The 122,755-nt window shown below is 55.7% G+C and overlaps 1 protein-coding gene across 9 annotated transcripts; it reads right to left on the reverse strand.

Annotated features, from left to right (window-relative positions):
- Positions 1 to 14,005: 14,005 nt before the first annotated feature.
- On the reverse strand, positions 14,006 to 119,478 carry DYSF (dysferlin). Of its 9 annotated transcripts, XM_075092280.1 has the most exons (57): positions 117,033 to 117,187; positions 114,802 to 114,857; positions 113,987 to 114,078; positions 110,828 to 110,933; positions 110,124 to 110,238; positions 109,784 to 109,977; positions 109,495 to 109,623; positions 108,693 to 108,755; positions 108,465 to 108,515; positions 108,343 to 108,373; positions 107,348 to 107,463; positions 107,010 to 107,136; positions 106,592 to 106,695; positions 105,611 to 105,679; positions 105,485 to 105,528; positions 105,258 to 105,340; positions 103,855 to 103,896; positions 103,034 to 103,149; positions 102,607 to 102,720; positions 102,127 to 102,304; positions 101,359 to 101,483; positions 100,741 to 100,847; positions 95,871 to 96,063; positions 95,171 to 95,326; positions 94,005 to 94,136; positions 93,407 to 93,573; positions 92,714 to 92,828; positions 92,475 to 92,580; positions 91,685 to 91,827; positions 90,461 to 90,634; positions 82,992 to 83,085; positions 82,559 to 82,636; positions 77,450 to 77,631; positions 76,021 to 76,161; positions 74,780 to 74,809; positions 74,180 to 74,206; positions 73,296 to 73,337; positions 70,533 to 70,634; positions 69,716 to 69,877; positions 68,708 to 68,873; positions 68,297 to 68,370; positions 60,143 to 60,205; positions 51,031 to 51,129; positions 50,188 to 50,316; positions 48,852 to 49,007; positions 46,992 to 47,083; positions 44,846 to 45,016; positions 44,121 to 44,263; positions 41,532 to 41,671; positions 39,570 to 39,658; positions 38,929 to 39,024; positions 34,980 to 35,121; positions 24,002 to 24,101; positions 22,136 to 22,314; positions 21,330 to 21,439; positions 20,842 to 20,989; positions 14,006 to 14,288 (listed from the first exon to the last, which is right to left on the reverse strand). In XM_075092280.1, exons 1-57 carry the CDS (start codon positions 117,124 to 117,126, stop codon positions 14,250 to 14,252), a joined length of 6,336 nt encoding a protein of 2,111 aa, XP_074948381.1. In that variant the 5' UTR covers positions 117,127 to 117,187; the 3' UTR covers positions 14,006 to 14,249. The 9 variants fall into 9 exon arrangements, with proteins under 9 accessions (XP_074948381.1, XP_074948379.1, XP_074948377.1 ...); XM_075092278.1 differs by lacking the exons at positions 73,296 to 73,337; positions 117,033 to 117,187 and adding an exon at positions 119,352 to 119,478; XM_075092276.1 differs by lacking the exon at positions 73,296 to 73,337.
- Between the last annotated feature and the right edge of the window lie 3,277 nt (positions 119,479 to 122,755).

A 122,755-nucleotide genomic window follows, 5' to 3' on the forward strand; every position in this document is an offset into this window, starting at 1 on the left:
CCAGGGCTGCAGCCACAGTCTGCCACAGCAGGGTCTGTCTTGGGTGGCAGCTGCCTCTTTTTATCTTCCTCCAGCAAATATTTTGCTCCTCTTACCAGTAGATGTTTTCTACCAAGGAACAAAACCCTTTCCTCCGCCAGCCCGCAGCGGTTTCCCTCCCCACTGGTCCCCTTGCAGGAGCCATTGAGATGTGTGTGCATGGCTTTCACAGTGATCAAAGCGATGAGGATACATTTTCCTTTCTTCATCAGGGACTTTTATTGTTACTCTAAAACACGCCAGGAGTTGGGCCACCCCCCCCGCCAGCCCTCCTTTCAGAGGTCCGAGTGCTGGCAGGTTGGCAGGCCATCAGCAGGATCACGGACCTTATAAAGGCACAGAGCACAGATCTTCATTCATGCATTAATTTGGCATAACATTTATGTAAATCCAGACCCAACTCCCATTACCCCGAATCCTCAGCCAGAGCAACTGGACTCCTATCGTGGCAATTAGTCTTTTGTCCAAGTTGGCAACTCTCTTCCCATCAAGGTCTGGATGATTTACTGTGCTGGAATGGTCTGGTGAGGAAGTGGAGGGAAGTTCTCAACTGTTTAACTCTGTCATATGGAGTTACAGACTCATGCATGTCTTATAGAGCATACAATAAACCCCCCCTTTCCTTGTCCATCCTCATCCCCTCCTTCGCCTTGTTCTTACTCTCTTCCTACCAGTACAGAGCAGGCTTTTCCCTCGGCATGGAGTTCACTGGGTGGTTTTGGGAGGAAGGTGGGAAGCCAGCACGACTTGCAAGAAGTCCATAATGAGCCCATGCCCTCCTGCTCCACCAGGCTCGTGGGACAGGGTCAGAAGGACGCCCTGTCCTGGCTCTGAAGAGCAGATGGTGGGTTGAAACCAGCCACTGAAACAACCTCGTGTGTCCCACCACTGCCATTTCTCACCCTGGTTCTGGCTTTCGGATGCTTTCCTGTTCACTCAAGCAGCCCAGGGGTGACCTATCCCTCACCACAATCTCAGCCTACAGCCACAATATCCATTTTTTTCCCATCTTGCTGAGCCTCTCCGCTCTGCGTTTGCAGAGGACGGGACAAGCAGCCAGCATGGTGCTGCCAGAAAGACATGAACTGGTCAAATGGCAGTAAAACAAAACAATTTATCCAGCTTTCAGGAAGCTCCAAATCCAGCCTAAACCTTCCGTGCTTTTAATTAACATTTTGCAGAGGGACACCTTCGCAGGACCTCAGCCCCCACACCAGCCTCTGCCTTACCCCCAACGCACTTCCCAGGCCAACTCTCCCTTGCCGTAGGGCTGTCACAACTCGGAATTAAACCCCACCCCAGGCTAAAACAGGCAATAAAAGGGTCTGGATAATTTTCAAGACTGTTTCACCCTCCTGCTCCAGCATCTGGACACTCCCCAGCCCACCCTCCCTGCGGAGGAAGGGGGCTGAGATGGCCACCGTCTACCTTCTACCTCTTTACAACCCATCCTCAGGGTCTTTCCAGGCTTTTCCCACCCCCTCTCCAGGCAGCTCCATCCCCCAGACCGCTCTACTTGCCACGTCCAGAGGCTGAGTTCTTCCTTCACACTTACACACCCACACGGGAAAATCACTATATATCCCACCTGCGTGGGCTCCCCCTTGCCACCGAAGTGTTGTAGCATCGTTCCATCCTTGCAGAGTCCTCAGGCATTACCCCAGAAAATGCAGTCAGTCACAGCTTTGGCAAATGGAAGGGGAACAGAGAAAGTAAAAATATTTTACCAAAAATCGAAACCCTCAAACATTTCCTTTTGTTTCAGAATTTGCCTGCAAGCAATTTTTAAAGGTTTGGTTTTCTTTTCCAAAGTTTTGCTTTTAACTTTAGCATTTTCAGTCTATCCCTTTAAAGTTTATAATTGTTTAAATAAGTTAAGTTTAATCAAGTTTAAAATTTAGCTATGTTTATATTAAGTGGGGTTTCTTTAATATTTCTTTTATTCTTCCTGTCAATCTGAAATGCAGGGCAGAGGGATTTGAAAGGATTTTTTCATTCCTTTTTTCACTTCACTGACAAAAACGTTGAGTTTTCAGTTTGGCCAATCTGATGCGAGGTGTGAAGTTCATATTCTTTGTTTCACCAAGGAAAAAAACAAAACCTCTCAGCTGCAGTTGGAAAGGCCTAGCAAGTGCCATAGAAAAAGCAACAACCACCTGGGCAAAGAGACAATTGGTCTGACTGCTTTATCCTCATCTTTCAGATGGAAAAATATATGAAAGAAGATTATTAGTTGCAGTAATGATAATAAATAATAATAAATAATAATAATATTGAATGCCAGTGTCATGTTTGGTGGGGAGAGTCCTCAATGCTTTGGCTAAAACAAGAACAGCTGCAGACAGGTCTTATTTGGTTGCATGTTTTCATTTTGAGTTTCGCTGTTTCTGCCACAGAAGACAAAGAGAGAAACTAAGGGTGACGTAAAACTACCAAATGTGACCTTTTTTATTCTGTTTTAAACCAGAACGGGGTTTTTTTGCTATCAGGAGCCTCACAAATCCCTAGGAGAACTTCTGACTGAAATGAGCATTTTTAAATGCTGCTCTTTTTTTCACACGTTTTCAGGGAATGCTTGTGGTTTTTTCACCTGTTCCAGCAGTTGCTTCTACTCGCTCCGTCCTCCTGAACGTGCTCCCCGTTTTGCGACAGCGTGTTCCTCCCAGCAGAGCTGGCTTCTGGGCTTAAAGATGCTGCTTGGTTTAAAGAAGATCCATCTGCCGGTGCTGGAGAAGCAGAAGGAAAGGAGCTGCTGCAACCTGGAGTCCCGGCATCCAGGCTACCCCCGGCCCCCCACCATATATTCCCCTGTAGGAATTGATAGGCTTCAAACCGTTTTGGTCTGTTTCATCCCTTTTAGCCCTGTTTTGAGGCCTCATAGGTGGCAGGCTTGGGTGAAGGATCCGTATGCCTACTGTCAGCCATGCTCCAGGCAATCTTTTCCAGGTAAGCTGAAAAACATATTTCACCCTGCACAAATTACTGACATTTCAACCACGGAGCCTGGATACTCCATTATCTCGAGGTGATGAAGAAGCTGATAGATCTGTTAAGGGGCTTTCCATGATTGGGATGGAGGAGAAGGGAAGGTGTGTTTCATAGCCTGATGTTTTTCCATCCTGCACCACACTAGCAGTTCTTCCTCTGCTTTTATTTCTTCTGGAGCGTCCATTGCACAGCTTACTGTATATAAGAATAAACAGCCGGTTTGAAAAGCCTGTTACTGAAAAGTAGCATTTAATGGTCTCCAGTGCTTCAGCTGCTCTCCTGTGCTTTAATAGCAAGCAGACCCCACCGAATGAGGCAGCTCGGCATGTCTCGCACACCCGCCAGCATACCAGAAATGGCTTTCCTGCTACAGACCCTCTCTAGCCTCTGCTTCTCCTCGGCAGGGTGAGACTGGACAGGGCTTGGACCTGAGGGCTTGACATTTCTGCACGGCCCAGTGTGATGCCTGTGGCTTCGCTCGGGTCCACAGAGCAGGAGCTCAGCAGAGCCCAGAGCTCGTCAAAGGGCAATTCTCCCAATGCCATGATGAAGGCAAGGAGGGAGTGGACGGTTGCCCTCACTGGTGGAGCTCTGAGCCGTCTGAATTCAGGGTTTCGTTCTTTGTGAACTTTACTCTTGATGGATTAAACAAGCACCTCACACACAGTCGTCCACAGCCTTTCAGTTGGGGTGAAATAAAGGCAGTGGGGCTGGTCCCAGTGCAATCAGTCACAGACACCTGAGCCATCTGTACGGTGCTTTTCAGACTGGAAGTGTCCGACAGGTTCTGCTTTGCTAGAAGGAGGTGAGCACACAGTTAAATTTGCTTTTGTCCAATCTTGTTGCATGCTTGGGACCAGATTTATGGTGAACGTGTCCATATCTATCAGACTATCTTTCCTTTGGAGTCAGTAATGAGCATCCCAGGGACATTGAAAACTGACAGCTGGAGATGCTGAGCAGCTAAAAAGCAGATGCTGTTACAGTGGGTGAACCCAGCAGGAGCTGAGGGCTTCCCAGATCACAGCTGAGCCTCAGGCAGCAACCCCTTCATGGTGGAAAGCCTGAAGCATGGGGAGATGAAGCATCACGGAGGAGGGTCCAGCCCTGAGGGAAGGTCAAGACCCAATACTACCCCAACTGACACTCCAGCTGCAATAAAAGCTTGAATTTATCCACAACCATTTTCTATTTTATCTCTTTTGCCAACACTTTCTTTTAGCTCTTCTTCTTGGTTGGGATTTACTCTAGTGTGTTTTGTTGCTGTCAGACAGAGTCCTGTTTGAGTCTGCTTCTTGCTGGGCTAAACAAGCCCACATCTTCTAATCTCTTCCTGCAAGGAGTCTCCGTTCTCCCAGATCCCTCGTATCTCTTCCCTACGTTTGCTCCAGGTCCTTGGCTGAGTCCCTTCCCTTCCAGTTTTGCAGGAAGGCTGAAGTTGCCCAAAATGGACTACATTTGGAGCAGGTCCCCAGGTTGTGCTAATTCCCCCTGTCGCCTGCTTGAGATGGGTGGGGGAGGTAGGGATGAGGGGATTATCCTTTCAAGGTTTCAGTCTTTATGAACCATTTGAGGATTAGTAAAGGTCTCCAGCATTACTGTGTGGTTTCCCATGTTCAAGCCATGAGGAAGATGATACCAGCTGTCTCCATTGCCCATAAGATTTGTGTTTTCTGGTATTTCTTAAAAGAGGCAGTGCTGGAGTTGAACGAAATGTCAGAATGGTAGTTCTCATATGAAAATATGTGTATTTTTAGGGTTTTTCACTTGCAGAGAAAATCTTGGAATTTCAAATCCCTGATTACGCAGAGAGCTAGGAAAGGGGGAAAAAAACCCAGGCTTTATATTATTCTTTCTATTTTCTCTTTTCATATTGCATAAGTTCTAAAAAAAAAAGAATGATTTTGAGGGGCCAGACTCCAGATTGCTCACAGTCCCCAGGGTAACAAAGAAGGGCTGGGCAGCAGCGTGCTACAGTGAGGGGAGCTGGGCTGGGTGGCGTCTTGCCGGACTCCCAGCCCTGAAGAGGTAGACTGCAAAGCCACACCGATGACCTTTCTCTCCCTCTAGAGCCACTGGGCAGCTCCAAGTCCCCGGACAGATCCAGCCCACCACTTTGCGATGCTGTATTCAGCTGCAGTGACTCATCCTGACAGGTGCCAATTGCTCTCTCTTGACCGTAGAGGAAGACAATCAATTCAGGCTTTGTTTTCCAGCCTACAACCATCTTACATTGCAAGCAGATGACTCTTCCCACTGTGTTTTCATTGGCAAACAGCGGCCATAAATCTCTTGCTTGTTCAGTTTTTTCCCCCTTTTCCATATCCACCAAATCCTATTTGTCTTTATTTGCTTCAGACAGAAGTACAACTTTGAATCTGCTCCAAAGGACAAAAAAAAGGGGATAAAGAGGCTGCTGCCTCCTCCACCGGCTGCCGGGCCGGCCCCAGGCACTCGATCCAGTTTAAGTGCCCTGGCTTCATGCTTTTCATAAACATGGGATTATGCTGTTTCCAGAGAAAACTACCAAAAGGTCCCATCGTCAGGAGGTAGAACAGATTAATTTCTTTCACACATGTTCTGAGAAGAAGGACAAAGAGGGAGAGGGAGGCCGGCTTTGTGAGAGCTGAGGCTTTCCTAATTTGTGAGGCTGTAGTTCTCCACTTCTCCTGGGATGGCAGTCTTTGATGCGGTCCGGACACAAATTGATGGCAAACCACAAGTGAAAAAGGAGGAGAGGGTGAAGAAGAGCGGGGGGAAAGACCAAAGAGAGGGGGAAAGTAAAGGGAAGGTAAAGCCTGGCCACCCATGGTTTAGAGGAGCGTCTGTTGCCATCAACCAGCTGGACCTGAGATTTGACGGTGTCTCTACCGCCGCAGTCCAGTACACACCCCACCTCATCCCTCAGACCAGACTCACGCTCCGTCCGCACTCTCAGTCTTCAGGCCATCGCTAAAATATTGCCCGTGCCTGAAAATCACAGCACTGGGGCCACGGGGAGCTGAAACACGCAGAGCTTCAGTCTCTTCCCCACGGACTGGGTGGACGTGGCTGAGGTGGGGACAAGCCTGGGTCATCCCACCCCAGGCGCAACGTGGACCCTGTGTACTACAGCTGCAGCCCAAAGCGTGGACAGAAAGCGCGCGGTCCTTGAGACTCAGAGGGCAGACGTTGCTGAAGACGAGGAGATGCCATGACCACCACAGTGAGACAGAGGTGGCCGAGACCTTTCTGTGCCTTAAAACCTTGTGGGCATGATGGAAAGAGAGCACAAGGCACCTCTCCTCGTTGCAGTATTGATTCAGTTCAGAGCGTGGGACCTTCCTCCGTTGACTTCCATGTTTTCTTTGCACAATTCCTTCACAACCTGGCATGTCGGCAGCACCCTCCAGGCCTGAGGAACCATTTGCTTTCATCTCCTGCCTCTGACCCAGGAGGGTAGAGAAGTGACAAAGGGTGTGTTAAACCTCTTGTAAAGCACTGATCCTCTTGTGTAACTTGTTTTGCAATCATTCAGCATTATATTTGCGACCTCATGGGGCAAGTCCTTGCTCAGCACAGAAACGCTCAGCCCCACTCAAGGCCCTGTTCTGCGATTCTGTTTTGGCCTGTGGCTACAAGTTCACATGAGGGTGCAAAAATGCCAGCCTGGATCACAGTCATGCTTGCTTTCCTTCCTTGTTGTTGTGCCTCGGTCATAGCATCCTAGAGTCACAGTCTGAGGGGAAAAAGACATTTTCAGTCCATGTTCTTCAGACTTGTTGATGGGATTCACTAGACCACAAATAAACATCTCAGCTGGATCCCATCAGCTCCTAAGGACTGAACACAAAATGACTCCTCCAGGACTGTGAAGCAGGACAAGGCACTTTGATGTCTTGGCCCTACACCAGCTGAACACTGAAAATGCTGCCAGGGGTGAATATGGTCCCCACTGCCGGGGCTGACCCCCCGTCCCTGGAGGCCACGGGAGCAGACAGCCTGTCTGTACCCACTGCCTGGGGCGAAAGACAAAGTTTGGGCAGTGCGACCTTTAATCCTGACTCAGCAAAGCAGCAGCAGCCAAAGCCACGCTTTACTGGGATTATTTTATCACCCCACAGCCTGGATGATGGTGCAGATGGCACGAAACTAAAGCCAGACTTGTAGCACGCAGGTAGGAGTGCGTGAGACGCCAGGCTGCGCCGATGCCCACGGGAGGAAGGGCGAGCACCTGCATACTCACAGTAAAACAGGCGGGTTGCTAAAAGCAGACCGCATGGGGAACGGGTCCCTGCAGACCTGGGAGCCAAGGGGGCAATGAAGGACAGGGCACGGAGGAGAGCCCAGAGCCCTGCTGGATTTTCCTAGTGCTGATCACAGTTACTGACCTCAGTATTGCCTTGAATTCACCCTTAAATCTTGAGCAAGTAATTCAGCACTGGGAAGGCTTACAGCCGGGTCTGCTCGCCTTGCAAAGCTGCTGCATCTTTCTCCGCAGCGCCTGTCAGTTTGGGCTCCTCTGCAGCCGAGCTCTGGAGCTGGGCAGTATCAGAGCGGTGAGGCGCTGCCTGGGGCGGCAGGTTGCTGTGGCCAGGATGGATGAACTGCAACGTTAAGTGCCAGATCTCGAGGGCAGAGGCACGGCTGGTCCCTGGAGGTCCTCCAGAAGACGGTGCCAAGGTGGTTATATCTGTCTGTAAGGCGCTGCTGGGAGCAGAGACAAGGTGTGTGACCCATAAAACCTGATAACTACATGGAGAAAAATAGCCATGGTTGTGCCACTGTCTTACTCCAATCCCCATTCAGAGTATTGCCCGAGAGGGATAGGCTATTTTAATTTTATTTCAAGAGTGACCATTTCTCTACAGCTCCTAGCACCACAGATGCCCGACTCCTGAATGAGCCCCTGGTTACACCGGTGTCTTCAGCAGTACAGTTTTGATTGTTATCGTAACATCAACACCTGTAAAAATTGCTTTTAAGTACCCAACTAGTTCTGATCTGGACCTTTCCAGCAGAAAACCTGCCTAAGGTGCACTTCTGCCTTCTCACACTATCAGGGACTTGTGCAGGGCCCAAAGGCCTTGGTAGAAACAGTCTCACACACCCTAAACTTTAGCCCAGGGCAGAGATAAGCCATCCACAGCAGAAGAGAAGCGTGCTCTCACCCCCGTGCCAATCTCAGCTTTGCAGCGCTGAGCAAACCGCGGACATCACCAGCAGCGCTGGAGAGCAGCTGGGTGCGTTGCCGCCCCCGGAGCTGCAGGAGGAGCTGGGACACCCACCACGCAGCGCCGGGGGACCCTGTTCGACACGTCTGGTAGTCGGTACAGCTGTATGGCGTTTCTCCTGACGGACGAGGAGCCCTGAGGCTGCGCCAAGGCAGGGACGGAGCAGCCAAGCGCCAGGGAGCCGAGCAGCCAGGGCGTCCCTCTGGAGTCAGCCCAAAGGCCCAGACCGAGCTGCACCCAAAGGTAAAAGAGAGTTTCACGGCACTCAGCCTGCTCTGCTGCAAAGCGTTTAACCCGCTGGTTATTTGAGGAGGCTGGGAGGCGAATGGGGAAAGCAGATGGGGCAAAAAAAAAAAGCTCATTTTCCTTCTGGAAGCCGATGCACGGCAGAGACGAAGACACGGTAGTTTCACGCCCCATTGCTTGGGTGTCTCCATCCTCACCCGGTGCAAAGCAGAGCCCAGAAGGCCCAAGCACAGATCGCCACAGATCAGCCTCCGAGTGCCTGATGTCCGGCTTGTCTGGGATGAAGACAGACGGCAGCAACACAGACGGGGCTGGCGGCTGTCCCGGCAGCGATGGCACAGTGCTAGCCGTGGCGGAGACTGACAGAAAGCTCCGGCCGTCAGTCCAGGAGCTCCAGAGCCAACGGAGCAGCCTTTTTATCCATCATAACCCTCTCTGTGCTCGCCTTTACCAGGGAGGACATTCCAGGACCAGCAAACACCCTTCTGTGTCTGAGGGTGTTTTAAGGGGTTAGACCTCAAGACTGAGATGAGTTGAGGCCAGGGCTATCTCCACCTTCCCATCTGAAGATTAATGGACTTTGGGGCCAGGAGGCCAATGGTCTTCTCTACAGATCACCCTGGCTTCCACGCGCCAGGCGTGTTCCCATCCTGCCAGCAGGCAACGAGCAAAACCGATGGCAGGCCCCGTCCGCAGGGGTTAAACCAACAAACACGACTGCAAGCGGCTTCACAAAGCATTTTTATGGCAGTGCCTTGAACCGGTTCCCACCCTCATCCCCCTTGCCCCTGCACTACCTCCCTCCCCTCAAACCGCTTCGCTGCAAGCCACGCTTCTGGGTGGAAACCCCTCTCTTCTGAGCGAGTGAGACCAGGCAAGGAATACAAACCTGTTATTATTGAAACGAAAAATCAGTTCAGCTCTTTCGCTAGGTTTTTCTGACTGCGCCAGTGAGCCTGCTGGGGGTTAAGGGAGTTCAGCCCCTCGTTCGGGGTGGCAGCTTTCCAGCTCCTCGACTCACTGCCCTCCAGCTCGTGGGGCCAAGCCTAGGAGGTGTGAAACACAACGGGGTGTTGCCAGGGCATCCCCGAAGGGGCTCCCACGCTTCATAACTCCAGCCTTAAATTATACGCAACATCAAGTTGGAGGTGGGGGAAATAATAGGAAAGCAAGTCTCACACAAGCGTTCGGCAGCGGAACATTTTGCAATTAACTTCTGCACGCACCCGTGCACGGGCAGGCAAAGGCGCGCGGGCAAGACCTGTCCTCGCGCCGCCTGCTGCCTGCTCCCCCCCACCACGGATCACCTCTCTCGTGCCTTCGGCGTGGTGGCACGGTCGGGCCCCCTCTGCGGCTTCCCACCACCGCGTGGGGTGCGAGAGGCTGCGGTGGGGCCGGGCAGGCTGGGCATGGACAATACCAGCTCAGAGTGCCTGCTCGAACCCCTGCACCTTCCTCAGGTGGAGTCTAGGGCGTTTGGGTCTCCCCCATCCCCTGCCTCCCCAGATCCCAGGCGCCATCCAGAACATGCCGAGTGGGAGGAGAGCCCATCCGCATCCTTGCAGGGCAATGGGGAGGCGTCTGGGGACTCAGGCACGAACGGCCCCAGTCTCACCAGCAAATCTCTCTGCATACATGGAGCATCACCTTGAAACTGCCTGTTGCTGCTGAACAGCTCCAAAAAGGTGTCAGAGGATTAATCCTTGGGTCACTCTGGATGATGGCTGTGCTGGCCTGATGATCCTTCCCTCTAGGGAAGAAAGAGACCCAGGCCCAAAGGGACTTGCTGCTTTGTGAGCCAAGTCCAGAAATGGGAAGAGCAGCAGAGACAAGCAGGGGAAGGGCCTTCACTGGGTCCGAGAGCTGCTGGCGCTGAGTCCCGAGAACCTCTGGCTATTCACATGCCAGCAGCCCAGGCCCATCCTCACGTGCCTCTGCAGAGAGAGGTGCACGGAGCAGCTGGATGGAGTGAACCTCCTCTGCCATCCCCGCTGCAGCAGGAGGCTGAAACCTGTGGGATTCTTTTGCTCCCTCCCATTCCCCAGCGACCCATCTCCTCCCCGGCCACCACCGGCTTTCAGCGGGCGTACCTTGGGTGCTCAGGTTTATAAACCAAGTGGGCACCAACCTCTTTGCGAGTGACTCACCAAGAAAATGCCAGGGGTTGGCTCCCCAAGGCCAAGGCAGCATGAGCTTCCCGTGGATCCTCCACCCACATGTGGGTGCCTCCTCCTGGCTTACGGGATGCTCCGGATCACAGATTAGCCTTGTGAGCTGGTGCACGCAGTCTCCCCGCTCACAGGACGAGGCGTGTGACCCCCCCATAAATCCTGCACGGTGTCCCGGCTCGTGGGACCGCTCACAAGAGCACCGGGGAGCACGCACATATCACAGCCGGCTCATTTCACTATGCTGCAAGGCAGTGCCTCAGGTGCAAAATGCAACTGGCAGAGGTACAAGCGGCTGCATGACCTATGAGCATTGCAACCCCGGTTCCACGGCTCTCCTCCCTTCTCCACCCTTCCCATCCTCTCCTCCTGCTTCTGCTCCGTTGCACCAGCAGCAGAGAGGTGAGAAAAGAGGAGCACAGCAACCGCCGTCTCCCTGTCCTGTTGCTGCCAGCTGTAATTTTGCGTCCCCACACCGGAGAGGGAAGGTGCTGTAATTCCGCCAACACAATAAAACACACCAGGAAGGTTTCAGAGCATTTCATTTGTAACCACAGTGCATTTTGCATTACTGTATATAAGGCATAGACAGGTGATACATACATCTTCCAGCCATTTCAGACCCCTGAATAACAGAGAGCCAAAGGGAATACTTTATATATGTCCTACCTCCCGGCTGGCTTTGGTGGAGAGAAATAACCAAGCTACAGAGGGGCCACGGTCAGGCAAATGCATGTGACTGTTCAAGCCGCAATGCAAATGGGATTGAGTTGGTGTTCTCAGACCTGCTTTTACCCCCCACGGTCCCACAAAGCCTTCTTGGCATGAGAATTGGCCCTGCAGCCTTGACTGGGAGCACGGAGGATTGCACAGGGATGCAACTCTTTCCTTATCCTTATGCAGGTGGATGCCCTGGACCCTGCTCTGCCGCCACTGAGGGCCCATTCTGGTTTGTCAGGCAAGAGCTGCTGGTAAGTGCTGGGGAATAAAACACGGTTCCTCACTGGGGGAGGCTCTGGAGAGGTAACACACGGATGTGTTTTGGTAGGGTGGCTTGTCTCTGCTGGAACAGACAGTGGTTGTTGTGATAGGATGGGCCATGAGCATCCAGATATAAACTGGTTTGCATTCAAGCATGGGTCGCTCATCTCTGTGGGGCTCTTGGCACCGAGATTTTGTTTCTGAAATAGGTAGGGGTTACAGAGCAATAATGCCAAGATGGGAAATTTCACAGTCTCCGCAAACCGAAGCAAGGAAGTGAAATAATGGGCCTGATTTCCCACGACGGACGGGGGAGCAAGGCACGCCAGCGCTCAGCAAGGTATGCAGGCATCCCCCCTCACCGCAGAGCTGGGTCACGGTGGGAGAGGCGCAAGGACGAACCACACCAGCACGTTCATAAAATATAAAACCTAAAACTCATTCAGGTGAGAAAACAAGAAACTTTTGTCCTCAGCTCATCAGATCCTCAGAGAGAAAGCATTACGGAAAATTTGACCAAGACCTGGTAGTTTGATAGCGGCTAATAAACGGGGGGGGGGGGGGTGGATGCAAATGAGGTTGGGAGGCTTCTAGGGAAAAAGTGAACGAATGTAAAAATGAAGCATTTAACTGTGCCGGTAAAATGAAACACCCACCCTGGGGTGTACAAGGCCAGAGCCAACTTCATCGCTCAAGCTTTTGGGAAAGGGATGCCGGATCAGCCAAACCTCAGCAGCAAAGACAGGTTTTTATAGCTGCACGTTCTCCATGTCAGAGCCGCTGTCTTCACACACGGCAGTGAGCTGCCCTGTGCAGACTGGGTGCCGTTACAGTACTGAATAACAAGGAATTCAATGCTCAGCGCATTACATCCCAATCCAGCAAAGCAATTAGGCGTGTGCTTTTTTTTCCCTGCCTTCTGCTAAGCTCAGGCTTAAGTGCCTTGCTGGAGCAGGGCAGGAGCTTGCATTAGCACGGTTTGTCCTGAGAAACTCCGATCCCCCAGGATCACTTTTCACTGCTACTGGCTCTCACACGTCACGCTGAGTAGCAACAGCTCCAGGGGACAAATGAAACCGAGGAAGACATGTCTCGTCCTGCTGCAGGGCAGCGGGGAAAGATACATTTATCGTCAAAGGGAGGGACCACAGCAAAAGCCACGCGGTGCCGGAGCAGCAGGACAGCCGTCTCTCAAAGGGCCATTTGCTTTCATGCTGGATGCCCCTGCCCTGGAAGATGGTTCCTTGCAGGATGAGTGGATGCAGGATGAAAATTTGAGGCTAATGCCGTTTTGATTAGCAGCCTCTCATGACATGAGCCAGCACTACAAAGCACTAGAGACCTCCTTAGACCTGACTGCAGCAGCAGAGAGGCAGACAGACAGGAGGAGGGGACAGAGAAGCGCAGAAATGTCCCGCCGCTGCCATCCCAGTCCTGTCACCGCTGCCACCTGCTCTGCGGGAGGCTAAGCAAGGCCTGCAGGACGCGTCTCACCACAGTTTGCTTGCAAAGCAGAAAGCTAACCAGCCCGCCTCCGAAGGCGCAGGTCACCTGCCTCAGCAGTGCCCAGCGGCGTGAGCTTCGCGGCTTACGCTGCCGTCTGGTTCGTACTGCTTTGCTTAAGCACGGTCAGGGGCACAGGAGAAAAAAGACTAATACATTCACCGAACTGCGGCCGCAGGGGTTGATCACAGGAGAGGAGAAAAGCAGAGTCTGCGCGCGCTGCTTTGCTCCGGGGATTGCTCTCGGGGGGCTCGGCCCGACCCCGCTCTGCCGCTACAGCACCGGCTTTGAAGGGAGGCGTGTGGGGCTGTAGATGTGAAAGAGCAGCTCAGAAGGAAAACAAGCTCCAAACCACAAGAGCCAGACCATGCAGTCCTTCACGAGCGCAAAATTCAATGGGAGTTTTGAGTCAGGAATCACCAACTCCTGCCCAGGTTTTGCATCTCAGCCTTTTCCCTGGGTCCTGTGTCTTGTGGTTTTTTTGCTCGCTTTGGAAAGGCAACGTATCAGCCCAGGGTTTCGGGCTGTGCAGCACATTTCACCTCCAGTAGACTTTGTGCATATCTATAAAACTGGTAATAGGTGTTGCACGGCGAAGGAAAACTGAGGCGTGCTCAGAGCGCGAAGAAAAGCGTGCTCAGAACAGGAGAGATTTGGCTTCCACGTGCTGCTCACGCCAGCGGCCCACGACTGCTCCGCCAAGGTCTGCACCGTGTCTGCACGCTCACGGGCTACACCTGAGAAGGTCCTTCCCCCCACCCACACCCCCTTCAGTTTTGCACTGGTATTCAAGCTTTACAAATCAGAGCAGCTTAACAAAAACAGAAAACCCCAAACACCCCCAAAAGAAGGAGACAGGCAAGGAAGTAAAATGAGAAATATTTCAGAGCAGGTATTGTTTACGTGCTGCTCCCGAGGCGAGCGCTGCAGGTGGGCTCCCGCATACTGCATCAGGGCAAGCTGTATCTTCATTTTGGCAGCAGCCTAGGGCCTGAGAGAGGCTGTTCCTTCTCTGTCTCCATCTGCTGATGTGATCCAGTGCAGAGCTGCAGCTGCTTTCCAAAACCCCTCTGGCAGGCACCAGACCTTTCAGGTGTTTTCCAGCACAGCTTCAGTTGAAAGGCTTCACCAGTTTCATAGCAGCATAGTTCTAGAGGGATGGAAAAACAAGGGAAGGAGAAGCTGGTGTGAGGCAGGTACAGCCGGGCGGCATGTGGAGGTCAAAGCGCTTTCTGACCTCCACCCTTCCCATCCTCTCCTCCTGCTCCTGCTCCGTTGCACCAGCAGCAGAGAGGTGAGAGAAGAGGAGCACAGCAACCGCCGTCTCCCTGTCCTGTTGCTGCCAGCTGTATTTTTGCATCCCCACACCGGAGAGGGAAGGTGCTGAAGAGGCCATGGCACAGAACCGCAGACGGGGCTGCAGACACGGGAAAAAAGCACATCCCCGCTAGCGAGGGTGGTAGAAAGCCCAAGACACATGAGAAAATGGGTCTTGTCTTCTTCCAGGAGAGGCTACTGGTCGCAAGCGCCAAGAAGTGAGCACCGGGAGTCACTTCTACTCTTTGATTGCTCCTTCCATGGATTTTTAAGATAAATTTCCCCCTCCTCATACCCACGTGAGACTTCTGGCACCTCCCCACCAGCACCATGCCAGCGCCCACATGCCTTCTTGCAGGTGAGGAGACACGTCCAGCTCTGCTGAGCTGCTCCAGCCTCCCCCTCCCCCCGGGATGCCGGCGCCCCTTCCCCTCCACCCTCTCTTTGTGCCGCTCCCCCACAAACCCTGAGGCTGTATTCACTACCCAAGCCCTGACCTTGCATCCTTATGGCTCCTTCTCCCCACGATCCCCCCAAAACTGGTGCCCTCATCTGCTCTGCCTGTTGCGTTGGACCCCTTGGGAACGGGCCCTGGCCCCCCAAGCATCCACCAAGATGTGCCATGACGTTTTTTGGAGAGCTTTGCTCCCCACGGGCCAAAACGTGCGCCCAGGATCATGCCAGCAGTTGGTCGGAACAGCAAGAGGGTGGTTCTCGAGCCCTGCCCCACCCCGGTTTAGTTTCTTAGTACCAACCTGGCCCGCAGGTCCAAGGACTGTCTGCAGAGACTCTGCCAAAGGCAATCAAGAAAGGCAAACCTATTGCTGAATCTTTTTTCCCTGCCTTGTCTGCATCCCTTAACGCCGCCGCCATCTGCTTCAGCACCAGCATTTGGGGAGGGTTTCGCTCCTAAGGGCAGACACCCCAGGCAAGACCTTCCTCTGCCTGTTCTCTGGGACCTCTGCTGTCCCTGTTATTGCGCGGCGAAGTACGGGGCTGCCACGGAAAATGAGGTGTCGCGGTATTTTGGCCTATGATACGCGCAATTCCTTCCCTGGCAGAAGGTGACAGCGCCGGGAAAAAGAATAAGCTGCGTAAAGGCTGCTTATCAAGGCCGCAGTGAAAATACAGGCGAAGGCGGGTGCTTAGGTTGTTTGGAAAGAGCTATATTTAAAGTAGCTCTGATTCAAACCCCCTCGACCACATACTCCCCCATTTGGAAGTGCCTCCCAAGCATATTGAATTTAATTGGTACAGGATGTTCTATCACTCTGTCACTTTCAAAAAACAACTCTGGAAACAAAGCCTAATGCCAGTTACCAGCAAGGTCTTTGGAAGAACGGGGGAAAAGAAGAAAAACAGAAAGAATACACAACAGGAGTAAAGTCTGACCGAAGGCATCTTGATAAATTACAACGCGTAGCAAATTATAAGGCAGTTTGCCAGCTGAGGATTTCTAATAATGCCATAAATCAAACAAGCAAAGTTAGAGCAGTTTACCAGAAGTCATTAGAAAAGCCTCCAGTGACATATAACCTTCGAATTAATTACCCATCCATTTGTCTTTCACAGTCTATCCTCCAAAACGCTCCTATTTTTTATGATTTGACTGGTTGCGATCTGGAGGGTAGCACGTTTTCTGTCCAGCTATGAATTTGTATTAACCAAGTGTTGAAAGGCAAGCAGGATTATCAGTCAGCACAGAAAGCGAGCCGTAATTAGAATTAATGGCAATGGAAGCAACGCTGGGCTTGCAGAACACAAACAGAGCTTTAAAAGGTAGTAAACATTTTCATGGTGCTGCGAAGCGCAGCTGACTCCAGCTGGAAGGAGCATTACATCTTTCTATGGTGGTGGCCACTAAAATCTTTACAATAATCACTGATTCAGGGACATAACTTCACCGCAGTGTTCCCTACACGTTACAGATCCAGAAGCCCGGGCTGGACTTTTATAACCTTTTCTTCTGCCCTTGTTTCTAGCCCAAGACTTTCACTCAGCCGTTCCCACAGCAGAAGGCAGAGCTCCTCTCAGCTGTGGCAACGTCAGATGAAAAGTCCATCAGAGTCGCTGGGCCTTTCCAAAAAGCCCCACGGCGTGCCCCAAATGAGCACTGCTGGACAGGAGTATGGGGTGCAACTAGAGCATGTCTTGTAGAAAGACGTTCGGTCTCGATGCGTGGATGACTCGAGCAACGATGAATTTACCGCGGCCTTTGCCTAACGGTTCCGATGGCTCATTACTCTTCGTCTCAAAAACTGGCATCCTATTTCCACTGGAAGAGTCCCTCTAAATTCCAGCATCCAGCTACTGGATCTCATTATACTTTCGCCTGTTGTTTAAGGAGTCTTCTGATGTCAATTTAAATCTAAGGATCGTCTGAGGAAATCGTATAGGAAATATCCAGGGAACGCTGTTCCCGGAGTCGTAGCTTGTACAGACCGTAATGACAACCACTCTGCGCAGAAAGCTAAGGCAAACCAGTGAGTAATACGACACTAAGACTGGGTGGAAAAGCCCAAGTTAAAAAAAAAAATGAACCTCAGAATATCAGATTTTCAACATTTTTTTCCCCATTTTTGTAAAACTAGACAACTTCTTTTATGGAAATTTGCAATACCATGCAGTTTTCCACCCAAAACCAAAAGGCTTTTCAGCTGGAAATGGCCTCTCACCCACTAAAATGAGTTGCTCTGTAAACAGCTGCGCTAATGATGACTGATTTCTTATGGACTTGTGCCTGACTTTCCCATACTGCAGTGCTCCCAGCTCCCCATGGGTCCCAACAAACCTCCTCTTCGTCCTGAAGCACTTCCAGACCCTTCCCCACTCCTGCAAGTCTCCTCCTGCTCCTTCCAGGGACCCCAGATCCCACCGGGGCAGCCAGGGCACGTTCCCTGGCTGGGAAACCACGGCTGGTTGCACAAAGCTCTCCTGGGAAGGGGACTTTGAGGAGGCCTGAGAGGAGGAATGGGAAGGTCTCTGTTTCAGCCCATGATCGATCTCACATACTCTGTGTCCTGAGGATGGGGGAAGCACAAAGGCACCGCGTCTTCAAAGGGTTCTGATCCCCTGAAGTAGCTCTAAAGGTATAGATGTTTCGCAGAACATTTGCATATAATATTTTAGAATATTTTGTTTCTCACACCATTGGGAAAATACTTCCCTGGGGTGTAAAGCACCTCTGGACGGGTATTCTGAACAAGACCAAGGCATCAGCTTCACTTTCACTGAAAAGCCTGAACCACCGTTTTGGGGCACTATTGTTGGGAACCGCAGGCAACCCGTCACCATTTTGGGTGGAAGCACATGGCTTTCGAATGGGACATTTACTCTCACTCTCCAGCTACTCTGACCACAAAGCCGGGGCTGTGGTTGGAAGCTTTCAGCACTATATGGGCAATAGGAATAAATTGGGAAAAAATCCCATTTCTCTACCGAGAGCCAATTGAAATGCCCTGGGTTCATTTTCAGGTGAGATTCCTGCCTGTCTGGGCTGGAGGGTGACCTATGCAGGGCTAGCTTAGCTCACGGGACCATTAGTTTCCCAGGGCATATTGTGGATATATATTTCTCAGGTAAAAGATATCCTCCTTTGGTGTCTCGGGCAGAGTCCGAACAAGACAAGATTTGGAGCCAGTGCTTAGACTTCTCTGGCAGCATCTGGTGTACGGTACACCACACTCCCAGGTGGAGAGGCTGTATGCAGGCAGGGCTCTCAGGCTGCAGGCAGGGCACTCATGCTGCAGGCAGGGCACTCAGGCTGCAGGCAGGGCTCTCAGGCTGCAGGCAGGGCTCTCAGGCTGCAGGCAGGGCTCTCATGCTGCAGGCAGGGCACTCAGGCTGCAGGCAGGGCTCTCAGGCTGCAGGCAGGGCACTCATGCTGCAGGCAGGGCTCTCAGGCTGCAGGCAGGGCACTCAGGCTGCAGGCAGGGCTCTCATGCTGCAGGCAGGGCACTCAGGCTGCAGGCAGGGCTCTCATGCTGCAGGCAGGGCTCTCAGGCTGCAGGCAGGGCACTCAGGCTGCAGGCAGGGCTCTCATGCTGCAGGCAGGGCACTCATGCTGCAGGCAGGGCTCTCATGCTGCAGGCAGGGCACTCAGGCTGCAGGCAGGGCACTCAGGCTGCAGGCAGGGCTCTCATGCTGCAGGCAGGGCTCTCATGCTGCAGGCAGGGCACTCAGGCTGCAGGCAGGGCTCTCAGGCTGCAGGCAGGGCTCTCATGCTGCAGGCAGGGCACTCAGGCTGCAGGCAGGGCTCTCATGCTGCAGGCAGGGCACTCAGGCTGCAGGCAGTGCCCAAGGCTGCTGCTGAGCCCCAGACCAGCTGCTGAGAAGCAAAGACTGGGAGACCCCTGGGGGTCCCCGTGGAGGTCCCAGCAAGCAGAAAGCTGTGGAAGAGCTCTTCGTGCAAGGCCATAGCAAAAAGGGCAACGGATGCAGGATAAGGGTAATTTCACCTCTCTATACACCCATTAGCATCCCTGTATCCCTGTTCCTTACGCTCTGCCTGCTCAGACCGACGGCCCCCATGCCCTAACAGCATTCCCTTGAGGATTCCCCACCACCCCCCACCCCTTTGCCCAGGGTGAGGGGGGCAGGACACACACAAATCCCTCCACCTGCAGCGCGGGACCCCGAAACTGCATGCGCAGTGGCACGGTTACATATACAGCGCTAAATGCAGCAAGGCCCTTACTTTAAAGGGGACCTGGTGGTGCTCCTGGCGCACAGATCAGAACAGAAGTGAGGAGAGATTGTTTTTCCTTGCATTTAATCAGGGGCGTAATGGTGAGCCCTGCCAAAGGTCGGGATGCCAGGGGCATCCTTCATAGCAAACCATCGCCAGCGCGATTGCCAAATTTAGTGCCTGATGAAATGGGAAAGGAACTAAATCTCCAAGCAGATACAGAACCAGGGACCTCAAAAATCTAGGGGAAGCTGGCCAAGAACATAAAAACAGAAAAATTCCATGAAACATGGCCTTACTTTTTCAAAATACGACTAAAAATTGACCCGACCAAAATGAAATTAAATACAACAACATTTAGCTAGGAAACAGGGAAAAATCCCAAGTAATAATGAGGGTAAATCAATATTTATAGTTTGAGGATTTTTTCTTCTCTCAGCATTGTTTTTGTATGATACCACTGGCACAAATGCAAAGCCACTTGCATCTTCAGGGAAACACTGAGTTCTTGGTCGAAAAGGCTTGGTTTCTGCTACTTGACATAAAGGGGAGTCTCCAGGAGTGGCTCTGAGTACAGGGCAGGGAGGGGGCGATGCAGCACAAATCTGCGCTTGCACCATTATTTCCTCCTTCGTACTACTTAGCACCTCTGGAATCGTTTCTCCAGCAGGACAAGTATCCCAGCCCTTCCCATGGATACGAGGATATAGAGATGGGGAGAGCCATGATCTAATCCCATCCGCTTTTTTCTCGACGGGAACGACCGAGCATGCACGACTTCAAATCATCTGAAAGTGATTACGATGGCAAGAAGAAATTCCACACCTCGCTTTTCGGTTGCATATTGCAAGCACACAAAGCCATCTGCAAAAGGCAGCCGCATTCTCTCACATGAAGTTATAAATTACCCCAGTGAGTTCTTTTCTTTTAAAAAAAAAAAAAAAAAATCATATACAAGAAGCAGAATTTGTTAAGTGCTGGAAAGAGAGAGGCGGGTCATTTTTCTTATCAGTCTGGGAGGAGGGGAAATGGCATCCAAGAGCCAGCGTGAATTATTCCAGCGTAGAAACAGAGGAGGATACAAAAACCCACCCCAAGCCAAATTGGAAGGCCAGGGCTCCATTATTTATTTATTTTGTTTTGCCAGTGGAACTGACAGTAAGGCAAGAAAAAGCCACTTTCTTGATTAATGAGGTGAAAACTCTCCCCCTCGTTTCAGACGTTACATTGGTATGAAGTGCTCCAAGCCCTGATAACGAGGGACGGGGCTGCCCGAACACCTACAAACTCCCCCTGCATCTTTAAACAGTTACAGACCGACGCGGTTGTTGCCGCTGCTCAGCCCTGTAAGATGGCTGCATCGCTAACGAGGCCGCGTGTTCGCCGGGGGTTTTCCCACCAGCCCCGCAACCTCCGACATCACCTGCTCGAACCTCATTAAAAACAATCAATTAACCCCAGCGTCGCCGGACGTGAGCTGAAACGCGGGCGCAAGGACGCGAGCGCCTCGCTGTGAGCCTGCAGCAGAGACCAGAAACAGCTCTGGTTTTTGACCCATCCTCGTCCAAGAGGTTGTTCCTCGGGGACCAGCACGGGACCTTGCAGCCACGTGCACCGGGACCACCTCTGTCAGCCACAGACCTCGGGGAACGCCTAAGACCTTGGTCAGCCCCCCCATCCCCTCCCGCACCCGTCGTACCGGGAAGGCGTAGATGAAGATCCCCAGGAAGAGCAGCAAAACGAAGAGCACGATGGCCAGGATAACCACCCACTTGTACCGCCTCCACAGGATGTACTTCAGGGTCTTGTACGGGGAGGTGAACCACAGGAAGGAGGTCTCTGGGCGCCTGGAGCCAAACAAAGTTGAGGTCACTCCTGAGTTTCACCCTCCTGGATCCCCAACCCCATGGGCACACCCCGCTGTAACAAGCTGGCTGCTCACCCTGCAAACCCACGTCCCTCTGGGTGGACCATGTCAAATGCCCTCCGTGGTGGTCCGCACCAGCCTCCCAGCCACCCTGCACAGTCTCAGCTTGTGCTGTCTGAGCTTCAGCTGGTCAGAAACGGGGCCTACACAGGAGCAAACCCGTTGCAGGCGGCAGACCTCAAATTGGGAACCCGGATTTTCAACTTACTCCTTGAGAACTCGGTGCCCCGGTGGTTATTTTCCATCCAAGGTGCACTTACTTGGGGTCTTCCAGCTTGGGGTTCATATTTGGCTCATCCCGACCCATGCCAGCTGGCCGCTCTTCATGCTCTTGTTCTGCCACAATTTCCAGAGTCATTTCCAATTTGCCCTGTGTGGGTTAAACAAAAAGAAGCTCATAAACAAAAGAAAAAGAAAAGAGAGGTGAGAAACGAATGTATGATGCAAAATAGTGACCGGGGAAGGAAAAACTGCTTTGAGGGTAACCCAACTACTACCAACAAAGACCATGAGGACCTCGGGGTGGATGTCATACAGATCCCGCACCTGCCCACGACAGCGTTCTCGTGGGATACTCCCGGACATCTCAAACGGCACTGACACCCAAGTTTAGGCAACCGACTCAGGGGGTCTTTTGTTGAATGACTTAATTCACTGCCTGGACTCCTGTACCTGTATTGAACAGTGGCCAAAGGCTTGAAGAGGAGCCCAGACACCTGCATTGAAATATATCGGTCTGGCAGCTGAAACCTTTCCCTGGTACTTGTCACAACACAATGTCATTAAGAATAGATACGGTACAGAGTCAAGTTAGGTGGCACGTTCCAAACACCACAGCAAAAATCTCCCAGAACAAATTATTCCTTCTGAGCCATTTGCATGGCACTGGACAAATCCTGGGAAGCATCCAGCTGACAAAAGCTGGTCCAGGTTGTAAAATTCGCAGCCCGGGACCACATTTCTTGCCCCAACCATGGCATCCTGCACATGCTTGCCCCAGCCACGTCCCTCCTCAATGCTCTGAGCGAGTTGCCCCCCAAGAAAACATGTGAAGAGCCCGCCTTACCGCCAGGATCTTCTTCTGATCTTGCTCAGCAGCACAAGGCCACCATCCCTTGACAGTTTTCTGCTCAAAGAGTGACACAAAGCGACTTGAGGACAAGGTCTCATCTACCAGCTCTAAGGAGCACTTCTCGGCAGTCTTGGCAGGTTTGGGCATCCTGTTGAGATCCATCTGAATGGAGCCTGCAGGGAGGAACGTTACTGGGAAGGCACCTCGGTGTAACGGGTCCTTAAAACGTGGGTGGTTTCCCTGGTGAGATATTCACTGCGGCACCCTGCTGACCTCAGAGAGCCCGGGCAGACAGCCACACACCAAGGGAGAGAGCAGGCTCAGGTGTAGCCCTATTTCCAAGCACAGCACTAGCTTTAGCCAGCAGCTCTTCCCAGGGCTCGAGCTCTCGGCAGCACCATTGCGCTTAGGAAGACCTGAGCCACGAAGCCCTTCTAGAAGAGGCTGCAAAAATATCCGCTGACTTACACAGCGGTAACGCTGGATGATTTGCACTGAAGTCAACCAGGCAGGCCGAGATTTTTATTGAAGACTAAGAGGTTGAGGTGAAACTCAAATTGCACGTGCCCACAGCCCAGTCAGCGTAAGAGCGTTGGGCAGGAGGCTTGCAGATCTCCAGACAGGTTATTTTATTGCCCCACCCAGGTCAGTAACTGCAGCAGACTAAATACAAAGGCTACCCCACAAACTTGATAGCTTCCTTCGCAGAGTGATCCAGCAATCAGCACATTTATCTAGCCTTTAGGGGAGCCGAGCTCAGTTCTCCAAGCGTTAATTGAAAGTGCCTGTATTTAATTTACACTGCTACCCTAATTTACCTTATGGTTAGGAACGGCCAAGAACATACTCAGGGTCTGCTCCTGTGGCTCAGCTGAGGGACAGCGGCGTTTTGTGAGCTCTGGACAATTCACCTACAGTTTCATGCCTGTATTTTAGCTTTTCTGTGAAGTGCTTTTGAGGACCATTGATGAAAAGTGCTTTACAAGAGCCAAAGACCACTTTTATTTGTTGGAATTTGCAAAAAAAAGTAACGTTGGCAGTTAAGAGCTCATGACGTGCAGAGCCAGAACTGGAAAACACACCTTGGAGAGGTTATTGTGGCACTCAGCCTACATAATTAATCAAAGACAGGATTTAGAAGGATCCTGATCACATACTTCCTCAGTGAAGCTTTTGATGTTTGAAATTTCTTTAGTGGCAAGAAGAAAGGTAGACCAAGATCCAACCAAAAAACTTGTAATCATGGAGCCTCCAGCTTCCACACAGATAATCTGCTGCACGGCTCTGCTCTCTTTCTTAGTAGAGGTTTTTGTTTTCACAGAATCCCAGAATGCCAGGCTGGGAGGGACCTCAGGGATCATCTAGTCCAACCTTTCTAGGAAGAGCCCAGTCTAAACAAGATGGCCCAGCACCTAGATTTCTGAGGATGATTAACGAGGCCAGCACTGAAAAAGGCGGGTGTTGGATCGAGCCGTGCTCATGTCTGAACATCCCAGGTCATGCCCGTGGTGCTGCCTGGTGGTCTCAGCTCAAATACACAGTTGGGCCTGAAGAGCACATTTCAGCACGGCTCAGCTGAGTCACGGAGAACTGGGGCCTCCCTGGAAGGTGGTGGCCGGCTGGACTTGATGGTGCTCTCAGCATTACATCAGCCCAAGAACAGGCTGCCGCAGGCTGAGACTGGAAATCTGCCTAATACAAACCACTTATCATCAGTCCTGAGCTTACGCTGACACTGAATCCTGTTCAGTGGCTTAAACTGGTCTTGTTGCACTTTCTTCATATCCTGAAAGGATTCAATAGCTTTTTCCTTTCTGTCTGCATCAGCAGGAACGGAGCCAAAAAGCTCTTCTGACTTACCCAAATAGTCATCAAAAGAGAACTTGTCATTGTCCCAGATCTGGAAGATAAGCTGCGGTGGAATCTTATTTTCTGTCTTGTCCAAGCTCCAGAAGTGCTCCTGAAATCACACCAGAAAAGAAGCCAAGGGAAAATAAAACGCTTGTTAGCAGAAGTGGGCAGAGAGCCTGGCTACTCCGGCCTCGCAGCAGCAGAAATCCGTAGCGTAACTGCCCTCGCTGTGTCCTCCTGCGGTTCGGAGGGGCCAGAGCCGGAGGACAGCACTGGCTCTGACCTGTTCTTGGACAAGGATGCTCAGGGGAACACCCAAGATGCTTGTCCAAGCTGAGCTGGTATCAACTTGTGCCTTAATTTAGTGACAATATTATAGTACAAAGGCACCATGAGCTTGCAAATAGGACCTTTTGGAGTGGCAGCATCATGGGTACGTGATTTAGGTGAGGGTGGCTCTCCAAGGTGGCGAGAGCAACGAGTGTTGAGTGCCAGTGCTGCCAAACTTCGCCTTCATCTTAATCAAAGGAAAAAAATATAGGAATAACACTTAAATTAGCACTTACGGCAGGCAATTCAAATACATCCCCTTCCCTCCTGCTCATCTCCCACCCCAGCTCTGCCAGCAGCCAGAGCCCGGCACAAGCCCGGGCCCACCACTGCTGATCTGCTGTCTGCCCTGGTGTAAGCAGTTGTGTGCAGCTGGCCAAGGTGCGACCTGCAGACACCCCGCCGCCTGTAGGCAGCCTGGGGCTCTCAAGTTTACTTACTAAATATGAATATGTAAAGAAAGAGGCTGGTGCTGTCACAGCAGCTCACGGTGTGGTGGGCTCCTCGGTTCTCAAATGACTTTGTTCGTCGTTTCGGCACATCTCCCAGGTTTTCATTCTCAGGACAGGTGAACGCTAGAGTTGGCCGTGGTATGCCGGTACATCTGCTGCTGCTATCGCACCGGGCTGCTGCCAAGCTACACGATGTGCTTGCCGTGCCTACTACTACGGCCAAGTTCAAGAAAGGACGGATTCAGAGCTCCAGCAAGCCACGATGGCCAGAGCCTGGCTCCCTGTACCACCAGTTGAGCGGCGCCGCTGTGACACTCGGTTTCAGTCCTTACAACGTGACATCTGTCACTGTCCACAAGCCCTTCTCATTTCTATTAGATGGGAGATACTTTTGCCTGCTCCCTGCCACTAGAGCTGCTGTGACACCCTGTGGAAAGGTTTAGCAGCAGTCGCAGAAGGCTGTTTGCAAAGCACCTAGAGTGAAAATTACACCATGAGCATCCCCCGTGATTATCATCTTTTACCAAGCCCCTGCGCAGCGCAGGAGCCGTCATTCCTCAGTTCTGCAAGCTGACCACGGTAATACGGAATAGCCGCTGCCTGGGGGGCAGCACCCGTACGGGAGCTCTGCAATAGGATGAGGCAGCGATCTCTGCTTTCTGGAGAGGAGATGATTTACAGAACGCTCTCCCACGGGACGTTCGCGGCTGCAGCGGCCCGGTTACTGCAGTGGGTAGGTCAGCAGCAAGGCCGATGGTCTGCCTTCTGCATAGTCAGGCCAACACTCCCCCAAAAGCCAGTGGAGGGGAGCACTTAAATCAGATTCGCTAACAAGGAGGGTTTGAATCCCGTTACTGGGACAATGACCTTGCGGCCACATCATTGTAGTATATGGTGGATACGTGCCCACGCCACAAGACCTGTTATTTATGTGGTTGCAACCGGCAATATTTCCCAACAGGGATCTAATACCGCTTTTGGGATGCCACAAGATGCCTGAGAGTTAGGACTAAGCAGTGTATTAGGACAGAAGGAGAGAGACAGAGACGCACACAAAGCAGAGGTCCTGTTATTTCTGGCTCCAGCCAACGCTTGCACAGAGGAGGCAGAGTCAGGACCGGTGCCTACTGACAGCCAGGCTCAGAGGTGTGTCCTGTGGGCAATGCCTCCTGCTGCGCTCCCGCAACATGTCAGTATCATAAACGGAACAGATTTAATTAAAACCAGGAAACTTCAGCATTATTCATGACACATACGTAGCACCATAAATCCACGGCGGTGGCTACAAGACTCTGATTCATTATATCGTGCAATATTAAAAAAAAAGGGGGGGAAAAAAGAATGTGTCACACTCCATAAGAACATAAATATTCAAGCAGGGAAACTGTGGGCACTTAAATCCCATTGAAACTGGTTTCACTTTAAGAGATCACCCTGGACGGTCGTATTTCAATTTAGCTCCATTCTCCGCCTTGCTTTGGAAAAACACGCCAGCATTTTTGCAATGGAGCATTTTATTTATGCATTTTAAATATTTTATAATCTAGAAAAATAAAATAAAGTCAATGGAAACTTCCATCTCTCCCCCTCTGCTCACTGCAATGTATTAAAATGTATGTTTATCCAAGGGGGGATGGACGGACTTGTTTTCCCAGTGAAAGTAATTTTAAATTAAAACTGCTAAAAGGGGAAAGAGCTTATTCCCCTTCCATGTATTGGTTGGGTCCTGCACTGCAGAAGGGTTGTTAGGCATCCAGAGGAGAAAGCCCCCAGGAACCACGTACCCACGCTTAAAGACGGCGGCCAGATGACCTCCCCATGGGCTGGAAAGGCTCATGTGGGGCCGGCGAGGTGGAGGAAGAGCCACCTCCCATGGTGCGCACCTCAGTGAGACACCACGGGCTCCTTCCCACGGCCCCTCGCTGGGGCAATTCAGGCACCCCCGTCCATGCCCACCTCGGGAGAGGATGACACGTGTCCCGCAGGTGCCTCTCCCTCTCCAGCGATACCTAACGTCCCGGGCTCGGGGGCTGATTTCTCCACAGCGGCATTTGTCAGGCACGTCCATGCTCCAAGAGCATCACTGCGCTGCTGCCTGGGTTGCGGCCCCTCTCCAGGCACATGTCGGACCTTCTCTTTGCACCGTCCCATCCACCTGGAGTGGAACGTGAGCAAAACCTAGCACCTGAGCAGCCCCTCTGAGGGGGAGCTGCGGTCACGGCAGCTCTGCTCTCTGGCAAAGGTGCTGCGGGCTGGAAAACCCAGTCCTGTGAGCGCCCAGGTGGGGAAACAGCTGGAACCAGGAAAAAAAGACCCAAATTACTGCCCCAGTCTCTGAGCGGCCGCAGCAATCCCCCTCCTCTTTGTGGGCTCCTTCCCCATCTGTGACGCTGGCCGAGCTCTCCCAGGACGGGAGGAGAGCACCTCGAACCCAGCTCCGAGCCAGCAGGTGCTGCAGTGCCTTACGCTCGTCTCCCACGCAGCACAACACAACCGGATAAGTGTGTCCCGGGACTGACCACGCAGTTGCTGGCGAACGTACAGGGCTCTGGCTTTCCGCCGTCCCTCCTCCCCATTGCAACGCCCACGCGCTTGCCCATACTCAAAGCGAACAAAAGCCATGCCCTGGCCAGGGGGATGCTCGCCGCACCCCCTTGCCTCCCCAGCACCACTTTGACCCCGGAGAGCAAAGCCCTGGCTTGCTGGGGGCTCCCTGCCGGACGGAGGGTGACTGAGGCAGGATTTGACCCTTTCCGGGTGGCAATGTGGAGCTCGTACAGCGCTAGCACGAGCTGTACAGCTTTGGCCTTTCCTGCGGAAAAACGCTGTAAATGTGGTTTGGCTGGTGGCGAAGCTTTGCTCCTCAGAGCCCCGTGAAGCTGGGGACACGGCACAGCAGAGCTGTAAGGGCAGGCTGGGGAAGGAGGAATTTGATGCTGAGCTAAGTTTATGGGTCCATTTCAAGGCAGTGTGAAATTTGCCTCCATGATTAAATCTAGCTACGAAAGTTTGCTATAAAAACAAGCCAAGGCAAGAAATTTATTTCCTAGCCTTTTGCAAGACATGGGAAGGAAGGGGGCTTGAATTATTGTTTGGGGGTTTGTTTTGCAGTGGGGGGGGAGAGGGGAGGCTGGTGAATATTTTACGGTTGTGAATAATGCAGCAGGGGAGGCAGGAAAGAAAAATCAGCTTGTATCACTGGGGAAGTGTTGACAGGGCTGCATTTCTTCTGGGTTGCTTATGTGCTACGGAATACAAAGTAAGAAGCAACCATGGTTTTGCGGGGAGGCAGAGAGGTCCCAGCATGTTCGCACCCGAGCAAGCCTGTCCTGCTTCAGCACGTGCATGTGGGAAAGCATCAGGTCCCTCATCCTGCAGCAGCTGGGGACCCCCAGCCACACTGGGGACCCCTCAGAGGTCAGCCAAGAAGAGCCTCTTCTCCTGCAGGAGCCAGGACAGGTTGTCTGATGAGGCCACATCTGGGGTGCTGCGTCCAGTTCTGGGCCCCCCAGTTCAAGAAGGGCAGGGAACTGCTGGAGACAGTCCAGGGGAGAGCTACGGAGATGGTCAGGGGCTGGAGCATCTCCCTTGGGAGGAAAGGCTGAGAGACCTGGGCTTGTTCAGCCTGGAGAAGAGGAGGCTGAGGGGGGATCTCATCAGTGCCTATAAATACCTGAAGGGCGGGTGTCAGGAGGATGGGGCCGGGCTCTTTTCAGTGGTGCCCAACGCCAGGCCAAGGGGCCACGGGCACAAGCTGGAACACGGGAAGTTCCCCCTGAACAGGAGGACAAACCCCTTCCCTGTGGGGGTGCCAGAGCAGGGGCACAGGCTGCCCAGAGAGGCTGTGGGGTCCCTTCCCTGGAGACATTCACCCCCCGCCTGGACGCGGCCCTGTGCCCCTGCTCTGGGGGTGCCTGCTCAAGCAGGGGGTGGGACGGGGTGAGCTCCCGAGGGCCCTTCCGACCCCCGCCACTCTGGGATGCTGGGATTCTGTCCTGCAGGACCATCCTTCAAGGTGCTGACAAACTGCCCTGAACCTCATCCCATTGGGACATTTCATCTAGCTGTAACAAGCAGACAGCCGAGGGCGCTCATTTTTACATTTGGACCAGGCTGCCTCACCCCCCTGACCCCCCCGCTGTTGCCAGCTCTGACAATTGCACCACAGCTCTCGCGGCCCTTGGATTTCTGCACCTTCCCCTGATCAGGATGGCAGCTGAGCAAACTCCCAAGCGTGCAGCATCTGCTGCGCACTCAGGCACAGCCTTGCCAACACCTGGAGGAAGACTCCAGGCACCACCACACCATAAATGTGAAATAGTCATAGTGTTTGCCTTGGGGCACACGCTCTCATTCCAGTCCCTGGAATCGATCGCTGCAACGTTATTTTCTCAGCCTCCCACGCTTTTCTTCTGGCCGAGTTTATCAGGCTTTTCCAGGGACACGGGGCCATCCCGCTGCCCTTTAGGGAGCCCCCAGCCTTGGGGCCCCAGCCCTGGCCGGTTTGTGAACGGCACTGTTGGTCCTTCAGTTCTCGACACAGCCGTGCTTCGCTAATCCCTCTCCCTACATCCACTGGAAAGCAAAATTCACCACAGTAACTCCTGCCTGAGCATCTCAGAGGCTGCCGGTGCGCCCCAGGTCACGGCCGCTGCCCCGTCCTTTCACAGAAGACTGTCGTGTCGTATCGGTTTGTTGCAGTCCCGTTACAGCACAAAACATGCAACCGCCTTGTCTAAATCTGCCTTCCTCTGAAAAAAAAAAATGTACTTGGAGCCCATTCAGAATGTTGCATTTTGGTTAAATGTGGAAGGAAAAGGAACATTTTGTGTTTTGCTTTGCTTTCTGATGTCACCAAGAAAAGCAGGGAAGGACACGATAAAGGACAGGAAACAGGAGAGGGAAAAGTCCAAATTTAAAAGGCAACAGCCTTTTTTTCAGCTTTCCGACACCCAAGAGGAATGAAAATTTCAATCTAATAAAATACTAACTGTTTTTAAAAAAAATCAGTGCTTGATACTCAAAATTTCAAACTAAGCCAGCCAGAGCACAGAGGTTTCTTCGTACCCCCCGCAGATCCAGCGACAACGTAACAGAAGAAGGGGACGACGCAGGGACCCAGCTGCAGACACCTCACACGGCTCGCTGGTTTTTATATTAAAAATTAAACAACGGAGAGGCCACGCGCATAACCCCAGGGTGAACGCCTGCCCTCTCTGACAAATACGCCGAGCCCAGGCCGCCCGTGAGCTCTCAGCTGATTCAGAGCATCGTGTCCTGAGCGGCGTGAGCCTCCCCCACGCAAGATGCACTGCCCTGGGGACGTCCCCGCGCGCCCCACCGCTGGCACCCGCTCCTCCTTCCCGGCTAGCGCGGGTCTGCCGGGCACAGAGGAATGCACCGGCTGAGCTTCCCCGGGTGAGGGTCTGGCCCCTTGCAGGTCGGAACCGTCAGCACCAGGAAGATGTCAGGGCCCTACAATGAATTTGCAGACGGAGTAACCAGAATTGATGAAACCAGATGGAGCTGAGAGAGCCTCCATGCCAGGGGGAAGGAATTTATTCTCGGCTCCACTCAGCAATAGAACAAAACAAGCTGTGAATTACAGCCCCTTCTCCCCTGCTTTTCCCTCAAATGCCTTTGCACTTTTCTCTCTGGGTGGGTTTAAGACCCCCAAAGCTCCCTCTTTCTCATATCGCTCCTGAAGACCTATCCCTTGCATGATTTCTGGGATGCCACCAGCTGAGCAGTTACAGAAAGAAAACCTTCCAAATGTCAGGTTTGTTGTTACATTCAATGCCAGAGCCAGCGAACTTGGAGGCTTCGGCTGCACCCTGCAGAAACAGGGTCTCAACTATTCAGAGATACGTGCAAGCATCACTGCTCTCTCGCAGCCACGGGGATATTCCTGGGATCATCCTGTAACACCACCTACTTGTAGCCGTGCACCTCCCACCGCCAGGTGCCAGATGTCACAGACTCACAGAATCCCAGAATCCCAGGCTGGGAGGGACCTCAGGGATCATCTAGTCCAACCTCTCTAGGAAGAGCCCAGCCTAGACAAGACGGCCCAGCTCTCTGTCCAGGCGACTCTTGAAGGTGTCCAACGTGGCCGAGCCAACCCCTTCCCTGGGGAGATTATTCCAGTGGTGACCGTCCTCACTGTGAAACACTTCCCTCTCGTGTCCAATTGGAATCTCCCCAAGAGCAACTTGTGTCCATCCCCCTTGTCCTCTCCATGGGACTCCGTGTAAAAAGGGAGTCTCCATCTTCTCTGTAGCTGCCCCTTAAGTGCTGGTACACGGGGATGAGATCCCCTCTGAGCCTCCTTTTCTCAAGGCTGAACAAACCCAGCTCTCCCAGCCCATCCTCGTATGGCAGCTTCCCAGTCCTCTGATCATCCTGGTGGCCCTTCTCTGGGCCCCTTCCAGCCTGGCCACATCCTTTTATATAGAGAGGACCAGAACTGTACACATGTCCAAAGACCTCCAACTCAAAGTCAGCGTGGTTTTGTGCCCAGGTAGGTTGCAATTAATCAGCTTAAAACTTGGATGGGCCCCTTTAGTTGAGAGCCCAAAGTGGAAGAAAGGAAATGAATGCAAGAGCCTCACCCCAACTGCCCCAACCTTCCCAAGCAGGCAGTTGCTTGCAGTTTCTTCTAGGGTAGTGGGATGAGTCCTCTTCCAATGGCTCTCTTGGTCTTTGCAAAGCAGAATATTTTGTGTTCTGGCGTCAATATTTCATTTCCTTGTTGACACCTAACGCCGAAGCCTAGTAGCAGGACAAGTATGAAGACAACAGATACGCTCCTTGGTCTGGGTTCTGCCAGTGACACGGCATGACATAGATTTGAAATTGGCAACAACGCTCCCATACTTGTTACGTTCATCTCCTGGAATTTCTTTTACGCAACACTTTTCAGAGGGTATACGAACAACCCAGCCAGGTCTTGGAAGCTCCAGCCTAGTGGTTTTTTTCCAGGTCCAGACAAGCACCAATAGTTTTTAACTTGTATATTGAGATGCTCTTGGAATTCTACCCTGAACGTTCATTTATGCAGATGACATTTGCTCAGGCATTCAGTGTCAAGCCTTTTCTGCCCTAGAGGACATCTAGAATTCAGACTTGGCAGCTATATTCAGCTACCGCCGTAACTGGCACTTGAAGCCAAATGTTTCAAAATCACTTTCATGTATTTTCCACCTCCACAGCGCCTGCGAGACGTGGGAGCCGAGCGCCTCTCTGACTGGGCGCCCAGTGAAACCTGATCCACATCCAGCCAACCTCGGCACGGCTCTTGATCGGCTCTGGTTGTACCGTGACCATCTGATGACATTGTCTGTGGGAGCCAAGACCTCACGCTTAGACCTGGGGATCTAAATTTTAAACCCTGCAGACGTCTGCTCTTCTCTCTGCTGGTAGGCAGCAAAGCCTTGTACTCATCCGGGACCTGGACCTGTTCCTCCCCTGCTTCAGGCAATATTCGATTTCATGCAAACATATGAGGGGCACTGAATCCACCTTTCTACCCCAGCTCCCCTGTGAAATAACAGCGCCTCAACACGCAATGCGGATTGACCCTTCCACCAACACCACTGCATGATTTGCATCCTAAGAAACCGTCTTCTTGCAGGACTCGGCACGCTGCAAGCGCGCTGTGGCCGTGCAGACAACAAGGCTTGACTCGTCCATGGCTGCAAGGAAAAGACGGCACAAAAAGGAGCGAGAACAGAAGGAAACTCTGAATAAATGCTGGGAGAGGATGTTAAAGAAAGATGCGTTTACATGTTTTCAGAAGAGCTGTCCCAAAGATGGGCTTCCTCTTTTGTGCCCATTTTTTTGAAATTCAGAATGGGGTCAAATCCTTCCTCAGCAGAAGGAAAATCTTTCTAACATTACTGCGGCAAGAGAAGATATGGATAGAAAAATATTCTGAAATAATTAAAATGTTCAGAAAAGCAGGAAAAAGAGCCTACACTTCCAATCTATAAGTTGAATTGATGCTCACAGGACTTACAGGCTCCTGCTTTCCCTTGAGGTACCCCGTGGGAAGGCTGAAGTCTCAAAACCCCAAGCAATCACAGTGTTTTGAAGCTTTGGCGATGAAGTTCCCAAAACTTCCAGTGCCACGGCAATGATTAAACAGCCCTGGCTACTGCTGGCCATCCCGAGGCTTCAGGGTCCAGTTCCGCCACGTGGCACCTGGGTTTTCCCCGGGTTCGCCGGCTCCCACCTCCCCCTGGACGTGCCCACCAGCACCGAACATCACGGGCACGCTGCTGCCCAGGGCGTCCTTGCTCTTTGGGGAGAATATTGACAGTCTGGGCTGGGGTGACCCGCTCCTGCAGTCCGTCCTGCAACGCCGAAGGGAGCTCCAGCCTGCGAGGAGGTGAGGGGAGCAAACAAAGGAGCGCAAATTGAAAGCTGCTTCCCTCCCAGCAGTGCTCTCTCCAAGGGCCAACACCAGCGAGGCTGGGCGCAGGTGGCTTTTAGAATTTGCCATCTGACCGTTTTGATTTAAATTCCACTTTCCATCGCCTGCGTTTAAAGTTCGGTGCATGGGCTTTTACAGCAGCAGTAATGAACCCGGAGTTCAAACAGCACATGGCGAGATCAAAAATTGCCAGAGCGGAATGTGTCCCACAAATACAAAGCATGGCTTTTCATTCATTATTTTTTCCTTTACAGAGAGGTTTTACAAGCTGTTTATTTTCTGATACAGTGTTGGCAGACATGTGGTCGGAGGAGAATCAATATCAGCACAGTGGGATGTATTTTCTTAAACGGTTTATAGGGGGGTCTTTGCTTTTTCAAAGGGGGATAATTGAATGTAGTACACACTGTACTTTTGATTTGTTTAACATGAAGCGTGAAATGGGTACAGCTATGATTCTGTCAATCAGTTTAACTATCCAGCGATTCATTTTGAAGCTAGGCCTCCTCACGGGGATCGTCTGGCTCAAGGGATGGGGAATTCGCTCAGCATCTTCCCCGCCGAAGCGCCAGCTCCAACCCAGGCTGTGCTGGGACCTTGCTGGCCCCACAAAATAAGCTGGGATGGGGGTCCCGGGTGAGTTTTGTGGATGCCCATGGTCCCACTGCAACGAGGTGTCTTTGGATTCAAACGAACGCCGAGGCTGGGTTCACAACAGCAAGGCAGGGAGCAGGGGCACAGGCTCGGGGCTGGGTGGCTGACGGGGTTTGAGCTTTCAGGGGGGTGTCACTAAACAGGATCAGATCTCAAAAGCAGTGGTTGTCCCTGCTGCCCACACAGACCCAGCAACACTCGTCTTAATCTCCAGGTGATGAGCAGGAAGTTTAAGTGAAAAGACCTCCCTCCCCTAAAGCGTTCCCTGAGAGCCAGTCTGACTTTCACCATCGTTTATCCATGTACGCACCCCAACTCCGTCCCTGTTTCCTTCCCTCTGTGCAACGCCAAGTCCGCATCGATCATCACAGTGCACTAACTTGTCTAAGGAAACCACAAGCAAGAGCCAACCAGAGGTGGAGGGATGAGGGGGCCAAAATCACATCCGCTTTTAACTCCCCAACCGAGTACACAGCTCTCTCGTTAGACCAAAGGCATCTTCACCCTGAATCCCAAACCAAAGCTTTTCTTCCCACCTCTGCATCAACAGCACATCTCAACCCGCGTTCCCCTGCGCGTCCCTCCTACTCACCCCATCGGGCACTTGGAGGCAGCTCCTTCCTTTCACCCCTCTTTAGCCCTGCTGTGAAGTTATTGTGCAGCGCGATGCCCTTGATGCTGTGCTGGAGACCAGAGGCGCGGACCTACCTTCCCCATGGAAATGCCACCTCCATCTCTGGAGTAGCCTGCTGTTGAGCAGGCGTCTCGGAAGTCCCATGCAACCTGGAGAGTACTTTGATACCTCTGCACCAGCCTTCAGCTGCCTCCAGGCCAGAGGAGTCTTTCCTTGGGGGGGGGGGGGGGTCGGTCTCTCCAGACTCTCTATACAAAGCCACCTCTAATTCTGACCCCACAGATGTTGTATTCAAAATGTGGATTTTTTTTTTAAACCCATTTCCCCGCCTGTCCCCAACTTTGCATTTCAAATAACACAACGGTAAGGCTGAGCCTTGCGTAGCTCCACGTGCGCTGCAGTCGCACAGGTCTTAGGTCATAGAGCACGTTTCACCCCGGAGTTGCTATGAGAAAGCAGAAACGTCTGTCCAGGGACACTCACCTTTTTTGCGATGTAACACATTTGCTCAGCAGGGAGGTAGTCAAAGGGGAAGACGAATCTCCAGTTGAAGTTGCCCTCTCCTCCCATAGACCTGTAGTGCACGTCTGTTTTTTGCTTGTTCTCCTCGTGGCCAACCAGCCAGCTGCGGAATGCAAACGCCTTGCATGAGAAACCAGAAACACACCGAGGATTTTGGCGTTCGCTCAACATGACGGGGGCCGTGAGCAGGTAATAAAATGTTTCTCACCCCTGTGGATGCCTTGGGCTGCTATCTGTTGGGGTAACCTGGAGCCCATAGGAGACTTGGGAGGGAATGCAACGGTCCCTGCAGTGCTGGGAGACGAACCAGTGCTGGCGGTAGCAGCCTGAGAAGCTCTGCAGTCTCTTCTCCTTCCTCCCCTAAGCTTTATGGATGTTTTAAAGACTCGACATCGCCTTGAGCTCCGGCTCGAAGTTGTCACTTACCCACCCATAAGCACACATCAGCTTCTAACCTGCCTTGGTGAGAGCACCTTTCCCCTTCGCAGCCACCCAGCAAACTCACCTTGCAGTCAGCCCCTAAAGCCAGTCCTGTCGATAAGGCAACCATGCTAAAGGACAACAGGGCCATTTTCCCCCCTCTATTCTCTGTCGATTTCTTAAAGGTTATTATTTAGAAGTCCGAAATGGCCAAGAAGTCCTTCTCCAGGAAAATCCCAGAGTGGCCAGACCTTGATGTGGCCAGACCGGTCCCCAGACGCTCCCCTTAGAGACAGGTCCTCACAGCACGGTTCCCCTCCTGGTCTAAAAGAGCTTGCTGTGGTCACTCTGCAACCAGCCCAGAGGCAAACTGAAAACTACCTGTAACAGCTATTTTCTTTTTGAGCTGTGAGTTTTGCAACTGTCAGGTTTTCATTCTGCCCGCTTTCCCTGTCCAAGATTTTTCAGTCCTCGGCAATCAATGATACAAAACAAAAGAAAACAATAAAACACATCCATTTCTGTATTTAGAGCCCTTCTGGAGGAAAGCCAGAAGATTTGGATTGTTTTCCACTTAAATTGAAAATAAGGGGGTTTTGCCCAGCTATACAAATGATTCCCTCTTCTCCAGTGCTTGAGAGGAGCGCATGACCTGCCCCACACGTGCTGTGGGAGGCAGGGAAGGGACGTCTACCCGAGTTCATCCTACGGTGCCCATCTCATGCGCGTGCACTACACGCACAGCCAGGGCTTGGTGGCAGAGGGAATTGCGTGATGAGGTTACACCGACACGTAAGTTGTGGCTGCATGATTGGATTTGAAGCGCTAGAACGCAAACGGCAAGGCTGTGTGTTTAGCCACGTCCTTCAGAGCTTGGCAGGGAGCCCCGGAGGGTGCAGCGAAAGCGCCCTCTCCTTGCAGCCAAACAACAGGACAAACAAACGGTTTGATGTGGGCGCCCCTTCGGCACGCTGCTTTTTTCCTTGCAGAACCTGCTTCACCCTCCCCACTGCAGGACGAAGATGCCAGAAATCAAAAGCATTCAAGTCACGGTGCCCCAGAATTAAAAAATATAGCGTAGGAACGGTCACGGTGACCAGCCAAAGGCCCATCTTGCCCAGTGTTCTGCCTCCGACCGGCAGGCGTCGGGGTAAGGGTAGGGGATTGGGGCAAACACGTCCCGATACCTTCCCAACACACCTCCCCAGGCTCCAGTAATGTGCAGGTCAGAGACTGCCTGAGCTACAGACAATGCTTTTGTACGTAACAGGACTGGGTTGATTTTTAGCCCATTAATCCATCCAGTATTTTTTAAATCTATGCAACCTCAGGTATTTGCAATATCCAAGGGCAAAATTAGGTTCTAACATCTACGAGGCAACTTTGTTCTCAAAACTTGCACATCACCCTCTTTTCTCAGTGGGAGTGTAAGACTTTGGAGGGCCCAGGACATCTTTTTGCTTAGGAACCCGAAAGGGGATGCAGATGAGTTTTAAAGATGCCACACAACAGCACGTAAATCTTAGTAGTGGTGGTTGGTGGGAAGGGGACTCTGGAAGCTTCTAGTCCAGTTGGCTCAAAGCAGCACTGGTTTTACCTTGAAATACCTTGAAAAACTTGTGAGGTGATGAGTGAAACCTCCCATGGGACCCGGTTCAGTGTTGGTCCATCCACTTGGTGAAGTAAAACTTTTTATGGGAAACTTCACTATGAAAACAATACAAAAATATCCTCCGTCTATGACAGTGACAGAGAGGGCTGTTAACTCAAAAAAGCTTCTTCAGTTCCTGATGAATACGGTTTCGCTACACTAGCACTCTTCTGTCTGTCTGTCTGGCTTCACAAGTCTTTAGGAAGGGGAGGTCTCTGTGCACTCAGCCTTGCGCAACCTAAACTTGGTTGCGACCTCTTCATGCTGTTGCAAGGCTATTGATAAATAACTGATTAAATTAAATAAAATAAACACCAACTCTCTCCGGCATAACAGAAAAGCTCCTATTTAATTTACCTGCATAACTGACTCAACAATAATTTACATATTATGTAGAAGATAATGTCCAAGAGACTGAGATTCCAGCCCTGGCCTTGCCTAATGGGTAAACTGGAGAACAAACTGGCAATAACCTCCTCAGAGAGGCACTGTGAGAACTGCTGAAGGAAAGCCGCAGGTAAAAGCTCCTTATCCACTGAGTTCACCCTAAAGTAGGCTCCAGCCCCTGCTCAGGAGGCAGTGGGGGATGGAATCATAGAAACATAGAGTCATTAAGGTTGGAAAAGACCTCTGGGATCACCAAGGCCAACCCCCAGCCCAACACCCCCAGGCCTCCTAAACCATGTCGCCAAGTGCCACGTCTGCACGGTGTTTGAACCCCCCCAGGGACGGTGACTCCCCCACCTCTCTGGGCAGCCTGTGCCAGGGCCTGACCGCTCCTGCAGTGAAAGGAACGGTCCCCACCAGAACGGCCATGGCAGTGAAGGTCACTCTGCCCACAGGATGCCCCCTCTGTAGGGCAGATGCTTAAGCACAACAAGGACCATTGCTTCCCCTCCCAATAGGTTTATTCAAGCCTTATCCAGAAATGCTAGTGATGCAGCCATTTAGGGGGGAAGATGAGGAAGCTGAGCAAGGTTTTAACTCATTTACATCACTGGGAGATTTGCTTGGTCATTGGGGATGCCAAAAAAGGGGCAAGGGATATCAGCAAGCACTGGATGCTCTCGCTTTCCCAGTAACACCCTGCAAGCACTACTGTTTCAGAGCCCCAAAGCACACAGAGCAGCTTAGCTGGAGCTGATAACAATGCACTTGATGTGAATACCAGGTAAGCAGCGCGCATTCTGGATTTACAGGAGGAAAATTGGGATTGTAAAAAAGGGATTTACAGTCTGTTTCAAAATCCTATCTCTTCCTGTCCATAAATCCAAAGAACGCACAAAGTAAGTCAGTCCCTTGGCTGGGATTGTACCATTTTACACAAGATAAAACATAAATGGAGTCAGGCAGAGAAGGGAATGTGCCAGAGGAGTTACTGCTGGTTGCCACATTTTTGTGTGTTTCAAGGAAAAAAAGGGAATTCCAAAAAAAGCAGCTATGCAAACAAGCCAACCTATGTATATGGAACAAGCCCACGGCTGTCCCGGGAGAGGAGCTGGACAGGAGGCGGCGGTGGAAATGCAGACGGCGTGCCCCCATCTCCAACGGCCAGGCTGCTTCCCCACCTCTTATCTCTCTCAGAGTAAATATTGCCATGTAAGCATCCAAGAGATGCAAAGAAAAACCTGACATCGGGAAGCGGTGATGAGCTCAGCAGAGACACGCCTGCCAAGAAGCTGGATCCATCGCTGGAGAGGTGCGAATGGCCCCGTCACCCCAGTGGGGGTTCACATCTACCACAGCAGTGTTGATGCAAGAGCCCTGTTAACCCCTTCACTGCCGCTCTTGTCCCTTTGGGTTACGGTACCCAGAGGACGCAGAAGTGGGGTGGCTTACCCTTTGACGTAGATGTCACTCATCTTCTCCCCGGTGATGCTGAGGTCATCAAGGATGACGTCCTTGGTGTTCCAGATGATGCAGCGCAAGAAGAACCTGGATAGCCGCAGGAACAAAATCAACATGAGGATGGAAATCTCGGTCCAGAGCCCACCTAGACAGCCTGGTTGTGCTACTCAGCTATTTAGCTGAAGGAGCTAAGGCATAGAATCATAGAATCATTAAGGTTGGAAAGACCTCTAGGATCATTAAGTCCAACCACCAACCCAACACCCCCAGGCCTCCTAAACCATGCCCTGAAGGGCCGTGTCTACAGGTTGTTTGAACCCTCCCCAGGGACAGTGACTCCCCCACCTCTCTGGGCAGCCTGTGCCAGGGCCTGACCCCTCTGGCAGGGAAGGCATTTTTCCTAATAAACATGACATGAGTCATCTTGGGCAAGATGATCTCCAGAGGTCCCTTCCAACCCCTACCATTCTGTGATTCTGTGATCTTTCTCTGAAGGTGAGCCCACGTAGACGTTTCTCAGCTAGGCAGGTGAATCCCTCCCCCCCGACATCTCCAAGCCCTCTCCTCTCCCGTCACAAACAGAAGGTGCCAGAACCAGCACCGCACCGAGTCAGAAATGAAAAACAAGTTACCTCTTGGCTTTGCGTGGCGTGATGTTGAAAGGGGGGCCAGGCTGACCCAGGGATTTCGGAAACAGGTCCACCCACATCTGTAGCTTTCCCTGTTTGGAAAGACAGACACGTGAAGCCTGGAGAGCCTCCTAACTGGGTTACCTTCACCTCCTCAATAAGACCTAGTAGTGGAGAGAGGAAACGCCAAGTGCTCCTGTGTTCCTTAGTTGAAAACTGAAGTTTCCTTAATGGAAAAGTGTCACTAAGTATTATATTAAAATTATTTTAGTAATAGCTGGGTATATGTTAATGGCATGCGATATCTAAGTAGTTGGTCTGGATAAGCTGAAGGTGCACTCTGGCTTTACTCTCCATGGCTGACTGCTTTACACAGGGACAGACTAAAGACTAGGCCCACGGGAGGTGCTGCAGAAGCAAGCAGCTCTCTTGTTTTCCACGGTGTCACCAGTTGTCACCAGCTGGACAGCTGGTTTATGGGTTTCTCACCATGGGAGTGGAGGATAGGATGAGGAGAGGGGACTCTAATTCCATTTTCACAAAATCCTTCCAGGGAGAGAGCAGCAGAAATGCAGCTGAAATCTCAGGGGGGTTGTTTTTAGGTGGTCTCTTTTACTGTAAAACACCAATGGGTGCCAATAAAATATTTTATTGTGCAGTCTCAAGGGTTGAAAGAAAGAAAAAAAAAAAAAAAACATCCTTTGACAATCAGCCCATCACAGAGAGGTTTGTGGTTTGCTTGCTTTTTGGCAAGAAAATCTTCCATTTCAGCAGAAAACTTTAAAAGCCCAACCTGGCTGTTAGCTCACTACAAACAGCCCGACAGAGCCAGCCTGTTCCGTGGCTTTGCAGCGGGTCAGGGCCGTGCTTTTGTGAACCGCCCTGGCTGCGACACGTACGGGGTCACACCGGTTAATGCCCTGGAGCCAGCATCACCCCGATGGATGCTCTTGGTTAGAAGCACCGGCGCGGGGCAGACCCTGACTGCTCTGCCCATATGCAACCCCGCGTCGCGGAGGAAGCACCCTTGCTAGTCTCCACGGCTGGTCCAACACGCCCACGCCGCCTGTACCTACAGGAACAGCACAGACCCACTGACAGCAGCCATCCCCTGCCTCTGACCATCATTTTCCTTGGGAGAATTAACATCAAAAGGTGTTAGAGCAGTTGCCAGTGCATTAATTCCTGCCAGCAGCTCCCCGCTCCTCCACTGGAGAGGTGGGCTGGTTAAAAATGAACCACAGAAGGGAGAGGGCTGAAACGGTGCAGCTCAGCGGCTGCGCACGTTTGCACCAGCTGCAGAGCCGGCCTCTTGAAACTGCCTTTGCAACGCAGCTGGAACATGTATGACAGACGATACTTAATCATTTTGTTCTTCAGGAAGCAGCACTTTTTGATCCGAATGCATAAAGTGCACATACGTGTTAATCAAAGAAAAGGGGTTAGGCTAAGTACAGATACCTGGGTCTTGATTGTTCTTGGGTGGATGCCCGTTTAGTTTTCATTTGGCTTAAAAACATCCAGTCTGCAGCAGTACTAACACTTTACACCTCCAAGGGCAGGTTCATGCTGCAGAAATCACACTGCCGCATTACCAAAGGAGCCTGTGGTGTCTTTTACCATTATAGAAGAAATCTGCATTAAGGCTTTCAGATCAGAAATGGCTTTCCCACCAAATTTAAAAAAAAAAAATTAAAATAAAAAGAATTGTGAGCAAATGCTGATGAAAATAAAGGAGGCTGGAATCGATCCCCCGGAGCACCACGAGCAAGCCAGCCGCAGAGCTGAGCGTTTGGTAGCCAGTGCTCCGCTCTGTCCCACAGGCTGACTCCCCGCCCGGGGCAAAGCCCGTCCCCGGGGGCAGGCACCCCTAGCACGGCTCCGCAGCGAGGCAGCCCCCAGTTAGCACTGGGTCAAAAGGAGATGATGCCCTTGGTCTTGTCCTGGACACATCACACCACCCACCTGCTCGATTTCTGGTTGGAGAGGGCTGTAAAGAGGTCTCGTCTCCACGTGCTCCGGCACCAGCCCTTGCTTCCGCAGCACGTACAGGGCGAGACGCTCCTCCACCGGCCCCAGGTGGGGGTTGAGGGGTTTGCCGTCCTCTGCCGCAGAGCAAAGAGCAGCGTTATACTACGGCATGGCCGCCGCTGCGCAGGGCCGGGCACTGGCCGCCCCACGGGAGCAAGCACGTGCCCACCAGCCCTGCAGCAGCCAGGGGCGAGCAGCAGGAGCCCAGCCTCCGTTTGCAAAGCCACCGTCATCACAAACCCTCCTGGGCCCCGTGGGCCATGGGCAAACCACCGCGCAACGGGACGGGGACCTGCAGGGACTCTCATGCAAGTCGTCCCCCCCCACATCACAGCAAGTAAAACATTGCAAGGACCAAGTTGAAGCACATGGAAAGTCCAGTCTTTGATCCTGCTGAAGGGTTCAGGCCCCCTAAAATCACAGCAGTTGGGGTTGCAGGGTCCCCAGCAGCCTGCAAGCCCTTACTGCTGCTCTGCTGCCATTCCCACCCCCAGCAGAGGTTTATCTAACGTGTGATCAAAGCTCTTCAGGGAGAGGAGATGAAAGGGTCTGCTCCGGTGCAGTTTGCAAACACTCGTGTGATGGATATTGTTTAAATCCCCTCATTTAAAACCATCCAGGATGTTCAGCTGGGCAGGGAATGAGCTCCCTGCGGGGTCCTGCTTCTTCTCTGCTGGGTTCGGGGTGAAACACAGAAACGAGAGGAAAAGGATGGCCACGCAGACACCACCAGCACAGCTCGATGGCTGGTCCTAGTCCCTGCTCCGGTCCTCACTGCTCCCACGGGGGTATTCGTGGTCTTTCATCGAAACGGGCCAGCGCACAAGAGCCACAGCAAACACCGAGCCATCCGTGAGCAGACCTGACACCTCCTCCACCTCCTCACCCGCTCCCACCAGACCTAACCCCTCCCCAGGGAGGTCAGACGAGCAACGGAGAGTTTTGCCTTCTCTGCCCCGGCATCCCTGTACCGCCCATCCCGGTAGGGAGGATGGCCAGCTTGGCCTTGGCTGAGCCTGCTCCTGCCTCCCCGTCCCACACGCCGTGCTGGGGCTGGGGCAGGACATCACCCCCGAGACGGCTGCCTTTCAGCCACAGCGTTTCAAGGACGTGCACCTTCGAGGACCTTTGAAATGAAATGCGCTCCATAAATATTATTACAGCTCTGCAACTTTCAGGTGATATATCCCAGCTCCTTTCTTGGCAATATCTTGAAGTGGTTAACTTCAGACATATGGGCTATTTCCCAAGCAGTGGAAACCTGGCGTGTGTGTGCGTGTGTGTGTGTATGCACAGGAAAAAGAAAAAGCCCCTCTCAGAAAACAACAAATGTGGGGGTTATGGAATAATGGTCCGGGTGCAGTGCTTGTAAAACCCATGCTCTCGTGTTTAATAGCTTCACTTTATACCACCAGGTTCAGATCTGACATTGCTCTGCGAACACAGCTGGTTTCCAGATCTCCTTGAGGTCAAGCATCAGACTTTGTTCTGTTTTTTGAACTGATTGCCATTAAAGCAGAGGAAGGTGAAAGGCAGGGGCTGGGAGAGGGGGGAAGACCCCGCTCGGTTTAACACCTTTCCAGCCCTTGCTGAAAACCTTTCGCATAACGAGATGCTGCAAAGGAGCCATTGCTTCCCCACTCCTCCTCCTAAGAGGAGAACCATGAATTTGTGCCTCGATTCCCAAAGCGGGGAGGGGGATCAGCCCTGGGCTGTGCCGTCTTGTGCCTCTGCAGTCCAAGTCCTCCTTGACGGCTCTGCAACACTGCAGTGGCCTTAACAAAGTCACACTGCAGTGGGGTTTCACCTCCTCCCTGCGCCAAAACAGCCCTTCCATGCTTGAAAGCAGACTTTTCTCTCAAAGGCGAACGTCTGCCCCCGGGGGTGCCAGTCAGACGGGCGTGAGATGATGCTCAGGATACTGCAGGTGTCAGCGTTGGTGGTTTTTTGTGCAAACGAGAAAATGCCTCCCCAGCACGCGGTGATATTTTCTCCTTGCTGGCAGAGGCTGATGTTGCACTTCCAGCTAGAGGCGTGAGCCGTGGTGCGATACGCGGGGCACTGTCTGCATGATATTGTCTCCCTCTAGTGACTCCAGCCCCGAAACGCAGAGCTGCAAACGCACAACTGCTCCTCCAGCCCAAGCAGCAGCTGGAAGATCAGGCTGGAGCCTCCCTGGCTGCAACGACCTTCGCCGCTCCCAGCCCGTGTGTACGTGGTTTGCTGCAAGCAGCAAAGGGCAGTCACTAAAGGCCAGGGGTAACGTGGCTGGATTGCAGGTCTGCGTTCAGCTCCGGGGTTCGGTGCGGATCCGATGGCAACCTGCAGCCTTTGGGGCAGAGCCAAGCTTGGGAAAGGCGCAGAGCCAACCTGGAGCAAGGTGAGGAGGATGGGAACGCCCATCACCCCATCCTGGCCTCCATGATAACCCCCCACCATGATACGTTCATGACCTCCAACTCCATCCCTTGCTCTGGATAAAGGAAAGCTATTTGCAGCCCTGAAGCTGCCCCGTTACCTTACCCAGTTCAGAGAGGATGTACTCTTGCTCCCTGAAGATGACCCGGTCGGACTTGTAGGTGGGAGCCTTGTAGTTGTGCTGCAAGGTGAAGAGGTGAAGCAGCTGCGAAGGACGGAGCTGGTCTCGCCACTGGTTGGGTCCAGAGCTGAAATCAGACAGGAGGGAAAAGAGCAGCTCAACACGGGATGAAACCTCTTCCAGCCTCAAAGGGGCAGCAGCAGCGTTACACCGAAGAGGGCTGGTCTGATGAAGGTGCAGCCAGCGCCAAGTCTGTGCTCACCTTGGCCCACTGGTGAACATGTCCCACGCCCCACTCAGCCCCTGACTGCAGGGCTGGGGCGCCCTGACAGCCCCCCCCAAGACCCACCAGGTCACCCTTCAGCTGGCCCCGTGCACGGAGGGTGTCCTCAGCACGGCGTGCCCGAGAGGCAACAGGGACGTAACAGAAATATCCTTGGGGAGATCCCGTTATTTGAAGCATTGTGCACTTCTGGAGGAGAGCCAGGGCTCAGGGAAGTTCCTCAAATGTGGGGCTTCTCTGGTGTGAATCTAGACTCTCTGGACAAATCTCTGTGGTGAAGCACAGCAACGGTCAGGGCCCCCTGGGACAGCCCTGGGGCAGCAGACCCACGGGCTGAGGCATCACCCTGGTCCCTGTGGCCAACTCGGCACCGCGCAGCCCTGGCAGCTACAGAGACCCACCGCCTGAGCCCGCAGAGGTACCTACATGCAGTAGGTTTGGGGAAGGCCACAACGCGCCCCGTATTTCGACAGGAACCGGTTCTCCAGGTCTATGACAGTCTCCCCAATCTTCTCATCCTTCGAGAGGAGGTCATAGTCGTAGAGCGCGATCTTCAAGTCCTTCTCGAGGGGCAGCATGCAGCTCAGCTGGAACATCCTGTGCAACAGGAGCCAAGAAACACCCATGAGATTGAGGTTCATGCCGCTGAGTGCCCCATGGGAAACGGACCCACACCCCACCCCCCAGCGCCAGGAAGGCCAGTACACCCACCACGCATCTTTGCCACGTTGGTCCTGCGTGGCACTGGCTTAGCTGGTGGCTATGGACCAAGCAAGCACGCTTTGGGGTTTTTTTTTTTTTTTGCCTGATTGAATTACTCTCAAGAAAACTTTGCCCCTGCTTAGTTTCTCCGGCTGCTAATTGGGCATGATGGTGATCACTGTGGTACCCAGGGAAAAAAAAACAGCAGGCAAGAGTCAGGAATCATCATTGCCATGGAATTTGAAAGGGGCAGAAATGACAGCTTTGAAAAACCACCTTCCTCTCCCTCTTCAAATAAAGGATGGCAAGAGACAAGCACCCCAATCCAGACTGAGCAGGACGGTCCAGGTCTGAGCCAGCACTACCAGAAACCCCTCCACCTGCTGCTGAAAGGCAGGCGAGGCTGGGGAGAAACACGACGCCCATTCCCACCGCCAGCACCCACCCCACAGCAGCTTTTAAGGAGGGGAAGTGAGTGATTATGCCACCAATTAAGAGTGCAGGAGGAACTGGGGTCAGCAGAAAGTAATTAGCTAAAGCTGGATGGCGGCCAGCCGCCCAGGGAAAAAGCTCGTGAAACAAGAGGTTTAATAGCTGCCAGCAGCCAGGACCTCGTTTTTACATCTTGCTTTAAAGACCAGGTGGGAGGTGCAGCACGCTGTCTAGACGGCCTCTGGCCGGGAGCCAGGCTTGGCGAAGCGGGCCTTGCTCTGCCAAGCAGAGCTCGCCAGGGTCTGGCTGTGGGCTCTGCAGCCAGGGCAGTGGGTCCTGCCCCACCGGAGGCCAGGGCTCCCTGGGGAGCAACCGCGTTGCATTCACCGTAGGAAAGGCAGAGCTGCCATCGCCGTTTGGCGGAGCGGGAGGGAACGGGCTGCCTAACGCGCGCCGTCCTCCGTGGCCGCACCAGCACCGCCCTCGCCGTTCCTCCCCCTTTTCCTCCATCCTTGCAGACGGTGTATCTCCCTCTCCACCTTGCTTTGTTGGGAAGGTGGCACGGCGTTGGCATCCTGGGCTGGCTGGAGCTGCCTCAGGAAACCGGCTGGACATCACGTGGAGCAGGGCTTCACCCCTCTTTGTGCTGAAGCATAACCTGCTGTGTCTAACCCCAGCTTTTCTGCGAGACCAAAGTGCGGAGGCTGAGCACCAGGTTTTCCTCCGCTCCCTCCACTTCGCCTGGTCCCTGTGGTGTTTTCTGGCTCTTTTTTTTCTGAAAACAATGTTATCTTTTTACCTTTTAGCGGAAGTTTGTGGCCCTATCGTGGGGCAAACAACTCAACCAGCCCTTAGCACGTTTATAGATGATTTTCAGGGTGTTTGATTCTGAGGCGTCCCATGCCACAGCCTGATCAAGCAGGCCTCCTCTCATCATGACTTCTCTTCAGACTTCTAGCCAAAGTGTCTAAATGAGGAGCAGAGTTTCCCCAGCCTTTCCCTGCTAACACTGGGATGAGGCAGATGCCTCCTCAAGGGAATCTCAGGTCTAAACAACCCTCCTGACATCTCCGTTGATCACAGAGCGGACCCGGTCCATGCTCCACGGCTCAAAAGCCCCAGGGAGAAGAGGAACACGAGCCGTGGTGGGTGCAACGGTGGTCGAGCCAAGGCTAGACTCACTTCAGCGAGGTTGGTCATGAGGCAAGAGCACGCCATGGAACCACAGAATGGTTTGGGTTGGGAGGGACCTTTCGAGCCCATCCAGTCCAACCCCCCGCACTGAGCAGGGACATCTTCACCCAGACCCGGTCGCTCAGAGCCCCGTCCAGCCTGGCCTTGAGCGTAGGTTGGAATGGGAAGCTCTGGCTGGCCCGGCCCTATTCCATCAGTGTGGCATAAAAAAATCGCACGGACTCCAAACTGGATCGAAACTTACTTTCCAAAGACAGGCTCCAGCGTACAGGGGAGGTAATTTTCTTGGTCATTTATGGATTTCTTTCCCACTGAAATCTTCACATAGGGATCGCACTAAACATGGGCATGAAAATAAGTGCAAGAAAGAGTCACTGCACAGCAATATTGACGGCAAAGGAACAGCCCTGCCTCCCCTTGCCCCAGCAAGCGGGACCTCCCACCACCCTTGACAAGTGCCTATTTTCAAGGTTAGGACCGTCTGACCTTTAGCTCCGTAATACAAACCTGTGACCGTCAGCAAGAGCTGCCTGCCCTGCATTTCCTTTCTGAGGATGACTGAAAGACCACTTAGCAGTGTGGGACAAGAGTCCAAGCCCTTCTGAGGCCCATGGGATGGAAAAGCAATAAAAAAGCATGAAAAAAAAAAACAATTTATGGCTTGTTCGATGGACTGGGCTTGCTCTGAAGTCCTCAGGACGTTCCTGTTTTCATCTGAGTCACCTACTTGGGGGTTCCATCGAGGTCATCATTTTTTAAGTCTGACTCAACTCAAAAATAGATTTACAAATGTAGGGGACTAAAATGTCAAAGGAAAAAAATATTGTTTCAAAAACTGTGGTTCAAAACGGTTCATTTCCAATATGCTGCAACAAATTTAAAAAATAAATAAATAAAATGGAAGGATACTTTAACATAAAGTCTCATTGTGCATCTAAAAATTGCGTCAGATATTTTTACATTTTTAGCAAGTTTTTAAGCTTCTCTCTCACAACTAAAACTATTCTGAGAAACCAGCGTAAGTTTGAAAAGTGGTTAAATTAACTTGAGTCAGCATTTTTGCCCGGGGAAGGGGAAAAAAAAAGAAAAATAAAGAAACAAATTTGCCTAAAAGATGTCACCCAGCTTGAGCCCAGTGCCTAGAGAGCCCCACCATCTTGCTGAGCTCACAATGAAATAAAAAAATTTAAAAATTAAAAAAAAAAAAAACACAAAAACACCAATGGCAAAGATGTTGGCTAGTTAAGCTCCCTGGAAAAAACACCCAGGCCAGGTTCCTCACCACTTTTCCTTGACTTTTGATTTTTTTTAAGAAACGAAGGATGGAAAAAACAGTGCTGGGGGAAGGTCTGCAGTGTGAGGCTGGGCTGGGCACCCAGGGCTCTCCTCCTGTCTCCCCGTGACCGTGACGAGGTTTAGGAGACGTCACAGCACAGGGGGAAAGAGTGTGGGTCAGACTTGGGCTGGTTTCGGTTTTCAGTGTAAAAAAAGGCATTTTTTCTACACCTTTTTTTATCTGCAGCAGTCTCTGTCGGGAGATTTCTAAGAAATTGAAAACTTTCATTCCAAGTCCATTTTCAAGAACAGCAGATTAAAAAACAGGGGGTTTTGTTCATGTCAAAATATCTCCCATACTTTGTTTTAACTTTTTTCCCTCCTTTCCAGTGGCACAAAGAGAGTTAAGGATTTTTCCCTGAGTTTTTTTGCAAAGTCAAACAAAATGCACATTTTCTTTTTGAACCAACACAATTTTCATTTTGCACTGAATTTTTCTTCCAGACTGGCAAAGCTTTGCAAAAAGCAGTCATGTGAAAAACATGACTTTGTTTCCTTTGGCACCAAGGTTAAAAAAAACCCCTAATTTAGCTATTTTAACTAGCCCTTCTGAAAAATCCCTCAGGACGGAGGAAGAGTTGGCTCCTGGGATTCGCAGATGTTGCAATGGAGGCACAAAGAAGGGGTAGATTTTCTCCTTTTTGCTGTCACAGTGGTTTCTAAATTTTAAGCCATATATGCAAATTTTGATCAACTAGGGCTGACCCGTTGAAAGAGCCCAGCCCAGGAGCCAACACTGAGGTCCACCAGAGCATTCCCCAGCAGGTACCTTTCCATTGGTGTCCTTGGGTTGGAGGTCGAAGGCCCGGATGATGTAGACCCTGACAAGACACTCCTGGGGTCCTCTGGCCGGCAGCTGGTGGAACTGCCGGGGTGGCAGTGGGACTCGCGGGTCATCCGGGAGAGGGTAAATTTTGATCGACCCCTGTGAAGGACAGATGTGTTTAGCTGTGCTCACACAGCCACACGTGCAGCTGGGACCCCTGAGCTGGCTGGCAGCAACGGTCTGGATGGTTGCATAGAATCAGAGAAGGGTTTGGGTTGGGAGGGAGCTTTAGAGCCCATCCAGTCCAACCCTAAGCCATGAGCAGGGACATCTTCACCTAGATGAGGTCGCTCAGAGCCCCGTCCAGCCTGGCCTTGGGTGTTTCCAGGGATGGGGCATCTACAGCTACCACAATGCTGGGGACAGAGCCCAGATCCTGACCCTCTACTGGGTCTACTAGACCAGGCCGTGTCCTGTCGGGCTCTTCACGGTCGAGGGGGCCAGGAGTGGGGCGGCGAGCTGCCTGTGTCATTCATCCCTCGCCTGAACATCAGCGCAAACTGTTATAAGCTTGCACAGAGCCACTCCAGCCAGTCTGTCCTGTACCTCTTCTACTCCACTGTCCTTGGGGCCTTCACACTATTAAAGAGGTGTGAAGGAGCCTTGCTATGAATCAGCCCCCCGAAGGTTTAGGCTGGGACTGTCTCTGCAGCGACAGTTTTAAGGGTTCCTGAATAAGGCAGCTGGTGTCTGAGAGGGACAGGAGGAGAAGAGAGAAAATGCAAAAAAAAATTTACAAGTGTTTTGTTCACCAGAGCTGATTTCTTCCCAGCGAAGTGGCAGGAATCAGTCTCTAGGTACTGTCTGGGGGAGGAGAGTGCTCAGTAAGAGCAGGAATTAAAAAAACCCCACACCTAGAAAAACTCTGTCCTCTTGCAAAGAGGCTAAAGGTTAAGAAGAGCAAAAGATGCATCGCTCCTCTGCACTGGACAGACACCTCCAAAGGGAGAGCCCTGAGCACCAGCTTGGCAAGACCATCAGTGCCCACAGACACCCCCACCATCGCCCTGGAGGAAGAAGCTTTTCCAACGCTTACATCCAGCGCTGGCTCCAGGTGGGTTTTTGCTGGAGGATGACGACACAGCCTAGACTGGGTTTGACGCAGGCAAGGCACTCACTGCTGGGAATACGGCAGCCAGACCTGCACAGGCAGGTTGTTCAGACCGGGCCCAGTGGTCTACTTTTACGGCCCATTTCTCACTGAATTCCAGAAATAGTCAGTTGGCATCATCCCACCCAGCAGCAAGACCTGCCGCCCAGCAAAGAGAGACCATCACACCTTGAATTCCCCCACGACCGAGGGGTCGTCATTCGAGTCCTGCGACCGGCCGCGATACAGCTTGAAGGTGTGGCAGAAGTCAGAGAGATGCTCAAAGTCCTCCACGTTCTCCAGCTCCGTCTCGAAGACCTGGGGTGAGGAAGATGAGGGCAAGGGCAGGCACCGCTCCTGGGCAGAGGGGCACCACCAGCGTGTCCCCACCGATCTAGGACGAGGCTTGACCCTAGCTCCTGAGTCTGGGGAAACACCACCCACTGGGGCAGAGTCCTGGGACCTGTCACCCGTGTTGTCCCCCCAGGATAGTGATGAAGACCAGACCTTCAGCAACCCTACAATAAATAAAGACACATCACAAAAGACCCAGATTAACCCAAGGTGTCGCAGAGGGGTTTTCATCAGCCAAAGAGACCTTCCTGCTGGGAACATTCTCCTTAAGACCAGGCAAGGTCTTCCCCATTTCAGTCCTATTTGGGCTCCTGTGTTAATTTTAGCAATTCTTGTAACAGGGCACCTAAATCTCCCTCTTCCCCAAGCGATCTCTGGCATTCCCTGTCGTTCCCAAACACTTTTCAGGGTGGCGGTTCCCCACCTTCTCTGCCACTTGGAAAAGTGACAATTCCTTGAAGGCTGCAAAGTGGAAAGTTACCAGAAAGGGTTTTTGCAAAGAAAACTGAGTTCTCAAGACAGTTATTTTTTAAAACAAAAGTACCTGCTCTCAGGGAAAAAATGATCTAGTTTATATTTTTTGACTTGCAAGAAAAAAAGCCTAAACACTAGAAACAAATCAAAGCTTGTGGAAAAGCATCATGGAGAGTGAAGGTCCAATAAGCCAAGGCCACTTACCTTCAGGGTGTCAAAGCCCTTCTCCAAATAGCAGCCGCATTTTTCCCTCTCTCCTGTGGAAGCATAGAATTTGCTCCACCAGTCAATGAATTCTTCCTCCTGGTGGCAAAGGATACCAAAGTTACCCATCTCCACGAGCAAACCCCAGCGATCAGCCACAGCAGCATCTCCCTTAATTGCTAGAGGTGAACTTCTGCCCTGTGCACCAGCCCCGTGGCCAGCCTGGGCTTGGGGGGTCTCTGCTCTGCCGAGGAGATGAACCCAACCGGCAGCTCCTCGCTCCCTGATTTCAAGGTGTTTTTGGGGATGCTTCCAGCCCAAATCCAGCTGTTGCAGCCACAGCGACACCACGCCCCTAGACCTGTCAGCAGAGAGGATGCTTCTCCATGGGAGGGTGAGGGCTCACAAGAAGAAATCTGCAGCATTTTTAGGCCAGGGGCAGATTTTGGCCAGTTTGGGTCGTGGTCTTCCCAGGATCTCAGCGCAGCACCGCGCAGGGGATGAGACAACTTAACCCTTGTGCTAACAGCCTGAAATCCAGGGAGGACGTGAGGACTGCTCTTAAACTCAGCCCCTGGTTTAGGCTTTGCCTGGAAGGTTTTGGGGGTTCTGGGACAGAGACTGCCTTCCTGGTTTGTGTCCCGGCACCACCAACCTCCCCACCCAAACAAAGCACGTGGGCAAACAAATAAATGCATAGAATGCATACAGTTCCGCTAAATAACGCGGTCCTCAGGTGCCGCACCTCTCTCGGGAATAACAACACCCTCTCCTCATCGATCTGACGCAAAGAAACAGGCACACCTCACCCGGCCTCAGGCCCACCGCCTCGCAGCACGCAGCCGCGACACCGCCGAGGAGCATTTCCCTCGCCTGCTCTGCGAACTGGAATCCAGCTCCAAGGACGGCGTTCCAAGAAGAAAGCCGGCTGCCGGCTTCAGCAAATGTATATATTTTAAAAGAGCACCATTTTTTTGAAATTTATACAAGCAAAGATGAAGGGGCTTTGACTGTGATTCATGAAACATTCCTGAAAAATAATGATGTCTTATTTTAGAAGTCCACAAAATTCCATCACACTGACCTAATGGAGGAATCATAATAGAGGTTTATTGGATTTATATTTTAAGCCAACGGTACAGGCTTTAAATTGCTGTCTTGAATAGACATTGTTTTTAATAGAAATATTACATAAATTAACTCTGAGGCCTCTGCTGCCTCCCTTTCTTTGAAAAAAAAAAAAAAGAATAAAAAAAATTTGCCTTTCATCGCTTCCCCTGTTTTATTGTTTAAAGAGCTACACTCTGACCATCATGGCTTTATTACGACATTCCACAGGTACTGAGTTACAAAGAAAGCACTTAAACTAATCTGACGACTTACCCATGGTATCTTCTGCAGCCCCAAGACAAAGAATTTGGTTAGATATTTTTGCTGATTTCTACTGATGTTACAGAAAAAAAAGGGGGAAAAAGGAGGAAAAAAGAGGAGGTAAAGGGAGCAGCTGGAATGTTAATAGCGAAGGACATTAATCCGTTTGCCTGCAAATGGGAAAGCCAGGGAAAGCAACGGCTCCACCACACCAGCGACTGAATTCAGGGATCTCGTTCAGCAGCCAGGCGACAGCCAAAATCGCCTCCCGTGCTTCCCCCTGGACGTGGCACGGGACGGCCCGCAGAGCCGGGGTCTGCGCCCTGAGCCCCGGCGCGGGCGGCCGAGGGGCCGCGAGCACCCTGCGCGCCCTCAGACAAATTTCCCGTGGACCCCATGGGGCTGCAATGGGGCAGGCGCCCGCGGGTGGGCTTCGCTTGTGGGTGAATCTCACATTAAGTAACTAACGGCTAAAGTTTTGCCCTGGGGAGGAGCTCGTTCAGACGCGGTGAGACGCCGTCACGGTTATGGGAAGGTTTGCTGTCTCCCCATCCCCGCTGGCTCCCGCTTCCCCCGCAGCCACAGCTCCCATAGGGCAGGGACTGCCACCACGTGGGCCGGCGCCTGCATCCCAAACGCCCGGGACTGGAGTCAGGACTGCAAACATTTTCCCATTCAGTACCGAGATAAAGTCAAGACCTTTCAAGCTCCCGGGTGGGGGGGGGGGGGGGCAGATTTGGCATTTTCTGCTAAAACAGAAAGGTCAACATTTAACACAGGAGCAGCAGAAGAGGAGCCGGGACCATTTCGCCAGGCAAAAGCCTGAATGGGACCATTTCATCAGTTTTCCGCCAGCTCCGTGAGGAAAGGGCCAGCTGGGGAGCCCCTTCAAGGGGCATCATGGAAGAGAGGAATGTCTTACGGCCAAAAGCACGGCCATTTCCAAAAAATAAAGAAATTTAGATTTTAAAAAAAAAAGAAAGTCTTTAAAACCAGAATTTCACCAGCAGGCTGCAACTTCCCGCTTGAAACATTTCTGGGATTATGGCTTGGACACAGCAAAAGCACTCAGACACATGCTTAACTTCAATCGAGTGTGCAAATCCCTCTGAAGTCAATGAGGCTCTTCAGACACAGCCTTAAGGGCATTCTGGATCGGGCCTTCGGTTCAGCAGAGCCAGCAGCCGCGCTTACTTACCCCCTCCAGAAAGCAGGGGAGGAGGCTTAAGCTGCGCCTGAGCCCCGTGTCGGGCTTTTACCCAGGGCTGCGCACATTGCTCTTGAGGGTGTTGAAATTCTTCCCTCCTCTGGACCCCAAAACGCAGACCTGTGTCATCCCAGCTGCTCTCAGGATGTTTTCAACCTCATTTTGCTTCGTCCAGGGGGGGAATGCACCAGTTTTAACCTCATGTTTTTTGTCGGGAAGGCTGAGCCAGAGCGATTTTCTCCTCACCACCCAGGGTTTGCTGCAACTCCAAGCCCGTCTCATTGGATGCATTCCCAGATGGGGATAGCAGGAGTCCGGGCTGGTCCAGAACAACCCAATTTTCACAAAAATATGTTGAAATGGTCATTTTGGTCTGGAACAAAAGGAGGTGTGGAAACCTGAGAAGTTGCCACACAAGAGACATACTGGCTTCTGGTGAAACTTAGTCCTTTTCATCACCTTATAGGTGGGGGAAACTGAGGCACACACAGGTTAATGTCCAGACCAGCAAAGCCAGGAGAGCAGAGCAGGCATGAGACAACTGAAGTCTTAACACTTATGCTTGCTCTCATAGCGATCACACGCTCTTCCCTGCGGGAATATAGATAATTATAGAAATAATAAATATTACCTCTAAAGAAGCTACGCCACTGCCTCTGTCTCACATGTACTCGCACCTCACATCTGGGAGGCAGATTTCCTGCTGTGGGAAAGCTCTGCAGCTGGGATGGGAAGATCCCTCTAGAAACAGCTTGGACATTTATAGCTGCAGCTCCCCAGCTGTTTGTTACCACGCTTTTGCAGATGACACCCAGCGTCTCAGCCGTGGAGAGGGTGGTGTCAGCACCCTCATCTGCTCCAGCACAAAGGCAGCCTGGTCAGCTCAGCTCCCTGCCCGCCTAAGCTAACCCTGCCCAGCCCTGTCCTTCCACGGGCACAGAAAACTCCAGCGGAGAGACCACGGCAAACAGCTGGGGAACACAAAAATGTCTTTAAACACCGCAGCTGCGCTCCTTGAGGTTTTCCAACCACATCCTAAATCCCTTTGCCGCGCTGCCTAGCGTTGCTCCAAAGGTCAGCACGCCCAGGCAGGAAACCGAGCGGCTGGCTGCTGCACCAGGCATCCTCGGGGCGGTTCTGCAATGAAATGCCTGCAACGAAGCCCACCAGGCACCCACCACCCAAGCACAGTGCCAGCCATCCCCATGCCGGGGAGGCATGTCAGCTTCTGCTGCCCGAGGGGCTCCATCACCTGCAGATGCAGCCCAGGAGCAGCTGCAGAAGTGCCTGGGAGGCAGCAAAAAAATCAGATTTTTCCTCCTAGGAGGCCACGTCCTGCCCCAGACGCTGGGGCAGAGGTGTCACAGGCCGGGCTTGGCACCTCGCGCCTGCCAGGCCTCGGGCGCTGGAGGAAGCCTTTTCCATGCTAACAACCTCCCTATGTCCTTGAAGTCCAACCTCTTCCCCAAAAGGGACCTGTCTTTGGGTTGTCCTTGGGTTAACCTTGTCCCTTCACCTGGGGCCTTCAGCCTAGCCCGGGGACCTGCAGCAGCCCCACAGAGCGGCTGCAAGAAGACTTGGCTTGTCCTTCCATTGGCCCTCAAGGCACGAACTGTCAGATGTTCACAAAGAGCAATTATCCATTTCTGGCCGTTTCACCTTTTTTTTCCACCATGCTGTTAATTTTGCTTAGAATTGGACAAAACTGTTTGTTTTCAGTGGGGTTTTTTCCCATCCTGTTCAATCAGCCTATGTTTAGTCGCGTCCACCCAAAGGCAGCCTCCCACAGACCTTCTCGCCACCATTTTTCCTCTGTCCCGAGGTTTGATTTGGGGGAGGATTCCCCCGCAAGCCTGGCCAGTGGAACACCAGCTTGCCGTGCAGACCGGCCCGGGAGGGCTTTCACCCATCCCACGAGCATGCACCAAACACCGGGAGATAAAAATGATGGCAGGAACGCGCCAGGGGGCAACAGTGGGCTGCGGAGCAGGGTGGTGGCTGTTTTCGACAGGAGATATCCAACACCAAGAGCTCTTCCAACTAAGAGCAACAGCATAAACCTTAAAATATGTGCTCTGATTTGGATCTAGCAAACACAGCAAATAACAAATTATTCCAAATAGTTTACAGATTTTGAATTTTTTTTTTTTTTTTTTTTTTGGGTTGGGTTGGCTTTGCTAACTTGTCATTTGACGGGTTATTTGTATTTCGTACAACCAAAGCGCCTCAAGCCAAGATAACGTTACAAACAACTGCGTATAAAGCACCTTATAGCGCTTCTCGGGGGAGCACAGCAGCTCCTCGCTGCAGTTCCATAGCTCAGAGGCGTCTGAGGGCTCCTTGTGAGCTCCCCTCCTCTGGGAGATGCCCGTGAACTGCCTGGCTCCCGCTGCTGCCCCAGCAGGCTGAGGCTGGCGGAGGGCAGATCTTGCCAGACCGTTTCACAGCGGGGAATGCAGGACTTGCGTGGGCATTAACCACGCGCGGGCTCCTCTGCGAAGGGTGCTGCACGGCTCCCTCCGCTCCCGCCCACGTCAGGGCTTTCACACTAACCCCACGGTTTCACTCAACAGGACTTGAAAGCTCGTTTCTTCTTCTCAGGGCCAGGAGCCTGTCTGTCCCTTCGATCCTGAGCCTGAGCAGGTTGGAGGACACACGGACAAGGACACCCTGCCAAAGGGGATTAGGGCCCTCGAAGGCCCTTGGTGGCCACAGGCGCTTTGCAAAATCATAGAATCACCACAGAATCGTTAAGGTTGGAAAAGACCCTTCAGATCATCAAGTCCAACCGCTAACCTGTCACTGCCAAGTCCACCACTAACCATATCCTCAAGCACCACGTTTACCCTTCTGTTAAATCCCTCCAGGGATGGAGGCTCCACCACCTCCCTGGGCAGCCTGTTCCAATGCCTGACAGCCCTTTCGGTGAAGAAATTTTTCCTAATATCCAACCTAACCCCCCCCGGTGCAGCTTGTGGCCGTTTCCTCTCATCCTATCGCTTGTTACTGGGGAGAAGAGACTGACCCCCGCCTCTTCCCCAAATACACCTTGCTTATTCTTTGCTTGCACAAGCAGCTTTCTGGTAATTCCGAGCTTCATCTGTTGACATTTTAAAGGGAACCTTCAGAAAAATGTCTGTATTTTCCTCTTGCCCCTAACAATCAATAACACTCCTATTTATTATTCGTACTGCCCCGGCACACAGGGACCCCGCTCGGGATTTGGCTCCCGTTGTGCTCTGCACTGTAGAAAACCAGGAGGATGGGAAACTGCCCCAAACAGTTTCCATTTAAGTATTGCTCTGAAGGGAGATATCAAAAGCAGGCCAAAGGCACAGGGAGTTTTACAGTCCCTTGTTTGTAACAGGATCCCGTTGTGACCAGCTGTGTTGGTGGCATCTATACTACATCTACCTGAGCTTTAGTCATGCTTCAGGTGACTAAATATGGGCTCTGGCCTTTGCCAGAGGTGACTGAACCTTCTGATGATGATGTCTGTGGGCTTTCCTCTGTCCTGCAGTCCCCTGCGCTTTCCCCAGTCAACACCCCTAGGGTCGCCAGGGTCTCATCCCGAACACCCTCAGGTCAGCCCTGGCGGCATCGTGGCAGAGACACAGAGGGCGACGGCACCTCCATCCCCGGAGCGCTCCTAGGGGACGCTGGCCAAGCCCAGGTGGGGCTCTTGGGATGGTCTGGCGGTTTGAAAACAGGATTTACAGGACAACAAAGAGGGGATCTGGTGGATAATTACGGAGGGGATTTTGTGGGTAGTTACAGAGTGCTCCTCCCAAGCACGGAGGGGGAAATGGCTCGTGAAAGAGCTTATTTTGACATTTGAAGAGGTCATGAATCTCTCTTTCGCTCTTTGAACGTGATTGAGTCACTTGAACTCCAGAGGGATGAGCCAGGATTTCAGCATGGCAGGAAGGAGACAGATCTGGAGCAGAGAGGTGGGTCTACAAGACATGGGTATTGCAAAATCATCTTGATTTTGCTTATGCCAAAGATTCTCAGAAGGGACAAGCGAGGGACCAAGGGCCAACCCTTTAATTTCTCTAGGAGGGCTTTCGCAAGAGCTGCACCAGAGGAGTGCGACGAGAGGCCAGATTAGAAAGGGTTCATGAACAAGGTTATAAACGACAGATTAAGTGCTTGGATTTGTGCAGGCTCCAGGCAGAATCTGAAGCATCAGCTCTGGCAGCCCTGACCCGACGTCCCCACCACACTGTCACTTCTCCCCAGCCTTTACCCCGCGGGGCTGCTGCCGCAGGGAGCGGAGGCGATGGCCACCGCCCTCCTTGGCGGCTCTCGGGGTCCCCCTGGCACTGCCGGCCCCATTTTCCAGAGCTGCTTCTGGGTCTGGGGTTTTTCAACGTTTTCTCAACACACGGAGGCCACGCTGCCGGGGACGCCGATAACCCACATGCTCAAGATGAAGAGAAAAAAAGATAACTCTTGTGGACTCCACCAAGAGGATGGGCAGAGTGATCTGCGAGCTCAGCGCCCCACGAGGGGCAAGCCCACGACCTCCCACCACGCTCCCCCGCCTGCGGGTCATTAACACCACGGTTGGAGGCAGAACCTGGCGAAGTCCAGGAGCTCTCTCACACACCCCGCACCGGGCTGGATTTTTTTGGCTATAAAAGCTTTTTTCCTAATATTTAACCAGCTGCAGCCCCGGTGCCTCATTCCACAGCTCCTGCTTTCGTGCGAAGCTCCCCGGCTGTAAAGGAGAAGGAGATGGGAAGGAAGACGTGCATGGGCCGTCTCGGTGACTCGCTTTCCAACACAGGATGGTTTCCCCCAGGAGGTGTCAGCAGCTCTCCGCAACGTGAGGTTTATTATATTTAATCACATTCTTGTAGGGCCCTGGTGAAGGCCAGGAAAATGGGTTTATTAGTGCCTAATATTCTGTTGCTTTTACTTTAAATTAATGGTTTGCAGCTTTTTTTCTTTTTCTTCTTTTTTTTTTTTTTTTGGTAAAATTTTATTTGAACTAAACCAAAAACATGTTCACTTAAATTAAAGATGCTGATGAAGAGACGGAGGGGGAAGGCTATTTATGGAGCTTTTGTTTCCATACTCCGCATCCCAGCACAGCCACCCATCTGTGCGACAAAGGAAGCCGCATCAGTCAACAATGTTTTGTGGGTGCAAAGGATTAACAAGGTACTGGCGGGATGCACGTAGGGCCAACAAAGCACATAGCTACTTATTCTGGAGACGCAGGCTGGATGTTAAACGTGCCTCCAAACCTATGCCAAGACCTACAAAGATGCCCATCGGGGGCTTCTGCATGCGAAAGCTGCCATGAAGCTGCAACCCGTCTCTTACGTGCTCCGCTTGTTTGATTTTTACTCTATTTTCAGCAAGTGAAAGCCCAATTTGCCTTTCCTTCCATCCCACACGGTCAGACCATGAAGGGAGGCTGTTCCTCCCACAGGCACAGCATAAATAACACCTCCAAGCTGACCTTCTTCCAAAGGTCTGGGCTGACTCACCGGCGTTGTACACCCCAGGGCTGAAGGGCACAGGCACCGCTCCGGGTTCGGACGGTGGGAAGGAGTCGCTGTTTATTGCAGCGAGGAAGTGGAAAACAACGCAACTAATTCTGGCCTGAAACACGAGGGAGGAACGTGCACGGCTCTTGGCAGGAATAGGCCGTGTCCTGTAACTCATGGGCTGGTATCAGGAGGGGTCTAAGAGGGGTGTCACAACCCTGCTGGGGATGAACTTGGGGTGTGGAGGAGAATTGCTCCTCCGGAAAGTCAGCCCTGAGAAAGCAAAGAAGCTTCGCTGCCCCTCGTACGAGATCCAGGAACATCCCAAACATCTCATTTTCTTATGGAAAATGCTCAAAGGGGGCAGGAGGCACTTTGCAAGGAGGGATCTGTCACTGCTCGGGCGCTGCCTGGCATCTCCCTCATCCCCACGCTTCGGGGACACCAGGCTGCGTAACTGCAAGAACCAGGACTGTGCAAAGTCCTGCTGATGAGAGGAAGCCTTCCTTGGGGCGAAACCCTCCTCCTCGCAGAAGGCCAACACCTTCTTAGCTCAACGTACGCTAACGTGATGGCTAGGAGCGGTCCCGGTGCCTGAGCTCGGACATGGAGGAGCACAGAAGTCCCATCAAGTCATCAGCCATGGCATGGCAGCCACCCAGGACACACCACCCCCACGGAGTTCCCAGGCTCTGCTGGTGTGCACGGAGGAGCCAGAGGCTGTCGGGAGCACGTCTGACCTCAAGCACGTATGTAATTCTGCAGGCTCTGGAAGGACAAGAGGGAGGAAGCATCCTCATCCCTCCTCCCAAAACCAACCTCGTTTTCTGTGGCAGGAAGAAAACAATCGCTGAAATGCACACACACCTGGAGCAAAATGGACTTTCCATTTTCCTAGGACAGCAAGGGCATTTTTCACAAAAAGAAGTGCCTCAATTTTTGCAGCTCTTTAAAAATACATACATATATGCACATGTATCATTCATAACACCCCTTAATCAAGCAAGAAAGTTAGAAATTAAGCAATACATACATGAGGTTGGGCCCGAGAAGCTGGTATGTTAATTAATGCTGAGCTGGTCATACCCTCCGCAAGCTACAAATTAAAATGATTGGTTATCAATGGGGTTAGAGAAACAATGTTTAACATACATCAGCAAAAGCACAATTTCGGAGAAATAAAACGAAAGAACCCGACCAGCGCCGCCTTCCCCCTCCCCTGGGTTATAAGGTTGAGGTCTCCCCGGACAAGGCATCCCTGGTACGAGAGCAGGGTTTGGGTTTTCAGTGATGTTCATCAAAACGGGACTGGGTTTGAAAGGCTGCCGAGAATAAATGGGGTACTAAGGGGAAATGCAGCAAAAAACCACCGTTACAGAAAAGCTGCTAATATTTCTCAGCACAGGACAGCATCCCCTCCTGCAGACACTGAGGGCTTGCAAACACCCCAGTCCAAGTTCATCGCAGGAGCCAGGGAGGGATCTGACCTGGGGTGGTTTTAATAGAAAAGGATTAGGAGAGCTCAGGACCAAGGTCTGGTGCAAACAAAGCGCCAAGCCCAAGCGCAGCCTGGCCTTGGCAAACCAAGAGCTGCCATCGCCCACCCCTGCCCGGGGCAAGAAGCAGCAGCTCTGCTTCTGTCTTGCAAGGTGTATTTCCTTCGAGATGGAGAAGGGGCAGAAATGAGGCGTTCTCACCAGAAAACAGCTGGTTTAGAGCATCAGGCCAAGGCCGACAGCAGTCCCCCTGCTCGCCAGCTCGGGCTGGACCTCGAACACACTGCTTTTGACCCCATTGAACCAGAGCTGAAAACACTGAATTTTCAGCTGCTTCATGGGAGAAAGATTCCCCCAGGCTCAGTTCCCACCAGGACACCCATGGACCTCTCAGAGAGTAGTGGGAGACGGCCCCTCCGTGACTATTTTATCAGAGGAAACAAATACCTGCGGATCCCTCAGGGCTGCAGAGGGACCTCGTGGTTGTCCTTGCTGCTCTGCTTCCCATGGGGATGAGGAGCCAAGAGCGAGCCTGGAGAACAACGGGAGCCTGCGGGTGCAGAGCAGGCAGGAATACAGGCAGATCCACGCCTGGCTTGTGCACGCTCAGCCCTTGTAAATCCCTACTCCACGTGCATCTCCCAGAGAAGCAAACTAGAAAGGCTTGGCCCAGGAGACCTTGCTGCAGAAAAATTGCTTTTCCACGAGTTTTAGGAGCTTCTTTCCTTTGCATTTGGTACCCATGATGTTCGCAGTTCATGTGCACATAGACTTGTTTTAAACAGACCTCGGGCTGAACTTCTCACCCCCCTTGGATGAGATGGACAACACACTCAGTAACCTCAGAGCAGAGGGGTTTTGCATCTGTTTGTTTTCTCTATTTCAGATGAGGACAACAAAGTGATCCTTTGTTCCAGTCATCCATCAGAGGACAGACCGAAGCCAGGCTTGGCAAGGAGGGAGAAGGGCTTTGGAGCCACACAACGAAACACACCCATGCACACATGCACGGGCAGGAACAATCCTGGCTCCCGCTTCCAAGGAGAGCAGGAGGTACGGAGGCTGCGGCCCTGGGCACGAGCTCCTGGCCTGGGATCCATCGCCTTTCCCAGGGAGAAGGGGTAGGATGGCCTCTGCGGACTGGGACTCCTCCTTCACCCTCCAAACCTGGCCCCGGAGGGGAGCAGAGAGGGGTGGGGGGACCCCAGTGGCTGCGGGGTGTCAGACCACCGAACCAAAAGTCACCCAGCTCGTGTCCAACACCAGGAGAGGGTGGGCATGGGAGTACCAGCACCCAGGGCCAAAATTCAGAGGTTAGGGAGGGAGACGGTGGGAATTTCGCTTTGGCTTTCCAGGAACAAGCTCCCTCCTCCCCCACTCCCCAAACAAAGGGCAAAAATGAAAGACAAACAAACAGAGAAGAATTAATCTGGGGTCAAACTGAATAATTCAATTCATTGCAGGGTGTTTTGTTTGCGAAGTGTTTGTTTCAGCGAAGAAATGTCAAAATCTTCCACTTTGAAACCGCTGCGGCAGAGTGTTTTGGCTTTGTCACGTCCCTCTCCCCCCCTCATCCTTCCACCTCCCATTTAAGCTGTTCCCTGAGTTTGATCCGAGTTTGCAGATGCTTTCAATAGGCTTCAAACTGCCCCAGGGCACAAAGTACTTATTGCAGGGCTGGGGTCCCTCCAGCTGCAAACCTCTGGCTCACTCCTACCCCCGCAGGGACCTCTGCAGCCCCCGTGCCGCCCCAGCCCCCGAGCACCAAATGCTGTGCCCACTTGTACAAATGTGCGTGAGAGCCCCCGTCCGTAGCTTTTCTCCCCAAAAGGCCAACCCGAGCAGGTTTCCTGACATCGCGATGAAGTCCCTGCAGGGTCTGGGAGAGCCGCAGCGCTGCGGAGCACCGTCCAGCTCCGCGTTCCCCCGGAGGGAAGAGCCGAGCCGCGCCACCCGTACCAGCCTCGGGAGCGCCGCAGGAAACGCGGCTCACTGCTTCTCCTGCCCGCGACTATTTTTGGGGAAGAAGGCCCTGCCTTCAGGTCTGGGGACTTTGCTAGGGAAATATTTTTCTGACCTTTGCTGGACATTTGGAAAATAAAAATTACATAATGCAATACATGGCGTCATTTATTTTGGTTAAAGGGAAGGCAAACACGAGCAAGAGCTCACCTCACTTCACTTTGCAACCTAAGGCTGAGGGGCCTCATTTCGGTGAGGCCAGAGGTGCCCCCCCTTTACCCGTCCCTCGCTCGCTCATTGCCACAGCCCTCCTCTTCCTCACAGGCATCCTCAGAGGGCAGAAGGTCGCTCACCTCTGTCCTCTGCACCCACCGCCCATAAATGCCTTCCTGGATGTTAATTGTCGGACAAAGCCCGAGTCCCCTAACGATGAGGTCTGCACGCAGAAAAGGGGAGGTGGGCTGGTTTTGTTCCAGACTGATCTAATTCTGTACCTCCCAGCCAAAACCTGCCCGGGGAAGCAAGTATCAGGAAGGAAGAGATACCCAGGATCTCCTCCGGGTAACGCTCAGGAAGAGCTTTTCAACAGGCAGCCCATGAGGGATCTCGCAGAGCATCAGCTGCCAGCAGCTTCTCCAGCCCAACACCAGCCAGAACAGCTTCCTCCCCGCCAGGGCTCACGCCGGGATCCTCCGTGCCCCTTGCTCCGGCAGCACAAAGAGAGGGACCGATGCTGCAGGAAGATGCATCTCCCCCCACCTGCAGCCCCGAACCCCGTAACTGCTCTCCTTGCTCTGCAGCATCTCCAGGGTGGTGGCAGGTCCTCACCTCCGCCAAGAAGCAAACGGTGGCAGAGAGGATCTGCCTGCCAACAACCCTCTGTTCTCTGACGGGGGCCCCATTTCCTGGTTGTCACCTTCCAAAAATGCCTCTTTTGCCTCCAGGTCAGTAGGAAACCTCATTTCCTCCTGCCAGAGCAGAGCCTGGCCACCAGGGTCACCAAGGGCCACCCCTTGCTCGAGCAGAGCCACGTCCCTGCTGCTGGGGGCACATCAGTCCCGGTGATGGATCCCAGCGTGCTGCAGACGTGACAGCCATCCTAATTTTCAAAGCAAGTAGTGGCTGGAGAGCCAGCTGTACCAAGGATGAAACATCGACCTGCGCATCCCTCCGTGGTGTAGGGGTCTCCATCGGGACAAGGAGCACCCCAAAATCTCGGGGAAGAACTTCAGAGCCAGGGAAAGAGCGTTTTTCCGTGTATTTGCATAGAAAGCACATGTATTTCCAGAGAAGGATGAGTGGCAGGGTGTCATTTGAAAGACAGACTTGGCACGGCATCAGATGTGCCCACAGCTGCTGCAGGAGTGCTCAGATATCACGCTGACTCCAGAAACTGGTAAAGAGCAGAAAGTGTGTCTGGAAAAGACCATCCAGAGCAAAGCTTTGGAAGGGATGGGACTTCGAGGAGGGTCAGCAACCGCTGCTTTCCTTCCTCCCATCACAACCTGCTCACGGGGGACCCACCAGCCAGCCCTGAGCGAGGACGGGCGCCTGAAACGCGTCCCCGTGGCCCTTGGGGCAGCTCTCCCTCGCCCTGCTGCTGCTCGGAGCTGCTCGTGCCAGGGTGGGAGGAGACGGGGGGGAGCAGGGCCAGCTCCCGTGGCGCCTGCGGTGACGGGGTGCTGCTCACGGAGCGACGGTTTCCCCACGACGCGCCGCCACATCTGAGGAGGGGATTAATTCTCGTTTGCAATTTAAGCAGCTCCGCCGGGCCAGGGCACTGCGCGCGCACAACAACAGAGCCTCCAACCTCGCCCCAAATTAGCCTAATCAAGAGCAGGTTTCGGGGCAGGCTCGGAGGAGAAGCAGCCTGCCCCCCTCCTCCCACCTCTCCTGTCACTGTCTGCCACCTTTGAGCGCTCTGCGGACGTGATCGACACCCAGCGTGGTGCTGAGCTGCACGTGCAAGAGCTCCCTGCATACCACGATACTGCTCTGCCTCCCAAAATACTCCAAAAGACCCAAAAATACCCCAAAATACCCTGCCCAACTGCCTTTGCCTCTGGTTCTCCAAGAGGTCCCACAGTGATGGAGGGGGCGAAAGCACAGCCTCAGCAGTGACGGGGGTTTGCACCTTCGGTTCCTCAAACGCAGGTGTGAGTGGGATGCTCCAGCGCGGGGAAGCAGTAGGAAAACTGCCACCGGCAGCCACGTCCAGGGCCGTGCCTGGTCCCCGCTGCTAGTTGTACCCCACGCACGGCGGCCTGACAAAAGTCGGTCCAGACACCCACACCATGGCTCGCTGCGTGCACACGTGTCTGCCAGCACCCGGGATCGCCGCCTCGCGTGCCCCGTGCCACCGGCAAGCACGTCCACGGCTAGCGGTGGTCAAAAATGGGGAAGGAAAAAAAAAAAAGCTTTGAAGGACAATTTTTCATTTTCTTTTCCAAACTAACTGCAACAAAAAAAAAGGTGGAAGCCAAAAGAATTTTGAAATTCTGCCATTTTTGGAGCTCAAACGTAAAGAAGAGTGTGAGCCCCGGGCTTCTCTTCCTTGCCTGGCCCTCGCCTCCAGGTGCAACAAAACCTGGGGAAAAACAGCGAAACGGTGGATGGGTCTCAGGGGGAAGCGCTGAAAGCGCTGCAAAATGAACACAAAAAACATTCTTGATTTTCCGCCCCTAGAAAGTGCCCAAAGAAAAGAAAAATCTGTAAAAAAAAAAAAAAAAAAAGATGCCTTTTCATTAAAAAGCTGTGGCAATCTGATCAGAGCGTTTCAAGCAACAGCGGGCACGGCCCTCTCTGCACCCAGCAGAGCCTTCGCCTGCGGCTCTCGTAAAGGATATTTATGGGAGGAAATTTTCCTCCCTTCACCTCCGACAAAAAAAAGCAGCCACCGGGTTAATAAACCGCTGGCAAAACAAAGCAGGGGAATTTCCATTAAGCAGAGTGAAAGGGTAATTAGCGACTGGGCTGAAAGCGCCCGCCTCGTCCTGCTTTGCGGCAGCCAGCCCCAGCCCCGCTGCCTCCCCGCAAGAAAGCAGATTTGGGTGAAAACCCCTGGTTTCCCAGAGGGAACTGCACTTCCCTCTTGTTACCTCCACCAAAGTCACAGGAGAAGGAGCAGGAGCGACTGCAGGTCTGCAGCGACCCCGGCGAAGGCACAGAAAAATCAGGGGTGGGAAAAGGCACCGGCGGTCGGAGGAAAGGGAACATTTTATAAAACCAGTCGCATTTAGCAAACGGTTTTACCCTCAGAAAAACGAGGCCGAGGGCTGGCGTGGGGAGCAAACCCCACCTGGCCTCTGCCACCAGGCAGCACCTTCCCGCCCCTCACACGCGCTCCCAGACCTTGGATTAGGTCTGTGCCCGCCACCGCGGGAGCGGCAAACGCATCCTTCCGTGCTTTGACCCCTCGGGGGGGGAGCCAGCCCACCCACTGCCGCCTCTGCAGAGCGTCCCGCAGCCTCGGGGAGGCACCGGCTGCCACCGGCTTCCTCGGCGCAGCAAAGGGACATCGCTTGCCCGGCACCACGCAGCTCACCAGAGGCAAGGTCAGGACCTGCACCCCGACTCCTGCCCACGGCACTCCCTGACCTGACTTGCCTCCCAAACGCTCTCTGCGCTAGGCTAGAACAAGGGGGCGGGCTTATTTGCTGGAGTGAAGGTTCCTGTTCCAAGACCCGTTTTGGTGTGGTTTTTGCAGACATGCTCCAGTTACTTCACTGATACAAGATGAAGCACACTTGTAAATTATTAAGACGAGCCCACAAATGGCGAGAGAACGGAAAGCAAATTAGGTGGTCAGTAGTATTTTCCTGCCTCGAGTTGCTTTTTCCCTTCAACGGCACTTGCTCACGGGGGCCAATGTTTTCCAACTCCCCTGTCCAGCTCCCAGTCGGTACTGGAGCATCTCAGGACAAGATGCCAGCATCGCAGGGGGCTGGGCATACGAACGTCCCACCCCTCGGCTGGTGGGCAACCCGAAAAGGCAGCTCATGTGACAATCCTCGCTGCAGGGACTGCGGGGTGACCGCGCCTGAGAGAACCAACCTGGATCTCATCAGTGCTTGGGATAGGTCGGCGTGAGCAGGGCCAAGCTGCAGTCGGGACCGCAGCGGGCTCCAGTCCCACACCCACAGCTTTTGCCGAGCCCTGGCCAAAATCTTGATTATTCTTCAGCCCAAAGCCTGAAAGCCTTGAACTGGGCAGAGGCTGCAGCGCTGCAACACGCACTCCTGCTTAAGCAATGCCTGCTCAGCCACGGGGAGGACTTGCACGGCCCGAACCCAGAGCAGACAACCTGGCACGAGGGACGCAGCAAGGAGAGAGGTGCGGCTCCGGCTCTGAATCCCCAGGGACAGCCTGACGCTGGGACCCCAGTCTGAGCCCACCCTGGGACACGGCCGCCGGTATCTGATGGCACAGCTCAGTGGATTGTAAAGTCCTCGTGAATAGACACACCAAGGTGCCACCGAGGAGATGAATAAAGAGCAGAGCATTGACACCCAAACTACCCATCCTGCCTCCTCGGGCAGCGGCAGGCGAGACAAGAGGCACACCTGAGAGGCAGACCTCTTACAGAAAGCTCAGGCTTTTCTAGCCCGAGGAACCACGCAGCACCCAAAGACTTTAAAACAGGGAGGAAGAAAATGCCAGCGCACGTTAAATACACCAAAGGGAATAGGAGACCGTGGAAAACTCCACCAAATGCTCCTGACAACGCTTCCAGCTGCTCCTGAGCAATGAGGTTTGTGCATCCCACGCACACACGTCAGCACTGACGGGTCTCTGCCTCAAAAGGACACATCTACTGGCAAAGAAACACAAGGGCCATGGAAGTGCAAAGCACCAGCAGGGCCAGTGTCACCAGTGTGGCCAGACACCTTCCAGCTCTGCTTGAGGAAGGAGCAATAGCAACCCCAGTGCACTGCCCAGCCTGGCTCACTACGAGGGGCAGCTGAGACCCCTCAAACTCATGGCACATAGAAGCTATCCGCAACAGCACCAACACATTCCTCCTTCACTGACCCTGCGGAAGCACGTCCAGTTCCCACCACCACGGCATATTCTGCAACCACAGTCCCCACCGCGACCCTCCGCAGAGGAACCGGAGCTGCTGAGAGCAGCAAGCGGGTTTGGAAGCAGCAAAGCATCCTGCAAAGAGCAAAAGCGGGGACAGGAGACCTGTCCACGTGGTTGTGGTAAGGACAACTGAGCCTCAGGGAACCTTTGCTTCCAGCGTGGCCTTGGGCAAACCGTCCCACCCGCCGACATCAGCTCACGCCCTGCAGTGCTGGGGTAAGTCCCCTCAAGGCTGTCAGCTCCCTGGGGCAGTGGCTGTCACTTCCAAGAGAGCATCCCGCAGAGCAGCGCCTTAAGGGGATGACTGCTAACCTTTTTCAGCCTCAGACCAAACCATACATTTGAAGAAGAGACACTGGAGGGACGAGCCTGGCGTGGAGGGTCTGTTGTCTCTCCCCCCAAAAAGCAAATCTCACGCCTCATTTTAAACATAGGGGAGAAGGATGAGGTCGTGGTTGTTTGTTACGGGTGGAGGAAAGGAGGTGAGAACAGGTGGAAGCTGCAAAAGGAGGGTTACAACGAGACATGACCTCACACCAGAGATCTGCGTCGCGCTCCACCCCAGCCCTGGACCTGAACACGTCCCCCCGTATCACGCGAAGTAAGAAACCAGTGTCCTCCCACCGCTGTGGTTTTTTCCATACCTGGACAGGAATAAGAGGCTCTTTGTCGTCGATGTCAATTAGAACATCATCCCTGGGCGTGAGGCTCCCATCATCTGCAATCAGGGCAAGCAGGAGCATGACCAGGACATCCAGCTGTTAGAAACCCCAAAGCCAAGCCACCTTGGGATTAAGCTCCAGGAGCAATCTCAGCCTTGCCCAGAGCCTTCACAGAAGCCAAAGCTCTTGTTCACGTGGGTTGGACAGCTTGGCCAAGGGACAGCCAACCAACCAACCAACCCCAGAGCTAAACTCAGCCTTGGCACCTCCTCGGCTTTTTTGCATCAGACCTACAGCTGGGCTGAGCTAAAAGCAACGTACACGGTGACCCACAGCTCCCCTGGAGAAGGGCACGGGTGTGCGGCCCAGCATGGTCCTCGTGGCAGCGCGTACCTGATGGCTCCTGGGTACCCTCCCTCTCCTCTCGGTACGGGTCACAGTAGAAGCCCTCCAACGAGCGGATGGTGCACTGCCCCACCACGGGTCTTCGGCCGAATGGCCTGTTGTCGATGATTTTGATGATGATGGGGGGGCTGTAGAGGCTCTCCTTGGGCAAACGCTGTGGGCAGAGGGAACACGTAACTATGCAGGGCAGGAAGGGACCTGCTCTGCATGTCCCCAACGGGAACCGAGGCTCAGCAGGGCAGAGTCACAGCATCCCAGCCTGGCAGGGATTGGAAGGACCCTCTGGAGCTCATCCCGTCCCACCCCTGCTGGAGCAGGCACACCCAGAGCAGGGGCACAGGGCCGCGTCCAGGCGGGGGGTGAATGTCTCCAGGGAAGGGACCCCACAGCCTCTCTGGGCAGCCTGTGCCCCTGCTCTGGCACCCGCACAGCAAAGGGGTTTGTCCTCATGTTCAGGTGGAACTTCCCGTGTTCCAGCTTGTGCCCGTGGCCCCTTGGCCTGGCGTTGGGCACCGCTGGAAAGAGTCCGGCCCCATCCCCCTGACACCCACCCTTCAGATATTTATAGGCACTGATGAGATCCCCCCTCAGCCTCCTCTTCTCCAGGCTGAACAAGCCCAGGTCTCTCAGCCTTTCCTCACAAGGGAAATGCTCCAGCCCCTGACCATCTCCGTAGCTCTCCCCTGGCCTCTCCCCAGCAGTTCCCTGCCCTTCCTGAACTGGGGGGCCCAGACCTGGACGCAGCCCCCCAGATGTGGCCTCACTGGGGCAGAGCAGAGGGGGAGGAGAACCTCCCTCGCCCTGCTGCCCACACTCCTTTCCATGCACCCCAGGGAACCGCTGGCCCCCTTGGCCCCAAGGGCCCGGTGCTGGCTCAGGGTCACCTCGCTGTCCAATTAGCTCCACCATAGGACACATTTCTTTATGGGACCTCTGGAGGTCCCTCCCAACCAGTTCTATGACCCCGTCACTGCAGGGCAGGGACCAGGTCCTCACCACTTCCATGAAGAGCACACAGACATCAAAGTTGGGGTTCTTCTTGACGTTCTTGATGACGCAGGACTGCACGAGCTGCCCTCCACACTCCACCAGCAGGCTGGGCGAGGTGACACTGGCCAGCTGGTAGCTCTTGAGGTTCCTCAGCCCCCAGGCCAGGATCTGAAGGATGAGGGGAACAGACAGCAAAGACTGAGCCAAAGGTCTGCCTCCAGGTCTCTCACTGAGCTTCTCAGCAATGGAGGTAAACCTGAAGGCTGGCCATGAAGCCCATGAATCAACCATGTGGGAGAAGTCAGGACATATGGCAAATATTTCTCTGTATGCACCGATACACCAGGTCCACAAATGCTTACCTATTACTGGAACATCTCTGTTTTGGGCAAGTATCCCGGTGTGAGACACAGTGTCCTTAGAATCATGGAATCATTAAGGTTGGAAAAGACCTCTAGGATCAAGTCCAACCATCAACCCAACACCACCAGGCCTCCTAAACCATGCCCTGAAGGGCCGTGTCTACACGGCTTTTTTAATACCTCCAGGGAACGTGATACCTCCTTCTGAAAAGGAAGTGTAGTCTGGGGCTGTGATCTGCCCTAGGACCTGACAGCTTGGTGAGACTTGTTTTCCCAGCAAGACAACACTTTTTGACTGACAACCCATGAGCAGAACCAGCTCCCAGCACTGGCAGGACTCTGCAGCCACAGAGACTGGCTTGGATCCCATTTCTGCGTCTCATCCCCCCCCACTGGGGACACACATTAGGGGTGTTATTCTGCAAGGGGACGAGCTGCCCCGTGCACTCCCCATCACTCACCTCGATGGCCGTGCGCTGCAGGACCGGTTTGATTCCTTGGGGGACCATGTAAATGTTGGGCTCCCGCTGGGGCGGGGGGTACGGCAGGTCGGAGTCCGCGGACTGCGGGGGAGCAGAGATGCGAAAGGCACGTCAGGTCGTGCCACGACGGGACACCCACCCCATCGCCTCCGCCTCCCCGTGCGGCATCCCCCCAGAGCCTCCTCTCTGCAAAACTCATCTGCCCCCCAGAAGTCCAGGACATAGACAGGGGGAGATGAGGGCTGGGGTGTAGATGTATTTACATTCTCTCCCTTTAATCTGACCCTGGAAAGGGTCAAACATCTACTGCTGAGAGCGATCCCTGAGCCCTTCCCAGGGAACTAAGAGGAATCTGCCCTCCATCAAGGTTCAGCCTCCTTTAGGGGAGGAGGGGATGAAAGCGCATCGGTCCCATGCCAGGACCTCGGTGAGATAGTTATGCAGAGGGATGAGGAGAAGGGATGAAGAAGCAGCAGCAGCAGGTTAATCAGTGAAATAGAGCATTGCCTTCAGATGCAGGAAGGGGCTGTTGTTCATACAACAGCTCAGCTATAAAACTTATCTAGCAGCCGCCAAGCTGCCGGCCGCAGGACGGGGCTCGGATAAAGCTGTCGATGCACCTTGTATACAGAAGGAGATTTCCTTCAGGGTGAGACTAAATGTAGACAGCAGGTGAGGGATTCAAAATTTGCCTTCACAGAGGCGGAAAGCAGGGAGCCAGGCATCCCCGGCTGCCCACAGGGACGGGCTCCGAGCCGTTCCAGCGTTCGGGTTCTTCTTGACCTGCGTCTTCGAGTTCAGAGTCACCAAAAAGGCAGGAATTAAAGCAAAACCTCTAAAAATGCAACCCTCAACCAAGGGCAGTTGGAACCAATTTAGGAGACCAGCATTCTTTTCAGGCTGGAGTATTATTGCATTAAATTAAGTGTGTATATGTATTTCAATTATAGGATTGGTTCAGGTTTATATATGTATGTATATAAATGCTCTACAAAGGGATTTTTCACGGTGGCATGTTGGATATACTAGACGCTAAGCTTTAATTTTCATTGGCAATTGCCGGTGGCTGCTGAATCAAGCTGCTTGTTAGCTGAAGCCTTTTGGTAACTCCATTTCGGGACAGATGCCTGGGTTCCCACATGGGGCAGACAGTAAATATGGGGCAGACAGTCCCACCTCCCATGGTCCACATGCTCTCAGAAGCGGCTGGTGCTAGCAGGGAAAGGGAGGGTTAGCTGCGGGGCGAGCGCCTAAGGAGAAGGGAGAGGTGCAGAGTATCCCCAGCATCGCTCGGGTGCTCGGTACTTCTGGTAACCCGCCTGCTTACCCAGGGCCCTGATTTCAGGCTGCTAAATGGGACGTTGCACCACCAGCACGAGCCAATGCTGCCTCGGGGTAGAGGGATAGGCCAAACAGCCCTCTGAAGCTACCCTCAACTTCTGTTTGTGATCCGTAGCACTTAGAGCATATCGAGGTGCCTAAGCAGGGACTGAGCCAAGAAAAGCCTCAGCCTTCCCTCATTTAGTGACATACGCTCGCTTGTAGCTTTAAAGTGCTTAAGTTTCGTTTAAGCTGCAAAATAGAGATGCAGAAGTCACCTAGCCCATCTCCAAACCCCAAGGCAGGCTCAAACGCCACACAGCCCCTGTGAGACGTCTGCACAGTCTGTTCCCAAGAAGGGCGCTTTTTTCCCCTAACAGGGCACCTAAATCCTCACTGATGCAAATATGACATGTTGCATTTCCTTATAGTCATTGGACTAAAGATCATTTCAATCCTTCTATCCTCTGGCAAACCTGTATGGGAAAAGGGGAAAGCCCTGTGGAAAGAGCTCCTGCCTGCCCCGCGTCCTCTCCAGGTTCAGCAGCGGCTTTGCAAGCCAGCAGCGCGCGCTTGGCTCCTAACGCTGCAACGTCTTCAGCTAGCACTAGCCATGTCTAAGTCCTCCTCAGTCCTCGCTGCTCTCCTGGCAGCTGTGCAGTCGTTCTCCTGGGTCTCAGCTGAATGCACGAGCATTAAATGTTTCACCAGTCGGGACAGAAATGAGCAGCGAGTCCTGGGGACGAGGCAGGAGCAGGGAGGGTTCGGGGTGGTAGGGGGGAGCAAGCAATTCCCAGACACAGCTCTCAACCCAGACACAGCCGGCTGGATGGAGGAGACATCCATGAAAAGACCTGTGGGGTTCTGCTGGCAGCTGGGACCGTTTGAATGAGACAAGTCAGAGGGAATCAGGGTGGAAGGGAGCTCTGGAGATCATCTAGTCCGACCCTGACTTTGATACAGGGTTGGAAGAGAGAGGAGTGAAAGTCAACACAGACCACACCAGTTAAAACATCTCCCAGTTTGAGTGCACAGATGGGCCACGTTGTTTCAAGGAGGGCTTAAAACCCAGTGCCAAAGGCTACCTCCATTTGCACCAAACAGAAATGCGGTAGGAGGAAGCCTGGTGGCAGCCTGGTTGTTCAGACACATCAGGAGCCTGCATGATGCACGTGTGAGCACGATTCCCCACCAGGCTTGTTATTTACTGCTAAGGGCACTGGAGACCTCAGGCTGGCATCACTCTTTTGGGCGCAGGCTCAGTGGGTTGGTCTGGGTGGGGTTCCTGCAGGGCAGGGGGGTCAGGCCAGGCTATGTCTGAAGGAGCTGGTCTCTCTGAGAGTCTCTGTTGGGACGTTGCTTGGTTTCTGGGCAAAAGGCAGAGGAACAGAGGAGAGTCGAGTGTTTAAGCATAAAAGGTACCCATTGGAGGAGCCCCTCGTAGAACAAGGCAGGGGTGCAGAGCTGCGAAGTGCCCCATCCAGAAATGGCGGTGGCAAGGGATGGAGGAGAAAGAGCAGAGAGATGGTTATGTTTACACGAGCTCATCCGTCTCAGCCCACATGGAGCACAAAGATGAGCCCCACATCACCAGGAAAGGCTGCTTGGGTGGAAGAAACCCATCTTGCAAACGTGAGTTTATCCCATCCGACCTTTCATGGAAATGTGGCCAGGCTCTTTGCGTGCCCCAGGTCCCTCCTAGCTCACCTCCCAGACTTTGGGGTTAGCTGGCTCCTAGGGCCACCACAACACTCAAATAGACGTGCCCCTTGTTCAGCTCCCTGCCTTGTGTTTTCCAAGATACCAGCCTACCCTGACACCACTTGGTTCAGCCTGCGATCTGCTCTGTAGGATGCACAAGGCCCGGGAAGCAGATTTGACAGGGTGCCCGATGGGGTCCCCGTGAGAGTATTTCCTTCAGAACAACCAGAACAGTCCAGCACGTGCCCCAGTTCCTGGTGAATCCCCCATGAAATCAAACTTTTCAAGTGGGATTTCAGCGGAGGTTCAGCCACAGGTCAGCCCAGCAATTCAGCTTTTGCATGCTTAGTTTGGGAGGGTGGAACACCAGCAGACCTCATGCACACACATCCCGCGAAGGTTAAACATTACCCGACGTGCCCTGCCATCGGGAACGCTCCCCGAGTTAAGCACGAAGCCCATCTACCCTCTCCTCCTGTGATCACTCATGTTACTAAAACCCTGATGCTGTTGACTTGACTCATCTGAGAAGAGACGGCCGCCCCACGGAGGCACAATTTTAACAATCTCCAAGATGAAGAGACAAGTAAATCTTATAGACTCACCTCATCCAGACTGGAGGAGAGCTCACTCTGGGGAAGAGAAGGAGAGTACAGAGTTAGAGCAATCCTCGTCCATAAGCCCATCCTAGGGCTTATAACTGTAGCTGATAACCGAATAGAAAAAGGATGCTTTCCAAGTTCCTGCGCATCACCACCCGCCCAGGCTTGAGAGGAACTCAGCGTAGGTAACTTAAAACCACTTAAAGCCCAACATTAGTTAATGCCGTTGCTCAGATGGGCTGCAGGGTAGGAAACATGCCGGAGCTGCTGGGAAGCACAGCCCTTCGCGAGGGGAATGAATTATATCAGGAATGGGATACATTTGCCCCATCATACAGGACAAAAGTGAGCTGCCCCACTCACTCCAGCTCTCTTTACCATCGGCTGAAGGAACCTGGCATCTCTACATGGGGATTCCTTCATCCTAAAATAAGTCCCTAAGACAGGACGGACAAACTGCAGAAGCAGGGCTGCAGCCAGAATCCGCCGCAAACCTCTGCGGGAGCAGCTGATGGCGCTGGGACCCTGCAGCTCCGTAGGGGCAGGGGAGGGGATGGCGAGAGGGGCACAGGGTAGGAGCTGCAAGCAAGAGAAAGGCATTACCTCGAAGCCAGGGATGTGGTGGACAGCCGGCTGTGGAGAAAAAACACATACTTTCCATTTGCACTCCTGGTGCTAACTCAGCTTTATGTGCAGAGACACACCAGCCCTCCCACAGCCACACGCTGCCCCCCTCCGTGCCCAGCACCGAGCTCCAAAAGGCCTGGGCATGAGGGCAGGGCTCTCCCTCTGGCAAGGAGGCACGGGCAGAGCCTCAGATCCACCCGGCTGCTTTCTGCTAGGATCAAACAAGGTCCTTAGAGAGGATCCCCCTTCCCAAGGTCTTCCCCGCCCAGTTCAGTGACTTCTGAAGGGGGCGAGGAGGAAGAAGAGGCTGCATGCAGATGACCCGGTGCCCCGTCCCAGCAGCAGAGACATCCCCTGACTCCCACCCAGCAGTCCCGCACTGGCGCAGCAAGGCTTGTGCCCGGCACATCCACCCCCGGCAGCTGCAGCAGCGTCGTGCGCCGAGCGCAGCGTCCCTCAGGAGCAGAGCTGGGACCCGCACCGGGCAGAGGGAGGAGGAGGGAGCTGCGGGATGGGACCCTCGCTGCCACCTCGGGGCTGGGAGGGAGGAACAGGACGGGGAGTTTTAGCCTTCCAGTCCATCCACTTTCCCCGGCATAGAGGCACATCTGGGCTGCAGCCAGGCGCCGCGGCCAGTGGAAAAGCCAGAGACGAGAGAGGTGGTGCGTGCAGGGGGCAGGGAGGGGGGGAAAGCACACGAGAGCGCCCTGGGGCACGATGAGGAGTCTCTCCCGCCCCGGCTGGCTCCGAATCACAGCCTCCTTCCCCTGTGGCTCATGACACCGAGCGCGGCACCTTGCTGCAGGAGTAACCGCCCGCTTCGGCTCTCACAAACCCCATCCTTAAATTAACTCTGAGCAAAAGGCAGCGATCTGGGGCCAAAGGCACCAGGTTCTCCCCGTGATGCGAAGGTGTCAAGGCTCTGAGCTCAGCGCCACGGCTGGGAGGGCACGAGCTGTGCCTCCCCGAACGGGTACGCAGCAGCCCGGGCTTGGGCCCGGCACCGAGCCCCTTGCTAAATGCCTCCCACCGCACAGCCAGCGGCGAGCGTCGCCGTCCTGGTGGAACTCAGGACGGGCAGCCGCAGAGCTGCTGAGCCCACGTGGACATAACCCAGCGCTGAGCAAAGGTGGGATCCTGGCGGGTGCTGAGAGGCTCCAAGGGAAGAAGCCAGCATTGCAATTAGAGGCAGGATCAGGTCCAGACGGGGAGCTCACCTTCTCCCTCTGAATCAGCTCGAAGGCAGCCAGCAGCTCCCCGACGTTTCTGTTTGCCTTGATGACCGGGTGCCAGGAGAGCCGCGGCGAGCGCGCCAGGCTGGGCTTGCAAATGCAGCGCCCCATGAACTCATCCGCACCCTGAAAGGCAAAGACATGCACGGGGAGCTTTCTTCCCACCCCACGTCCCGGTGGAGCCCATCACCACGCACCCACACCTCAGCCGAGACCCTAGCACTCAAAAATCAGGCTCAGTGTCTGAACCAGTATGAACCAGTATGGGACCAAGGAAGAAGAAAAGATAGCTTGGATGCCCGTACAGGCTCAAGTTTTCAAACTCCTTCCTGTAACTACGAGGGCTAGAAATGCACTCATTCTCATGCATTTTGGCTTAAACAGGAGGTGAAATTCCTACAGTATCACACGATTTCCAGCACAGGAGCTCCGAGTATAACATTATCTGCAGCTCTTAAAAAGCCCATTCACTGGTCTGCAACGGGATCTTCAGTTGCCTTTGCTGTTCCCTGCTGGTGTCTTTTGGAGGAGGGAGGGCAGAAGGGCTCCTGAGACATTCCTGAGATACGTTCTACATGCTTTTCACTTGCACAGTGAAACTCCTTCTGCTCTTATCATAGAATCACAGAATCGTTAAGGTTGGAAAAGACCCTTCAGATCATCAAGTCCAACCGCTAACCTGTCACTGCCAAGCCCACCACTAAACCGTATCCTCAAGCACCACGTCTGCCCTTCTGTTAAATCCCTCCAGGGATGGAGGCTCCACCACCATCCTGGGCAGCCTGTGCCAGGGCCTGACAGCCCTTTTGGTGAAGAAGTTTTTCCTAATATCCAACCTAAACCTCCCCTGGCGCAGCTTGTGGCCGTTTCCTCTCGTCCTGTCACTTCTTACTAGGTAGAAGAGACTGACCCCCGCCTCGCTACAACCTCCCTTCAGGTAGTTGTAGAGAGCAATAAGGCCTCCCCTCAGCCTCTTCTCCAGACTAAAAATCCCCTCTTGTGACAGGCTACAGCCCAGTTTTTCTAGGAAGGACTCAAGGTTATCTCACCAGCCCCCCAAATGCCTACAAGGCACTTTGGATACCTTTGGGCAGCTGAGCAAACACCAGTGTGTCATCCCCTACTTGCACAACTGCTTTAAACCCTGTCCCAAGCTTTTTCGACAAGGAAATAGGGTTAATCTGGCCACACTGCACGTAGATGCAGCTTTGGTGACTAGAGCAGGGCCACCAAGGACATCACTAGCAGAGCTGTTTGCTGAGATTTTTGTCTTCTGAGTGTCCAGCTCAACATCTGAGCCACCCAGAGACGTTACAGCATTGCACTCCAGAGGGCAGGAGCAATGCCAAGCGTCTGTCCTGCCTCCCCCAGCACACTCACACCACGAGGGTCCAGCTCATGCCCAAACACTTACGTAAGTGTCGTGATCATATATTTCCACGACGATGTTGGGAGGGGACTCAGATACGTTCTGGGGGTCCCCAAAGATCTCTATCTCATAGAAGATGAGTGTCTGGTCCCAGGTAGGGTTCAAGGTGTTCTTGATCACCACCGTCTTCTGGCTTTGGTGGAGGAAGGAGACAATGGCATAGGGATCTGCAAGGGATGAAGGGATGTTAGACAAGAGGCAAAGGATGAATTAGATCTACCGGTCTAGGGAGGAGAAAGCAATTCACAGTCATTCAAGGGCCAGTGGGCTGTGCAGAGACGACTGCGAACAGGCTGAAGGAGCTGCGGGTCTTTCTGAAACAGCAATGACATTCCCATCATGTCCCAGGCAACTCCAGCTGAGAAGAGAATGAGGCCAAGTTCTCCAACACATATCCCTACACACCAGCTATTCGCAGCTCAGGTACTCCCCAAGCTAGATGCCTGTGTGTTTAGCAACTGTGCAAAGGGGTTGTCTTCCACAGACTCGCCCTGTCTCTCTTGAACCCACCATATCCTCCAGTGAGGACTCAAAACTGCGTGAAGAACCATCTTCTCATGGTTTTTTGCAGTACTTGGCTCCCGCTGTCTCCACCTGAGGCTCCCCAGTTCTTGCATTAGGAGAGAAGGAGCAGTTTGCCCCTGCCCACCTGCACTGACACCTTGGGTTCTGCAGGTTTCTACCATGCCACCCCTAAAACATCTCTTTTTCAAGCAGAAGAGTCTCAGTTATTCCCCACAAAAGGCCAATCCAGACCCCTGCTCACTCCAGCTCTTTTCGGGACACGACAACCACAATGGTCCACACAACTTCGCTGTCTATTTATGCAAAGACCTTCCTTCTCATCCCACAGCAGCCTCCTTTCCTTAAAAAAATACCTTGATGGAGGATTTTTTTTTTGCCAAAAGCCTTTTGGGCATCCAGTGAGACTGTGTTAACCAGAGCAACCTTATCCTCTGGCTTGTGATATCTCCAGCTGGTGGAGACACTGCGACCTTCCCTGGCCACATCTCCCACCACTCCACTGCTGCAGCATCAGAAGGTTCCTCGCTGTGTGACTTGGCCTGTCCTGCTCCGGGTTATCCCCGTGACGCCTCACCCCATCCACCAGCAGTGAGGTAGCACAAATGGTTCCCCTGTTGCCCTCAGGTGTGGGGTTTCCTCCCAGAAGACGTCTCTGCAAGGATGAGTGTTTCAGTGGTGGCAACACGGCCGTCTTCCAGCACTGCCGAGAGCACAAGCTGGTTCCATGGTGCAAACAGTCTTTCCCAGGGAGATGCCGGAGGCCCCAGCATTGCACACGTGGGTGAGCAGTGACTTCAGGTCACCCCTTGCTGTGAAGGCCAGACCACAAAGAAGGTGGCTGGGAGGTTACTGCCTCCTTCCTGGGGTCTTTAGCATCTCCAGAAGAGACAGCAGCTGAGGATGCAGCCAGCAACCAGCCAGAGTCATCCTCCCAGCCTCCTTGCGTGAGCTTTGGTAACCTTCACGTCCTGGCGAGGGTTCTGGGTTCTCAGTGCTCCAGGTTATCCCACCCGGCCTCCAGCTGCCTCATCAGACAGCTCTGGGTCTCCCTTAGGGCTGCTGCATCACATCTGCCAGCCCCGTGCAGATGCCTCAGGTACTCCAGGGTCTCATCAGACCCCTGTACTTAGGCGCTGGGCTGGGACCAAGGTGTCTCACCTCTAACTTGGGACAAAGCCAGAGGCTTCTCAACACGAGGCAGCAGCAAACAGTGAGGAGTAGCCACCCTTAACAACCAAAGCAATTAAAACAGGAAGCCTGAGATCAATTAACAACTGAAACACAAAACCTGAGCCCTCTCTATCACCTTCCCTTCCAGACAGCTTCAAAAAGCACGTGGCCCAAACCTCCCGTGGGCATCCCGCCTGCACCGGCAGCAGCACCGGGCACGAGCCAGGACTAAGGGCTGTGCGAGAGGCTGGAAACATGCCACTGAACACCTTTCATAACCTGATAGCACCTACTGGTCCTTGTCAGGCATGAGACCTCCATGATCGCTGCATCCCACCTGACCGGTCCCACGTGGGTCCCTGAGCTCCAGCTGCCGGCAAACCCCGACCTCCGTGGTGGCAGGAGGCATCACGGGCATTTTTGGAAGGACACAGGCCACCTCCTCTGCCTGGCACCCAGCATAACGGGCCACCACAGGACACAGATGCACCAGGCAGTGTATGGGGGGCCACCAGCACGCAGCGGGGAGCCACCCCCGCCACCCAACGCCAGCCCCAAGAGACCTACCGGTGGCCAAGAGCGTGGCAGCCCCTACAAATGCAACCCTTAGGACTCGGCGCTGCGCGAATCCCCATGGTCCCCGGAGAGGTACCCCCACCCTGCAAAACAGCCTGCGCACCCTGACACCAGCACCCCCCGGAGTCTGCGAGCTTACCCTGGGAGCAAAACGAGCCCTGCCTACCCTGGAGAGGGAGCAGCACCCCCCAGGCACCTGAACGTGGGGCCGGCTGAGCAGGGTGGTGCCCCCCACCCTCTCTCCCCTCTTCCAGGGACCGGGGGGAGAGAGGGGTGTATTTTCTGTCTCGGCGTCCGGACCGCAGCAGACGTGTTTAATGAGCCGGGGCTGCTTGCGAGGTGGCCGGCTGGAGAGAGCACTATTCACACTGGGAAGAACCTTTTCCACTTACGCGCTTTTTTCCAGTAAGAGGAAAGCAGAATGCGTTACAATAAACAAAAAAACCATGGATTTGGATTTGCTTTTTTGCTCTTTTTTTTTTTCCCCCCTCTTCTTCTTTTTAAAGGAGGTCTCTATAAAGCCCCTTTGTTTAGACCCTCGTATGCACAGAAGGTTTATTTTTATAACTGTGTAAAGCCCCCTTAATGAACTCCTTTATGCTTTGTTAAGGCAGCGGAGATCACAATTCCACATTGTGGCATGTTGTTACTCATGTTGTCCTTGGCCAGGTTTTTCCGAAGGAAGGGAGTCCCCTCCCCACTCCGCCGATCGGGGCCATGAGATCACCTCGGTCCCCACCACTTCGAACAACAAACCCTTTGTGGAGGCGGAGGGGAGACGGGACCTCAGTGGGCGCAGACACTGGGTGATTGTTTGGGTGCTCTACACCTCTCCAGGGCATTTCTGCCCACCCACGCCCCCCTCCCCAAACCCCTCTGCTTCAAAATACCAGGGGGAGCCGGTGGTCCTGCTGCCCAGCACGGTGATACCCGGCTGTCCCCGCTCACTGCTGCCTGCTTCTGGGGTCTGTCCCAAAGACCTGCCACCCCCGTGCCAACGCTGGTGGGCAACCCCACACCCAGTCCCTCTGCAAATCCCCGCGGCAGACGGTCAGTGACAGCCTCGGAGGGATGCTGGGTGCGTCCTGCCGGCGGGCATCACTGCGGAGGGGCGTGGGTCCTCCGGGGATACCCGCTCACGTCTCAGGCATGGCCCCTGCCACAGGGCACTGAACTGATGGGGGGACTGTTTGCGTTACCCCAGCTCCAGCTCCGAGTCAGGGGTAAACTGCGACACCCCCGCTGTCCTGCTTTCCCGCCTCAGAATGACATGCCAAAGCATTAACGGGTGTGGGCAAAGGCAGCTTTGGTCACAAGCACCAAAGAGCCACGGAGCCACCTGGCTGGGATGGCCCAGCCCATGGGGAAGAGGATGTGGGACCCTCTGGCTGCTGGGGGGCTGGTCCCCGCTCAGGTCTGATGCGAAGGACCGTTCCTGACACGTCCTCCCACCTCCGCGGCCACACTTCACCCTCCGCTGCAAACGAAACGATCCACCAAACGAAACCAAACCACCTACACCCAACCACCTTTCAGTGCCGAAAGACAACAGAGCTGCCCAACCGATGGAGTGGCGTATCTTATTCTGACTTGATTTCTCAACCCAGAAAACACGAGCTCAGCACGCGACATCCCAACCACATCAGCTCAAGTCTGGCAGCGTCAGAAGTGCCTGAAGCTGTGCCGGGCACGTGTTGAGCCGCCGGACACGGGAAGCCTCTCGCTCACAGTCCAGGGCACCCTTTTCTCTGCCTGGGACCACACTTTTTTCCATGAAGGGACATTTTTTAGTCCAGTCTGAAGGATGCCCTGTTCAGGCACCGGCTCCATCAATGAAAGCCCCGAGCCGTTGCCTCCCAGCCCCTTTGCAGAGTTTCCAGGATGGAGACCGGAGGAGCAGCAGCTCCATTTAATGTTCAGTTGTGAAAACAAATACAAACCGTTTTACAGATTTGCCACTGTTAGGTACTTTCCTTTCCAAACCGTATTTTCAATCAATTCTTTCATTCCTAACAAACGGGGGTCTCCCTTTTTCAGCCTTCATCCCTTCCCCAAACCATAGGAAAAATCCCCTCCGCGAACCCCAGACCCAGGAGACTGGTGCCCCCCTGCCCTGCGAGGGTGGGCAAAAGGCTGGCCAGGGTTCAGCCAGCTGGGAGCAAGCTGGATGCTGAGGGCACATAAATCCAACCAGAAACTTCATGAGGATGCCAGAGGAGAAGCTGCCTCTCTGCTCCGAGGTCCTAATTGTACCCTTGCACCCTTTTGAATTTTTCTGAGCACACCTCATGGAGGTTTCTGCCCCGTGCTCCATCATCTCGGCACCAGCCCCGAGCCCGCCGCCCTCCCCGCGATCCCCCAGCTCGCGCGCTGCACGGGCGGGCAGCTCGAGGCGACGTGCCACGGTAAACATCCCTGCCCTCTGCTCTGTTTTTATTTGTCATGCCCCTGAGCCGTCTGCTACCCAGCCTTGCCACTGGCTTTCAGCGTCACCTCGGCCCGGGGAGAAGGAGCTATTAGTAAAGCAAACAACTCTGACTCACGGCTGACCTAGGTAACTTGTGGTTTCTGGTTGGTTTCTCACATAAGAGTTCTTGAAACTCTGATTTTTTTTTTTTTTTTTGCTGATGGGAAATCAAGCTACCAGGCAGGTTGCCCTGGGAAAGCCTCGTGCCGCTGCCTTCTGTCGTTTGGCTGCCAAACACCCCTCATTTCACATCAATAAATAGCCCAAAATTTGCTTTACAGACCCCACTACTCCCCAGCATTCATTACAACACTAATTACAAGCACAAACAAGTGGACGTGAGCATTTGGGCTTACCCGAAAAGCTGTCCTTGTCCATGGCGATCAGATCCCGCGCTTGGTACATGTAGCAGCGGAGGTGGTATCTGTTCCCACCTGTACAGAGGAGCGAGAAACAGCTGAGAGACGAGCCCAGGGACGAGTGCAGGGCACTGGGGAGTAGCTGGGTTTTTAAGCAGCCCCAGGCTCATGTCTGCAGGCAGCTTGGCTTAAGCCTTCCCATGGCTTCCCAAGAGAGCACCGAGCTCTGAGCATGCTGCTGTTCCCAGGGGGACAAGCTGCGCCCCATCCTTACCCACCCCCCTCTTTCCATCCACCTGCGTTCAAGGTGGCTGAGAGGAAGAGGATGGGACAAGCTCGGCTACGGGGTCCCCATCCTCACAGCAGAGACCCCACGCCAGGACTCACTGCAGGGGAACTTCACCCGACCCTCCGACCCTTGGGGCCTTACAGTCAAATATGCACGAAATGGTGGGTCTGTTGACACCGAAACTGAGCGTGGAGATGGATTTGCCATCGTCACTCTTGTCGTCTGTCACTCCTCCCTGCAAGAGAAAGCGAGGCAGGGTCGGTCATGCCAGCACCCCCTCTGCAGCCGGGGCTCCCCTCGGGATGGGGTCCTCCAGGGCATTATCCACACACGTGTCCAAGAGGGCTTTCGGCTTCCCCGTGGAGGGACCCTCAGGCTCTTCTGCCCCGGAAGGGCAGAGAGGACGCAGCTCCCGATCCACGCCGTGCTGGGAGGGAACAGGACACAACAACAAAAGCGGCCCGAGGGTCACCAGTTCGCCTCCCGCCTCCCAGCATCGCACCGGCACGGAAAAGCCTCTCCCAAAGTCCATCATTCTCGGAGCAGTAGTTAGTAGTTAAAGCAATTTCACCAAGTCCATCCTTGGAGCAGTAGTTAGGAGTTAAAGAACATTTCCCTAAATCCCCTTGCAAGCAAAATTAATGGAGTATAAACTTTGTGAACAGTGATACAGACGGTGTCAAATGCAGCCAAACGCCCCGCTCGCTGCCCGGGGGGAGCCTCGGCCGACCTGGGCCATCGCTCTTCCCTCTCCTTGTGCTCGCCTAGGAGAGCTGGCCTTTTATCACCTCCTAATTGCCGCGTTCAGCTTGAAATATTTAGTTGCAGGAAAAGGAGCATAAAGGTAACTTCCTGGCGAGTGTAAATCTGATCTTTAAGTATTTTTCAATTATCGAAGGCTAGGGAGAGGCGGGAGGGGTGTTTAAAGAAAGAAGGAGAAGAAAGAAGGAAAAAAGACCAAAAAAAAAAAAAAAGCAGGTCTGCGATGGAGTTTCCAGAGCCTGGAGCTGCCTGGTCCCAAAAACGTGTCAGGAGCTTAGGTGGTCCTCAGAGCCCTCCTTGCCTTTCCAGGCAGGAACCGCAATTACCGCGACATTGTCTGCAGAGGCAGCCCTGGGGTTTGCGCTGTATTTACGGCGGCGAGGTCGCGCCGAGGGTTTGCACGGCAACCTCCGCGCTGCCTTCCCGTCCTCGCCCCCCTCCCCGCGGGAGATGAATAGCTCCTCAGTTATTTTTATGACCTTTCTGCCCGGCGGACCGCCGGTCCCCCCAGTCCCCCGACCCCGACCTGCGCCCACTGAGAGCCTGGGGAAGGGCGAGTGGAGGAGACCAGGAGCTGAGACAGGCAGGGGCTGCTCTCTGAAGCCCTCAGCAAGGGCTTGGGGACCCCAGGTCTATCCGTCACGAGGAAGGGGGACGCCTCACACCCCAAAACACCACGGAAAGCACTCCTTGGAGAGGGCAAGCTGAAAACCACTCTTGCTCAGGACTACGATTTGCCCTTTGGGGTCTCCACACAGGATGGAGTACCCCCATGACCTCCTCCCTTCGTCCCATCCCCGTGGGGTTCCTAGGCACCCGGTGCTGCAGTGGGAGCCTGTGCAAGGTGCAACGTATCATCCGCACGCCTTGGGCGCAGGAGCACCGGGGGGACAGTGGGACCCTCACCCTGGTGGCATCTCACCGCTCTGCCCCAAGCAGGACTCCTCTGCAGCTGGGGTCTCCCACCAGGACCCCACACTTGGTGCAGCTGGTCGGTGGTTTGGGCACAAAGCTACAGCACCGGTGCCCCCAACCCTGGCCAAACCCCGGCAGCACCAGGCCCCCACCCTGGCTGTCACCCCCCTGCTCTTCTCCTGCTCGGGAACGGTGCTTCCATCACGCCTGGTGCCAAGCCAAAGCTAGGGCGTACGCGCCGGCAGAAACAGGCAAGATTTTCCAGCCTGGCATGGAAAACCCAAAGCTCTCTGTCAGACAAAGGTTTCCCTTGGCTGATTTTTGGGGGAGGATGGGAGGAAATGGGGCTTGCAGGGTGGGAGGGCTGCTCGCAGCTCCAGGGCAGAGCCTCTGGGCTTTCCATCAGAAACCAGAGACAGCCCCAAGCTGCAGAGCTTGGCTCTGGGCTTCCCAGAAATCGGGCTGAGGGCAGAGCGGTGCCCTGGGGCCACACCATGTCCCATGGTCCTTCTCTTTTAAGGACTGCCAGTGATGAGCGAGCTGCCAAACGGCAGGTCCCAAAAAAAGCTAGGACACGCTGTCACAGAGAGGGAAATGCAGGGAGAAGCTGATACGAGCAAGCCCGAGGGAAAGGAAGGCTGCCCAGCTGATATGGGGAGGAGGCATAGGTGAAATAGAGGCAGAAGAGGAAGACGGGGTAGCGCTGCGAGCAGCGGTGTTACACTGCCTCCGCGTTTCGGGTATGGGTGGGAGTGCTAGAAGCCTTCTGCATCACCAGCTTCTCCGTCTCCAGCTCCCCATCAGGCAGCTGGGACCCATCATGAGAAGCAATAAGCACCAGGCGCTTTGTGGGTGTCCCCGGGAGTAGCGGGGGAGGCCAAGCCACGGGCAGTGGAGAGGGCAGGGTGGTCATGGCAAGGGCAAAGGGGGTGGCCTGGAGGGTGGCATGCTGTGCCCAGGACACTCGTGGGCTCACCACAGGTCTAATTCCTTGAGTCCTGCCCTGAGCCACCTGTGGACCATCCCGAGATGTGGGTGGCTGCAGGACGGCTCCAAGGACTGCCAAAAGACCGGCACACCAACAAGCCATCCTGCATGGGAGAGCCCACGGCTCGGGGCAGCTGGAAGGAGCAGGTGGATCAGTGAGAAGCAACATCTGAGGCAGCTCAGCCCACCCCAACAGGCACCCCAAATCCACCAGGCTAACTGCACCCAAGGCAGCCGAAAGCCAGTGCCACGTGGCAGCACCGCGAGCCCTCGCAGCAGCACGCGGGCCGGCTTTGGGCAGCACCACGCTGCTCCCTGTGGGACGGGGGAACCGGCAATGTCCCCCTGATCCCCGTTGTTTGGTGTCAGGGGAAGGATGGAGCGTAAGTGAGCAGCGAAATAAAAGCCTTCAAGCGAAAGTAGGGGTGAGCAAGTGTTTGAGGAGAGCGAGCACGCAAAAGAAATCACACACGCGTGTGCATGCACGTATGTGTGGGTCTGGGGGGCAGCCGTGACGCAGCAGGGCCGGGCAAGGGGCGCAAGCTGGGGTGACCCGGGCACAGAGCAGCCCTCTGGCTCCCCCCGCTGCAGGGAGCCGGGCTGGCTGGGAGCGGACGCTGAGCTCCCACCCCGCAGGTGGTGCCGAAGAGACGCTGAGCTCGCCCTGCAAAGGTGCTGAGCCCCACGCACGGCCCCAGGGCTGCAGCTGCTCAGCTCCACCGGCGCAGTGGGATTTTTTGGGGAAGCCTCTGCCAAGGAGTCACCAGCTCCTACAAAGCCCTGCTCAGCAGCTGGGCAGCCCACGGGGGCTCTGCTTTCCAGCTGCTCCCAGCTCAGGGTCACCCTGATCCCGAGGTGTGGTGGTTCAGCATGTCTCAACAGCAACGACTGCTCACTTTGGTAAGCCCGGAGCGATGCACACTGAGCATCCCCGAGAAGAGGGAGGCCCAGAAACCCCAGCACCGTCCGCACATTCCTGCATTCAACACACATTCCTTCTGGTCATGTTTGGTATTATCTTCCTGTTGGAAACCCTTTCGAATAGCTCGGGGAATTAGCCCTTGGGGTGTTGGCTTGTTCTGCCTGAGTTTGCACTTCAATCTTCCCTCTGCCTCGGTTGCCCTGCGCCGCCGTATGGCTCCTTGGCCGGACGGGCTCCGGGCAACCCCTGCCACAACCACGGCACCGCACGAATGCCTTTCGCAGAGAAGGCGGCAGATAACAGGAACGCGGACGGAGCAGACGGGAGGCGCTGCGGGGGGCTCCGGCAGCCCGTGGCAGCCCTGGCCCCCGGCCTGGATAAAGTCTGAGCCAGGGGATGCTCGAGGCTCCCTCTCCTGACAGCACCTTTACTCAGCCTCAGTCCTATCAAAGCTGGCAGCAGCAGCTCAAACTCCAGCTGCTGCCCCATCCAGGTGCCCTTCTCGGGCTCTGCATCCCTGACACCTCAGTTGTCAAAAGCTACCTCCTTCTGCCTGCATTAAAAAAGCATCAGAAAGAGGCACAGCGGAAAATCAGCGTCCACCCTTCCCAGCCCTCAGCACCCGCTCATATTTTTCCCATCCTTGGCACCCCTTCACCCCACCGCCCCGATCCCAGCTCTGCGGCATCATGCTGAGTCCCTCCTCCCGCTGCGGCTCCAGCGGATGGAGCCACAGCAGATGGGGTCAACCCTGTGCAGGTCCGGAGGGTCTGGGGATGCTGGATGGCAGATGCGGTGTTAATTTATCTATTATTTTGGGATGGAGCATCCTGGAAAAACACGTAAGTCTTTCAAGTAAGAGAGGAGAGCTGGAAAGGCATGAAGCTGCAAAACCAGAAACTATGGCAAGATCATTTATAAAGCAATCCACAGAAAACCAGCCAACCACAGAAAATGCAGCCAGTAGCCCCAAAATATGAGGGCGCTGAGGAGAGCCAGAGTGACCTACTGCAGCGGGGAATTCAGCGAGCAGAGCCCAAAGGGCGGGCGGCTGGTCCTGCAGAGCCAGGGCTGGGGAGGGATTCACCTGCCGCTCTCCCGTGGTGCTCCCTCCGGAGCTGTCACCCTGCGGGGGCAGCATCCCCCAAAATCTCCGCGTGTGAAATAAATACTACTCCGTGTCAGACGGCATCGCCCTCCCCAGGCGCTGGTCCGGCTGCCAGGAGCAGCACGGTCCTACAGCAGGGGGACCTGCTGCGCCGCCGGGACCCTGCTGTCACCCGGCGCAGCGCTGAGGGTGGCCGCGTGCTCTGCTCGGCGCCAAGAGGGAAACCTCATGGTTCAGGCATTTGCTTGGCGTGAGGGCACTGGATGCGTGCGCTGGGGTCGTGTAAGAGCGGCAGTGACGCTCAGGGCGGTTGTTGCTGGGGAAGGGGAAGAGAGGAAAGCAAGGCGAGACAAGGCGTGGCAAGGCGTGGCAAGGCGTGGCGAGGCAATGCAAGGGATGGCAAGGCAAGGCAAGGCGAGGCAAGGCGAGGCAAGGCATGGCAAGGCGAGGCAAGGCGAGGCAAGGCGAGGCAAGGCGAGGCAAGGCGAGGCAAGGCGAGGCAAGGCATGGCAAGGCATGGCAAGGCGAGGCAAGGCGAGGCAAGGCGAGGCAAGGCGAGGCAAGGCGAGGCAAGGCATGGCGAGGCGAGGCAAGGCATGGCGAGGCGAGGCAAGGCGAGGCAAGGCGAGGCAAGGCATGGCAAGGCGAGGCAAGGCGAGGCAAGGCGAGGCAAGGCGAGGCAAGGCATGGCAAGGCGAGGCAAGGCGAGGCAAGGCGAGGCAAGGCGAGGCAAGGCGAGGCAAGGCGAGGCAAGGCATGGCAAGGCGAGGCAAGGCATGGCAAGGCGAGGCAAGGCATGGCAAGGCGAGGCAAGGCGAGGCAAGGCGAGGCAAGGCGAGGCAAGGCGAGGCAAGGCGAGGCAAGGCGAGGCAAGGCATGGCAAGGCGAGGCAAGGTGAGGCAAGGCGAGGCAAGGCGAGGCAAGGCGAGGCAAGGCGAGGCAAGGCATGGCAAGGCGAGGCAAGGCGAGGCAAGGCGAGGCAAGGCGAGGCAAGGCGAGGCAAGGCATGGCAAGGCGAGGCGAGGCGAGGCGAGGCAAGGCAAGGCATGGCAAGGCAAGGCAAGGCAAGGCAAGGCAAGGCAAGGCATGGCAAGGCGAGGCAAGGCATGGCAAGGCAAGGCAAGGCAAGGGATGGCGAGGCGAGGCGAGGCGAGGCGAGGCAAGGCATGGCAAGGCGAGGCAAGGCATGGCAAGGCAAGGCAAGGCAAGGGATGGCGAGGCGAGGCGAGGCGAGGCGAGGCGAGGCGAGGCGAGGCGAGGCGAGGCGAGGCGAGGCGAGGCGAGGCGAGGCGAGGCGAGGCGAGGCGAGGCGAGGCGAGGCGAGGCGAGGCGAGGCGAGGCGAGGCAAGGCAAGGCAAGGCAAGGCAAGGCAAGGCAAGGCAGGGCAAGGCAGGGCAAGCAAAGGCATGGCAAGCAAAGGCATGGCAAGGGATGGCAAGGCAAGGCAAGGCAAGGGATGGCAAGGCAAGGCAAGGCAGGGCAAGGCATGGCAAGCAAAGGCATGGCAAGGGATGGCAAGGCAAGGCAAGGCAAGGGATGGCAAGGCAAGGCAAGGCATAGCAAGGCAAGGCAAGGCAGAACAACTGCTTTTTTTCTAGAATTATTATGTTAGAAAATAAGCAAAATAAACTTGATTTAGTACATGATAATATAATAAAAATTATAGACCTAACTTTGGCATAAAGGTAAATGAGAGACTGGGGAGGCTGCTAAGAACTGGGCTTTCCAATGCTAACTGACGTGGCTAAGAAATGGCTGGAAAATAAGTACGCAAAGTAGGTAACATCAGGCCTAGCAGGCTTTGTAGGGCTGGAAGGGGCAGCCCCCTGCAGCCTGGGGCAGGTGGGCGTTCAGCAGCACGCCAGTGTCACTGGGGGACACTTAAATCAACCAGGGAACCCCTGCCACTGCTTCAGCGTCACCAGGAGCAAAGCAAGCAGCAGTTCCCAGGCACGTTGCCACATTGACATTTTAATGGGGCTTTTTCCTCCTCTTATCCTTTGCTTCAGTCTCTGCCCCACATGCAGTGAAGGGGATTTTCCTCCCCTGGGTCTATCCCACATCCCCTGGTACACCCAGCAGACAGGTCCGTCAGCAGCCAAACTCACAAACCCATTTCATTTGCAGGCTAATGAAGGTGAGATGAGGGCACGGCTGAGTCCCTGGGAAAACCGCATGACCAAGGGGAGACCCAAGGCAGCCCCCATCAGACACCCCGCTGTCCCCCTGCCCTCACCCCCGGCGCCAGGGAAGGGCACGGGGGGGTTCGTGCACGGCTCCATGGGCATGCACACACACCTGTGCATGGACACACACCCGTGCATGGACACACTCCCCATGTTATAGGGCTTGCCAGCCAAATCCTCCTCGATTGCCTCTGCTGAGATGCAGAGGGGTGAAGCATCTGGCCAAAAATTGTATAGACAGGCTCCAGGGTGAAGGGGGAGAAGCCAGGGTCCCACCGGCAGCCCTGGGGTGGGCGGCAGCCAGGACCCCCCCTAGATGGGACCAGTGTGAGCTCAGGGCTGATGCATGCAAACGCCATGGAGCTCCTTGTGTCCCAGAGGGGCTGCTGGGCTCAAACACTGGACGGAGGGAAGGACAGAGCGGAGAAGAAGGGGGGGAAAAAGCCAAAAGGGGGAGAAAAAAATGAAAACCTTATAATAGGGGCTTTGTGCTGCTGTGGTTGGTTCTCATTTAGTTATTGGAAAAGCCAAAGGATTATGAAATCCAGTGCATTAAGAAAGCCAGAATATTAGCTAAACAAACAGCGGCGGGCGCAGGCAGCAGATAACGAGGGGCAGATACCGAGCTTTGCTCCGCGTCCACTCCCTGGGATGGGACGGAGGGTGGGAGCAGACCCGACCGGGCTCCCCTGCCCAGGCAGCAATTTTGGGGGGAAAAGTGGGTACCTACCAGGGCCCCCTCCAAGGCGAAGACGGCGGCGGCCCCGGTGCGCTCCAGGGGCTCCATCCTGCGCCTCCAGCGGCGGCGGCGGAAGGTGTCGGTCCGGCGATACTTCAGGTGGAAGCGCCAGCCGAAGAGCGAGGCGTACTCCCAGCCCTCCCCATCCAGGTCCTCCTGCTTGTGCTGCCGGGCAGGGACACACCGGGGCTCAGGGGGGCTCGGTCCCACCACCCTACAGCCCCTCTCTGCGGGTGACAATGGCGGGACCCCGGCACAACCAAGGGGCAAAGCCGCTTTGGGGGCTCTCCAGGGTTGTTCCCACCCAAACCTGGGTCCAGCCTCTTCAAGTTGTTGCCTGCTACAGTTGTCCCACCTCGTATCCTCCCTGTATGTCTCTGGCTTAGCCAGGGTTTCAGCCCTTCAACCGGCCCCTGGGGTGAACCCCACTTGGAAAAGGGTCTCACTGGGCTGGGGGCTGCCCGTGCTGAGCAAGGAGGGGGCTGAAAACTGCCCAGGCCTGGGTAGCACCAGCACCTCCATCTTCCCAGCCTGCCCTCCACTTTTCCACCACCTCTGATCCCTCCTGGGACCTCCACGGGACAGCCTGCCCAGGGCAGCAGCCACAAGCCCATAAAGGCTTTTTCTCCCCAGAATTGTGTCACCTCCCTGTGACACTTGCATTCCTTCGGCAAACGCGGCGGCAGGGGCTCCCCATGCTTTCCATCCACAATTATCTAGAAAAAGTGCTGGAAAGGGAGCAAAGTGTCTTGGGGAACTTGCTGGGGGGGAGGGAAGAGCGGCAGCGCTCTGGTGGCATTTGCAGGCCAATTGCACCACCTAGAGGGAAGCAGGACTGGGACACACGACAGGCTGGGGACCTCTACACCAGCCCCGGTCCCAGAGCTGCTTCGTGGGACTAGTGGAGGCCCCCACCCCACCCTGCAGCCCAAACAAGCACTGCTGGAGCGGTCTCCAGCTCTGGGAGATGCTGACCCCCATGGTGGAAACTACGGAGGCTGCCCCTGCTCCATCACGGAGCTCCTCCAGTGCCACCAGGCTCCAAAGCACAGCAGGTCACAGAATCACAGGTTGGAAGGGACCTCAGGGATCATCTAGTCCAACCTTAGATCTCTGCAGAAGGCCAAGCACCGCCACCTCCGCATGGAGAGACAGGGACACGGCCCAAACCCACTCTCATTCTCCTCATTCCCTTCTCCCCGGCCCCCACCCTACCTTCCTCATGGCCTCCATCTGCGTGAGGTCCCTCCGGCGGAGCCGCACCCAGCGCCGTCGCCGGTTGGTGTGGTACATCTTCTCGGCCGGCACCCAGGCCTTGGGCTTGCGGTCTGGCGGGATGGTGATGCCGTACTCCCAGCCTTGGAGAGAAGGAGACACCTGGGTGAAGGCAGGAGAAGAGCCCCCCTACCTTGCCTCCCACCAGGGACCTCTCTTCACATATAGCCCGACTGGAAGAGCTTTAATAGCAAAGGTTGGTCCAGATAAAACGCGTTTTTCCAGTTTGCTGGTCCACACAGATGATAACATACTCATGCTGCTACCCAGCGGAGGTGTCCCTCTGGAGATGCCCAGGTGATGGACTCATGGTGTCCCACCAGCCTTTGGCTCAAAGTCACAGCTTGGGAACTCTCCTCTGTGTCCTTCCCTCCTCAGGAAACCCCAACCCTTGCGACCATCTCGGGTGCTTTCTGGCCTGCTGCTTTCCATTCCTCTTTCACCAGAAGCCAGGTGAGATCTTCCAGAAGAACAGCCTGGGCTATCCCCAGCAGCAAGGAAAGCAGCTGTGGGGCTGCCCACCCCACAGCGCCAGCCTCAGCCAGAGCAAGGGGGAGAGGGTACCTCCAGGGCCTGATCCCCTTCCCCCCAAGCCAGTGGAGCAGCTCACACAGCCACAAAGGGGACATTATCATCCCTAGTGCTGGACGGGACCGTGGACGGGAACCCCACGATGGGCAGAGTAAAGGCGATGAAAGTGGCATGGATGCCCCAAACTGCTTTCTGATACCTTTCTCATCCACGGCTCTGTTGAGGTCAGTGTCCCACTCCACGTCTTCCCACTTCCAGCCCGGAGGACACTCAATCTCATCCTTATGCAGGACCTTCTCCCCATTCTGTGGGACGCAGGGGTGTTTTCAACCAAACGGTGCCCAGCACATGCCTAAATCATCCCTGAGCCCCCCAGGCCTTCCTGCCTCTGCAGCCCGGGGCGGCGGCTCAGCCCGGGGCTGCCTGCTTCGTCCTTACCACATCAGTGTAGGCATCGGTCATGTGGATCCACTGGCCTCCAGGCAGCCGGACCTGGTTCTCAAACACCTCCTCCACGAAGCTCAGGTGCCCGGCGTCCACATCATGCAGCAACCTGCACCCCAGGGAGACGCACGGCGTCAGGGTCTCCCCCTCCTGCCCTCCCAGCCCCGCATGGGCAGCAGCGTCGTCCCTCCTCTCGTGGCCGGCCACGTTGCCTCCTGAGCCTCCTTCACCCCCGACGCACCAGGCAAAGCTCCCACGAGACCTCGGCAACCCGGCCCAGGTGAAGCCCAAAACACAGGCTGTAAATCCAACGCAGGAAGGGGGCAGAGCTGTGCTGAGCATCCACCATCCCCTCCCATCCCCTCGGTGCCTCTCTGGGATCCCACCTCCTCAGTGTGGAGCTTGCAGAGGCACCCCGGCGAGCTGGGTGCTGGGGCTGTCGTGTCCGTGAGCGCCTGGGCAGCACCCACCGCCCCAGGGACACCACCCAGCACAGAGACGGCACGTTTTGCGTTAACACCGTCGCCTACCGAGGACGGGGCAGGCAGACAAGGAACCGCCATGGCACCCCAGATCTCCGACCCGCTTTCTGGGTGACCTTGCCACCAGCTTAGCACCTGCGCAGGTTTTTGGGGTGCCCACAACAGCCCACCCAGGTTCTGATCCTGGTAGAAAACCATCACTCACGTCTTCTCCGGGCAGATGAACCAGTCCCCGGCCCAGGTCCAGCCCGTGGAGGGGCGGAAGCTGTCCTTGGGGAGCTTGATCTTGCCGGTGACATCTGAGTATTTGGGGTAGGTCAGGCCGGTCGTGCCCCAGTTCCCCACCAGCGCCAGCTTGGTCTGGTTCTCGTACTGGGGGAGCAAAAGCAGAGAGGTTTTTGTGTTGGAGGCACAAAATCCCGTGAATAATCCTTTTGAAATCCCACGAATAATCCCTTCCTTCCTGGAGAGCCCCTGAGGACAGACCTCCTGGGAAGAGCCTAACCCCCCCACCAGCCCCCCATCCCCATGGGCACCCCCAGATTTCCCACCACCACAGGTGAAAGGAGATGTGAAGCCATGATGAGGCTTTATGGCTCTTTACCAACCTTCTCCCCGGCCTTTCAGGCTGGATGTTGGTGGAAACGGCTCTTTCTTCTCACGGTTGGTAGGGGCTGATGTGATCCCCACCTGGCAGAGCCCTCACCCGTGGTCTGGCCCACACCCTCCCCTCCGTGGCGGAGCTGCCGCCCACGCCAGAGAGAAAAAAAAGCCCTCTATGGTGGTCGCCACGAGATGCTCACGGTTTCAGCAAAGACGGAGAGCTTCCCCTCGGCATACTGGTTAAATTCCTTCTCATCAACTGACAGCCCGAACCAGAGCTGGACCCGGATCTGCGCCGGGATCTTCGGACCCGTCGCCTCCTCCTGGGGATACTGCCGAAGGCAGAGCCCCGTGAATATCCCCGGGGGGGATATTAACGGGGGACGCTCGGGATGCGAGGCCGGGGGTGGGGGTACGAAGCCCCCGTAGCCCCATCCAGGGAGCCGGGGGAGGTGGTGGGACACGGAGCATCCCTGGGAATCGGGACAACATCAACAGTGTGTGGAGCGCTTTGGGGATGACCTTGGGGAGCTTCAAAGCCACAGTGGTCAAGGCCTCTGTGCCTCGGTGAGACACCCTTCAGGGCTAGGACACCAAACCCAGCCAGCATCTTGAGCAAAAATAGAAAGAATAAAGAGGGAGATGTCTCGCTGCCCTTTTTTTCTCTCTCTCAGTCACTTTTTTCCCCTTCAAGTGATGCTAGTTTTCCATCCAGAGCTAAAGTACAGAAAAAAAACAATATATTTTTGTTCATCTTTTACTGCCAGCTGGGCTTGGGGTTTTGGGGTTTATTCAGTTTATTTTATTTCCCTTTATTTTTTTAAAGCTTGTTCAGCGCTGATTGTCTGCTCCCAGGCTGGCACGCAGCGAAAGGCCAAAGAAATGTCATTTGAGATGTAAGAAGCTCAGTAAGTGCCTGGCAGAGGATGCCGCAGCTTAAATTTCCTGGGGTGGCAGAGGGTCAGGAATTTTGAAAAACGTAAAATAACATTAAAAAAAAAATTAAAATAATTTTTTTAAAAAAAAAAGAAAAAAAGCACTATCTGGGCCAAAGCGCACCCATCTTCACTGCCCTGGATTTTGCAGAAAATATGAAGATATTCCCGGGGATCTGCCGCAGATCCACGCGAAGGGGAGCTGAACTCCACCAGAAGCACGGCCAGGCTCTCACCACGCAGGAGCCAGCTTCAACAGGCTTGAAACCGGGGCTGAGAGTCCCCGGAGCCTCCGGTGCTCGTGGGTTAAGGCAGCCTGTTGCGTTGGGATTTCAGGTTTCCCTGCACGATTTTCTCTTTTCTTTTTTTTTCAGGGGAAAATTTTTTAAAAATGAGTGTCAGGCGTGCACGTACACCAGAAGCCAAGGTACCTTCAGGAAGATGGTCTGCAGCTTCCCGCAGTTCTTGCCGCAGCAGCTGGGGATGTTCCTGGAGAAGAGGACCTCGTGGGCTGGCACGCGGGCGTACGCTACGCGCTTGTCTCCCTGCAGCATCCAGATCACTATATCGGGCAGGCTGTTTTGGGGCTGAAAAACACAAAAGCCGTAGTGTCTGACCAGGGGGCTCCGAACCAGCACATCAGCCGCGGGGGGATGCGGGAGGCCGGGGAGCAGCCGTGCCCCGAGTCCCGCTGCCACCCTAAGCCCTTGGACTGGGACCAGTCGACCCAGAGCCCATCTCAGCACCTCTGGATCCCGCCTGGGTCTGGCCAGGGCAGAGCAGCCCCACGTTTCTCCAAGCCCTGCCCTCCGCAGCCAGCCCAGGTCGCCGCAGCAGCTTTGGCTGCGCTCCAAAGCTCTGCCACGAGCAAGGCTAAACCTCAACAACCGGCTGCCAAACCCAGCGCCTCCCTAACCCGGTTCGCATCACTGCGGTGGGATGCGGGTGCAGCCCTTGCGTGGGGGGGGCAGGACTCTGCCTGCGAGAGCAGCATCCTCCCTGCATCCCACCGCGCTGCCGGGCGATGGCTTAGAGCCATCACACCAGAACAGCACCCTGATGGCCAGCTTGGGAGGAACGAGACCCCCGTGAGGTGAAAAGCAGCTCCCGCCACCCTCGCAGCAGCGTTACCTCCTCTGCCATGGCCTTCAGCCTGGAGAGCCAGTCCTCTGCCTGCTCCAGGGCCGCCAACAGGCTCGAGTCGTCGTGCTTGAGCTTCAGGGCAGCCTTCGCGATCTGCTCCAGGTTGGTGCTGCGATACCGGTACATGTTCTGGTCCAGGTGGGTGCTGGCCGGCCTCCCCAGGACGTCGGGCAGGGTCAGGCTGTGGGGACGGGCAGAGAAGCGACATTAGGAGCTCACTCATCCTCTCGAGGAGCTTTGCTGTCTTTTTTTTTTTCTTCTCCCTCCCTCTTTTTCAGCAAGTTCCCAAAAAATTAACCAGGCACTGAAGATACATTTGGGGAACATGGCAATGCCAAGACCAGAGGAGCTTCAAACCGCACTTGCAGGCCCCACGCATCACCCACGGCAGCCGGGACGGAGCCCTGGCCGCCGCCGTGCACACCATGCGCGCGCGCACACACGTATTTTAATATAAATTGATTCAAGTTGCTGGATAAATGTTTCAGGAATCCGGGAGGACCTTCGCTGTGCTGAGCCATTTAGAGGATTTCCTGTAAAGTGCAGTGATTTATGGTGTTGCCATTAATAATGCTCTTCTTGCCCCCAGGTCCCGACCCGCAGCCCCCCGCCGGCCGCAATGCTCCCGCTCGGGCTGGGATTGGGATCTGTAAGCCCCCTTCTAACTGCGTGATAAATACGAAGGGCAACACCTCTTGCCCTGCTATGCTCATCGAGACGTGCCACGGGCAGATGCACACGGTGGTACCTGCCCGAGATGGCGTCGGTGCCGGTTGTCTCGGGTTAATAACGCGGATTCCTCTAACGAGAGGCTCAGGGAGGCATTTAGGGGTAATTTAGGTCTTTCTTTTCTCTTAAAGAGAATTGCTTTTGCTGCTTTTTCCGAAGGGATACAGAGCGCTGCGGGTGCTGCTAGTTAGCCCGGTCACTCAGCAGCATCCTGCGCGAGGAGGTGAATTAAAAGACCGTGTCAGGGTTGCAGCCCCAAGCCCGCTGCGGCCAGACCGACCGCGCTCCGTGAACGCAGTCTGGCGTGCCCACGCTTCGTCTGGGTATTTATCACGAGGGGGCTGCTAATGAGCTGACCTCCCACTCGTTTTCTGCCGCTTGCTTTGTCACTGGCGCGCGGGAAGGAGAGTGCTCACCAGCCACGCAAACACCACTTCGCGGCAGAAACGAGGGTGTATTTCCATATCCTTGCAGGAACAGGGGGAAAAAAGGAAGGGTGGGGAAAAAGAAACCCTAAATATATTCACTGCTGTTGAATTTCGTTTCAGAAAGATAAACCATAAAACTACGCAAAAAGGAGGGAATGTGTGAAAAGGAGCAGCAGAAAGGGTTAAATCCTATAGGCAGTGTGGAAACGGTCTGAAGACGCCTTGTTCCTGGAGACCTGTGCCACGTGTCAGAGACCTCTAACGACGACAACGGTTAAATGGAGCTAAACACTGCTCAGACGGGAAAAGACCACAGGCTCCACCGGATGAAACGTAAAAATACGATGAAGTAGTTAAAAAAAAAAAAAAAACAGCAAAAAGACGGAGGCGCCTCCGTTAAAAGCCTAAAACCTGAAGAACTACCCCTGTTCAGGTGGATAAACGACACGAGGAACGTGTTGCTGGTGGGCCGGAGCTGGAAGCAGCATTTTCCACAGCAAAACGGCTGGGAGCCGGGCGGACGCCAGGGCAGAGCCCCCCGCCGGGGCCGTCCTGCCGTGGCAGCCGGGAGGAAATCAGTCCAGCAGCAAATCATTCGCCGTTCAGGTAGGAAAGGGCTGGGTGGCCGGTGAGAGCTGTAGCTTCACGCTTAATATTGCCTCAGGGGTAACCTCGGAGAGACCGGGGAGGATCCGGAGAGCCTGAGATCAGCAAGTCTGACTCGTGCATCCAACAAACTAGCAGAAACCACAAAAACAGAAGAGGGAGGTGGACACCGGGACCCGAGATGTCCCCCGCGGAGGGATGCTGGGGTCCTGGTACGGCCTGCCTGGGCTGCTGGCAGCCCGCAGCACCGCGCTCCCCCAGGGGCTCTGCCAGCCCGACCCGGAGGGCGGCCACCTCCTGGGCAAGGAGCTGGGTATGTGCCAACGATGGGAGCGCTGGGTTCATCCCCAGCGACGGGTCCTGCGCTGGCTGTTACCACGCCGGGCGCCAATTATGAGGAAAGAGCAAAATGGGAACATCCCTGTGCCAGCACATAAACGCGTGGCGCGTCCTCGTGTGAACATTGTGCCTCCAAGCTGGGGAAAGATGTGATAGAATTGGACAAAGTACTAGGAAGACCAAAAGGATGATCAAAAACATGGACCTTCTTCTGTAGCAGGGCCTCTCCGGCTACCCTCTGCTTAATTTGCCGTGCTCCCAACTCCGGGAACAGCGGAGGAGTCGGTTCAGAGGCAGCTCTCCTCCGAGCCACAGCACGGAGCAATCCTCGCGCCGCAGGAGACAGGGCCGGGAGAGAGGGACGGAACCCACCCTTGGGTCAGCGCTGCTGCCCGCCAACACGAAGGGGCTGCAGGAGCCGCCTGAATCCGGCTGCCATTCAACGTTTTGGGCACTTGGTTTCGCCACGACTCATCTTTCCCTAATTTTGTCTATTTGTTTGCTACTTCCAATTCGTTTCCAGAGAGCAGCCATCCTCTATCTCCTCACGCAAAGGTCTGGAAAAGACGTGGGGACAAGGCGATGCTGGCAGCACGTCGCTGTTTTCCTGCTGGAGGTGGGGAGACCCTCTCCCACAGGGACCCTTTCACCTTTCTGGACCCGGAGGAGGATGGGGAAGCACTGGAGAGCGGCAGGGGGTTGTCCCATCCCTCCAAAATCCCGGTGGGAAGGAGCTCTGTCCTGGCTGAGCACAGGGATGAGGCATCGGCAGCATCATGGGGGGAGCTGCGGACGGGTCCAGCTGCACAGCTCAGCTCGTCCCCCCCAGGGCAGAGCACACGGAGGGGTGCAAAACCCCCCAAAAAGCCATCGGGGCTGATCAAGCCGCCCCCACCAAGGGTAGCAACCTCGCAAGCCAGCCCGGGTCCCCACGCCAAGCCCTCGCAGAGACGGAGGAGCCACATTCCGCGGGAGCTGAGCACAGAGCAGGGCCAGGAGCCAGCGGGAACCACGGGCTTGGCACATCCCGCGGCCACATTTTTCCCCTCCCCTCCCGGTTAATTGAATTTGTTTTGGAGGGCGCAGCATCTCTGGAAAACCCAAAGCCGTGGCTCGCCCCTCAGGTCCCGTCCCGCGTGCCCAGGAGCGGGGGGGTATCGACAGCCCGTCGGATGGCTCTGACCTTTCCAGCAGAGCCAGCGTGCGTGGGGGGTGAAACACATCTCCTTTATGAGGCTCAAAAGCAAATAAATAGGGAGGTTGTAAGTATGTGTGTGTGTTTTCTTAAGCATGTCTTCCAGGAGGTCTGAGGAGCAGGGTTCAGCTTGTTCAAGGTCTTCTTGCCCAAAGGAAGGAGGTGTCTGTCCCCACACGGGTGTCACAGGAGGGTCCAGAGAGGCTGCACCCCCATTCCTGCTGCACCCCCATTCCCACTGCACCCCAACACCTCCACGACCTTCCCTTAGGCCTTTTGAAGAGCAGGGGGGACAGAAAGAGGGACCTAGCGCTTGGCAGCAAGCTCAGCACCATCTCCCCAACCTTAGGTGACTGGCACAAGCCCAAGCAGACAGTGCCCAGGCTCTGGCAGGCTGGTGGCTATTGAGGGAGGGGTTGGGGGGACAAGCGGCCCCAGCAGGTTTGGTGGCCTCACGGACAGCCAAGGCGGCCAAATTCTCCCTCTCTGCTGAGGTAAAGCACCGAGAGCCACCGCACAAGCTCGGTGGCCACAGAGACCCACCCGCCACAGCCACCGGTTGCCACCAATGGGGTGTCCCAGCCCAGTGCAGGGCTGTCTCCACAGCCTGGCTGCTCTCCGCCTGCCTCCCAAGGCAAGGATGCTCCGAGAGGCACGACAGCTCTCTTAACTCCCCTTGGCAAGGGCTTGCCAGGGCTAAAAAACACATCAACCATCCAACTATTGCCCTTCCCCAGACTGATGGCATGGAGGTCTTGCAGGGAAGTTGTGTGGCCAGGCACGGGCATGGGTCGGGACCCAGAGATCACCTTCATGGGCATACCTGAAGGAGAACCATGGTCCAAAGACTGGGAGGTCAGTCCCTGAAACACCTTCCTGAGGGCTGAGCTGTCCTTGGGGTAAAACACCATGATAATACCGCAGCGATGCTCCCCGGAGCGGCTCCGCATCCCCACAAAGTGCAATCGAGGCCAAAAAAACAGGCTACATGGAGGGAAAGCCCAGGGCACCCCGCCAGCCTCCCTTGAACACACGTTCAAGTCCTTAGAAAGACAAAGCAGGAGCAGACGCTGGCGGTGCTGCCCACGGGGACGGCGGGATAGCTGCGCCATCCAGCCCTGCAACGCCCCAGGTGCAGCTGTCGGACACACAACACCCGTGCACAACCGAACAACCCCCTTTGGGTGCTCTGCACAGCACACACAAGAGTCAACCGGGCACCACGTCGGTGGCTCCTCACTCCACAAGCCCCTCCGTCCCTCCGGCTGGGCTGGCCCGGCTCCGGCTCCCGCCCCGACACAATGCCGCTCATTCAGGTGAGCCGCGCTGCAGCCCCTGCATGAAGGCTGGAAATTTATGACTTGCCTTAAATGTCACCTTTTCAACTCCGTGCCTTGGCTCAGCAACCTTTGAAGCAAACATTAGCAAATGACCGGTGTTTTTCAGAGGGAAAAAAAAAAAAAAAAAAAGGGAAAAAAAGAAGTCGTCCCTTCCAAGATAAATAAGCGCTTTCGCAATAAACAGCATGAAAAGGCTCACATTCAAAACTGGCAGAAAATACCTGCAGTCGGCGATGATGTCATCCATCAGTTGGGCACCCAGGGCGTCCAGCTCGCTCGCCGAGCGGTTGGCCTTGAGAGCAAGGTGGACCTTCTCCAGGTTTTCTTCCTGCACGATAGGTGGGGAAGAGGAGCTGCACAGCAGGGAACCCCCCTCCATCCCACATCCAGGACCCTCGCAGCGAGTGCCTGGGGCTGCTCCCCGCCATCAGAAACTCCAGCCTGGGTCCTACCAGGGCTCTGCACTGCTGGTTTTGCTCCTGTTGGAGCTCCAGGGGAAACAGCAGTGAAATATAGCGAGAAAGCCCATAAATAACTCAGGAGCTGAAGGACGGTCCTTGCCTCCTGCGCCTGCATCAGTAGGCAGGTGGGTGGCACGGCAAAGCGATGCGTTCACACCCCGCTCTTACCCCCGCGGGGATGTGGGGGGTCCCTTTCCCTCCACCCCTCCAGGGGCTCAGCAGGGCACCCGGGACGCCCACGGATTTCCCCTGCAGAGCCCAAGAGCCATCAAACCCCAAACCTGACCCAGCCTGGAGATGACCTCCGTCGCCTCCCTGTCCCTCCAGGCAGGATGCAGAAAGGAGGTGGACAATGTTCCCTGCCATCGTGGCACTCACCAGCCTGTCTGCTGCGTGGTGCAGGAGGTTTTGGGCATCAGTTCGATAGCTGATATCTTCCCAGTAGGATGACAACACCACCACAGGCTTCACGTTGCCCCAGGGCAGGTAGTAATACTGACAACCTGGAGGGCACAGCACGCTGGTGAGCTCGTGATGCTGGGGTGACGGGGGGCCCGCTCCTCAGGACTGGAGCAGCATTTGGCCTTGGGCAGAAGCCCATCTCTGGGGCTCTTTTAGAGCAAGAGGATGGGAATTATGTTCCCCAAACCCACGTGCAACAGAGCAATGCACACCAAGGTCCAACGGGATGTGCATCAACCTCCACGGCTGCAGCAGCTCCTGCACAGCAATGAGGCCAGAAGCCAGCAGAACAGCCCCAGCGGGGTGGGAACATCTCACGCCAAAGCAAGAGCCCCACAGGAGCCAGGGAAAGGCCACCCCAAAGCACTGGCTCTTCCTTGAAGAGAAATGGGCACTGTTAGTGCCAAGGTGCTGCCCAAAAACCACTCCAAGCCAGCACAGAGCTGAGAGAGGTAGTCCTGGCTTCCCCGCCCCTCCCCAGTCACATATTCCCCCTTCTCAGCATGGCTGAGGTGGACAAGAACCTCTGGAGATCATCTTGTCCAAGCCCTGCTCAAGCAGGGTCACCTCGAACAGGTTGTCCAGGACCACGTCCAGTTGGGTTTTGAGTATCTCCAAGGATGGAGGCTCCACACCCTCCCCGGGCAGCCCGTCCCAGAGCTCGGTCACCCCCATGTCGCTCACCATCAAAAACGGCCCGGCTGTACTGCGTGGTGGAGGCCAAGGGCAGGCAGGTGTTGTCAAATTTGTTGCCGTAGTTGCCGATGCTGACCTCAAACTGGATGGCGTCGTCCACGTCTCGGAGCATGGTGGCCGAGTAGAAGGCAGCGAAGAGGGAGTACTTCCGACGGCGCAGGTACTTCTGCAAGAGGCACAGGAACGCGTCCAGAGTTGGGATCAGGCTCCTGTTGAGGTGAATCTCCCACCTCTCCATGTTCACCGTGGTCTGCTCTCTACCACGCAGCAGCTCAGATGGAGCAAGCTGGACACCTTGGGGTGGAAACGCAGCAGGAGACACCCTCCAGGAGCTCACCGACCACGCCACCGCTCACGGGACATCACCCCCCCAGGACCAGCACCCTTCCCCAGTGCCCCACAGGCTGTGCCGCCGGAGGGCTGACCCCAGAGCCCACGGGGTCAGATGCCCCACAGAGACCCCATTACCTCCACCCGCAGGATGTCATCCGCAGAAATGTCCTCCACCTTCTGCTCCACGTGCTCCACCAGCTTGGTCTCCAGCTGCACCAGCATCCTGCCACGATACGCGACTCCCTCGCCCTTGGGGTAGACCAGGGAGAGGCGTCAGAACCCCAGTGCCCCCTCCCCGCAGGCGAGCTCCGCCTTTGCCTTCAGTGGGCTTCATTGCAGAGGAGCGAGATCAGGCAAAGTGTTTCTGCAAGCGCTTCGAAGGTAGAGCGCATCGGGGCAACAGAGCAGTATCAGGAGGTGTTTAGCCAGCGGGAATAGCCAGGGGCAGAAAATGCAGTGCAGGCTCCTAATAACAAGGCCAGTTTGGGTTAAAAGCAGCTTTCTTTTGGCAAGGAGGGGTGGTAGTTTAGTTGAGGCTGTGCTGGAAAGAAGCCGACTTCACCTTTCCTAAATTGAGCGTCTCGTAAGGGTCGGGGAAGCCGGTGAACTCCCGGGGGCTGCCGTAGAGGTTGATATAGCAGGGACCGAAGGTCGGCAGGAACCCAAGCCCATCATCCACTGGGGACCGTGGGGGAAAAGAGCCATTAGAGAGTCCCGAAAGCACCTCGGGGACGTGTCCCGCGGGGCTTCGTTGCAGGGCCACGGGGACCACACACATGCGGCTGGAGGCCACCAAAATGCTGCAGTTTTTCACCCCCTTCGAGTCCTACAACCGCTTACCTTTTTGCAAGAGAAAGACAAGGTGGGTGTGGGGCTACGTGGGGGACACAGAGCTTCCCGGTCCCAGGAAGAGTCCCCAGAGAGGGAGAGCATCGTTTTGCTGGTGCGAACCAGCGTAGGGGATTTACACCAGCCGAGGAGCTGGCCCCGTGCTCCCCTTAAGGCAGTTAGAGAGTGCTCGGAGGAGAATGGCTGATTTTTATGAAACCTCGAGCAGAAGGAGCAGCAAAGGGGCAGAAATCGCTTGCAGGATCCTGCTCTGAGCTCCCGAGCTGGCTGCTCCCTGCGCACAGCACACAACACGCACCGTACCGCGAAGACATCGCTGCCCGACACGGACACTAAAAACCCACCGTGGGGAAGGGTGGCGGAGCCCTTTCCCCGCTCCCACGGGGCGGGGGGAGGCCGTGCTGGAGCCGTCCCCTCGTCCCACCGAGGTGCCCGGGCACGACGCAGCCGATGCTGCCCCAGCCCTGACGGCAGCTGAACCGGCAAAACAATTACCAAGCGGTGATCGCAAACCGAGAGGCTAAGGGGACGTACGGTCTGCGGCCTTCAGAGGCTTCGCGAGAGCAGGAAACTCATCTGAGGCACAAAGAAATGGAGAGAGGTTAGGAAAGGCTGGCAGAAAAGCGCGAGGGGAGGATGGAGGGTTACGGAAACGAGGGTGGATGCTCTCATGGGCGTTTGGTGCTAGCAGACAGTAGAGAGACAGAGAGAAAGGGGGAGGTTGTTAAATAGCCCTATCGCCCTCCCCGGAGGCTGTGGGATTGGAGTGAAACGGGAGGGTCTGAGAATCCCTGAAGGATGCTCTGCGTGTTGCAAAAGTTTGATGGGCCCGCGGGGCGGGTGGGAGCCGCGGCTCCCCAGTGCCTCCTTGGGAGCCAGCAGGTCTCAGTGGTGGCGTGGGCTGTGCCGCTCCCGGGCTGACCCCTCGCAGCCACCTCCTCCCTCCCCGGCCCCTCTCTCTCTCTCCAGACCAGCCCAGGAGACACGCTTTAACCGGGGAAAATGGGGGCTGGACACACAAGCACCCAGTGGAGAGCAGTGCTGCACCCCAACTCTGTACCCTGCATGCACAGCGGGGGGGGCACGGGCTGCAGGACACACCGCTGCAGCTTTGCACCGGGCTCAAGCCCCAGCGACTGCTGCCAGCCCCATCCCGTGCCCCTACGGCGTGGGGGTGCTCCTGAGGAGGCAGGGGTTTGCAGGGCACCCGAGAGTCTCAGAGATGGGCAAAGCAAAGGGAGCAGAGCAAGGGGAGTCCCGATGGGGTTGCAGATGCCTCCGAAGCTCGTCAGCAGCAGGAGATGCTCATGCAGGTTGGGGCAGCCTCTGCTCCTGGCCCTGCCGTGGCTCTGCCGAGAGCCCCACAAGAGTGTCCCAGCTCCCCGCACGGGTGACACAGTCAGTGTCACCCAACCGATCCCTGCCAGCGCCTCGGCAATGGTCCTTCACTTCAGAAAGCCCTGGGACTTGAAACAGCACCCTCAGCTGGGCCTGAACCCCCATCCCACCCCAGGACAGCCCCTAAACACCACCCAGGGAGGAGCTGCTAGCGGGGGCACACACAGGTGGGACGTGGCATCTTCCAGCACCGGTGACACCAACCGCACAGGGGTCGGCAGCCACCTCCACGCAGCAACAACGAGGAAGCAAAACCCCCGGCCCACCATGGCCGTGCAGCCTCCCATCCCAACACCCCTGCGAGGAGCCGAAGGTCTTCAAAACCACAAACCAGGAGAGGCCAGGTCCAACCAGAACACAGACTGCAGGACAGAGCAACCCCCAGCACCCCGTCCCGCGTCCACCCCAGCACCGGCGACTTGGCGGGGACCATCGCAAGTGTGACATCCTCCGAGCCAACACCGATCTCCAGCCACGAGCATGCAGCGCTCCGCGGCAGCCATGCACCCGAAATCCCGTCCCGCGGCCCGCCCCCTTACCCTCCAGCTCCCCGCTGGGGGCCGAGATCTTGGACATGCAGAGGTAGGCAGTGCCGATGATATCGTTGTGCGTCAGGCGGTCCCTGCAACACAACCCGTGATGCCCTCGCACCATGGGCCGGGGAGTTTTGCCCGTGGGGTCTCCCCCTGCCCGTGCAACTCCTCCCGGTCAGCTTTCCCCGCGGGCAGGCACGGGCAGCCCCCCGGTGAGCCCCCTCCCTGCTCACCAGTCGGTCACCCGGATCCTCATCTTCTCACACATGGAAGGGAACTGGGAAAAGAGGCAGGAAGAGGAGCGGTGAGCGGCAGCGGGGGCGGGCGGGCGGGGGGTTGCGGCGGGTACCTGCACTCACCATCGCCGGCAGGGTCAGGCACTGGTTCCACTGCGGGTTGGCGTTCTTCTCCAGGATCCTCGAGTAGAGCTGGAGGTGCGAGATGGGGGACGAAAAGTCAGCGCCGCCCCCAGCGCTTGCAGCTCACAGCTGCTCTTCAGCAAAGCAAGGCTGCCGCACGCCCCGTCCGTGGAGCTGGAGAGCCTCGGGTTCCCCAAAATACAGACCCCATTCAATGGGTGGCCTGGTGGAGCTCTGCATCGCGTGGGTAAACACCCTCTGTGCAGGAGGCAGAGGTTGCTACAGGCTGCTCGGGGATCTCACCCCCCACCCACCGCCAGGACCACCAGAAACTCACCCCCTTCCCGCTGTGGTTGCTCAGAATAATGTCCCGAGCCTGTCCCCCCCCCTCCCCGGGCACTGTCCCCAGGGGAAGATTTATAGACAGGGCAGCTTTCAGCCCTTTAGTGCTGCTGCAGATCAAAAGACAAGTGGCAGCTCACGGGTATATTTCTAGGTGAAGGCACTGGAGGGGACCCGGCAGCAAAAGGAGCCAGATGGCAAAGCCACCAGAGGCACCTCCACACCCTGGCTGGCCACGGGGGGACGTTCGGTGGTGTTGGGGACAGCCAGCCACTTGCTTAGCGGCACAACCTCCCGCTGCCGCGCTATCCCCCTTCCCCCAGGAGCTCAGCCTCGCCACCCGCATTTTTAACACAACAGCACCACGAAGAGCCCAGCGAAGAAATTACTCCGTTGCAGCCCAGCACACCGTGTCCGGGGGCACCGCACGGCTCCAAGCGCGCCACGCACACGGGGACAGGGCTGGGGACACCGCCTGGGCTGCAGGACGTCGCGACGCAGAGGAAAAGACGATGGGGTGTGACAAGGACTGATGGGACCTTTGCAAATGCTCCAGCAAAGCGAAGGACCGAATTTTCCCCGTGCACAGCTGCCGTCCCAGCGCAGGGACCGGGGCGCTGCCCCGCTCCGGCCGCTCACCGTCTTGCCCGCAAAGCTGACTTCCACGAAGGGATCGACCAGGTTCTTCTTGTTGCTTTCGAAGCCAAAGATCTGCCTGACGTTGTCCATGACGGCGTCATCCACTGGGAAGAGAACCAGATGCTGAAAGCTCATGGAAGCAGGCGGCGCCCGGATGGCCCCGGCTCCGTCCCACCAGCCCGGCTGCGCATCTCCGTGAGCCAGGCGGGGAGGAGCAGGAGGGTAAAACCAGTTCGCACCAGTAGAAGACCACATCTCCCAGTGCCTTGCAACTAACTGATATCTGCAAGGTCTTTGGGCCAAGGCTACGGATATGGTTTCCTTATCTGTGCCCTTACTCCTCTCCGGCACGTTGCAACCCGCCGCAACGCCGAGGGCCGGATCCGGCGCGCTCCAGCCCAGCAAAGGGAACACTTACTCTGGGGCAAGTCTTCGGCTTTGAAGATTTTCAGGCAGAAGTGAGCCCCTCTCAGGGTGACCCCGGTGGGACGCAGGAGGTTGCCCTCAATGTCTTCTTTGTCTTCAGAGACCTCCTTCTTCTCCAGCTGCAGGACAACAGGACAAAAGGAAAACACGACCAAGCTTCCCAAAAGTCCTGGAATGAGCAGCAAAACCCCCAAATCCAGCACCTTGCCCCCAGAACAGAGGAAAATCAAAGCTGCGGCTTCCCCGGGAACAGGCGTGGGGTTTGATGGCCCAGGGCGGTGGAGTACCACGGTTGGAGGGTCCCTGCACCATGGCCAGGGCGATACTCACAGGAGCTTCATCTCCAGGCCCCAGCACGAACAGGCTGACTTTCAGATAGCCCTTGGCCCCCGCGGAGAAGTCCTCCGGGTCAGAGAGCAACAGCCATTTCCTGAGAAAAGCATGTTCTACGGGAGAAAAGAGATTGAGACCATGTACCTCTCCTCAGACACGCAGGGAGGTGGCTTCAAGGGTGGTGTTGAGTGGGTTTTTTTAAATGGAGAGGAGAGGGAGAAGGAGTAGGAGGAGGAGTAGGAGGACACGGAGTAGGAGGAGAAGGAGAAGGAGAAAGGAGAAGGAGAAAGGAGAAAGGAGAAAGGAGAAGGAGAAAGGAGAAGGAGAAAGGAGAAGGAGAAGGAGGAGGAGATGGAGAAGGAGGAGATGGAGGAGAAAGAAGAAGGAGTAGGAGAAGACAGAGTAGGAGTAGGAGTAGGAGAAGGAGAAAGAAGGAGTAGGAGAAGGAGAAAGAAGGAGAAGGAGAAGGAGGAGAGGGAATATTCCAGCTGGAAGGGAGCTAGTCCAACTGCCTGACCAGTTCAGGGCTGACCAGAAGTTAAAGCATGTTATTAAGGGATTTACCCTGTAGATCTTAACTCTTTACAGCTGAAATCAGCAAGCTTTTCTCTGCAGTGATTAGGGTAGGAAATTTTTTATATGCATTATTTTATCTTCTTCGAGATAAAATGACAGATGAAAGGTAAAATAATGAGTCAGGCTCAAGACAAAAAAGAGTGAGTTGGGCTGGGCTGCGCTGGTGGGGCTTTCAGCCAGCGAGCTGGTGGCACAGTGAGTCGAAAGCCTTCAAGGACGTAGGTCTTGGGAAAAGGAAGAGAAATGGGTGGCGATGGTGGATACAGGGACACGACTGCGTTCCCATATGGGAGAGCTGTGACGCGTGTGAACATTTCCCTGACATTTGGCCCCCAAAAAAGGGTTTCCCAAAGCGACCCCCACCCCCAGCCAAGGAGGTGAGCCTGGCCCGGACCCCGACCACCCGCTGGGCTCACTTGGCTCCGAGTAAACAGTCTCGACGTCCATCTGTGCAACAAAACAAAAAAGAAATAGCAGCGTTCACCGTGTGGGTCAGCGTGGTGGGAAACGGGGGGAAGGGGAGAGAGGGCAGCCGTACCCGAAACTCCCCGATCACCGAGTCTGTCCGGAAAGACCGAGAGTCCACAACCTGTGGAATGAAAATAAAGGAAAATGGTAAATCCAGTGCAAACCCTCCCAGGGAGGAGGACCCTGCTGCCGGCCCTCCTGGGAAATAGGGGAACATTTCACCTGGGGACCGTAGGGAGGGGGACAGGGCGACGGCCCAGCCCTCCCAAGGGGCAGGGATGGTTTTGCCTAAGCTCACCGTGATGAAGATGGGAGCATCAAACAACTCAGCCGGCGACTCGAAGACATTGAAGAAGAAGGTCTGTAAGAAAAAGGGGCGAGGGTGCAAGGTGGAGGTCTGCCCCAGCCTCCCCCCAGGGCACGTCTGCACCTCCCAGCCCCTCCCACGCCCACAACTCCACAGGCTGGAGCCTATTCCCCTCCTGTTAGGTGAGACCCCACCCCATTAATAGCCACAGCCTCCCGAAGGGGCTGTGCTGGGTGACTTTGATGCACCCTGGTCAGCAACATCCTCCAGTTTGCTTTTGCTGGGCTGGTTTGCAAAAGCACATCCAGAGCAGCTCTCCTGGGGGGGTGGGGAGGGTCTCCAAGTAAAGCATGGGGGCGGGTTGAATCAGGCTTTGGGGACATCCCAAAAGACAGGCTTGAAGCACCCGCTTTGGGGACAGGGCTGGGGACAAGCGGCCTGCGGCTGTCCGAGCGTACCCATCCTGCACGGCCGGCTGCGTTGCCCACCCCTGCCCGTGTGCATCCCTGCCCAGGACAGGCCACCAGGATGCCACTGGGGGCTCTGGGACACGAGTCACCTCAGGAAGGTGACCAAGATGAGCCCTGCAAGGGGGCAGGGGATGCTGGACCCGCCGAAGGGCTCGCCGTGACTTCCTCCTGGTGTTTGAGCTTCTCTCCCATTGCAGTCCCCATCGCCACATGCCAGCCTCTGAGCTGCACCGGGATTTGCATCACTCGGGACCCCAACCCATAACGCTCCCGAGCCTTTCCTGGTGCCCCCAAGCACACCCAGAGCAGGAACCCCCCCTCACCTCATCAAAGAAGGGGCTGTTGCCTTTGCGTATCCTCGTCCTCTTGGTCTGCCCGGCGGCCGTCACCTTCACCACGGGCCTGATGTTGACCCCGGGGAGCTGCCGGCCCTCGATGACCCTCACCCTGATCTGGGATGGGAGGCAGGACAGGGCAGTGGGTCACTGGGGCTGGTCCTACCCTGGGATGGGCACTTTGGGGGGCACCTCTCAGGTGATAAACCCCACATAGGGACAGGCCTTGGGGAGGTGGGCTTAGGAGAGAGGCTCAACCCCACCAGCTTCATCTCACCTGGAAGTCCTGTGGCTTGTTGGATAGAGGCTTTTTGGGCGAGCTTTTCCTCCGCTTCACCCCCTGGATGTGGTGCGTGGGAGGCTTGCGGGGCAGCGAGGGGAGCTCGGACCCTGGCGGCCCCGAAGAGGAGGAGGGCTCCGTCTCATCCCCCGTTGCCGCCTGATCCTCCGTCTCCTCCTCTCCAGCCGTCTCTGCACGGGGTGAGAAAGGAGACAGGGGACATGAGGAACATGGGGTTGGGTTGTGGGACCGCAGGGTGAGGGGTCTAGCTGCAAAAAACGTGGTGCTAAGGGGGGACACATCTCCCCCAGTGCTACACACGAAGGTTTCTGGTTACCAGTGACCGTGTCAGGCTCAGAAGCAGCCGGTGCTGGCTCAGGGGGGGCCGGAGGGGGAAAGAGGGGGGCAGCTCCCGGTGGGGGGATGTAGGACACTTGCAGGATGAGGAAAGCCTGGAAAAAAAGGAAGTAATCATTATACGGGTGTTCAGAAACACTGTCGTGGGGCCCGAGCCTCGGTGCCGACGCCACCCGCGATGTTCTGCCCGGGGGTGGGGGATGCAGCCGAAAAAGTGGCAGCAACTTGGCAAATGCCGGGGACAAAAGGGCCAGAGCAGGGAGAGGTGTCCCAGCGCCCACGGGGGCACAGGGGCGTGCGGGGTCCCAGCGGGGTGGCCCCTCGCTCCCCGTCCCGCTAGGTGGCAGCCCCAGGCCGAGCCGGGGCCGGACGCTGCATCCGCTGGGAAGGGAGCGGGAGGGAGGGAGATGCCGAGGCAGAGCCAGGGAAAGGCTCGCGGAGACGGGACTGCAGGAAGGGCTGGAACGGGCTGCGAGCGCTGCCCCGGTGCTCCCCGCCTGAGCCTCCGGTTTTGCTCCTTGAAAGGTAAATGTCAACGCCAAAGAGCCCAGGATAGGATAACTGGTCTCCAACTGGGAGCTGCAACTGGAAGGGGCATTGCTCAAACTGGTTCCCAAACTGGGAGCTGCAACTGGAAGGGACGCTGCTCAGACTGGCCTGACTGGTCCCCGCGCAAGGACTCACCCCAGTGCTCTGCTTCTTGGTGTCCAGCAAGGGGAGGTTGTAGGAGGCCGCCAGGCTGGGGGAGGAGAGGACATCTCGCAGCGGCACTCGGGCTTCTCCCAAAAACCTGGGGGCGAAGAGCGACGGGGGTCAGCAGAGGAAGGGGCCAAGGGGCCGCGGCTGGCGCAGACCCGGAGGGCAGGGACAGAGGGGGGACCCCTGCCAGCACCCCCGTCTGGCAGCTGCCTGGGGAGGACACGAACGGGCACCAGGTGACTCAGACCCAGCCCAGGTGAGACAACCGGGACGAGCATCTCAGGGGACTTCATCCCCTTTTTATCAGGGGAAAGCTCCTAAAAGTCTATGCTGAGGAACCGGGAGCCAGAAGCCAAAGGGCTGATGGGTTTTTCTTTGCCAATGGAGAAAACAGAGACACGAGGGGTCAGGGCCTTCCCTGGAGGCAGATGAGATGAGAGCTGGCATCCAAGGCTGGTGTCTGTGTGCCACCATCATCCAGGAGGACTTTAACCCACCAAAAAACTGATTTTCCCCTACTGAGTTTCAGCACCTCCCTGGTGCTGTGCTTCTGGTTAATCCTTCCTGCACCGTGCCACCTCCTGCCCCAGCCAGCAGTGCCGGCTCCCCCACAGACCAGGACTGGCCAAAGCCAGGAAAGCCCTCAAACCCCTTTGTGCCGTCCTGACAGCACGACAAGCTCATGGAGCAGATCCTCCTGGAAGACATGTCAAAACATCGGGAAGGCAGGGAGGTGATTAGAGGCAGCCAGCGTGCCCTCACGACGGGCAAATTGTGCCTGACTGCTTCACCGGCCGCCTACTATGGAGTGACCGCATCGGTGGACAAAGGCAGAGCTACCGATGTCATCTACCTGGGCTTCTGTGAGGCCTTCGGTGCGGTCCCCCACAGCGTTCATACCTCTAAACTGGAGGGATATGGGTTGGAAGAATGGACCCTTAGATGGATCAGGAATTGGCTGGATGGCTGCGTCCGAAGAGTTAACCCTCAATGGCTCGATGTCCAAGAGGAGAGCAGTAATGAGTGGTGGTCCTCCATGGCCCATACCAGGAGAAATACTATTTAACATCATCATCATTGACGCAGTGGCATCAAGTGCACCCTCCGCAGCTTTGCAGATGACACCAAGCTGAGCGGTGCGGGTGGCTCACTCGAGGGATGGGGTGCCATCCACAGGGACCTGGACAAGCTCAAGAAGCGGCCCACATGAACCTCACGAGGTTGAACAAGGCCAAGTGCAAGGTCCTGCACGTGGGTCGGGGCAATCCCCAGTACCAGCACAGGCTGGGGGATGACGGGATTGAGCACAGCCCTGCGGAGAAGGACGCGGGGGTGCTGGTGGATGAAAAGCTGGACGTGAGCCGGCCATGTGCGCTCACAGCCTGGAAAGCCAGCTGTGTCCTGGGCTGCATCCCCAGCAGGGCGAGGGAGGGGGTCCTGCCCCTCTGCTCCGCTTTCCTGAGACCCCCCTGCAGCGCCGCCCCCAGCTCTGGGGTCCCCAGCGCAGGACAGACACGGGCCTGATGGAGCGGGGCCAGAGGGGGCACGGAAATGCTCCGAGGGCTGGAGCCCCTCCGCTGTGGAGAGAGGCTGAGCTGGGGTTGGGCAGCCTGGGGAAGAGAAGGCTGCGGGGAGACCTTATTGCCGCCTTCCAATACGTGAAGGGGGATGATAGGAAAGACAGAAAGAGACTCTTTACCAGGGCCTGAGTGACAGGACAAGGAGCAACAGTTTTAAACTGAAAGAGGATAGGTTGAGATTAGACATAAAGAAGAAATACGTTACGATGAGGCCGGTGAGACGCCGGAGCAGGCTGCCCAGAGAAGCTGTGGATGCCCCGTCATTGGAAGTGCTCAAGGTTGGGTTGGATGGGGCTTTGAGCAGCCTGGGCTAGTTGAAGGTGCCCCTGCCCATGGCAGGAGGTTGGACTAGGTGATCTTTGAAGTCCCTTCCAACCCAAGCCATTCTTTGACCCTGTGATTTCAGACGGCAACAGCAGCCGAGACAGGGCATTAATTGCTGGTCAGCGGTGATTGCCCCGCTGGGGGGTTGCAGCGCCCGTGGGGACGGGCAGGCTGGTGTTTTCTCCCAAGGGAAGGAAAAGCAAAAAATCCACCATCACTTTTGTTGCAGAGAGGGGACCACTCGTGAGAGCATCGTGATCCCTGCGGGTCGCGGCCAAGCGGCTGCTCTCTATGCAGGCAGACAAAATCTCCCTGCGCTGGGAGCCGGGACCCTTCCCCTGTCCTCCCCTTGTTATTTATAGAGACACACAACGCCACTGAGCTGGACTGGACCCAGTTTCCACCTCCCTTGGCCTCCGGTCCAAGAGCTAATCCAGCATTGGCTCCTGCCCTGGAAATGGGATCCTTCACGCTGGGGCCGTCCCCCCCATCCCCGCCAGAGCAGGGCAGCGGGGTCCCACCCTCCGCTGCCGAAAAGTTAATCGCTTCCTATATTTTTTTCCCTTGCACAAGCAGCGATCGCGGCCAGGGGAGCCCCGCACGCAGGCGCAGGTTGCCAGGGGGTGGCCGGGCTCGGTGTCCCAGGGCTGGAGGCGGCATCACCGTCTGCTCTCACCTTCCTTCCCAATGCAGCCGCTGCGAGGAGGGAGACCCCGACCCCGTGGGGGAACCTCCCCCGTCCCGGAGCGGGGGGCACCCGTGAGAAAGGAAGCTGCCTGGGGCCATTTGTTTTGCAAACACCGCCCTTCCCAGCCCCACCAGCAAAGCCTGTTCGGGAAAGGAGCTTGGCTGCCATCTCACACCTCCCCGGCCAAGCGCCCATCACCAGGGCCTCGCGGCGCCGGCGCTGCTCCCGGGGCAGGCGGCCGCGCCGGCGCAGCAGCCCGGGGGCGGCGGCGGGCACAAGGGTCCCTGTGTGCTCCCTGCCCTCAAAGGCTGGATTTTTCTCCCCGGCCTTTGAGCAAAGGAGCCCAGAAATGCGGCTCTCGCCTCCCACCAGCCGCCCCCGCTGCAAAGGGTGGCCGGCAGCAGGGAGCAACGCGGGGAGCCCTGGGGAGAGCCCAGATCCCCTCGCTGCCCCCCCAAACCCCCCTTGTGCAAAGCCTCGGGAGTGCACGGGCTGTGCTGGTGATGGGAGCAGGGCAGGGGGCTCACGCCCGGCGCCCGATGCTTCTCCCACCTGTTTCTCCCCATGGTCTCATGGTCTTTCACGACGACGGTGAGCTCGGCGCCCGGGTCCAGGGGAGCTCCCTTCAGGTCCCACTCGAAGCCCTGGAGGGGAGGAGATGGGAGCTGGGATCAGCACCTGACCAGGCATCGACCTGCTCCGGCACCGTGCGGGGGCTCTCGGAGGAGAACCAAAGCCCCGGACCCGCTTCACCATCACGGCGCTGACAGCACAAACCTCGGCACCACGCGTGCCCCGAGCAAAACTCCCCAGCAGACCCACAGGAAAAATATACCACGGGCAAAGGCCTTCCCCCCATCATGGATTAAAAGTGAAGGAGAAACCACGGGGAGCCGGCACGCAGCGTTCCTGCACCAAAACAGCGTGAGTTTCCTCACCAAAACCCTTTTCTTTCTCATTTGGAGCCGTGAAAGCACAGATCAGGGTTAGAAGGAAGAAGGTGCTGGAAAAAATATCCTCCCCTGGGCCAGGCTGATGAGTAAAACACACTTGTTTTCCCCTCGAGCTGCAATATTTTTAAACAGCTTCTTTTAATGTGCGTGTTTAGCCCTGATAAGATCTTGATGAAAGGGGAAGAGGCTGGAGCAAAGGTCCGCACGGAGCTGGCTCAGCCCCACTCCTCCGATGCCGGTGCTGGGAATTGCGGATGCAAAGCCACCTGTGATGGGGACCATGCCCAAACCCTTTGTGGGGTGGCAGCCCTGGGGCATCACCGGGGCCCCCCAAGCTTGGGGCACTTCGCTGGGCTGTCCCCCGTGTCCCCCGGCTCCCCGCAGGGACAGGGATGGGGCTGGGGCCAGCCTCACCTCGTTCCATACAGGGTTCACGTTGTTCTTGATGACTTTAGTCCTCTTCTTCACACCTGCGGGGAGCAACAAACACGGGTCAGACCGTTTTCCCCACCAAACCATAGGGAAAGACCCCAAAATTCTGGTCACACACCCACCCCACCCCCAAACACAGGTGGGGTTGAGACCCTTCAGCGACACCCACAGCTCCCAGGAGCAGGATCAGGCCCTGCTCCTTGCGCACAGGCTGGGCTGGGCACAGACGGGCTCCGGGACCCCGCTTTGAGCCCCAGCCCCATACGAGCCTTGCTGGAAAACCCCGGGCGAGTCACCTCCCTGTGCCGTGCCTCAGTTTCCCCAGGAGCAGGGCAGAGGGGAGGCTCCCACAGGCTGCCAGCTGGGTTTTGGGGCTGGAAGGTGCTGCGGGGGACCCAGCCACCCTCCTCCCTCCATCGGCACAGCCCCAGACGGGACGCAGAGCCCCCGTGAGAGGGGTCGGATCACACTGACCGGGCGGGGGCTTCGCCCACTGACACCCCCAAAAGATGCGGACGGGGATGCCGTCACCCGCTCTGCAGGGACGGGACCGCGGCTGGCCCGAGGAGCGGCATCAGGCGGCAGCAGGTAAAAAAAGCAGCCCAAAACCAACATCCCGGGGAGCCCTGGCACTGGGGGGCTCCAGCCCTGCCCGAGGACATCCCCCGCCAGCCGCACCCTGAAACCACAACCCTCGTGTCACACCAAAAACGGGCCGAACGCCCGCTCGGTCTCAAGGGGCTGCATCACAGGAGGGACCGGGGGGAAAAGGAAAAGGAAGAGCCGAACAATAGCCATGACTCAAACCCCGGGGGATGCCAGCCCAGCGCCCTGCAGGCCCCTATGGATATATATAGGTACCCCGGGCTGTGGATATGGCACGCAGGGCTGGCGGGGAGGCCAAGCCGCTCTCTCAAAATATTCTCATTTTCTGCTTGTTTGTTTTAGTATCGCTAAATTAAACTTTTCCTATTTCAGATTTTAAACCTTCCGCCCCGAGCCGACGCGGCCGCCGGCGCCGGGCTGGGGCCGGGAGGGAAGCAGAGCTGCCATCGCGCTGACACCGCGCCTCCGGAGAGCATCACCCACAGACGTCAAATAGCCTCGATTTAAGGCACGTCTCCTGCTTATGCCTCACCTTCATGGGACGCAGAGCCCTGGAATTCCCCCCCACGCTCTCAGGACCGTGATTTGGCTAACGGGAGCTGCTTTCCACCCCGGCAGCGGATGGATGGAGCCCACCCTGGGCTGAAACCCCCAGCACCCACCGCGGGATGGAGACGCGAGGGGTCCCGGAGCCGGCAGCGAGCGGAGCCGGCTGGGCAGGGGCTGGCAGCACCGCTCCCCCCCCATCCACCCCACACAGGACAGGAAAGGCTGGGTCAGAAACCACTCATCTCTTTCCTTTATTTTTTTTTTCTAAAAATGGATATTTTCTACTGCCAGGAAACGGCTGCCAAAAAAAAAACAAAAAGAAGGGACATCCTCCAGCGAGCGCTTTCGAGGTGCAAAGGCAGCGCTCGCTTCCCGGCACCTCCATCCTCTGGTGCCCACGGCAATGGGGTAACTCCTAGATGAGGGGTCATTCATGTCAGTCTTATTGGTAATTAAAAAATCTTAACGAGAGCAAAGCACAAGAGCGACGGAGAGCACCCAAGGGTGGAGCACCCTGCAGCAAAGCCAGGTCCTGCTCTTTGCCGGGGCTCACCCCATCATTTCTAGATGCTGTCACGCTGTGTAACGGCACTAAATGACCGTCCCCAAGTCCCCCCACCCTGGGAAAAATCCCCGCTATGGCATTTCTCACCATCCCCCACGACCCTGCGCACCCCAAAATCACGGAGGAAGAGCGATAAAGTGAAAGAATAGAGTGAAAAAGTGGTAAGATTCGCAGCCCAGCCCCAGGAACCTCGGACACGGCAGCATCACACGTGCAAGCGTGGCACGGGGATGCATCAGAAGGTGGGGATGGAGGGGGCTACGATGTGCTCTGTAGTGGGGTGCGGGGCGGAGGGGGGGGAATTTTGCAAGGATTTAGGACAAGGATGGAGCTTAGCAAAGCCCGGCTTCTGCGGGGCGCCCAGCCAGGGCATATGTCCTGGCTGGGCGCCCCGCAGAAGCCGGGTTTTGCTGCAGGGGGGCTGCAAAAGCAGCCAAGAGTCTGGCAAAGCACCGATCCTGCCCACCCCAGCCCAGATTTGGGGTCCCCTCACCTCGAAAAGTCAGGCTGGCCACCGGGTCACTTTGCTTGTCCCCTTTCTCCAAGTTGGGGAGGTGGCTGGCTCGTTGGAGCAAGCAACGCAGCATGGCTGGGCGATGGAGCAAGGGCACGGCCAGGCCAAAGAGGGCTCGGCCCCGGGTAGGATCCGGCCCCCCCATCACCGCCTCCCCCGGCCCGGCCCTCCCCCGGCGGGAGGGGACACGGAGCGCCTCGGCGCGGCAGCTCCGGAGGCTGCAAGAGCCGGGAGCCTCGGGAATGCCAAAAAAAACCCGAGGAAGCAGGGATGCTGCGAGCTCCGGGGGCGGCAAATTAAATCACCGACACCCTGGGGGGCTGCGAACCCCGAGGGTGGAAAATAAATCACCAGGATCCCGGGATGCTGTGAGTCCTGGGGATGGTAAATTAAATCCTCAAACCCCGAGGATGCTCAAGTACCAGGATCCAGGGATGCTGTGAACCCCGGGGATGCTCGAGCACTGGGATCCGGGCATGCTGCAAACCCCAGAGGTGGTAAATTAAACCACTGAACCCGGAGGATGCCCAAGCACCGGGATCCAGAAAGCTGCAGGGCCTGGGGATGGTAAATACATCACTGGGGCTCAGGGTGCTGCGAACCCTACGGATGGAAAATAAATCACCAGAATCTGGGGATGCCGCAAGTCCTGGGCATGGTAAATAAGTCACCGACACCCAGGGATGCTGCAGGCTCTGAGGGTGCCCCAGCACCGGGACTCGGGGTGCTGCGAACCCCATGGATGATAAACAAATCACTGACACCCAGGGATGCTGCGAACCCCGAGGATCCGAGCACTGGGGAGGCTGCGAGCCCCAAGGGGGCAAAAGCACGGGGATGTGGGGATGCTGCAAGCTGGGGGTGACGAAGGGCCTGGCCCCAGGGGTGCCGCGAGCTGCAGGGGTGCCCGAGCAGCGGAAGCCGCGGAGGAACCACCACCGGGGATGGGGGAACAGCGGGACGCGGGGGGCGGTCACACGTGCAGGACGCTGGGGACACTGGAGCAGCCGGAGCCTGGGGCTGCTGCCCCCCAGGGATGGTGGAAGGTAGGGAGCTCCCAGAGCCGGGGATTCCACACCACTGGGGACACGCCAGCACGGGGGGGCTGGGGGGGTACCGCTGCCGGGCAGGGGCTCCGAGCCCCCCCAGCACCAGGCCTAGCAGCTGGGGGGGGCACGGTCCCCTTGTCCCAGCCCTGCGCGCTGCCGGCTGGCACATGGGAAGGGAGAAGCTGCTGCGCAGGCCCAGCAGCCGAGGGGCTTCCCACGGCCGTCACCACGCGTGGGGACACCGTGGCAGGGGGACAGGGGACACCGCGGCAGGGGGAAAGGGGGGGGTGTCCCCCAGTGCAGAGCCAGGCACCACTGCGGGAGACGCAAGCTCAAAGGGTGCTGACGCACAGGTTCCCTTCTCCTGCTCATCTCACCCTTTTCCGCAAGCCCCAAAAAATCGCTTTTTCATCCCAAGGAGGCCCAGAGCGCTGCAAACAGCTGTGACGTACCACAACCCACCTCGTGCCTCTCGTCACCCCTTTGGGGGGGTTTGGGACCCCCACTCGCACCGATGGGTGCCCGGAGATCACAGCTTGTGTCTCCCAGGGCCGGGGACACAATCCCTCAGGGGATGGGGGACCCAGCAGAGCCCCCCCAGCCCCCTGCCCAGCCCCAGGCACTGTCACCCCGTGGGGGGGACACAGCAGAGCTCGGCCGTGGGGTGCTGCGGTGCCGGGTGGGGCAAGGATAAATCCCCGGCTGACGGACATGGCTTGGGGGGGGGGCAGTGGGGGCTCTTGGGGTGCGTGAGGTCGGGGGTCCAGCAGGTCCCCAACGCACAACCGGCCCCGGCCACCCTCGCCCACGGGGGGGGAGGGGAGGCAGCCCCCACCGCGTCCCCCCGGTGCCGGGGCCCCCCGCAATCGCCGCCCCCCCCCCCCCCCAAGCGAGAGGCAGAGGCCAGAAATAGCCCGGGCTGCCGCGGGTGCTGTCACCGCTCAGCTATGTCCCCCCGCCCCCCCGCACAGCGGCGGCTTTGCCCCCCCCCGGTAAGGAGGGAGCCCGGGACTGCGGGGGGGTGGGGGTGGTGGTGAGCAGGGGGTCCCCCAAACACCCACTGCTTACGTGGGGGGGGTGTGCGTGGACAATGCACACCGTCTTGGGGGGGGGATGCACCACACACCCCCCCAGTTTTCAGCACCGTCCCCGCCGCCGGGACACAGCCCGGTGCGACCCCCTCGGTGCAAAATACCGCCCCCCCCACCGGTGCAAACCCCCCCCTCCCCCGCAGCCCCCCGGCCCCCACCTCCGAAGCCGGCGGAGCAATAGGCATCGCTGATGTCCGCGTCCGGCGTGCGGACATTTTCCGCGTGGAGGATGAAGACCCGGAGCATCGCCCCGGCCCGGCCGCCTCCCGCCCGCCGCCCCGCTGCACCCCCCGGTACCCGCCGCCCCCCCGCCCCGTGCCCGCCTCTCTTAAAGGGGAACGAGCGCTGGATGCGGCCCCGCAGGCGGGGCAGGAGTGGGAGACACCCCCTCTACGGCCTTGGAGGGGGCTGGTGAAGCCCCCCAGGAGGATGGATTTGGGGGGGGCGGGGGGCTGACACCTCCCCGGCAGCAAGGGCAGGTGAGTTCCCCCCATGGGGACCCCGCGGGGGCGGGGGGGGACTGAGTCTGAACCCCCCAAGCGGGACAGGCAAAGAGGTTCGGGTCCGACCCCTCCCCAAAGGGGACAAGGGGGTTCGGGTCCGACCCCCCCCCAAAGGGAACAGGTAAAGGGGATCCACTCCCCTGCGGGAGGGCCATGAATTACTCTTACTTTCGCTCGCTATCCACAAGAAACTCCCCAGAGACCCCAAATGGGGTTTGGCCCACGGCGGTGGGTGTCAGTGCTGCGGCATGGGGAGCCGCAGCCCCTCACCGTGGCACCAGGGCCAGGCCTATTGGGGACCAGGGTGGGAAAATAGGGGTTTTGGGGGGGCTGAGCGACACACAGGGCAAACACTACGGCACCCCTCGGCATGGCCCAAAGCGGGGTCTCCCGTGAGAGGTCCCATCACAGCCCCGGGGTGCGGGGATGCCCCTGACCCCCCTTCCCCTGCCTCGGTTTCCCCACTGGCGACCATCTCCTTTCGGCACAGCCGTGACCAGCCCCGCAGTGACAGCTGGGGACGCCCACAGCTATTTTGGGGAGCTTATTTTTATCCCTGGGTTTCCCAGCAAGCGGCTCAGCGAGGTCCCTCCCTGCCAGGGCCCCTCTCCCTGCACCCCTCCCCGCCGCGGGGGGCTCCCACGCTCACCCCATCACCCCCTTTTACCCTCTTTGGCTTTGTCTAAACCCATTTCCCACTCCCTCTGCCAGGCGCTAACCCACCAGGGTGAAATGTAATTATCAGTGAGATTAAAACCCAGGGCACCGCAGGTCCACGGGGCACCGCAGGTCCACGGGGCCCCCCAGCACCCTCATTCCCCCTCCCACGGCTCCCTCCCCATCGCTCCCCATGTCTTGTGGATATTTAGGATGAGTCTCCTTGAAGGAGCCCGTTTGTCCCTCATCCATCAGCTCACGAGGAGCACCCATGACCCCATCAGCTCGCCCCAAGACACCTACAGCCCCTGCCACCTCAGCCCTATGGGGATTTTTTTCTTTTCCAAGACCCTAAAATAAAGAATTTTGGGTATCGCAGCCGCCAGGCCGGGCTCCACGCGAGGCGCCGCCCAGGTCGAGCTCAGCGATGCACAGGGGCACGAAGGCGTCCCGCAAAGGCGGAGGAAAAGCTGTTGCAGGAGCTCCGTGGGTTTTACTTAAACCCCCCCCGTCCGGAGCCAGACGCAGCCAGGAGCGGGCGGCCGTGCCAAGGGGACGGGGCACGCAGCGCGCGGCCGTTGTAACCAGCGGCAGCTCTAAAACAAACTCAAGATTGCAGCACCCTACGCTTTGGGGAGCAACGTCCAGGCACGGCCTTTGGCGTTGGCTTTTTACCTCATTTTTCCTAGATTCCACCCCCCCCCCCATCACCCTGGAGGAACAGGATGTTTTTTCCCTTGGAATTCCCCAGTTAAGCAGTCCCCGCATCTTTTCCTGGGGCCGCTGCAGCACTTACCTGGCTTTGTCAGAGATGTTCTGGTGTCTCAAAGGGGTCGGGGGAGTCGCACGCGGAGGGGAAGCAGATGCAGAGTAGAAACAGGATTTGCCAACCAAGTCCCATCTGCGGACCCCAACATCCACACTCTGCCTGGCAGCCGGATGGGAGACGATGCTGGATCCCGTCTTCCCAGCCACGGAAAGCAGCGTTGTGGCTTCGGGCTGGGAGCAGGCAACGGAGAGGGCGTCAAGGGCTAGAGCCACGACAAAGCCCCCTTGCCCACCTTGGGCACCCGCGGCCGCCCCAAACTCCTGGTAAAACCTTGGCGAGGAAGGGGGAGCCTGAGGATGAGCTCAGGCTGCTTCCACCACTCCTGACACCCCACAAGTCTGGTCCCAGGGAGCCACGGCATCGCAACTCGGCCCACGAGGGTCAAGGCAGAGGACCCGAAGCGACTAGCGGTCCCCAGGGCACGGGGTACTCGTCCCTTCCTCAGCCCTCCCTACACCAAAGACAAATTTGGACCGAGGCTTGCGCGGCAGAAGCGGGAATGAAGAACAACATTGTTTTCTCGTCCTTTGCACAGATAAAGCAACAAAGAGAAACCAGGGCAAGAAACGGCCTTGCTGGCTGCAGAGAGGGTCCCTGAAAACTGAGAGGCGCAAAGCACATAAAGCTGCATTGTAAAGGAGACAGGACTCACGAGGCCAGGAAGCCACGTCCCGCACCCCAGTGAGGCTGGGAAAAACCGCTGCAAAGCTCCGGAGCTTGGCTGGGGAGCGGAGGATCACAGGATCCCAGAACGGCAGGGGTTGGAAGGGCCCTCTGGAGCTCACCCCGGCCCACCCCCTGCTGGAGCAGGCACACCCAGAGCAGGGGCACAGGGCCGCGTCCAGGCGGGGTGTGAATGTCTCCAGGGAACAGAGTGCTGCCGCAGCTCCCTGCGGACCCTCCGGACGCCCCCAGCCGCGGCGCAGCTCGGCTGCACAGCTCTGCAGGTGCTTTCTGCACCTCCCCGCAGGCTCTTCGCACTAAAGGCCAGTTCCTACCCCATTATTTCGGACGGGATATTTAAATACTCTTCTATACCAATTGCTACTAACCCAATAGTAACTAAGTGAGAGTAACTAAGCAGTTAAATAACACCACGCTGGTCCCATCTGCACTGCTCGCTGCTTTGGAGTAGGGGAGGGCTCCTCCTTGCCAGCGAAGAGGAGGGAGACGGACGCGCATGTGCGCTCGCACACACGCACATTCTTACCCTGAATCACGCTCCCTGACTCATCAACTATTTGCTGGTCTAAATCCCTCGTGCCTGTTTCTGAGACACTTCTCTCTTCGCTCGGGGTCGGACCTGCCAGGACGGCCAAGCGCAGTGACTCGTTGCAGCGCGTTCGCCCACAGCCACGTTCTTTACCGAGGGACTGAAGGGGGAAAAAAAAAGAAAAGAGAAGAAATAAAAGCCCAACCGAAAATAATCTGCAGTTTATGAAGCTCTGTTCGTGGCTTCCCGAGTAACCTGCCCGTCGGGGAACACGACTGCTCCGTCACCCACGCCAACAGCCCAATGCTCAGCCTTCGGCTTGGAGCCTCCAGAGCTGGCTCTGCGCTCCTGGCACGCCCA

This window comes from Phalacrocorax aristotelis, chromosome 4, assembly GCF_949628215.1.
Source record: "Phalacrocorax aristotelis chromosome 4, bGulAri2.1, whole genome shotgun sequence".
Lineage (NCBI taxonomy): Eukaryota > Metazoa > Chordata > Aves > Suliformes > Phalacrocoracidae > Phalacrocorax > Phalacrocorax aristotelis.

Excerpts from the sequence above, each read along its gene's own strand:
- DYSF (XM_075092280.1), bottom strand. The coding sequence starts at position 117,126 with ATGCTGCGTTGCTTGCTCCAACGAGCCAGCCACCTCCCCAACTTGGAG. Across the intron at positions 105,529-105,610 it reads GCCTGACCCTGCCGGCGATG|TTCCCTTCCATGTGTGAGAA; the intron begins GTGAGTGCAGGT and ends CTCTTTTCCCAG. Across the intron at positions 70,635-73,295 it reads ACGAGGGGCTCCTCCAATGG|TCCGCGGACTCCGACCTGCC; the intron begins GTACCTTTTATG and ends GCTCCCCCGCAG.